The sequence below is a fragment of the Gastrolobium bilobum genome, unplaced genomic scaffold (genome assembly GCF_033153095.1).
Source record: "Gastrolobium bilobum isolate Gb01-03AN ecotype WA unplaced genomic scaffold, APGP_CSIRO_Gbil_v1 utg7070, whole genome shotgun sequence".
Lineage (NCBI taxonomy): Eukaryota > Viridiplantae > Streptophyta > Magnoliopsida > Fabales > Fabaceae > Gastrolobium > Gastrolobium bilobum.
In genome coordinates this window covers 3,517-113,042 of record NW_026898279.1, presented here as the reverse complement: position 1 = coordinate 113,042, position 109,526 = coordinate 3,517, and the positions used below count along the sequence as shown (strand labels likewise).

The window sequence follows — 109,526 nt, the reverse complement described above, 5'->3', positions numbered from 1 at the left end:
ATCGAGAAATCTTTTGTTCATCTTCCTTAACCACTTCATAACATATCCTCAGGCGGTCAAACTTATTGGTATATTGTTCAATTGTTAGATTATCCTGCTTTAGGATGTGATATTCGATAAATGCTTTGTCCTTATAATAATTAGGTTGAAACTTCTTTTGTAGCAACTTATTCATCTTACACCAACTCTTGATCTTTGTCTTCCATTTTCTAGTTCGCTCTTTATTATAGTGTTCCCACCAAATTAAGGCATGTTTCCTCAATTTGATAGCAACCAATTTGACCGTTTGATCTTCTATCAAGTCTTTGATGTCAAAGACCCTTTCAACGGAGTGTAACCAATCAATAAGCTCAGATGGATGAGTGGCACCTTCGAATTTCTGGATTTTAATCTTCATCCCAATATTGGAAAAAAGGATTTATCGTCAGGTCGACTTCTTCCTTGTCGCTCCTGGTTCCAAAATGCGTTTTTGCTCTTTTCTAAACTCCTTTCCCTCACCGGACTCATCCAACTGCATTACGACAAGCAGTTATTTTGAGCCCCTGAATTTGACTATCTTTTCCGCCAACATAGCGTCTCACGTGTCGATGCGTAGTTTCTCATCGTTGCCGTTAGGGCCGTTACCACGTCCTCTACCACTGCTGCGTTGACCTCGTTGTCCACGACCTTGATCTCACCAGTCGTTGTACTGTTCATCCATTTACGTGACAACCAGAGCTTTGATTATCAAATAATGCCGAAACACTAACTCATTGGTTAAACAGAAAGAAAGAACGAGCACAAGGATTGTGAGAGAAAAATTATTTCTCTTTTTTGAATTTTATTAAACAACTAAATAACAATATGGTTCTCTAAGCTTTAAATAGGCGAAACAAAATAAAATGAAAATAAATTCAAACATAATCAAAAGGATAATGCGCAATCAAAGGATATAACGCATAATTAAAATAGAATCATAGAAATAATAGAAAGATAAAATCATGGACAATGATTGAAATGTCATAAAATAAGGAATAAACCTAAAAAACCCAAAATGACACATGCAAGTATACACAGATCTTTCTAAGTCAATCTTAGGTGTATCACCCTAGTCCTTCAATCCTTACAGAAATATCAGAGCAAGCAAGATAGTCTTTTGAGATACCAATAATCATGTCTTCAACAAGTAAGTGTAAGCATTTGGTGTTCTTATATCATGTATAATATCAAATCTTGCACTTATGTCTTCGTATCATCTACTTCCAAAAAGAGCCCATTAAGTATATATTACTTTTTACTTTTTATCCCTATTATTGTTTACATTGACTTTAGTTAGTTAACTCTCTTGGGTTAATTATTTCCTTTGATGTTGTAACCTTGGTTAAATGGTTAGGTAACTATAGTTATCAGTTCACTTTTCCTTTTGTGATTTGTACTTAGCAATACTGTTGTTGTATCGAACCTTTGCTGGCTTTTCAGATTATTCAATGAGAAGTTTCATCTTCTTTATATTGTTATCTCTATTTTACTTGTAAGATGGTATCAGTTAACAGATAATTTTTGCTAGCCTCTCTGATATTAGTGTCTTCCTCGCTGTTCCTTTTTTTTCCTTTATTTTTCTTTCAATTTTTCTCAGATTATCTTCCATGACTTCTCTCACTCCCAAACGATCCATAATCAAAGACCCTACAAGCCCATTCTTTCTTCATCATTTTGACAATGCAGGTCTCGTTCTTGTTTCCCAGCCTTTAATGGGGGATAACTATAACTCATGGAGCCGAGCCATGAAAATCGCTCTTTCGATCAAAAACAAATTATGGTTCATTGATGGAACCATTGTCAAACCGACTGATTCAAAACCCCTCCTTCAGTATTGTTGGTCTCGCAACAATGATATGGTCATCTCTTGGATTTTGAACCATGTCTCTTAGGGGATTTCTAGGAGCATTATCTACTCCAACTCTGCTTATGACATTTGGGTAGATCTTAAGATCTGATTTCAACAAAGTAATGAGCCAAGAATTTTCCAATTGCGCTGTGAATTAGCAACCGTCACACAAGATCAAGCCTCTGTGGGTGTCTATTTTACCAAGCTAAAATCAATTTTGGAAGAGCTTGGCAATTTTTGCCCTACTTGTTCTTGCGGTCAGTGCACCTGTGGCGGAGTTAGGAACCTGATTGCTTACTACAGGTGGAATATACCATGGCATTTCTCATGAGACTTTATGAATCTTTCTCTCAGATTAGAGCCCAAATTCTCTTCAACGATCCTTTGCCCCATATAAACAAAGTATTCTCCGTTGTGGCTCAAGAAAAAAAGCAACGACAAGTGGATTCTTCAGTACCTTCCTCTTTTGCTAGTTGATCACTATCTAGTGGAGAGTTATTTTTAGGCTTTTTATGATGTTTTGGTGCCATAAATATACATAATGCTCTTGGTTTTATATGATTAATGCATTAATTCTATATTTTCATGATTTGAATGAGAAATATGTTAATTGTGGATATTTCAAGATAATTTGAGTGTTAGAACCATTTATTGCATTTGCTATTTTATTGCAGTCAGTGTTTTAGCATCAGAAAGCAGTGCTATAGCATTGAAGATGAGGTCAGCAGCGTGTTTGGTTGACATCATCTCCAGCAAGCTATGGACCCAAGCCCAAAAATGGAGGAAGCTTCTGAACGCGCAATCAGAGATCCTGATCTGAATGCGCACTCATGGATCTTCAAGGAATCCTAATCCAATCTCCAATAAATCAACATCCACAAATCCAAATCAAATCTGAAGTATATTTGGAAAGATTTGGAGAAGATATGCAGCATCATCATACTCTGTCCCTGAATCATATTTGCAGCAAATAAGGAAAGAATCTTCAAGAAAATCAAGCAAGTTGTAGCTGCAGCAAAACAGAGTGTATCTTCAAATCATATCTGCAACAAATAAGGAAAGAATCTTTAAGCAAATCAAGCAAGTTGTAGCTGCAGCAAAACAGAGTTGTATCTTCAATCATAGCTGCAGAAAAACAGAGCAGATTTGAACATGATTTGTAATGGATTTGAATAGCTAATTGGAGCCCAATTCATCAGTCTATAAAAGAGGAAGCCTACACACATCAAACAGGTTGGAGAGTCTCTTTGAGGCTGGTTATCCTCTCTTTTAGAGAGAAGGTGGGCTTTTGGAGGAGATCTAAGCCGGGAAACACGTAGAGAGATTTTGACGGTTTATTGAGAGAGATCCAACAAATCAAAGGGTGAGGCTAGAGTTTGATTGAGAGATCGTTGAATCTGGTGGATTCCTGCACTATTCCGGCGACTGAGATACGGTGGATGGTGGCGGAGCCCACGCTTGCTGCGAGAGCAGAGCTACAACAACGCCCCTGTTTTTCTTATCTTAGATCTATGGAATCTTTATCCCTTTTTGTTGTTTCTTTTTATTCAAGTATGAGCTAAATTGTTAGGATTGTGTTATAGAGTGCCCTTATTATGATGTAATTAGTTTGCCTAAACTTTGCTATATGATTGTCTTTTTAGTTGTTTAATAAAGTATTTATTTTGTCTCTATTCTTGTTGACTTATCGAGAGAGAGAGAGTTGCAAGATACTTAGGGTTTGGGCTATAGAGATATAGGTGAACTTGGAAAGTTATTAAGCATTGTGGTTTAACTAATTTAATTGGCTAATCGTGGGTAGAGAGATCATTCACACCATAAAATCACATGAAACTTGCACTTAATGGATTTATAACTATGTTGGTCATAGAGATATGAGAACTAGTATACATGTACTGTTGGTGAGAGTCCTTGCATGCATGAGTGTTCTGATTACTGATTGGATAATTGCTATAGCATTGCTACTGCATTTTGATGAAATTGCAATATTGGGGAAAATCATCTCAATCTACTTTGTTACTTGACTTCTTTGTTCTTGAGTGCACTTTTAGTTTATTTTTACTTTGCTTTTAGTTATTAGTCAATAGTTAGTATTACTTTCATCCTTAGTTCTTAATTCATAAAACTTCCAAAAATATTGTTACTTTTATTACTTCACATTGATCCAAACTTTATAGTTTTCTTCGTGGGATCGATACTTGGACTCACACATCCACTTTATTACTTATTGACACATGCACTTGCATATTTGTGTGATTAATATAATTGATTGTGAAATTGCACAACACTAGTATTATGGCTTTTGTTGTGAAAGCAAATTCTTCTTCAAAAGGCTCACGTAAGGAGTGCCCCTTTTGCACACATTGTCAATATCATGGTGTTGTGCAATTTGTAATCAATTAAATCTTCCACACAAATACGCAAGTGCACGTGTCACAAGTAATAAAGGGATGTGTGAGTCCAAGTATCGTTCCCACGGAGATAAGTGTCAAGTAATGATTATTTAGCTGAAGAAAGTAGGTAAAATGATTAATTGTGATGATTGGATTTATAAAATAAAAGACAATTAAAATTAAGAAAGCAGTAAACTAAAATAATAGATATTAAGATGATGGATGAGATATAGGTCAGGTTCGATTTCCCTGATACAACAATACTGAAATGATGCTTTAACAATGCTATATCAAGGTTTAACTAGTAACCGAACACTAAGGTATGCTGGATCTTTTGGGCAACCTAACATATATACCCAATAACTAATTCCCACATCTCTATGGCCAAACTAATCACTGAATTGTTCAAGTTCAAGTTCAAGTTCAAGGCTATGTGGTGTGAATGATCTCTCTACCCACAACTTAATTAAGTTAACTTAACCTAATTAATCCACACAATTCAACAAGGGTCTGGATTCGGAAACCTCTCGGCCCCAACCTCCTCAATATCACATATGTATCTCTCGACATGCATACATGAATAAGATTAAGCAAACTCGTTGAATAACTAATTAAACATTAACATAAACAAAGTTTAGGCATACATCTCAATGTTACAGCATAGGTACTTTATCACCTAACCTAAAGAGTAAATTAGCTCATAATGGAATTAAATAAAACAGAAAAAAGAAAGAAAGAATTCATTGGAAAACAGAAAAGAAGATGGAAACGAATGCTGCAGGAAAACATCGTCACTGCCTTGCTCCAGCACTGCTCTTCCTTCTCCAAGGACCTCTTCGAACTCTCCTTCAAACTGTGTTCCGAACTCTCCTTCAAACCGTGTTCCGAACTCTACTTCAAAACTGTGGGGGAACTCTTCTTAAATAGGAAAAATGGTTAGGAAATTGGGCTTTAGGTTTAAGAGTGAAAATCCATGAATCTGGTTGCTGTAGCCTTATCGTATTCCTAGATTCTTAGGCTGTTGGCACTTGCTTGGATAAAATCTTGATCTTCTTGGAATCCTTGTGCCAATGTTGTTGTTGACCGAATAGGAGCTGAGTTTGTTGTCCTTGTTCCTTGCGATTTTCGGATTTGTTGGCACTTATTTGGATAAGATCTTTATCTTCTTGAATTTCTTGTGCCAATGTTGTTGACCGAACCAAGGTTGTTGTCCTTGTTCTTTGGGATTTGGATAAGATTCAATCTTTGAATTTGTCTTTGACCCTTGTGATTTCTGGATTAAATCTTCAGAAACTTTCCTTGCTTGCTAGTGTATGGTTGGAGAATAACTAACTTTTGAATTTCAAAAGTTCGGTTGTCCCTTTGTCCATGTTGTCATGTTGTAGCGCTTGTTGTATCATTACTCCGTCAGCTTTTCTACTACAGCATTCCTACGTCAATTTTTCCTGTGAAGACAAACACTTAACAAGTCATCTTTTCTTACACAAAATCAAGGAATATTGTCTTATTTTCCATACTTAGTCATCTCAAAGCACTTAATCATGAATATGCAACGATTAGCTCAATTATCATGCAAAGAGATCAACTTATATGGAATTTATGCAACAAATTCATCTTAAAGATACTAAATTAACTCTCATTTGGGAGAGTTATCACATGGCCATACCATAGAGAAATGCTATAAGCTCCATGGTTATTCTCTAGGCTACAAGAACAAGGCAAAAACACTTGGACCTAAGAGCAACATTGCTTCTATTAATCAAGTCTAAGCAAAATCCTCAGTTGGAAATTTTCTAAAGGATCTTGATTTGGTGAAATGTTCACAGCTCATGACTATTTTGTCTGCTCATATGACATCTTCAAACAAAATTCCTGAGGCCGTTATTGCCACTAGTTTTGTCACTCCAGCTCCAGGTACATCTTTATCTTCTGAATGGATAGTAGACTCTGGAGCTTCATAACACATTTGTGCTGATGCGACTTTTGTTTCTTTAATCCTTATCAGTGGTTCCAGGATAACTTTGCCGAATCACACCACTATTTCTGTTAATTTTGCTGGTGACGTACAACTTACTCCTAGCATCCTTCTCACGGATGTTTTGTTTATACATACCTCTTAGTTTAACCTCTTATCTCTGAGTAATCTAATTATTGCTTCACAATATATTCTTACTTTTCTTCCTACCTCATTTGTAATTCAGGACTTCAACTCGAAGTAGACGATTGACAAGGGTGATAGTGTTAAGGATCTCTACATTTTTTATAATACAGGTAATCTGAATTTTTTGTTTGACAACTCTGTAAATTATGTTTCAGTTTATACTTGGCATAGTAGATTAGGACATTCATCCCATAAATTCCTATCACATATAAAGAACTCAATGCAATTTTCTGATTCTTTTACAAATAATAAAATATTGTATTCAATTTGTCCTATTGCAAAGCAATTATGTCTTCCATTTATCTCTCACAATAACTTGTCATAATTTCCTTTTGATCTTATTCTCAGTGACATTTGGGGCCCTCTTCAAACTGCCTTTTATTCTGGTCACCGTTATTTCTTAGCACTAATTGATGACAATACTCAATTTTCTTGTATTTACCTACTTAAGGCCAAGAGTGAGGCCACCTCTTTTTTTCCCAGATTCTTTACTATGATTCATAATCAATTTGGGAAAAAAAATCAAGTTGGTACATTCGAATAATGCAAAAGAACTTGCCTTCACTGAATTATGCCAAGAAAATGGGATCATTCATCAGCTCGCATGTGTTGCCCAACTAAACTATATTGTAGAAAGGATGCATCAACACATCCTCAATGTCTCAAGAGCCTTGTATTCCCAATCCAGAGTCTCTCTCATATTTTGGTCTGATTGTGTTTCTATAGCTATATACATCATTAACTGGACTACTTTTGTTGTTCTTGGCTATCAAAATCCATATTCACTGCTATATAAAAAGAAAGTAGACTATTCATCCTTTCGAGTGTTTGGATGTCTAACTTTTGCATCCACACTATTAGCTCATCAGATAAAGTTTCAACCTAGAGCACGAAGATGTATTTTTTTGGGATACCTTCCTGGAATGAAGGCATATAAGCTCTATGATTTGGATAATGGCCAAGTATTTGTTTCTAAATATGCAATCTTCCATGAAAGCATTTTTCCCTTTCACCATGAATCCTGTCACACTAAATTAGACCCTTTTTCTAGACCTTGTATTACCTAACAATAGAAATACAGTTTGTACTCAAGACAATCTTTCCTTTCTAAATCAACCTTCACAACCACTTCTCATTGTTTTAGCTCCAACCAATCAGGATGCTCCTGGCCCGACAATTGAACATACCTTCACTGATCTTCCATAAAGGCAGGACAGTTCTGATCCTTCCACTCTGCCTAACACTTCATCTCAGCCCATTAACATTCACATAAGGCATTCAATAAGAATTTCCAGGCAACCAACCTATCTAAGAGATTACCATTGCAGTTTACTAACAAAGTCTGGTATTGTTTAGTCTTTGATTCAATATCCTTTAGATTCTATTCTCTCATATGACATGTTGTTGCCTCATCACAAGAAATTTTCTCTTAATATTTCTTCACATTTTGAACCTCAATACTTTCATCAAGCAGTGAAATTTTCTCATTGGCGTCAAGCCATGCAATCTGAAATTTTAGCTTTGGAAAACAACAAGAGTTGGTCCATTATCCCACTACCTAAAGGCAAACTTATTATTGGATGTAAGTGGGTATACTAGATAAAGTTCAATTCTAATGGGTTTGTAGAAGGATACAAAGCCAGGCTAGTTACCAAAGGCTATACCCAACAAGAAGGTATTGACTTCCTAAATACTTTTTCACTAGTTGCAAAATTGGTCACGGTCAAGACTTTATTGGTTATTGTCAAATTGGCATATTTCTCAATTAGTTGTCAATAATGCTTTCTTAAATGGAGATCTCTTTGAAGATTTTTATATGGAGTTTCCTATTGTCTATCATACTAAGGGGGAGCATTTTGCAAAAACTTCTAAACCTGTTTGCAAGTTGCATAAGACCATCTATAGCCTAAAACAAGCCTCTCGGCAATAATATTTGAAGCTGTCTTCAGCACTTATTTCCTATGGTTTTAAGTAGTGTAAATTTGATTATTCTTTGTTCATCAAAGGTTTGGGTTCATACTTTGTAGCTCTTTTGGTATATGTGGATGATATCATCCTTGCTAGACCTTCTAATGCTCTACTTCAAAGTGTTAAATCCTTTCTTCATTCTCAATTCAAGCTCAAAGACCTAGGCAACCTTAAATACTTCTTGGGCTTAGAATTTGCTAGAGCAAGGAAAAGAATCATGTTATCTCAGAGGCATTATACTCTACAACTCCTTGAAGACATTGGTTTTCTGGCATCTAAACCAATTGTTGTCCTTATGGATTCGAAAGCAACTCTTAATAGTACAACTAAAGAACCTCTTCAAGACAACTCGCACTATAGAAATCTAATTGGCAGGCTCTTATACTTGACTCTTTCAAGGCCTAATGTTGCGACTCGGCAAGTGCACCGGTCGTTAAGTAATAAAAGTGTACCGGAGTACGAGATCGTTCCCACGAGGATTAGTTTTCAAGCACTAGTTCGCTAATCGCAGTTTAGTTGGACAATTAAGATTTAGATGAAGGAATTTGATTTAAAAGGAAAACAATTAATAACATGCAAGCTCATAATTAAAAAGCAATCAAGAAGATGAGTTGATTTAAAGATTAAAAACAAGCGTAGTTAGGGTTTCGACTGCCCCCAATATCCTCTTTATGATATGAATTAAACTGTCAAGAATCCGTTCTTAAAATAATGTCAATCAATTCTTTCAAAGTTAATTAGGGTTCAATTCCTTGTTACCCTAAATCTATGTGATCTTAGAAGAACCCTAGTTCCCCGGTTATTCCCCAAGAAAACATGCATTAAGATCAAGAATTTAACGATTGCACAATTGCCCTATGTCTATCCCTAGATCACAAGGATTGTGATAAATTTATCAAGTCAGGGTTCATGCACCAACATCCCTATTGTCATACAATTCCTCTAAATCAATCTATAAGGAGCAAACTCATTGAAAGCATTAAAGACAGATAAATTTATTCAATTATAAAAAGAAAAGAATTCAGAGACAATTTAATTCAAAACATAGGATTCAATTGGGTTCCTTCTACCCCTAACTACATAAAAGTCTAGCCTAGCATACTGAATTCAAAAGCAATAAGAAAGAAAATAGTTTCCCAAGACTTCATTGGTGTGATATCGTCTTGGCTCCTCAGTGCTCCAACGCTCCGCAACAGGATTCTTCCTTCTCTCTGTGTAATTTCAGTGGTGTGTCTATGAATCAATTCCATTGACCCTGAGCTCCCTATTTAAAATCACTGAAGCCATATCTTTTAATTCTTCATCAAATCTCCCCATGAATCTCTATCAATTCCCAATCAAATCCTATTTGTTTCTTTTTTATTTAAGATCCTGCAGATTGGGCTGAATGGGCTCGCGTTGGGCGCTCAAGCGTGCTACAGGGCGCTTGAGCGTGCTTCCATGCTTGAAATTCTTGTAATAGAGTGTCTCATAGCGCTCGAGCGTCCATCTAGGCGCTTGAGTGTGCTCCTCGATGGGGAAATTTGTTTTTCTAGGGTGCTTGAGCGCTCTGTTGGACGCTTGAGCGCCCTGGATGGATGAATTTGACTGCTTCAACTATCCTAACGCGCTTGAGCGGGCATATGTACGCTTGAGCGCGCTCCATTAACCATTGACTTGCATTATCATGGTTTCCTTTGACTAAGGTTGAGGTTCAACTCTTTGTTCTGATTCCAGTATCACTTCTTAGCACCAAACGTTGCGATTTTACCTTCAAAATGAGCAGAAATAACAAAACGTTAGCTCAATCTCCAATCTTATGATTATATAATGTAAAACCTTGATTTCCATGCAATCTACCATATCATTCTTATATAATTTGGCCTAAAAACATGGTAAATCAAGGGTTTATCACCTAACATAGCCTATGTTGTCTATAGGTTGAGTCAATTTATTTCACAGCCTAGAACACCTCATTTACAGGTTGCCCATTTTCTTCGGTACCTTAAGAGCCATGCAAGTCCGGGATTATTCTCTCCATTATTTTCTTCACTTCAACTAAGAGCATTCAATGATGTTGATTAGGGAGGATGTTAAGAGTCCAGAAAATCAGTGACCAGACTCTGTATTTTTTTTGGTGATTCATTAATATCTTGGAAAGCTAAAAAGCAAACCTATTATCTTAAGAAACTCAGCTAAAGCTGAATAAAGGTCAATGGCTGCAACTGTATCTGAACTAAGCTGGATTTCTCAACTGATCTTGGACTGAATGTTACATCTCCTGCATTGCTTTTCTATGACAATCAAGCGGCAATGCATATTGCTTCAAATCCAACCTTCTATGAGAGAACAAAGCACATAGAAACACTGCCTCTTTATTAGAGATCAAGTTACTTCTAGTGGATTCATTTAATGCCCATCAAATGCAAAGATCAACCGGCATACTTTTTCACCAAAGCATTACCGTCTAATATTTTGCTTCCTTTATTATCCAAGATGGCAGTGTTGGATATGCACTATCCATCTTGAAGGGGAGTATTAAGTATATTTTACTTTTTACCTCTATTATTGTTTACATTGACTTTAGTTAGTTAACTCTCTTGGGTTAATTATTTCCTCTGATGTTGTAACCTTGGTTAAATGGTTAGGTAAATTTAGTTATCACTTCACTTTTTCTTTTGTGATTTGTACTTAGCAACATTGTTGTTGTATCGAACCTTTGCTGGTTTTCCAGATTATTCAATGAGAAGTTTCATCTCCTTTCTACTTTTTATCTCTGTTTTACTTGGAAGATACATTGATAATCGTTGCTTGATAATTTTCTCATAACAAGTCATGAGAAAAATATAAGTTGAAATATATTTCATGGCTAATAAGCTATGTTAATATCAACTTGCAAATAAAATGTGAAGAAAAGAAGTTTTTATGTGGTTGAAATATTCGTAAGGCTTAGTATTTTCTTCTTTCATTTGCCTGGTGTGTTTTAGTAATATTATATTTTTAATTGATTGGTCTTTTAAGAGATAAACCTCCCGGGATTAAACATTAACTGAAGGAATGCATTAAATCTTGTGTTTGAATTGGTTGATAGAGGCAAAAGATGAATGTCACAATACCAGTTTTTTTATATAATTAATATTATTGTGTTTTGAATAGTCTTATGACTTCGAAAGACATTAATAAGTCGAGAGCATTATTGAATAGTAACTTTGTTTGACAATTGATCATTCACCAAGGCTCAAGGTAGTCATATAATAAATTGAATAGGAAAAAAGCAAGGAAGGAAACACGAATACTTTAGCATGTCATTAATATATTCGGGTTAAAGACATATTTATCTGTGTCGAATAACTTTCGAACACCATAAGATATTATTAGTGCTCTTCTTCAATTTTTATTTTTTGTTTTTGAACTTTTTTGATAAAACGTTTAGTGTATCATGACAATTGGATAAATTAGTTTTAATCTACAATGATTAATATTAACTTTTAAAACAATAGTGCATTTGTTTTAATAGTATTATTTATATATAGGATGTATATTACGCATGGCCATGCATGTATTAGTTTTATGTATATGTCATATCCCAGTGGTGGCGGAGCCATGTTAGTGACAGTAGGTATTTTGGCACTGGCTAATTTAGTCATGTTTCAAGCATAACTAAATAAACGTAGCAAATCATGTTTTAAATTTTTGAAAGTTAGCCACGTTTTGGACGTAGCTTTTATAACCATAGTTATTTTGACACTGGCTAAAATACTTTGCTGACTTTGCCACTGCCATATCCAATATTCTTTAAAACTTAATCATATTTGTAATATAGCATATCAGTATTATTATATATTGAGAGAGAGAGAAAAGCAAGTGTTTACATTAATTAATCACTGGTCTAGTTAGGCCTCGGATTGATTAAAATACTTATTTTTGCGTTGTGTTGTTTTCATTTTAGAATGTAAAGGGACCAAGCAGTTACAAAAGGAAAAAGGAAAATTTGAGGTTGCTAGTGATTGTCTAGATTCTTGGGTTGACAAGTAAGAAACCCACATTTGTATAGCCAAATCAGGCTTGATAATAAGTTGCAACGGCCAAAAAAAAAAAAAAGGCTTAAATAAGGTCAAAAGTAAAGTCATGGTGGGAACAACTTGGGGTTGGGGGGACCAAAGCCACCACTTAGCCTCCTTATTTTTTACTTGTGACCAAACATATGCAAGAATAGAATCAATGGAGGGGTACCCTCCACCACCCACAAACCTAAAAAATTTCTTCCCATTTTCCCATGATTGTCCTCACATGGATCCCAAGTTCCCAACCCACAATACTTATTTATTCGGTGGCTTTGAAAATAAAGGCACCCAACTAATATAAATTATGTCAAATACCCTCTCCTCCTCATGTTCCTCTTAATAAATATAAGTTTAGTACCCCTCCCCACGTTACTAATTAAATATAGATTAATATAGAGAAGGGAATTACTCGAGATCAATTTCCTAAAACCTATTTTAATCTGTTTTCTTTATAAAAACAGCAAAAAAAATGTGCATTATTTTTACTCACTATCAATTTAAAGTAATATTATAATATTAAACATGACTACATTATTGAAAAAATTAACCTTTGAATACTTATTCCTTGATCATTTTTAAATATATGTTATTTAAGGCAATTATATAAGTATAAAAATTATTATTATTATTATTGAATTTTAGGACTTGTTTGGTGGACAGGATATGATAGAAATAGATATGAGAAGAAGACTGGATTAAAATAAGAAAAGATATAGGCCTAATAAGCTCATATCATATCATGTATTTGATATGCACTAGATAAGCACTTTGATAAGATAATGTTATCCTATCAAGTGTTTGAGGCAAACCATATAGTGTTATGATATTATATAAATAGTCATATTTTTAGTAAAATTTCATATAATATTTAAAAATTTATTTAAAAATTACTTTTATGTTACTTATTTACATACTTGTTCTTATTTTAAATTATTAAAAAAAAATTAAATACACAAATAACTTACAAAAAAAAGTTGCAAAATAAAAAATTATATCCTCACCGAATAAATTTTTAACTTGATTGTCAATATTGAAGGTCGGTGGCTAGTAACAATAGCTGATGGTGGTTGTGGAAGGTAGTGGTGGTGGTGACATTTGTCAAGGTTGATGGCGATAGGTGGTGGAGACAACAGTCGTGGTGATAGCAGTGATGGTTGGTGCTTGGTGATAAGTAGTTGGGATTGACGGTGCCCGACAGGTGACTAGTTGGTGCTGGTGACAGTGGCAAGGACAACAATGACGATAGTGGCGGCTTCACCGGTGATAATCAGTGGCAATTACAAGGGCTAATTAATGGGGGTGGTGATGGCAGTGGTAGTGGTGGTGTTAGCCGGTGATGGTGGTGGTGGCTAGTAGCTTATGATAAGTGGTGATGGTGGTTGGCACCAACAGACCTACTTATGGGCAAGTGTCTGCACTTGCAGACAGAAACTTTTGAAAAAAATAAAAAATAAATGCCAAGTTTTGTTTACGTTTTGTAAACTGACGAATCTTTGGTACACTGGTGGACTTCAAAACTAGAAAATCACATGGGAACCTTTGGTACACTGACGGACCTACGTTTTCAAAGTCCTCAATATGGCATGGTTAACACAAGGCAATATCGTGTTGAACCTGAGATCTCGTGTCGGTGCACCGTGACGTGGTGGCAATGGCTTTCTCTTGACTTTTTCCCATGTTTTTTTTTTCTTTGTTGACGTTTTATGATACATCAACAGTGGCAGACCCACTGTTGCGCAAGTGAACGCAAATGCGAATACAAACTTCCTTTTAAAAATTGAAAAGAGGCGTGTGTGTGTTTTCCTGACATAGATATGCAGACATAAATAAAATTTTCTAGATTCGCTACCGGTGGTTGGGATGGTATTAGCCGATGATTGTGGTGGTGGCTAGTAACTTATGATAATGGCTAATAGCAATGGTAGTGGCTGACTAATGTCTGATGGCAGCTATTATGGATGGTAGAAATGGTCGGTGGCCAATGGTAACCTCTCATGTACCGAGCGAAGTTCATATTTGGGATCAGAAGGACGTGACATGCATTTGTTATTCTATCTTGTCTATTCATAACCCGAATCTCTTCTTAAGATATTTTATCATATTGTGGTGACAAAAAATGAAATAATAAAATAAGTTTATCTTATCATATTAATTCATCAAATAATGGGTGAAAACATAACATAATAATCTATCCTATCTATCTAACTGCCAAACATACACTTACGATATCACAAACTTCAGCGAAGGCTTGAAATAACATACACAGGCAATTTACCAATAAAATTTACTAGTATCATCAACTCCAAGACTTTTTTTTGTTGGCATTATTTTATTCTGTCAGTTGAGCTTACGCTAATTAATTGATTGAATAAACAATAGATCAAAAAACAATTACACTCACAGTTTTTTAAATTAAATTTAAATAAATATTAATTTAACTCGAATGAAGTCTTTCGTTTGTGCAGGCCAAGGGTAGCAAAGGAACTCCAACCAAACCATGTTGGTTTCCACATGTTATCCGCATACAAAATTACAAAACGCCTCCAATCATAGTACTGTCTATTTTTCTCTCACACACGCACTTGCAACGAAAGTGCAAGTTTATTGCACAGTAATTAAACTATGGTTTAAAGCTTCGTTGTCTTTAGTTTGTAGTGACGTTTTAATAAAGTTGAAAAAAGCATTCCTGGTATTGAGGGGTGGTGGTGGGGTGGGAGAATCAGCAAGCATGTCCCTTTGAAAACTATAGAGTGCATGATCAACAATATTAAAAACCTATCAAAATCATCATTGAGATAGTTCCCATTTCACATGATTCCCTAAACCATTTTGTTCTATACCTTGTTAAAATAATTTTTTATTAATTAATATGAGTTTAATATTTTTTTATATTGCAGAAAATAAAATTATCTCATACACATATATAAAAATGTTTGAAGTCACGTAAAATTATGTGAAGAGAAGAGAAAGAAAAAGAACAATACACTCTTATATATGCACAACAGCACAAGTAGATAAAATATCTTCTATAACATAAAAAAAATTAAACTCTTAATATTATATTGAATTAAATATATTTCGACTTTTGACTTTGTTGAAGTTAGTGCCTAGTAACTGGTCTTATTAGGGATAATAATTTATTTTTTTATTTTTATACTTGTTTTCATTTAGGAAAAACTTTTTCTTATGTTACATGAAAATTCAACTCTAATGTTAATGATCCTTTGATTTGCATGCAAAGCTTTTTTTTTTCTTTTTTTAATAAATATGGGGTCCACCACTAGTTGAGTCACATGAGAATTGAATTCTCATTCAACATGAGAAAATCAAATCCCTTTCATTTATGCATAGAATAATTTGTGTTATTGTATTAAAAAAAAAAGAATAATTTGTGTTAAATCTTTCCTACCGTGTGATCAATCTGACATGTTCTTCCAGTTCAATTCAAATTAAGAACTCACAAGCCGAGCGACGACGACCACATAATTTTTCATTAGCATTTAAAGAATTGAAAAGTGACTCTTGCAACAAAGCAAAAGATGGAAATGAATTCTGTTATGTTTTAGTTAACATGATTATATTATGTGAAAAAATTCTAATTATATAAAAGTGAATGAACGATAATAATTTTATAATTATTTATTTTAATATTTTTTCTCTTTTTTCTTATTATCATTAATTTATCTTTGTAGGATTAAAATTTTGTTATATAACATGATAATATTAAATAGAGGATACAATATTGATTAGTATTACTTCAAAGCATATAGTAAGTACAGTATTGATTAGTATTACTTCAAAGCATATCATAGATTACTTGATTATCGTTGTAAGAAAGACAAGTGTCAAATAATAAGGACATGCATAAAAATATTCTACTTAATTTAGGCTTAATTATGCATAACTACAGACAAAGACACACATAACTAAACTGTGATTGGTCTTTCCCGTGTCTATATTCTTTATCGAAAAGCTTTGTACCAATATTGGGCAATAATGTTTATCCATACTACTAGCATAGCTTATCCAACCTTGAAGCCCTAAGCAATGATTATAAATTGGAGAACAAACGATTAGAACATTACCTGGACTTATTAAAATATGGAATTAATATTTTTCATATACAATAATTTTATCTTTTACACATATATAAAAGTGTGTAAAGTCATATAAAGAAAAGATAAACAAAAAATATAAATCTCACACACTTTTATATGTGTAGGAGATAATTTAAAATTATTTCCTACAACATGAGAAACACTAATTTCTTAAATATAAATGAGTGAAAAAGTATGCTCTTCTTTTTTTATTTTCTTTTTTTGGGGTTAAACGAGTGTGCTCTTCTTCTTTTTTTGATAGACAACGAGTGTGCTCTTCTTTACTACTGCTTTAGGTAGCCAAATAAAAACACTTCCTAGACAATTTCTTTCAGTCAAGAATATCTCTAACAAAATCAAAATAGATCCAAAGATTTATGGTAAGAGATAATAAGGGTCGTTTGTTGTTAATTGATTGATAAATATATTCATAAGGCATATATTCTTTTCTACAAAATCTCTCTTTCAAAGTAAACAATCACGAGTCAGAAATCTTTTAAAAAAAATTCTTGGATTTATTTTTTGTTAAATTTTTAAATATATGCAATCAAAACATAAGAAATTATTTTTTGAATCCCTCCCTCTCTCTCTCTCTCTCTGTATGTGTGTTTGTGTCTATATATATATATATATATATATATATATATATATATATATATATATATATTATGAGGTTTTCCCTAACCATTTGGATGTGAAATTAGTCCTTACCAGTAATTGTAAAATGCTCCTACTCTAGTCAAATCAAGTTAAATTAATCGAAATTAACACAAGTTAATTTGCTAAAATTTAAAAACAAACTACTGGATGACATCTAAACTCAAAAATTGGTTTGAAACTGGTCATAGTTTTTGATACATAGTGATAAAATGTTTACAAAGTAATCCTGTTGCGAATATATTCCTTTATGAATTCGAAACACAAAAGGCCCAGAAATTTCTTCGTAAGTAGTGAATATTCTTTATCAAAAAGAAAATATAGTATTATGGCTTAAATATTTAAATTTCATAGCTTAATATTTCTAATTAACATCTACAGAAACAAACTACTGGGCAGGGTTAACTGTTAAGTGTAGTTAGCGGTAGGTAGGAAATCGTTAGACCAAATTCAAATCTAATTTACACACATGCATACAGAGACATAAATATGCAAAGAATTAATTTATATCGATGTAAGTCATAACTATAATCCTAGACTTGATATATATATATATATATATATATATATATATATATATATATATATATATATATATATGCAGGATCCTTTATATATACACCGGTGTCAAAGAAAAAGTTTGACACCTCATCTGAGAGCCGTTAGATTAAAAAAAATCAATGGTGTCACATGCTTACAAATCAGAATCGTTGATTTTTTTTAATCTAACGGCTCTCAGATGAGGTGTCAAACTTTTTCTTTGACACCGGTGTCAAAGGATCCTCTCTCTCTCTCTATATATATATATATATATATATATATATATATATATATATATATATATATATATATATATAAAGATCTTTGTGTGCCATAATGTATAACACCTTAAAAAATGAGAAAAGGGTACATGTATACATGTAGTATCATATATCCCACTAAACACTTTAAAAACTAAAATAAAAAAGGCGATTAAGAGTGACAGCAAAAAGATGGTGACTGATATACGGGTGGTTGAGGAAAAGAATCACATATATATCACGTATAATTATGTATGAGACAAAGTTGCTTTAATGTGTGAAAGTTGCAAAATTGGAATGGAATACAGAGTTCGTTACTAATTAAAGCGAAGTGTGAAGATAAATTAATCATCTTCCTTTCTATTTATTGTTCTTCCAAAAAGTTCCCACACGGAGATAGGTAAAGCACTTTAGTCCCACGTAATGCACTAAAAATTCTACAAGTAATTAATGGTCAACTTGATAGGAAGAGGGTTGTTTCCCTTGAACAGCATAGTAAATCAAATGTAGTAGTTACAAAGAGAAGAAATAATACAAACTATAGTTTATCAGAGATTATCACGAGGGTCTCAGGCAAGCTGAGAATATGACCCATCAATGGAGGAATGGCGGTATTTATAGTGTGAGGGAAGATTTGCAAGACTGGGAATGGTAAGGTTATAATTGTGTTTAGCCTTGTGGGCCCCACTAATGTGAGGTTGCATGATTCCTCACATGCGAGGGTTAAGCTTCCATGTGAGTGAGGGGAAATTAGATGCAAAAGGACCTTTCATCCTCTAGTCAAGTAACTGACGACCTAATGAATAGGGGTGTGCATGGAGCGGTTCGGTTCGGTTTTTGTCAAAAACCGAACCGAACCAATTTTAAACAGTTTGATTTTTAAACCGAATCACTTATTTTAAAAAAACCATTTTTTAATTTGTTCAAACCAATTCAAAACCGGTTCAAAAATGGCGGAAGAAACATATTAAGCGATTCACAAAATAAAAAAACAAAGATAAGAAAAAGCAGGGGAAGATGGAAAACCAAAGCGTGAAGATGGCAAGTTACCTGCTAGATTTCCACAATCCAAGTTGAAGCAGAGAAAACCTGCAAAAAGACGAGGTGTGAGATGGTTGAAATGGTAGCGAGAGAGTGTAATGCGATGACAGGAGTGTAGAAGAGAAGAGGGTTGAGCCACGAGAAGAGGGAGAAATTGGAATATTGAAGTTAGGGTTCAAAATTAGCTATCGACAGGTTCACGAGATGCTCCATCTCTCACGACGTCGCTTGGAGTAAAGAAAAACGGTGTAAAACCAAAACAAATGGATATTCAATTATTTTTTTTGGATCAGTAATGAAACGGATCTAGAAAATAAAGAATGGTTTGACATAAAACCGATTTTTAAAAAAATCGATTTTTTAAATGTGGTCTGGTCTGGTTATGAATTGATTTGGATCTTTTGGACATTTTGAACACCCCTACTAATGAATAAGCCTAAGTACGCCCAATCGGCCAGTTCAAAATAGGACCCCCCCTCCCCCCAATCTGGTAGTCTGTGAAATAAGGGTGTTAAGATATAGAATAGATTTTTCGGCCATCAAGTATAATAATTGTGATGTGAGATACTATTTCAATTATCATGTTGTTTACTTTAGGGTTGTGGCGACCACCTTCAATGGTTACAACAACTTTAATGTCCCGCATGAAGTTACCATTTTTTTTCGTTGGCACTTTTACTTCTTCACACTTTGCTAGTTCATTGCTTTTTGAAATTGGCCATCGACTTTTTTGTCTATTCACCCCAAACTTCAACCATTTGTAAAGGTGGGATTTTTATTCCCTTTCTTTTTTGTTCTTCATTCCATTTCTTCTTTCAACATTCGTAGTTCTGAGTTGGAGAAAACACTACTGCAGTTGACCAAGACTACTAATGATCACATTCAGAGAATTGACGCATTCATCCAAAAGACAAGGTTGTACCACAAAAATCAAGATGCATTTATCAGAAACTTGGAGAGTCAAATTGACCAATTTTCAAGACAACTAGCTGAGAGGAGTCAAGGAATATTTCCCAGTGACACCATAATCAACCCGAGGGAGCACTGCAATGACATCACTACCAGGAGCGAGGAGCTAGAAAAGAGAAAGTTAAAGTTTCTACAAGCAAGGATAAACAAGTTCAAAAAGATAAGGAAGAAACAAAGGAGCAACCTCCTGCAGTTCAAAAGAAGCAATGAGAGTTTTCACGCTTTGAGAAATCTCCTTATCCCATGAGGCTCAAGCAACATGAGCAAAGGAAACAATGGTCTAAATTTTTATATATTTTTAAGAAATTGAATATTAACATTCCTTTTGTACAAGCTTTGGAACAAATGCCTTCGTAAGCCAAGTTCTTGAAGGAGATCTTATATAAGAAGAGGAAGCTCATAGAGGATGAACCTGTTGTTCTAACAAAGAAGTGCAGTACTATCATACAGAGGAAGATACATCCAAAACTACAGGATCCGGGGAGTTTCAACATTCCATGCACCATTAGCAAGACGACTATAGAGAAAGTCTTATGTGATCTTGGTGCCAGCATCAATGTGATGCCACTGTCCCTGATGAAGAAGTTGGGAATTAATGAAGTAAAGCCAACCAAGATGAATCTTCAACTGGCCGACCGCTCAACATAGCAAGCACATGATATTGTGGAAGATGTGCTTGTCAAGGTAGACAAATTTCTAATTCTTGCTGATTTTGTTATCCTTGACATTGGTGAAGATGCCAATGTGCCTATGATCTTCGGGAGGCCATTCTTAGCAACCTCAGGAGCGCTAATCGATGTACCTAAGGGTGAGTTGATATTGCACGTGGATGGAAAGCAAGCAACATTCAAGGTGCTTACAAATGAATCTCCACTACCTGCACTTCAACCTGAAGATCAAACCTATTACATTGCGAAAAAAAATGTTGAGGAAAGGAACGAGAAAGAAGTCCATCAGCAATATAAGGAACACAAGCTAAAGATTAAGATGAAAAAGCCCAAGAGCAAAGAAAAGCACGTGAAGGCTAAATTTAAAGTTCCCGAGGCCACTCTTCCTCATCCACATACGTATGAGTACCACCATGGCAGGACACAAGTTTTGAGCAAGGGAATAACGTCATCCCTGAGCTCGAGCTACCAGCCTCTATAATCACAAGAGGTACGTCAGGCTTGTGGCGTTAAACAAGCACTAATTGGAAGGCAACCCAATCAGTTTTCCTTTTTTGTATTATTTATTTTATTTCTTTTTCCTTTAGTACTGTATTGAGATATATACTCACTCTATTATCTTATGCTGGTATTTTCATGTTATTGTGTTTTCATCTAGTGTATATATTCCTAATGTGTAGAGTAAATCCATTCTACATCTAGTTTAGTTATTGCTGAGGGTAGCAATGTTCTACATCTGGGAATTGTAGGGCGCATAGCATATTTTGACTAAGGAAACACCAAGAGAGGGACACTTAACAAAATTTTCAAATTTAGGGGAGATATCTCAATCTTTTTTAAAAAAATTATTTTATTTACCTTTTGATTTTTTTATTTTCTTTTTAGTTTTCTTTTCTTATTCTACTGGTTTCTGAATATTTTTCCAAGACAGTCTGAGTTGAATTAGTTAATAAACCTGAATAGACTCTAAGAAGCACAAGTGACACTGTGAGGGTTCATAATGATTTTTCTGTCATAATATTGCATTGAACCTCATTTAGGAGAATATAACTGCTCGTTTGAATGATTATTTTTTTTTTTGAATTTTTGGATAATATTTTGATTTAGAAAATTGGAAATAGAATTCTAACTTGATACCATAACATGTGAGGTTTGAGCCTAAACAATATAATTTTCTTCTTGAGAGACCTCATTGTAGTAGTACTCTAGAACTTGCACTGTTTCACTTTTGATGCATGCATAGATTGAAAGTACAAAGGCATTTTCTTTTTTCTAACCACTTGGCCAAATGGACCACGTGAAGATATTTCTATTACTATCCCCTTTGAGCTTGAGACTTATTTTTCTTTTATTTAACCATATTGTTACTTAACCCCTATCCTTAATTATTCCACTTTTGAATGAGATTGAAAGACTTATCAAATATTCAGGTGAAGCTATTATGAATAGTGTTAAGTAATGAGAAGAAGGAAAGAATGCTCAAAGTGAGGAAGAAAAATATTAAATAAAGCTGTAGTAGTTATGTTTGTGTTAAAAAAATAGAAAAGAAAGAAAAGAAAATGCATTTTTTTTTAGTTTCTAAAGAGGCAGCAATTAAGAAAATAAGAAGGTGGTAGAAAAGAGAAAAGTATGAAGTTAGAAAAGAATCAGGCGGTAAAGAGAAGAAGTAGTGAAAGAATGTATGTGAATGTGATAATGTATTTCAATCTCATACAAGTAATTTAGCTACTTCCCAAATATTCTTACCCTTATACTAGGCCACGTTACAACTCTGATAAGACCTTTTGATCAATTTGTGCATGTTGTTTGTGTTCCTCATTTTTAGGAACTTGAGAATAGGATCAAGCCTATGGTAGTGCTATTACACTGATGGATTGAGTGATTTTACCCCAAATGCTTGAGTGATGAGAGTTTTGTTTATCCCAGTGAAGGGTACTCAAGTTAGATTCTACTCCTATTGAAAATTGGATTTATTGTTTGAAGTTCTCAAAATTGGAAGTTATTCATACTTAGCATAGTATTCTCTTGAGCATTTGCTCTGAATTACTTGTTTGATGCAATGTTATGCTTGAATTTCATGTATTCTTCTCCTAATGTCACTTTCTTGCTTCATATTGTTTATTCTTGTTTATTGTTGAGGACAACAATGTGCAAATCTGGGAATTGTTTGTTGAGTCTCCAATTTATTATGTATTAAGGGTTAATATGAGTATGAAATTGATTTAAAAGTAATTAAAAGTTATGAGAATTATAATTAAAGTGTTATTTTATTCTCAGTAATATTCTCATAAAAATTCTTATATTTTGCAGTAATTTTTAGCTTAATAAAAGAAAAATTGGAGAGCTCAAGTGAATTTGTTTTGAATTTCTGAATCATATAATTGAGTGAAGATCTTATTGAAGATTCTCTTGAATATTTTTAAAGAAAGTTTTCCTTTAAATATAAAAGGAAGATTTTAAAGATTTGATTAAAGATATGATTGGAGATTCTAGTGAAGATTTCATTGAAGATCTTATGGGAAATTAAAAGATATGGTTTCATCACTATTAAAAGGAAACTCTTGGAAACAAAAGGAGGCAGACACATTCAGAAAGAGATGAACTTTTGTTGGAGATTGGAGAATTTCAGAGAGAGAGAGAAGACTTGAAGAATTGGACAACATTGGTTTCTTTTCTTCTTCTTCTACTACTTCTTTTTCTTTCTTTGTTTTGTTTAAGTCAGTTATGTCTGGCTAAGTTTCATTTGTAGTTAGGAATATGATCCAAAGTAAATCCTTGTTTGGTTTAAATTGTTTCTTTAATAAATTATCTCAAGTTGTTTGTGTTTTACCTCAGAATTATTTTTATGCATTCTTGTATGACTTGATCACTCATATAGGGATTTGAGGGTTAGGGTTCACAATAGAAATATTGAGATTTTAATCCTGATAGGGGTAAACACTAGTTCTTGCATGATCTAGATATAGCCTTGTAGGAATTGCAAACTTTCATAATTCATCGCGCTTAAAGCTTAATCTGAAAGGAATTACTAAAATATTAGGATTCTAATTGGGTTAAAGGCATTAAGGCATTAAGATTTAACCAACCAATTAATTAGAAGATGAATTGTTTGAAACAATTGAGATGAATTATTATTGAAATTAATTTAAGCTACTCAAGAAGGATCAGAGCTGAAATATTTCCTAGCTGCAGTCTCATTATTGAGTCCTTTAAATCCGTTTTAATTCTCTGCGTTTATTCTGAGTTCTATTTTAATTGTGATTTTTTAATTTTTATTTTAATTAAAAAGTACTCTTCCAATTATTTTGATCTATCCAAATTAAGGGGAATAATGCTTGGTGCAATTAATTCTGATGGGGACGATATCTTTCTCATCACTTTATTACTTATACAATCGGTATACTTCCATTATGGTAAATACATAGAGAGAGAAAATTGTCTTTACGTCATAATGTTTCACTAGGCTCAAATTTGTTCTTTATTTCATTTGTTCATTCATTCAGATTTTGCATGCATTGAACTGTTTGAATTATTGTGTGTTACAATTCTATCATTGCATGCCTTTGATGGTAGTATCTATGACACATAAAGCACATATTTTATTTGTATTATGTTTTGGTCACATTGATTTGTCTAATATCTAATTCTCTCAATGAATTAGTCAAAGTTTGTTTCCCGTTTTCAACAATTGAAATATTTTAACTAAACTTTTTATCCCTTTCAAAATCTTCAAGATGGAATGGTGTCCCCAATAGTATCTTCTATGGATTTACCTCTTTTGAATGGTGGCACTGCACACTCAAAGAGTGCTGACGAATGCCCAATGGTAGAATAATCGCACGGAGTAAGATTATGAATGTATAAACAAATGTAAGAAGTGGAAAATTTGCTAACCGGATTATGATGAATATACCCCACAATTTATAGAAAACGGATGGCCATGATTTACGATTGCATTTATTCGCAAGTGTTGAAACACAACCGTTCGACCGAAAAACTATCGCTGTGAACATACGCAATGGTTCGGCCATAAACAAACGCTTCTCCTAACTTCTTATTTATCACTATATTCTCTAACGTAATAATCATTTCCTAATTACTATATTTAATAATGGAGAAATATTTCTATTTTTTTGTAGAAATTTTTTTTTCTGCCACATCCACATAAAAAATGAGTAGATCTTATTACAAAAGGAAGAGAGAAAAAAAAAAATAACAGAACCAGCTCACTTTTATGTGAGTATGACATAAAAAATAATTTTTGTAACAAAAACAAAAACATTAAATCCATTTAATAAAGAAAAAAATATATAATTTCAACCGTAAAATACAACTATAATCCATTTTAGATATGACATGTTTTTCTTTTTGTTATCTATTGATAATGTTATTTAATTCAATATATGAAAAAATATTGAAAAAATGGGTTTTAGATCCTTCTTTGTTTCAGAGAGAATATTTAAAATAAGTTAAAATGATATGTCATTTTAGTTTAATGTAATAATAAAATAGGAAGAATCTGTTTACAAATTTTTTTTTACAAATTACACTAAGTATGACTGGTCATACATTCTTGATTAATATATGACTGGTCAGACATAATGTAGTTTGTAAAAGTTTGTGAACAAAAATATTTATAAATATAACCTTCCTCATAATTCATAATAAAATACAATATTGTCTGATAGAGTTGTTTCGTGTTTGATAAATCATACATGAATATGATTGAAGTTTCAAATATAAAGACTTTGAACAATGAGGCGCGACGTCAACTATATATATTGCACTTTGAAAAATGAGGCGCGACTATATATATTGATAATCACTAACCATTTTAGGTTATATTTCAGTAAATACGAACAAATAAACACACTTTTATGTGAATTTATTTTAATTTTTTATTGATGATTACGCCATAATTTATTAAATTAAAGTAAACAAAATTTGAAGACATGTATATGATCTTGAGAAAGAAAATTACAAATCCAATTTGATTGAGGTTGAGAGAATAGACATGGTGAACAGTAATAATAGAAAAAAGACTCAAAAAAACTCCTCAGCAGGCATCTAAAGTGCATATTCTCCGACAAGGCTTGCTATATGATCTCAATCTGACTAGCAAAATTAGGTCATGTCCTATGAATGAAGAATATTGTTATTCAACTACGCCTTCGAATACTATGAAGACTTTCCCTATCCGTAGATCAGCACCACCCAAATTTCCATGTGTTTGCTTAATTTATAATAAACCCCATTACGTCAAACCTACTTTAAATAAACATTTTATTACTTCTCTGCGCCTCTCATCTCTCTTCTTCTCCCACTTTACCAACTTTTATCTTCATAAATTGTGTCTATCGTTTTTTTATTTAATCTTCGTTAAAACTTTATATAATGTATTAACATAAAATCTTAGTTTAGCATCACCTTAATTAAAATTTGGAGAAAAAATAATTGATATAATATATATAGAGAGAGAGACTGGATATTATACTTATTTTTTAATGCTTACCCAATCGATATTTATTTTTCTCTAATATAATTTGATCGCAATCTCAATTAACTTTCACTCTTTTTCTTTGCTCTTGAGATTGTGATGTAACGGTATTGAAAAAAAGTAGATAAAGTATACATGAAAAAAAAAGCTACATATAATATCCTATTCCTAGTAAAAAATAATTTTTCCTGGGTAGTTCAAAGTTTAGCGAGAATAGGGCATATATATTTGTGAATTTAATCTTGATACTTTGCGTAACATAAAAAATATTTAAGATAATTTTATGTTTCTATAAAACAATTAAGGATAAGATTTAAATTCCTTTTGCATCTCCTCCTTCACACAAAGAACTGCGCGCCCATATGTATTCCTTTTGTGAGGGGGGAAATTGATGGTAGTTGTTGTTGTCTTAAATGATATTGTTAAAATAATATATTGCAAATTAAGTAGTTAAAAATAGAAATTATTCAATCAAAATTATAACTTTTTAGTATCTATAAAATTCAGAAAGTGTGTAGAATATCTTTTGAAGCATTAAAAAGGAATTCGACTTGATTTGCAAATTAAACTTATATTTATAAATTTAAAAATAATAAATAAATTTGTTCATAAAATCTTATAAGTTTAAATCTTTTAATATATAGTTTTTTCAAAAATTTATAGGATTTTTAAGATTCAAATTTTTATAAATAGATTATTAAACTTTATTAAAATTTCAATCAAGCAGAGTAAAAATATAAAATAATATAAAAAATAAAACATTCCTTTTTTTAATGAGTTTAAAACTTGAGGTTTTTAAATCAATTCAAATCTAAATTTACTATTTAGCCTAAGCATAATATTTGACTTCTAAATCAAATTCAATTAAATCAAATCATTTTTTAAATTCGAAGTGATCAATATACAGTAGGTTAGGGATAAGATAATCAAGTATATAGAGAAAGAGCTCTGATAATTTAAATTGATGGTATAACTTCGGGCTAAGCTAAGTAAAAGGGAAATGTGTGTTTATGGGCTCAGTTCTGGTGAAAATGTGGAGAATTAGCTTGATAGCCAAGGAGAAAAAGCATAAAGGTCTCATCTATATGAGAGAAGGGATATTTATCTAGGATAAAAGATTCCTCTTATGTATAAACTCCAATAGGCCTCACTTATATGTGCAACTTATAAATTATCAGAGCAAATTCTCTATACTAGCATAAACATATCAAATGCATTAATTGACAAGTTAAATACATTGCATAATGTGTCCTCTCACTTTTTTAATATTATATAATTTGTCTTTTTATTAACATAACAACTATTCATTTATCTTGCAACATAACAAATGCATTTCCCATAAAGTTTATGCTATATGTCACTTTACAATCATTTTTTACTTCAAAAAAGAAACTTCTTAAATAAATTTCTTCTCACGTAGTTATTAAATAAATGAAAATGATCAATTAAGATTGAAAAATTAAATAAAATCTCCACTTTATCGAATAAAAACAATAAAAGAAATTACGGCTAAATATCGTGAATTATTTTTAGTAAAATAAGTTTATTCAATTTGACCTTCAATTACTATTAATTAATGAGAAAAGTATTTGTTATTTTAAGCGTGTGCATGACAATCATTTTGTTCCTTAGTACTATTTCTAGAAAAAATAATAATTCTTTATTATCTCTGTGCCTTAGAACAGTTTCTGAGGAAAAAAAAAAGTGTTTGATAACATGTTCTATTTTTATTCTAATGATGAAAATTACGTTTGATAACACACAAATAATATAATAAAAAATTATTTCCTATTAAGCATAATTTTTTTTCGGATCATCACTTTTCTTTCCATATGGTATGATGGTGGCGGTGGCAGTGTGGTGGTGGTAATAGTGGTGATGATGGTGGTGGTGGTGGTCATGACAGCAGTGGAAGCGACGATGGTGGTGGTAATGGTGGCGATGGTGGTGGTGGCAGTGGCTACGTTTGTGGTGGTGGAGTGGTAGTGGTGGTGATGATGACATGGGGGTGGTGGTGACAGCAGTGATTGTTGGTGATGGTTGGTGATGGTGGTGGTGGCGACGGTGGCTATGACGTGGTGATGATAGTGGTGGTGGTGGTGGTGATGGCAGTGGCTGCAGCGATGATAGTGGTTGTTGGTGACGGTGGTGGTAGGGGTGGCGGCGATGGTGGTCGTGACAGTAGTGGTTGCGATGATGGTGGTGGTGGTTGGTGACAATGATGGTGGTGGCTGTGGTAGTGGTGGTGATGACGGTGGCATGGTGGTGGTGATTGTGGCAATGGGTGGAGGTGGTGGTGATTGTGGCAATGGGTGGAGGTGGTGGCGACGACATTGGTGGTACAACGATGGCGGCGACGAAGGTGCCGGTGGTCGTGTCGGGATGATAGTGGTGGTGATGATAATGATAGTGGTAGAGAGTGAGTGAGATAAATAAGTATTTCTCATTTTGTACTCAGGAACAAAAATACAGAAATTTTTTTATTCTTTTTTTTGTTCCCCAATACAAAAATTGAATTAATTCATCTTAGGAAAAAAAATAAACCGATTTTTCCAAATGAGTTTTCTATCTATTTCTGTTCCTAAGAACAGAAATTAAAAAAAAATAATTCTTCGAAAGTTGTCAACTTGTCACGCACACCCTAAATCACATAATATGTTTTTGATGTATATTTTGTGATTTTTTATACGGGAAAAATGTTTCTGCAGTTAATGCACATAAGTTATCTGCATTTATTCCGAAAACGACGTCGTTTTGATATTGAAATTTTAAAAAATTATAAATATAACGACTATTATAACCCTGAAATAAATTAAAATTACAAATACACCATGACTTTTGCCCAAAACGACGTCGTATTGGGCTTACTGCAGATAACTTATCAGCAGTAACTGCAGAAAAAACGAACTCTTTTTATATATATATTCTTTTTTCTCCACAGAATCAGACGAGAGAGAAAGAGAAAATATTATTAGATAAAAATTCACCAAAACATAATTAATTTTATTTTAAATAACATAAAATTATATTATTTAAAGTAAAAAAAAAACTTCCTTAATCAAATGTATAAAAATACTCCTACAAGATGCAAGTTGGTTACTCAATAATTGTTATTAAAAAAACATATACTTGCATAAACAGAATCATTTCATTGGTTCCCATGAAAATCCAATGGAAGGCCATTATTCATCAATATCATTGTAGATGTGGGTCCCTCAACAGTGGCACATTGCGCAATTATCAGAACTTGGAAGGATCAAGTTGACAAATATAAAAATAAAATAAAAATAAAAGGTTGAAAATGAACAGAAGAAATGAAATAATGGTCGTGCCTTGTGCTGGGGTAACTCAAGCCAACCCTGTTGCTTGCTTCGAAGCAGACAACGAAACAGACGGCAGCTAACGGTAACGGACTTCACGATATTCTTCCGTCTCCGTTATCCCCAACCATACGCATCTCAATACGCCGTTCCCTGATTCCACCACCACGCACTCCACTCATGTTCAAGTTCAACGCTCGAAAACAATTTTAGGATTTTTTTTTTTCCTTTACTTTGACTTCTAACCTTTCTGACTCAGTGATGAGATTTTTTTCAACATTTTGTATGGTATAATTGATTATTTCACAGTTTAACATTGTATCACTAATATTTATTTTATTTACTTATATAATGTACTACTACTTAGGTTTTGTTAACATGGTTATTAAATACAATTGTTGGATTTAGATTAAAATTTGTTTTATCCCCTCAAATTCAAATTAGATTGATGGTTTAGCTCTCATATTATGTGGATATTTATATTTTATGAAAATTCTTATTATGATTTTGTAGTATATGATTTAGACTATGTGCTGATTCGGATGTATGTTGGCGTCGGATTGAAGTCGATCATAAATGTAAGTATACTCAATCCAAATGCTATATGAATAAAGATTCATTTTTACATGAAAACAACATTTATTTTTTAGATTGACACGATATGAATAATCTATTAATCTCAGAGTATTTGTCTTATTATGTGAGTTGATATAATATAAAATGACACAATAACCTATAAATTTTTTGGCAAAGGTCAATGTCTTATTTGCGGATTGACAATAACATGACATTAATTTTTACGTATCATTTTTTGCTAACATGAACATAACACAAATGTGAATGCGGGTCTACTTAAATAAGACAATCTCGTATCATGTTCATATTATGTTAACGGGAACATCTCTAACATAAAATGATTTTTTAAAACTAAAAGTATAAATGGATAAGTTTAATATTTTTTTTTAATATAGTATAGTATAGCATAAGAAATGATATCCAATTTTTTTTACATAAATTGTAAAACTGTAAATGTTATATATATACATATATATATATATGTGTGTGGAGAGAGATCTTTTGACTTCTGTATAAGATTTATAAGTCTTACTCTCTATCTTAACCGTTAATTTTTATTCATTTAACGATAATAATTTATTGAACTATACTAATTAATTAATTATTAATTTCAAATAAATGACAATTGTTAGATGGAGAAAAATCAACGGCTGAGATGGAAATTAAGACTTACAAGTCTTATACTATAGTCAAAAGATCTCTCTCATATATATAATTTAAGGAAAAAAAATATTTGTCATTTTAAATGACATAACACTTTGTCCGTTTAAAAAAGAGACAGACATAGAAAAAAATTTATTTAAATTTTAAATTAAAAACACCATTCACTTTCTCTCTTCCATAATTTCCATTTTTCTATGTCTATCTCTCTCCTAAAATGACATAACTTATGTCATTTAAAATGACAAACACCAAACCCATAATTTAAAGGCTGAAAATTTTATTTCTTGGTATTTTTTTAATATGAAAATGAAGGAAGAAGAAACTGAAAAATCCAAAAGACAATAAAATAAGAAAAGTTGACTAGTATTCAAATTTTGCATTCTTTTTAAAACTATTTTGTAGAGTAATTAATGAAATGAGTATTTTTTTTAAAAAAATTAAAAGTTAAAACACAAAACAAAAACAACTGAAATATGGGCCTGTTTTTTGAATTCTATTTTTAAAAATGTATTTTTTAATTTTCAGAACTAAAAAATAAAAAAAAAACTTGTTTGATAATACTTACTTTGTAAAAGTAATTTCAAATTATATTTATTTTTTAATTTTTAAAATCAAATTTAAAGAGCATATTTCCGTTGTTTCTGTTTTGTGTTTTAACTTTTAATTTTTAAAATAAAAAATACAAAAAACGCTAATTTCATTGATTACTCTACAAAATATTTTTAAGAATAAAAAAATATAAAACACAATCAAACAGACCCTTTAAATTTGATTCTTAAAATAAAAAGTAGGAACAACTTTTAGGAATTATTTTTACAAAATACAAATATTTTTTAGGATTATTTTTTAAAAAATAGATATTATCTAATAGTTATTTTTCATTCTGAAAATTAAAAACTATTTTTAAAAATAGAATTTAAACATACCCTAAATTTCTGAAACTGATATGTTTCCTTACATTTTACAAAATGGTAATCGCATACCAACTCACAGAGATTAAAGTTTTATATCCTTTCATAAAGGAAAAAAAAAATTGTATTCATTTCTAGCTTTGCATGATTTCCAAAGAATGAAGAACTTAATTTATCAATTGAAAATAAATAACTAAATAAATAACAACACGAGTCTAATTATAACCATGTTAATTCCACCATTTCTCAATTGGACCATCAATTCCAAGAAATCTCAACATGCAAACGAATGAAATGAATAATGGAGATCTCGGGTAAGCAGCAAACCAGCAAGCTAGATCTATAAACACGGATATTAGATATGATGCAGTGTCCTTATGACTCGTACAACGGTACAATTGGAGCAACACAACTTTGACCTTGATAGACAAATCAAGAGCCCAAAGAAAAGCTTAGAACTTCTAATTCTTCATATGATTAGTACAACAAAAGCTTTTTTACTTCGCGCCAAATCTCTTTTGAGAAAATGCAATGATTGTCTAGAGTATTATATGTTTCAAGAGCCACACTTCATGCTTTCGGCATATTTCATACATGCATGTAATACATGTAGTGCAAAGCTATAAACATAAAAAAACTTTATTATCTTACGAGAAAATAAATTTATAAATCTCTTTTATGCTAAATGCAATGAGTGTCTAGAGTACTATTCCATGTCATGAGTTAAGTTGGATTAATTATGTCAAGTGAATTCAACACCAAATCTCAATCTAAAATATTAATAATTAAGTTCATGGACCATTCTACTTATATGGATTTCACTTAACTCATTATCAACTAACATATGATTTAATCACACTTGAATATTTCAATACTCCGCTTATCTAATATCCCGTAGTTTTTGTTTCTTTGATTTGGGGTTGTTAAGCCCTCCTTGTTGGAAATTTTTTCAATACAACGGGAGTACCAAATTCGGTACTCTTTTTTTTGGTAAACAATTTGGTACCCTTTTACTAAATAGGAAAATTATTTTTTCCATTTTAATCCATATTTTTCTTTATATTCCTTTTTAAATCCTAAAAACTTTCCTTTTTTAGCAAGGATTTAGGTAGTACCACTGCACCGAAGGTTTTCTCAAAATGTGTGGGCCCGTGCTTTTTTTCTTTCTCTTCTCTTCACATGATTCTACATATTTTTATGTATATAAAGAAGATAAAATTATCTACTATAACATAAAAAACATTAATCCAATAAAAGAAATAAGTTAGAACAATAGTGACTAAAAGGGAATGAATTAAAATATTGGTAAATATGCAAAAAAATAAAAAAAATAAATAAATATGGGTAAATAACCAGATTGTTTTTGGATACGTATATAACTTGAATTGAGAGGATAATTTGTCATAAACTAAAAGCCTAGAAATCATTTCATGCCAAATACCTTGTGAGGATGGGTTGGTTGACTTGGTTCTATTAAAGATGCACCAAATGAAAATCACACTATTTTATAAAAGGGTTATGTTTATCTCATTTTACATGATATAAATAACTCTCCTACACACATAAAAATGGGTTAGGTCTCATTGCTCTTTTTTCTCTTTTCTCTTACCTGTGGGTCCCACTTATACTTTTATTTCTACAACATGAGGTAATTTTTTCCTACGACATAAGAAAAATGTATCCCTTTATAAAATATTAATAGTTAGATAAAAAGAAATGATAATTTTTTTTTTGTTTATCGATATTTTATTTTCGAAGGCTTTGTGTGTGTGTTATTTAAGGCTATAAAGACATAAAACTTTGACTATTATTTTACATGCAAAGAAATAAATTGAAATAATAGTAATTAAATAATAAATAAATAAAAATAATAATGATTAACACGAAATAAAGTAATTTGGAGATATAATTGAGGGATAACTGACAAGTGTTAAGTGCTTTTGTTTTCTGAGTAAATTTTTTTAGTTTTTTTAAGGGTTTGATATTTGTCATTTTAAATGACATAAGTTATGTCATTTTATGAGAGAGATAGACACAAGGAATGAAAATCATGAGGAGAAAGTGGGTGGTTTTTTTTAATTTAAATTTTAAATATAAAATTTATTTTGTGTCTATCTCTCTCATAAAATGATGTCATTTTATGTCATTTAAAATGATAAACATTTTTCCCTTTTTTAATATGCATTATTATTTTGGGTTTTTATTTTATTTTTAAACAAACTTATCTAGTTAGCACAAAATTTTGAAACATGTTTTTAGTATAAAAAGTTCATACTTTAAGTTTCACATGCATAAACTTTCTTAAAAAACTTACACATAAATTTGGTAAACAATATGGGTGTGCATGACAACCATTCTGTTTCCTGGCACTGTTTCTGAAAAGAAACAATTCTTTTATATTTCTGTGCCTTGGAACAATTACTGAGAAAAAAAAAATTTATTCCGAGAATGAGAATTGTGTTTGATAACATAACAAATAATAGAATAAAAAATAATTCCTATTAAGCATAAAAAAAATTTGGATCATCACTTTCCTTTACATATGGTGGGGTGGTGGTGGTGGTGGCGGCAGTGGTGGTTGTAGTAGTGGCGTTGTGGTGGTGGTGGCGATAGCGATGGCATCATAGTGGTGGTGGAGGTGATGTCATGGTAGTGGTAATGGTGGTGGCAGCGGTGACAATAGTGGTGATGACATGGAAATGATGGCGGAGGTAATGGTGACAGCGACGGCGGTGGTAGTGATGTGACGGTAGTAGTTACGTCGATGGTGGCGGTGATAGTAGTGATAATGGTGGTGACAATGATGGTTGTGGTGGTGGCGGTGACGTATATGTGGTGATGGTGACAGCAGTGGCCGCAACGATGGTGGTGATAATAGTGGCGATGGTGGTGGTGATGATGACGACATGGTGGTGGTGGCGATGGCGATGGTGTAGTGGTGGTGGTGGCGGTGGCAATGACGTGATAAAGGTAGTGGTAGCAGCGGCAGTGGTGGTAATGGTGGCATAGTGGCAGCGACGGTGGTAGTGGTGGTGGTGACGGCAGTGTCTACGACGATGGTGATGATGATAACATGGTGGTGGCAGTGGCATGATAATGGTAGTGGTGGCGACGACGATGGTGGTAATGGTGGTGGCGGTGGTGTCTACGATAATGGTGATGGAGATGACATGGTGGCGGCGGCAGCGACAACGATGGCAGTAGTAGTGGTGGCATTGTGGTGGTGATGGCAGTGGCTACGATGATGGTGGTTGTGGTTAGTGACGGTGGTAATGACAATGGTGGTGACGGTGATGGTAGTGGTGGTGGTGGTGGTGTTGGTAATGACGATGGTGGTGACGTGAAGGTGGTGGTGGTGGTACGACGATGGTAACCGTGGTTGTGTCGGGATGGTGGTGGCGGCGGTGATGATGGTAGTGGTGGAGGGTAATTGAGCGAGATAAGTGTTTCTCATTTTGTGTTCGGGAAAAAAAAGTAGAATTTTTTTATTCTTTTTTCTGTTCCTCAGCATAAAAAATAAATCGGTTCATCCCGGAATAAAAAAATAAATCGATTTTACCAAACGAGTTTTCTATCCATTTCTGTTCCCGAGAACAGAAATTAAAAAATAAAAATTGATTCCGGGAATGTTGTCATGCACACCATATATCAAACTCTACGATAATAAATAATTATAACAGAAAAATTTAGTCTTTAAAAACTAATTTGTATAGAAAGATGTGCTTCTTTCTATCAAAGAAAAAAATCTCATCCTAGATTGAATTATTATTATTATTATTTTTGAAAAAACTTTAATTTCACCCGTTGTGATTTAATGGTGTATCACTTAACCTCTTGTGATTTCAAACTTAGCATTTATACATATTGTGGTTACACGAATTTATCATTTAACCTTATCTGATTTCAAATATTCACTTACACCCATCATGGTAACAAAAATAAATCATTTAGACTTCAAAGGTCTTATAAATATAAAATTCTTTATTTTTTTTCTAACTTTTATTTTATATAATTATGATATTATCAAACAAACTTTTAGTAAAATTAAGTATTAATGATTAAATTTAAAAATATTTAAAGATTTTGAAATTATTTTAAAAATCATCTTAAATTTTTTTAGTTATGTAAAAATATATATTTAAAATTAAGAATATTATTCAAGATAAATTAAAGACATATTGTTATATTTTTAAAATATTATAACAATGTCAAATAAATAAATAAAATAATATTTGTAAATTAATAAATAAAATAATATTTGACTTAAATTTTTTTTTTTATGATAAAAATATAAGACCACAAAATTTAAATGTGTATCATCTAATGAATTTAATTCAAATAAAATAAAATAATAAATATTTTTATCGTGAATCAAATGCTTAAATGAAACATTTAAATAAATGTTATATATATAAGTATGTGCGCGCGTCCATGCGTGTGCATGTGTGTGCGTGCGTATGTATGTAAGAGACTACAAGAGATCTAAGTGATACATTTTTATAATCATAGTGGGTATACATGATACTTTGAAACTTCAAGGGGTTAAATGATATATTTTTTGTAATCACGTAAGGTCAAGTGATAAATCATTTAACCACGTATCTTCATTTTACATTTACCATTCTCATCATTAGATTAATGGTTAGATTAATTTAGAATTAAAGACAGTTAATTTTTTATTACAAATAAAAAAAAGTTAATTTTTGCTCTTTTTAATCATTGATTTTAAATTTCAAAAGTAACGGAGAATTTTAACTGTAAGTAAATTTAAACCGTTCAAAAAGTTGACTCTTCTCAAAATAATAATTAGGAACGATATAAAAAAAATAATATTTTTATTATTGTATAAATTTTTTTGTCACACTCACATAAAAATAAGTGAGTCACATTGTGGGAAAAAAGAAAAATAATAAAATTCACTTACTTTTATATGAATATGGTAAAAAAATATTTCTGCAATAAAAAAAAATACTTTTAAAAAAATAGGGTAAAGTATAACATCCTAATATAAATATATTAAATAAAAAAACCATATTGGCATGTTCAGTAACAACTAACACACCCACTGTAATAGGGTTGTTTATTATGTCTGGTGGGAATAGACAACACAAAAGAGACACACATGACACAACACAAGTTGAAATAAAAAATAAAAAATAAAAAATAGAAAATAATAAATTGAGGGAGCAACAACAAAATTGGACCATGTATAAATAAATAAACAAAAGGACTCCATCCAACGGGGAGTGTTGCTATTTATTTTATTTTATTTATTTAATTGGAACCGAGTAAACGCCGTTTCCTTTCCCAGCTTCTTAGAGACACAGAACGCACGTTGTTGATGAAACTGCTTCTGTCTGTAACCGTTTTCAGAGGATTGCTTCATTTGCTTGGTGTTATTGTTGTTGCTATTTCGTTACACACTGTTTCCTCCTCTCAGGGATCTCGTTGTTCAATATAAACGGTTTTGTTTTTTGTTGTGTGGAATGAGGAGGAGGATTCAGATTGGTTCCTAAAGCTTGACGAAGTGACAATTATCTTTTTCATTTTTATTTTTTTTTGGGTTTTTGGGTTTGTTGACTTGTGTTGAACGATGTTGAATCGTGGGTCAAATGTTTCGGCTGAAGGTGGGAATCGAATGTTTCTGAGAATCTGAGGTTTCTTTTTTTGTGGTTAACCGTAGAAGCTGATTGTGGTTCTGTTTTTTTTTTTTGTGAAGGGGTGGTTTGTTCCGGTGAGGATGAGCTGTATGTGCAGCAATGGAAGGCCTGTGCGGGCCCACTGGTCGATGTTCCTGGTGTTGGCCAGAGAGTCTTCTATTTCCCTCAAGGACACACCGAGCAAGTAAGTTTTCATTTCATTCCCTTTTGTTACATAGCACTCTTGCAAAAAACTTTCACTCTCTCTCTCTCTCTCTCTTTTCCTTATCAGGAATTTTTTTTTTTTTTTGGTATGGAAAATTTGTTTTCATTTTGTGAAAATGGAATTGTTGGGTAATCTTGGTTATGCTGGATTAATATTTTTTTTTTAATTTTTTCATTAATTTTTGTTGTTGTTGTTGTTGTAGTTAGAGGTGTCAACAAATCAAGAACTGAATCAGAGAATTCCTCTGTTGAAACTTCCCACAAAGATCCTTTGTCGTGTCGTGAATGTCCATTTACTGGTAAATCTTTTCTCTTTAAAAATCATCCTTCATTTCTATTTTTACTATTTTTTTAAAATAATTATATAAAAGAAAAATGAAAAATCTTATTTGGTTTGGTCGCTGAGAAGATGGTCAAAGGATAATCTGGGTTCTGGTGTTTCTATGTACAATTTGGTGTAAAATTATCAATTAATATAATATGTGATTTTGTTGGGGAGAGGAAACAAAAGCTTACCTTGAATTTTGATATGTTTTAGGCTGAACAAGAAACAGATGAGGTTTATGCACAGATTACTTTGGTTCCAGAATCTAATGTAAGGATGTAGTTGCCCCTTTTGACTTTCAATAATTTTCATGTTCAACCTTAGATTCTTTTGCCCCGTTGGTTTAGATTCTAATGGAACAAATGTATCAGCAAGCTGAGCCTACTAGCTCTGATCCGTGCACTGCTGAACCTCCGAGGGCAACAGTTCATTCATTCTGCAAGGTCTTAACGGCTTCAGATACCAGCACACATGGTGGCTTCTCTGTTCTCAGGAAACATGCCACGGAATGCCTTCCTGCTTTGGTATTACTTTCTATTTCACTTTTATTGAGCATTAGAGTGGTAAGATTGCTCCTTGTTAACGTAAGTTTACAAGTTCGAGTTCTTTGCTTGCAAGCTCACCCATACCCTCTCAAATCAGGGAGCCTTGTGCACCGAGGTTTGCCCTTTATTCCCAAACTACCTTAGGCCCTTGCTTATGTTTGAAAAATAATATGTTTGGAATAGGACATGTCTCAACCAACACCAACACAAGAATTGGTCGCCAAGGATCTTCATGGTTATGAATGGCGCTTTAAACATATATTTAGAGGTAATGGACATGATTAGTTTTCATTTCAGTTCTTGTGATTGGACTTTGGAATGGCCTAATGATTTTCCCTTGAACTTGCGTTTCTTTTTTATCAGGTCAGCCACGCAGACACTTACTCACGACTGGATGGAGTACTTTTGTGACATCCAAGAGATTAGTTGCTGGAGATACCTTTGTGTTTTTGAGGTAAACATTTTTTTGTTTTTCTTTAGTTTCATTCATATAAGTTCAGAAATCTTCTAGCTTTCTACTGTAAATTCATGTAAGAATTTATCTGTTTTGCTGTACAAGCTTTACTTTAACTAAGATCTTGTCTATAGAGGGGAAAACGGGGAATTACGCGTTGGAGTGAGGCGTCTTGCTCGTCAGCCAAGTAGCTTGCCATCATCTGTGATTTCCAGTCAGAGCATGCACCTAGGAGTGCTTGCAACTGCCTCTCATGCTGTTTCAACTCAGACTCTTTTTGTAGTATATTATAAGCCAAGGTAGAATTTATACTTATTTCAAGAACTAGAAAATGTGTTATTGATAAATAACTAGTAGATTATTGTGTTGACATGAGCTTTTGTTTGCTTAGGACGAGCCAGTTCATCATAAGCGTGAACAGGTACTTGGAGGCTATCAACAATAAGTTTAGTGTTGGCATGAGGTTCAAGATGAGGTTTGAGGGGGATGATTCTACTGAGAACGACAAAAGGTAGGAAATTTATCACTGTAGTTTGTTTTGCGACCTTTACATAGCTGTTCTAATACATGGTTGCTCAGATTTTCGGGTACAGTTGTTGGAGTAGAAGATATTTCTCCTTATTGGGTAGATTCAAAATGGCGATCACTTAAGGTATTTTGTCATCTTTGATTCTGATATTAATCATTTTATTTTCGGTGATGGTATGTTATTCATTTTTCCCGGGTCAATCCCCAGGTTCAATGGGATGAAGCTGCAGCTGTTACAAGACCGGATAGGGTTTCACCATGGGAGATAGAACCTTTTGTGGCTTCTGCTTTGACACCCTCAATTCAACCAACAGTTGTAAAGACTAAAAGGCCTCGTCCCCCCAGTGAAATTCCAGATGTTGGTGAGGAATCATTTCTAATAGCTCCTTCCATTTCTTATATTGATCAAGTTATTGGTTTTGTTTGACACACTACATTCCACTTTCAAACTAGACACGACATCGGCTGCTTCTGTTTTCTGGGATGCGGGGCGTACTGATATGAGTAGTAAAAGCAACAGCAACACTATATTAAGGAATACAACAGAAGGAAGTTGGCTATCTTCTCCAAATTCTAGTTGTCCTTCTCATTTGATTCAGGACACAACAGATGATAGCAAGAGTGTCTCGGCTTGGCCTGTTTCAAATCCTCAGTCATCCAGATTGAACAACAATCCTGTGCTTGTTGACCAAGTTGATAAGGAGAACAAAATCGAGACTGCTACGAGTTATCGATTGTTTGGAATCGAGCTTATTGATCATTCCAGGAACTCACCTGCTGTAGAAAAGGCATCAACACATGCAGTAAATGTACCAAGAGTTATTACAACTGAAGGCTATGTTAGCGCTGTGTCCAGAATTGATGCTGGCCATAAGTCTGATGTATCAAAGGCTTCGAAGGAGAGGAAACAAGAACAGCAGCAAGTACCCCCAAAGGAGACTCAGAACAAGCAAATTTGTAGCAGAAGTCGCACCAAGGTTTTGAAGATAGATTTTTTTTTTGGATAATAGTTTAGATGTTATATAATATAGTCTATACTAAATTTTTTTTCTGATTTAAACTTTCTATTTGTGTTCAAAAAATGTCAAAAGGTTCAAATGCAGGGGGTTGCAGTGGGTCGCGCCGTGGATTTGACAACGTTGGATGGGTATAATCAACTTATTGATGAGTTAGAAGAGCTTTTCGACATAAAGGGACAGCTTCAAGTCAGAAATAAGTGGGAAATTGTCTTCACTGATGATGAAGGGGATATGATGCTTGTGGGAGATGATCCATGGCCGTGAGTATCTCCTTAAACTCAATTATAAGACACGACAGTGGTGCACGCATGTGCTGTCATAAAAATTAGTAGGAACAAATGCAGAAAAATATGGTAATTGGAGAGAAAAGAAAAATGAGAGCTTAGATAATATCACAAATCAGTGTCAAACTACTCCCTTTATTGTACTCATTAATGTAACCTTCTCTCATTATTTTCTTGCAGTGAATTCTGTAATATGGTGAGAAGAATCTTCATTTGTTCCAGCCAGGATGTGAAGAAGATGAGTTCAGGAAGCAAACTTCCAATCTCTTCAATCGAAGAAGGGACTGTAATTAGCTCAGACACAACTGAAACCTGAAACTTTGACATTCTTTTCTTGTCCTTTTATGTTTCTGTTTGTCTGCACCCAACTGTTGATCCTTTCTTGTTGCTGCTATTGTTTGTGGGAAGGAAGTTGGTGTGTTTTGGCTAGGTAAGTTTCATGTTATTAGATGTGAAACAACTAGCTAATTGTAACTTAATTTTTAGAGACACCAGGCATTAATTGTGCTAGAAAAGACTAAAATAGATTACTTTAATAAATTAGTGGGAGAAGGCAAATTTAGGCTTAGCGTCTGTGTATATTCATGTTAAGTTGGAAGAAGAATTGTTTGGATTTGATGTTTAAGACTTGCCTTCTTTGGTCAAGGGGCCTATTTATGATTGTATGCATAGTGTGCAATTGTGCCTTCTAAAATTTCTAATCTGGTTGAGTCAATGTTTATGGCTGTCAACAATAAATTTGAATTATGGCATTAAATTGGTGGAATTATATTGTTCAGAAATACAGTGGTCCACTGCACCAGTGAGACACTGACTCACCTAACAAATGGATTGAATCTGGTGGTGGCACCACAAAATATTCACTTGAGGCCCGTATATTCTTCCCACTTGAGTCAGTTCTCAGACTCAACAACGGTAAAATTTCATGTTGCCATTCAAGTCTTAATAGTAAAGAGTTATGAGTACAATGTTGTTCCGTATGAACCATATTTCCAGCTATTCACTAATTATAAAATAAAAATAATAAAGTAAGAAAATTGTGGCGGTAAATCATGGTATAATACGTTTCGTTGACAACCAATCTAATTGTACTTAACTACTTATACTTAAATTCAAAGGTTATGTGAATTATCAATGCTGATAAGTATTATTATGCTTGGGCCTCATTTGAATAGTATTAAGTGTTTAAAGATCTGTGAATCGTTCATGGGAGAAAGAAACATTCGTATTTACTCTAGGAGTTGATGGAATTGTAAATGCATATTTAATGTCAACGTGCTTGTAGTTCATTTGTTGCCGGTTATAGTTTTTAAGGCTGGCTTGTGATGTTGACCGGATCTCCTAAGAAATAAGAAAAACATATTTATTAGAAACGTATTCCCCTAGTTGGAAGTTCAATATAATACGAAGCCTTTTAAATCCTTTTACCATAAGTAAAATGGTATATTTGCTCTAACCGGTATAGGCTTTTTTTTTTTTTTTTTTTGTATAAAAAAGGAAACTAAAACAAGACAGAACTATATCTCACTGGCCAATCTAGGCCAAGCAATGCCCCTGTAGTCCCTACTAAGCAACTCTATACAATCATCAGGAGGAATTTCGAAGAAGCTAGTCCCCCAACCCAAACTACTCGCTATACCAGCAAAGAAATCAGCTACACTATTCCTTTCCCTATACACATGAGAAATCTTCACCTGCTAATCATAACTAAGCAGCTGATTAATCCTTTGAATAAGAGAGGCACAAGGATGGCTTAGAAGGCATCCCTCCTTCACAAGCTGGATAGCAAAGCGGGAATCACCTTCCAGGAACACCTTCCTAAAGCCCTTCTCCCATGCTAAATGAAGTCCCACTAGCACCCCCCACACTTCTGCCCTGACCGAACTTGCTCTTCCAAGATTCTTTGCAAATCCCATAACCCATCTGCATGTATCATCGCGCACCACACCCCCACAACCACACTGGCCATTCTGATTCCTAACTGAGCCATCCACATTTACTTTGACCCAACCTGAGGGAGGAGGAGTCTAATGAACCAGAATTTCAGTTTTAGGACCCTTCAGAATCCCTGCAGTCCTATATAGTGCATTGGCATTCATAAAATTAGAAAAATAAATGCAAGCACTCCTAGATAACCCCTCTACATCTGATCTCAGATTCTCAAAAACAAAGCAATTTCTGTCCTTCCATAACATCCAGCAAATAATGCCAAATAAAATGCAGCCATTGTCACCTTCCACAACACTACCCTTAGGTGACATATTGGATTGGATCTAATCCACTAAGTTTAGATTTACAAATCTATCCCAACTCTCCTGCTTAACAAAGGACTTCCATACAAGTTGAGCCCATCCACAGTCCCTTAACACATGCAAACAGCTTTCAGAATTGCTAAAACATCTAGGACAAGCATCATTATCAGACATATGCCTCTCTTTTCTCCGAAGGTTAGTCAAGAGATTCTCTCCAAGAGCAAGCCAAAGAAGGTCTTGATCCTTGGGGGACCCCCCAGTCCCAAATTAAACTCCATTGAACAGACTCATGGGCTGCATTTTCTGGGCTCAGGCTACCAAAAGCTGAACCAATGGAGAATCTACCATCATTTGAGAGATCCCAAATAATCATATCCTCTCCATTTAGAGGACTAGGATGGCAAATTCCTGCTATCAGTCCCAAGGTATCATCTGATAACAAACTACCAAACCTCTGCCAATTCCAATCCCCATCTTCCTGCACCATGTCACCAGTGACAGCATCTAACAGGTCACAAGGAATGTCCTGAATTATGTGATCTTACAGGGGACCATCCCCCACCCATTTGTCATTCCAAAAGGAACACCTCCTTCCATTACCCACCAAGACTCTAGAACCCTCCAGAATTTGGGGCCACACTCTAGTTATCCCCTGCCACAAATTAGAAGACTCAAGTCTCTTCATAATATTTGGGATCAAGTTCTCCTCCACCTTGTACTTTCCTCTAAAAACTCTAGCCCAGAGATCACCCTTGCTTGTAAGCAACCCGTGGCCAACCTTCATTATACAAGCTCTATTTGTTTGTCTCAAGCCTCTAATACCCAACCCACCTTCCCTCTTGGGTTTGCAAACTGTGTTCCAAGGTAAAGCATGAACTTTCTTCACTTCCCTACTAGAGCCCCACACAAAACTCCTCATTTGCTGCTCAATAACATCACAGGTCACAACTGGAATCATGGCAGTTTGCATAGAATAAATTGGTAAAGCTGAAAGAACAGCCTTGGTCAAGACTACTCTTCCAGCCAGAGACAAAGTTTTCTGCTTCCAAGCATTGAGCCTACTGCTTGTTTTCTCCAAAATATGCCTGAATGTATTCCTATTTACTCTTTTATGCAGAATGGGCATCCCTAAGTACTTTCCCAAATCAGCCGTAGGGGAAAACTTTAGGACTTGACAAAGCTCCATTCTCCTAGTATGATTCACATTTTTTGAATAACAAACTCTAGTTTTATTCTCACTCACCTTCTGACCAGAGGCAAGGCAAAACTGATTCAAAATACTGATAGCTAACTCAGCTTGACTGATAGAAGCTTCCATGAATAAAAGCAAATCATCAGCAAAAAACAAATGAGAAATGGGGGGACCTTTCCTACCCAGCTTCACTGTCTTCCATTCTTTCTGACTCACGGCTGAAGAAATAAGGTGTCCCAGCCTCTCAATGCATAGCACAAAGAGATAAGGAGACAAGGGGTCTCCTTGCCTGATCCCCCTTGTGGGTTTGAAATCCTCAGTTTGACAACCATTCCAAAGCAGATCCATGGTTGAAGTGGAAACACAAGCCTGATCAACTAAATAAGATATTCAGGAAGTCCAGCCAAACTAAGAGTTTCTTGAAGAAAAGCCCAACTTATCCTATCATAAGCCTTCTCCAAATCCACTTTAATAGCCATCCAACCTTTAGAACCTTTTTTTAGATCTCATGAAGTGAATAATCTCCTGTGTAATAATGACATTATCAGAAGCATGCCTCCCCTTAATGAAGCTACACTGATTAGGCATGATAAGATCACTAAGATGATTCCTCAACCAACCAGCCACAATCTTAGTGACCACCTTGTAAATCACATTGCACAAGGAAATGGGCCTAAATTGGCTTAAGGATTCAGGCTTGTCAAATTTAGGAATGCGACAAATTAAAGTCTGGTTGATCTCCTCCACCTTGCTAGGGTCTTTAAAAATACCCCTAATACACCTGACAGCAGATTCCCCTACCTTCTCCCATTGTGATTGAAAGAAAATAACATGTAATCCGTCCAGCCCAGGAGCTTTATAAGGCTTCATGTCCAAGAAAGTACTTCTCACTTCCACCCTACTCGGAACAGCCCCCATATTCCTCCAACTTGGATTATCAATAGCTGGAAATCCATTACCTAAACTGCCATCACTCCTAGTAATAGACTCCTCCATATAGAGGTTTTTAAAGAAGTTCACAGCCATGCACTTCAACTCCAAAGGATCTTCCACCCACTCCCCCCTTCCTTCTTGAGGGACAAAATCTTATTCTTCCTTGTTCTAGCCACTATAGTGGAATGAAAGAACCTAGTGTTTTTATCCCCAAAGGCCAGCCATTTGCATCTTACACGTTGGAACCAAGTCAGTTCCTCTTGGATAAAAATAGCATTCAACTCCTGCCATATCTCTTTATGCATTCTCTCCAAAGACTCAGAAGGTCCCCAACTCAACTCAGCTTCCAGCCCCCTTAACCTGCCTTGTAGTTGTTTCTTCCTTCTATGCAAAGCCTTAAAGGTATTCAAGTGCCAATGAGCAACTTCATGATGAAACTTCTCCTTAGCAGCAACCCAGTTCAAATTGTGGTTCCAACAAGAATCCACCACCTCACCAAATTCACCATTTGTCAACCAAGCAACAAGAAACCTGAAAGGTTTTGGACCAGCAAAGACCTCATTTACCTCATCCTTCAAAAGGATAGGTCTATGTTCAGAACCACTAAAAATAAGGTGGTGAACAGAACTGTTAGGGTGATTCAGCAGCCAGGAGTCATTAGCCACCACCCTATCAATCCTCTCCTGCAACCTACCTCTCTTCCAAATAAATTCGGGACCAACAAACCCCAAATCCGAGAGATTACAGTCAATTAGACACCTGGAAAATTCCTGAATACTCCCCCAACAGACATCACTCCCACCTTGCTTCTCATTCTTCTCCAACAGGGAATTAAAATCTCCTAAGACAACCCAATCAGACACAACAGTCAACCCAATACTTCTAAGATTCTCCCAAAGTCCTTTCCTATCAACTCTTCTAGGACTCCCATAGACAAAGGTACAGAATTCAGATTTACCACTCACAATCCAGTTAATCTTAGAGTGTACAAACTGATGGTCATCCAGCTCAATGGACACATATGAGACGCTTTTATTCCAAAGAATCCAAATCCCACCAGAAAACCCAGAAGCTTCTCTTATGAAATAACTATCAAAACCCAAACTCCGAATTACTTCCTCAGCTCTACTACCACTTATTCTAGTTTCCAGCAATGCCAGAATCTGAATCTTATTCTGAAATATCATATCTTTTATTAGGGAAGAGAAACCTTTTTTTCCTGCTCCCCTACAATTCCATGAACAGACTATCATCAAAACTATTTTAATAAAAACAGAAGAAACACCAAAAATTGCCTCAAGACTAAACCAGTAACTTGGTTTTCTGAGCTTCACCCAAATTGGTGATATCATCCAATATCATAGCCTCTTTACTTCCCACAGTCATCTTCCTCCCCCCATCAAGACTGTCTGGTGGTTTGTCTTTGAGAATATGCACTTTCCCAAATCCTTTTCCCTCATCCACTGTGCCTACTGTATTTCCCTGTCCACCACTACCACCACAAGCAGCCATGTTCCTAGGGATGGCAAAGTGGGCAGCCCACCCCGCCCCGCCCCAACCCGCCATCAACCCGCTAAAAAATGAGTCAACCCGCCCCGCCCCGTTTGGCAGGTTGGCCCGCCAGCCCGAGCCTATTTTACACTGACCCGCCTCGGCCGGCCTATGCCCGCCTATGCCCGCCATCAACCCGCCAAAAAATGAACCCGCCCACCCCGCTTTTCAGATGGGTTGAAAAACTCAGCCCGCCCCGCCCCGTTTAACGGGTAGGGCGGGTTGGCCTGCTGTGCCGAGCCCGTTTTTCCATCTCTACCTGTTCCCACCAGCTTTCATAATAAGAATAGCTTCCCTCTGATTCAAGCCAACCTGCTGACTGGTATTTTTCTGCAACTGAGTTTCAGGATCTCCTCTTAAGGCACCCACCTTCATAAGTGACTCCTGGAGACTCTTCTTCCCAGACTTCTTAGTCCTTTTTTTTCCTTTTAGACTCAGATCCTTTACTGCCTGAACCACTTCCCTTCGAAGAATCCAATTCACTAATAACTGAGCCACCTGATTGGACCAACAAAATAGGATGCTCCATTTCACTACCTTCCCCAAGCAAGGAGAATCTTGATCCCGAAGGGGATTTCCTATTCCCAAGGCTAGGACTAACCAAATCCTGATTCTCAACCCCTGGCCCAGAAACTCTGACTTTCTGCTGCAAGTTGGGTTTCCTATTCCTGTTCCCTCTCTGAACTGTCATCCAATTCCCGAATCCATCCACTTCTTGACTTTTCTCAACCTCCTTATTATTCTCACCAGAATTAACATCTCCCTCATATGGCATTTGGCAATCCATCTTATCTCCCTCTACTGGTTTTTCCAGGTTCACAGGATTAAGCAAACATTTATCTTTTCTATGACCATACTGGCCACAGCCAAAGCATATGAGGTGAAGACCTTCATAGCCTATAAACAATTGTCTCAGACCAATACGAAATTTAGACAAAAGACTCTTACTAAGATCAACTTCCACACAAATACGGGCAAACTTACCTGTATCCGTGATCTCTTCCAGTTGTCCCTGTCCACTAAATCTCAAGGAGCTTTCATCAATCCGCAAGGTTCCGCCCACCATATTGCCCATCCTCCACAAATCTTTATACGTGTAGAACTCCTTAGGAACCCCTGGAATCCTTATCCAGACAGCAAGCTTCTTCACACGATCATCATAAGTGTCGAAGTTCGGCCTCCACCTTTGAACTACCAGGTAATGATCCGCTACAACCCAAGGCCCCTGTTGTTGAACAAACAAGTAGTCTTGTGATTTCTCGAATTCCACCAGAAAATGATCATTCTCGAGGTCCAGCACACGGTACTCCCCTTCGAGGTTCCACAGCTTGTGGAGTCTATTCCACAGAAATCTAGCACCCAGTCTCTTCCCCATTAGCTTGACAATCAACGTCAACTTCCATCTCTTGCACTGTTCCAATTTCTCCAGGATATCGAACTGATAATAAGGGTTGAGTGGGTCATCCTCCTGCGTCTGTTCGTACGCTCTAATGGCCTCCTCTTCATCCAGCTCGTCCCTTCTACTCTATGCCAGCCATTTGTCCTCTTCATCTCACTGATGATCATCCCACACACCATTAACCCTAAGAAGCTGATCCTTATAAGAAATCAGCTTCCTAGGTTCCCTAAGCACCTCCTCTTCCTTCCCCGTCCCCTCAGAGACCTCCGGGTACAGCTCCGTCGCGATTTCCTCTACCTCCGTAGCGCCCATTACCGGAGAAGATTCCTGCATAACCAGATCCGTCATTCCCTCACCTTTCGCCTTCTTAGGTTCTCTCCATATAGTGCCATCCTTCTCAGAAGTTGGGGAATTACTCCCTCTCTCCACCATCGTCACCTAGAACCGAAGAAATCAAGCCAAAAAACCTAGCAGAGCTTATTTTTTCTCCTCACGCGCCCCAAAGCCAAATCCCCGGTATAGGCTTTTTTTACCATACATATCGTTAATTATAGTTTATAGCAATGTTATTACACGTGTCGGGATATTATGTCACTATCATTTTAAACTGGTGTGGTGGGTAAGTATGTGTAAATTTATATTTTATACTCAAAACTATACAAATATATTCAAATATATATAAGAAATGATACAAAATTGTCAATCCATGTAACATCTAGCCACATCAGATTTTAACAAAAAGGCTCATGCTTCTTTAAACATTTAATATCTATTACAAGTTTACACTCTTAACTCTTATCAAGAGAAAACAAACAAGTCAAACTGGTAGCACAAAAACATATTATTGTGTCCAAAGACTCAAAGTTGTGTGAAATTCAGGCTCTCTTTCCTCATCAAATAAATTTGAAGCTTGGCCAACATTGTCTTTAGTTTGCATTTTTCATGGTGTTGTTTTATGTGTCATCTTCATCGTCATCAACCAAATTTAATTGATTTAAGACAAATGTCAATTTTCATGTAAGTTAGTAATTAACAAAAAGTGATCAAACAATAAAATTATAATTATAATGCAATAAATAAACATGTCAATATCATCTAGTTGAATGAAAATGTTTGCAAATTTGGCGCATCACATCAATATTGATATTAATATAGAATATTGCGTATGATGAAATAAATTAGTATTGATATTATTCAATAATAATAAGAATTAATGCTTACAAAAAAAGAAAGTTATCAACCATTAATTTTACCTAGCATTATCGTATTTTACTCACTTTTAGTGGATGATCTTCCAAAATCTAACTTAGCATTTTTAAATATTCTCATCTCACTTATGTAAAACCTTTTCCTTGTATTCTTTCTAGCATTAAATGTAGCTTGATAAAGAAAATCTTGCGCAAGCTTTTCTTCACTATCAACAATATGCTGCATGCAAATAAGTGGCTCGGTAAGTTTCACAATATTAATATATTGTTTCCAAAAATTAGAATCTAAGAGTTGTTCCACAATTTTTATTTTTTTGCCTTGGCCTCCTTGGAATAAGGTGAGCTTGTCCAATCTCACATCCAATTTGAATCATTGATTTGCTTGCATCTAACGACTCATATATATAACAAAAAAGAGTTGTTAGATATAAATAGAATCAACAATCAAGATTGATAGTATAACTTACACAGTGTAAAATGATTATAATATATATATATATATTATATATATATATATATATACATACTAAGAATGAGGAATAAATCCTATTTGCACTCAACGAAGAAAACGAAAACAAATGGGTTGAGATTGCTAAAATTTCCTCCGAAAAATCTAGCTTAGTTGTGAGGACTTATTTTCATTCCAATGACTAAAAGGAAGAAATTGCAAAAAGGTATTTCATTTGTAGGTTTAGATTTTCATAAAAAATATGTTAATGTAAAAATCACGTCTTGGCTTTACACATTTGAAGTAAGCACAATTCTCTCTGTCTTCTATAACTTCCTTTTCCATTCATTTTTTTTTTTAAATTCCATTCAAATATTTTAATTGTGGAATTAAAGTGATGATGTGGATCTTATGCACTCAAGGTTTGATATCTTTGATGATGCCATGTCAACATAGTTTTGATGATAACAGACAAGGGTGGAGAAGTTGATTTAAGAGCCATAAAAGCAACATTAAAAAAGAATCCAAGTGTATATCAAAGCAATGCACATTCAAGTGCTCAAGTGTCAAAATCAATGATCAAGCCTCAAAATATATAGCTAAGTCCAAGATTACATTACATTATATATGTAAAAGTGTATAGTATATAGCATTGCATGAGCTCAAATCATTCTAATCATTACATGATCAAGGGGTATAATTACTAATGGAAAATCTCACCTTTTTTTAAAAGTTCTGATTTGGGGTCTGCACACCCACTCCTCAAGAAAGCAAGTCACAAGACCCGTTAACACCGTTGCCTAGCACGCGTCCCACCATGGCCTTCTTCCAATGGCTAATGTGACCAGTCCATTGGCCAATTACGCGCGCACACACAAGACTTTTCAGCCAAACACCAAAACCGATTCAATCCTTAAACTGGTCCCAATTTTCATCGGTTGAACCTAGGTCGCAGATGGGTCATTGGTTCTTTACCGATTCACATGCATGTACGATCTGTTCATTGGGCTAGACTAATTAGGGGTCCAGTTTTCGGGACAACCGGTTAGACTGACCGGTCCGAACACTGGCAATAACTACTAAAAAAAAAGGCAAACCTAAATGGGATCCAAACGATTGAGTGAGTTATCATTGTGGGCCTGGACCGTATCCAACTAGGTCAATCACTATTAACCCTCAACCAAACCCAACCCAAAACCCCCCCATAGTTTTGACTCTTTCTCTTGCTCTTTCCAGCACACTCTCGAATTCTTGAGACGTTTCCCTAATCGTTCACATTCTGCTATAATAATACATCTGAATCCAACACTTTCCTTTCCAAAACCTCTTGCAAGGTTCAAAAGCTTTGTTGCTGATTCACCCAAAACCTCTTTGAATATAAAAATTTGATTTTTAGGTTTTTCTCTTTTGTTATCCTTTCTGCTCAAATGGCCAAAGATGGACCCAACTGGGATGGATTGCTCAAGTGGAGCATTGCTCACTCCGATGGAACTCTCCCTACTCGTAATTTAAGGTTCAATTCAATTTCCTCTTTTGCCCCTTTTTGTTTTTTGTTTTCTTTCTTTATTTACCATGTTTTTTGGGAGTTGAAGTTGAGTTTGCACTTTACGATGGTTCATGTTAACACAACTATAAAACTTTCGTTTTCATTAGTTTCAGTTGTAAAAAACGCGTACCCATATTTCAAAAATTGATAAGATAACATGGTTTTTCATATTTTTTTTAATATTCAATTTTTTTTTTTAATGTAATGATTGGTTTTTCTTGTTTAATTTGAATGAGGAGGTGAATTTAATAATCGGGGGACTAGGGTCTTACTTTGTTACAATTTTGTGATTCTACAGTTAACTAATGTAAAAGCATCTTTTTTCGTAGTTGTAGTTGCAAAACCTATACCCATTTGTCAGAATTTATTTTAATGTTTCTGGGGGAAAATGGTTTGTGTTGTTGAATATGAAGTAATATTTTGTGGACTAGGTTTTGGTTCTGTAATTTTATGATTATGCAGTTGAAAAAGTATGAAAGTTTTATTTTTTTCGTGGTTGTAGTTTAAAATGCATAGTCATTTGTGAAATTTTCGTGTGTTTAAAAATAAAATATAAAAGTGGTTATTGTAGCTGAATATGAGTTAGGAGGCTCAAATTAATGTTCGGTGGACTAGTGCTTTATTTTGTTAATTTTGTAATATGCTTCTTTTTGATATATGTAGTTGTAGTTGCAAAAATGCATACCCATTTGTGAAAACCTAATACTTGTTATTGTTATTATTATTGTAGTTAAATATGAATAAGGAGGCTGAAATTAATATCCAGTGGACTAGGGTCTAAATTTGTTATTTTTATGATTCTGTAGTGAGGAGGATCGGAGATGGTTTATGGAAGCAATGCAAGCACAGACCGTTGATGTTGTAAAACGTATGAAAGAGATCACACTTGTAATGCAAACTCCAGAGCAAGTCTTGGAAGACCAAGGAGTCACCCCTGCAGACATTGAAGGTATCCAACACTTACATAAGTGCAAGACTAATGAAAAGGAAACTGCATTTTATTTTCAGTTAATGAGTAACTTTTTTTTAATCTCATACTAGTTTGGTAGGTTTCTAACATGGATATTTGACAGATATGTTGGATGAGTTGCAAGAGCATGTTGAGTCGATTGATATGGCCAATGGTGAGTTTTTACGATGGTTATGAACTTGATTTTGTTGAAGATTATATCAAAACTAATAATATTAATTAAGTTCTTGAGTTTTCTTGCTTGCTTAGGCTTGTTTGTGGTAGCTTCCAATGGAAATAGCTATAAATTTGGAGATCTTGATTTAATTGATTATGTAGTTTTTAGTAGCTTCTTCTATGGCATTATTCACTGCATGGTGAAGTGTCTTTCTTTAAATTTGGGCAATGCTGGGTCAATGTTAAATAGTTATCGCATGTTTTGAATTGTTATGCCTCCGCATAAATCAATGTACTGGTTTATTAGCTCTGGCTTTAATGGTCAAGACTGATGTTTTCAACTGTAATGATATTTGCTGAAAGTTGTTGATTTATACCTTTCCTGAGTCTAATTGTTTTTGTTCTCTTATTTTTCTATGTGATCATGGCGATTGTTGGCACTGCTGAAATATGATTTTGCTGTCTGTTGTTAATCTGTTCATTTTCCCATTTTGCATCGGATTTTATTGCTTGTGGTATTTCATGATTGGTTGGTTAGTGAATCTCTTATTCAACAACTGTATGTCTCACTATTCCCTGGTATTTACTTTTCCCCAGATCTCCACTCAATTGGTGGGTTGGTTCCTCTTCTTGGTTACCTCAAGAACTCTCATGCCAATATTCGAGCAAAGGCTGCTGATGTTGTGACCACAATAGTCCAGAATAATCCTCGAAGTCAACAACTTGTTATGGAAGCAAATGGCTTCGAACCTCTTGTTTCTAATTTCAGTTCAGATCCTGATGTGAATGTTCGAACTAAAGCGCTGGGTGCAATATCTTGTATGTATTATTATATTTTGCAGTTTTGATATTTTGTTTCCCTCTTTTGGAATGATATTGACTTAATTTCTGCTTTGGGGATGACTTGACAGCACTAATTCGGCACAACAAACCAGGCATCACTGCATTTCGTCTTGCAAATGGTTATGCAGCCTTAAGAGATGCACTAACCTCTGAAAATGTTAGATTTCAAAGGTAATTAATGTTTTTCTGATAAGTTTCTTATTATGTTATTCCTTTCAAATTTATCATTACCTCGAAATTTTTACTCTATGATTTCCTTACTTTTGATTCTGTTGTTTATTTTATAATGCAGTATTTTCATGCTATTACTTATTTGATTAATTAGACTTTTGAACCCTCATTAATTGGGGAGAACTGTCATGAATAACTTTCTGTCATGAATAACTTTCCTAAATGGTTAAGCTATTAGATGAAGATACATGAATGTTTCTATGTTACATTTTTAACGTGGTTTGCAAGAGCCTTCTGGGCTTGAATCGAGGACAATGCACCAGCCTACTTAGCTTGTGCAAAGAATAGGGCAGCAAGGATTGAACTCTAGCTCACTTGGTCCCATAGAGACTCTAATACCAATGTCATAAACTAACTTCTCCAAAAATTGAAGTTGTTGGGTGAAGACACAAATGATTTTATCTATTATATTTGTAACAAAAATTAATTTATAACGTGGTCTAATTTTACAATCTTTCAGGAAAGGTCTCAATTTGATCCATTACCTGTTGCATGAGAATAGTTCAGACTGTAACATTGTGAATGAGCTAGGATTTCCTCGTATATTGATGCACCTTGCTTCCAATGAAGACTCAGATGTCCGGGAAGCTGCCCTTCGAGGCCTTCTCGAGCTTGCTCGATATAAGAAAGATGATGGCTCTGCAGAGGATGATGAGAAAATGAAGCAACTTCTTCAAGAACGAATAAATAGTATCAGTTTAATGTCAGCTGAGGACCTTGGAGCAGCTAAGGAGGAGAGGCAGCTTGTGGACTCCCTTTGGAGTACTCGCTTCAACGAGCCATCTTCTCTTCGAGAGAAAGGTCTTCTTGTGCTTCCTGGGGAAGATGCAGCCCCTCCTGATGTTGCTAGCAAACTTTTTGAGCCTCCTCTTAGATCTCGGTCTGGGATTCAATCTTCCAAGAAGGACTCCAACAATGAAAAGAAAGAGACCCCTTTGCTTTTAGGGCCAGGGCCTTCTTCTGCAGGCACTAATGATCATGTTAGTTTAAGTAGAGGAGGAGATGCCAGTTAGCAAACATATACTCTTAGATGAGTCTTTAATGTTATCCATTTTTCTTCAATTTTGTGGAATTGTTGCTTTAAAAAAAAGTTAGATTAAGAGAAGAGACACTTCCTTTCAAGGGCATAGAAGACCACCAATCTCATAGAGGATTTGGACGGAAGGTTCTAAACAGGTGTGTGCCAACCCTTTGCTTCCTTTTTATCTTGTCGCGCAATAGTAATTTTTCTTTCATCCATAGGCGCATCGTACTATATGTATAGTGATTTCCCCTTGTCTTCCATTGTATTCCTAGGATGATCTCTTGATATGTGCCACTATAATTAGCCTTCCCTGGGTATTATATTGCTTACTATAGTTTCTTAGTGCATGTTTGCGGTTTGTCTTTCGTGTGCCATTACTGTGCGTTCTGATATTTTTCAACCCTTGTTTAAATGTCATATTCCCACCTTTTCATAATATGAACCAATATCCTCTAAATTCTCCTTTGTACCATAGTGATTCGCAGAGGGAATAGATTGGGGATTCTGGAAGGTGTATGGAGGGCTTATATATAGCAAACAAAAAAGAGGAATCTGAAGTTTGAACTTTTAATTAGGCTCTAAACTGATTAAGGTGCAAAATTAAAATAACAGCGGCTTAAAGGGGGCACGGTTGATGTTAATTCTGCATTACAGAAATTTAGTATATTCCAAGTTGAAGTCAAACGTTACAGAAGTTTCCTCTTGCCAGTTCCTCGCAATACTAAAATTGTTATATTTAAGTGAAATAAGATGATTCCTCTAACCGCCCTAGAAGCGTAGCGTTCCCACCTTTTGGTCATAGGATTTCATATAAAAGTAATGCATTTTTTAAAATTACTTTTTTAAATTGAGGCTAAAATCAGAAATTCTTTACCGGTTTAGATAGAAATCACACGTGATAATCGCTTTATTAATTTATTTGATGTCATGGACTCAATGAATGTAGAGTTTCTTCATATATATAATCTCATTCATTTTGTTGAAATGAGAGTCCACGCATATTTATTCTTAATTAACTAATTTAATTTTGGTCTCTTAAATTGAAACAAAATCAAGAATTAAAAATTGCACTATGATCAAAAGTGGACCGGGTCAACAACGAGTTTAATAACATCAAACAATAATATTAAGAGTTTAATTCACCCCCCACCCCCACCACACCCGCGCGCGCGCACATACAACAACAACTCGCACACATACAACAACAACTATGTATTTTAGAGGCAGCACATGAAGGTCGAGTACCAGATTGTCGGTTTGCGAAGAAGGAAACTCATTGGAAACAACATAACCCACGAAGACAAGATTCCTTAGCGATTTATTATTCTTATATTTCTTAAGAAAGAATTTACCTCTTACACATATAAATTTGAGATGGATTTTATTTTTATTTTTTCTCTTTTTTTCGCTGAAAGTAGACTCCACCTCATAATGAGTCTGTAATAATTATCTCCAAAGGCATGAAAAAACTCTTACCCTTATATATATTGAACTGTTGAATATATTTAATTTTTTTATATTATAAAAAATAATTTTATATGATATGCAGGTAAAAATGAGTAGGGTTGATATGAGGTTATACGAGCAGAGGAAAGAAAAAAAAACCACAAACACTTTTATTTATAGGTAAACGATTTCTCCGGATCAATGGAGATAAGTTGTCTCTTATGACAGAAATCAAAGTATTTTAATAATTTTAATATATTATAAAATTATATTAATCTTTATTATTATAATTTTTTAATCTTATAATTTTAAAAAGTCATCATTTTCAGAGATAATTTTATATCTAGTAACTAACAAAATACTTTTCTTCATATTTATATATAGAAAATAATTTTATGTCAATATTAAACCCATTAAACCATTACCCATATTTGACGTTTAACCTACTCAGCTACTCCAACCATATCTTACCCTCTTCTCTCCTAAATTACAATCATCCATCAGTTGAACACACACACACACCTCAAAAATGTCATCAAAGTCAGTTAGACAACGACCCACACCCACGAAGCAAGCCTCCGCATCCGACACATCCACAGGAACATCACAACAACAACCACAACGACAACAACCTAAACCAAGGCCACGACGTGCACTCTCACAAACTCTATCCGGTGCAGCCAACTTGGCCAACCTTCTTCCAACGGGTACACTGCTAGCATTCCAGATCCTGACGCCGGTATTCACCAACAACGGTATCTGTGACTCGGTGACGCGTCCACTCACCATAGGGCTCCTCCTCCTTTTGGGACTGTCTTGCTTCCTCGCTTGCTTCACTGACACCGTCAAGACATCCGACGGACAGGTCTACCATGGCCTCGCTACCTTAAATGGACTCTGGCTCTTTGATTACCCGGATCCGGATCCATCTACATCCGGGCTACCCGACTTGAGGAAGTACAAGGTGAGGTTCATTGATTTTGTTCATGCACTGTTGTCTGTGCTGGTCTTCTGTGCCGTTGCTCTTAGGGACAAGAATTTGTTAAGATGCTTTTACCCAAAGCCAGAGCATCAAACTCTGGAGTTGCTTGATATTCTTCCTGTTGGGATTGGTTTTATCTGTGGTTTGCTCTTTGTGGTTTTTCCAACCACCAGGCATGGGATTGGCTATCCTGTTACATCCGCCAAATAATTATTATCTTTTTCATTTCCAAGTGCCAGATTCGGAGTTCGAATTTTTTTTTTTTCTCAAATGCTTACGAGCAAAAGTTAGGGTAAATAAATTTTTACAAAAGCTATTGTAATTGGGAACATCTAGTATACTATCGGTGCACAGTACAACGGTCATATCGGTAATATATATTTTCGAGAATATATAATATAAATATTAAAATTATTTTTTTTCTCCTTTTCAAAAATTATTTGTTCATACGTAGAGAAAAAAGTAATTTTAATATTTTTATTATATATATTTTTGAAAATACATGCTGCAAATATGATTGTCGTAGCAGCTGTCGTATGGGAGGTGAACATGTGGGGTTGAGAGTAGGTAGAGTTGAGAGTAGGGGTGTTAATGAGCCGAATTGAGTTTTGGTAACCCTGTATTTAAATGTGTTAGCCTGTTCAAGTCTGTTACTTGTTATAAATGTAATTATTGTCATATGACTTAATTTATTTATAAAAAATAAAAGTATGATGTAGTCCGTTAAAAAAGAAATAAATCAACAAAAATTTATCCAAACAGAATATACTATCAACAGTAATAGTAATTTCATAAATATTCATAAATTCAATGTTTATCCAAACAACATAATGTAAAACAAAATCATTCAAAATATCTGTTTAACCGAGAAAATGAGAGGAAATGGATTTAGAAGAGAGAGAAAGCTATTACAAGTGTATAAAAAATATAAAATAAAAATAAAAATTAATATACTAGGCTAGCCTGTTCTAAGGCTGAACTTTTGAGTTAGAGTATGAGGCTTTTTCACTAAACGAACTTTTATACAAATTCAACGACAATTAATTTTAGACATGTAAGTTCAAGCTTTCATGAACCAAGTCAAAGACTTCTGAAAGGCCCCTGGCTCGTTTATCACTCCTAGTTGAGAGTATGTGGGGTTGAGAACATGTGTTCGATCTTTTCGATCCTTTCTAGTATCACTCTTGGGAGAAGTTTAAAGCCTTAATCTTGGATCCGCTCTAAATCGGAATATTCGTGAATCGATTGAAATATTTTCCAAAAAAAAAATTTAATTTTTTTATAAATAAAAAATAAAAGTCAAAAATTACTTGAAGGAGCTTTTTAAAAAAAAATAAATAGCGTCATTTTTAAGCTAACTAAAAGAAAAAGAGGTTGTTAATGTTACGCACAGTACATGCAGCACTGTACTTGGTGCTAAATTTTTGTTTCCAAAAAAAGAAATTATTATCGTCTTGCTTCAGGAAGCTGATTTTGCTTGTGTCCAACAGTGGACTGAGTCTCAAGTCCAGTATTTGATCTGTGATATGCTGCAAAGGATAATTTCAAGTGTCGAGGTTGAACTAATTATTTTTTGATCAAACTTTCTTTTGGTTAACTAACTTCCTTGGATACACCCGAATTATTTCTCGTTAATAGGTGCTGCAGTTTGGTTAACGAGTCACAATTACATTCGTTCTGTGTTTCTAATTTTTCGAGTTAAAGTGTTGGTGGAACCGAATTTATTTTTAAAAATAATAGCCTTGTGAAGATGGTGGTAAAAAAAGAAAAAGGTGTAAAGTAAAGGGGACAATATATATTTTTTTTTTTGGTAAACAGAGAGGGCTACTGCCCAAACAAACTAAAAATTAGAAACAGATGAAATTAACTTCCTGTTAGCCTCCACAAATTCCTGAAGTTCTAGAGGAATGGAGTTGTGGCGCTGATGTCTAATTCTCGACTTGATTCCATGCTTGGTTAACCAATCTGCACAGATATTACCATCACAGAGGACATGGTTGATTTGGACTTTCCAATCTTTGTCTAACCAGTTCCTTAACTTTGTGATGAGACGAGTTTGTCGAGTGTCATCTCTCCTAATTATAAGAGTAGATACAAGCTCCTCCGAGTCATCCTCCAGTTGCACGTTCCTAAAACCCATGCCCCACGCCAGTTGGAGACCTGACAAAGCTCCCAACATTTCTGCTTCAATAGGCTCACAAATACCCAAGTAGCTAGATATACCTCCCAGTCAGTCCCCCTTACCTGATGTAATTAAAGCTCCACATCCAGCAAATTGCTTTCTAATGCAAACAGCTCCATCAAAATTTATTTTTGTCCAACCAGAACGTGGAGGTACCCAAATTGCTAATCATCCATCTCCTCTAATACCATTATCATGCAAAACCTTAGGTGCAGATTTTGCAGCTTTAATATCTGCAATATAAGATGATATAATTTCCAAAGGGTTTGGGTTCCTTCTAAACGAGGGATCATGCACCACTTTATTGCGCCAAATCCATAAAAAATAACAGGTGACAAAGAAAATGTCCTTCCATGACTCATGAGAGTGGTTACCCCAAGCTCCCAATATTAGAGAAGTGGGTCAAAAACTGTACAGGCAGAAGCTTTAACTTTACAAAACGTTTGCCCCTCCTTTAAAATTAGCTTCAACATAACCAATCGACAAGGGTGGAAAGGATAAATCACCTTTAAGTTGCAAGCACTCAATGTGTGGTCACTAGATGATCAACGAAACGTGCACACTAGGCTCAAAACGACCAAATCAAAACAATAAACATGTCATGAGTTATGAGTAAGGGTGAAAGTGGGTCAGGCCGGTCTACAAAGGCTTACGGCCTAGCCTATATCAGGTCGAACATGACCTATTATATATAGTCAACTAGAACATGCACGAGCTTTTAAAGAAGCCTAATTAGAAAGTAGGTGATAGGCTTTTTTTTAACATACCGGGCCTATAAGCCTATAGGCCGACCTATATCATATTATTTATTTTAAATTAAATAAAATAATATTATTCATAGTAGTACCAAATGATGATAGTTCATTGGTGCATGTGAACTAAGTAGGTGGTGGAAGGGCTTAGATTCGTTCCCTCACCAATATTATCTTTGAGAATGACATAAGATCTGTATCAGTCTCTACATTACCATTAGAATCAACATTTAGTGCTGGAGGAAGAGTTATTGATGCCTATCGTTCTAGCTTGGCTAAAGATACCATCCAAGCTTTAATATACGGCGGAGGTTGGCTACGTAATGAGTATGACTTGAAGAAAAAACAAAAGGTATAAATTTAATCAACTGAAGTTATTTTATAATTTAATTATATTCGATTAAATTTTAATAAAAAATTGACTTTATTTTTTATGTAGGAGGAACCAACATCTCAGTATCTGAGATTGCCTATATGAATCTATTAAAATATTTTTTGTTTCTTAATCTTTTTTTTATTCTATTCTTTATTTTTGTTTTCTACATTTACAAATTGTTTGCCAACTTATGTAATCTTGAAATTGTATTTGTAGGGGAGAGAAGATGCAGAAAAGTTTTTCGCTACTACAAGCATCATGATGTGTTTTTTGGATTCGTGTAGTTATTTTAATTTACATAGTATAGATTTATTTGTTGGATTCGTGTAGTTATTTTAATTTACATAGTATAGATTTATTTAGATCTGATGAAATATATGTTATTTAGTTTGAACATTTTGCTTTTGAAAGTGACTTAAATGCAGATTGTGATGAGTTTTGTTGTGATTCATGGTTCTGTTTGGACGTTGAAATTATGATTTTTGTTTTTGCAACATAATTTGAGTATTTTGTGAAGTTTATTCATGGTTCTGCTTAGAAGTTAAAAATTAATAATGGACCAAGTCAGGCAATTTTTTTTTTTTTTTTGTAAATGGGCCAAGTCAGGCTAACAGTTAGACTCGTACTAGGCTAGGGCGAGGCCAAATTGAAATTTTTTGATATAGACTTAGACTTTTCAGGACAAAGCTCGACCCAGCCTAACCTGCTCTCAGCCCGAGCAATTGTTAAATGGGTAGTAGCTCAGCTGAAAAGGCAAGGAAGGCTCCATAATTATAAGAATATCCAAGTAATAACAATAAGGGGGCGTTTGGTACAAGAGAAATATTTTTAAATCCGGGAAACAATTATTACTGAAATACATTTAGAAATATATGTTTTCTGGAATATTAGTAAAAGGTGTTTGGTATGGTAAAATTTTCCCGGGAATATATGGTTAATTTTACTGAATGTGTGTTTGGTTAGTTGTGAAATATTAGTGGGAAAGAGATGTTATTTTACGAAATTGACCTCACGTTAACTTCTTTATATTTTTTAAAAAAGAAAAGGGTCTGCTGTGTGATACCTAAATTAAGAAATGGATGGTTTTCAAATAAGGGCTTCTGAACAAGTTCAACCGTGGACCCTTGTGATTCTTACACAGTAAGCATCTCTCTCTCTCTCTCTCTCTCTCTCTCTCTCTCTTTTTCTATCCTCTTTTGTGTTTGAAATTTGAACTTTTAGGCATTGAAGACTGAAGAGTTAACAAAATTGAAATGAGTATAAATGGTTTGTCTAATATCACCTCTTTTTTTTTTTTGGTTTTTGATTGATTCAATTGAGAAGCTATCAGATGGTGGGACTGTAAACTTGTTGAGTAGATCACATGGTGTGTACAATATCAACGAGCTTGGTTTGCAAAAGTCCACATCTCGGTCTGTACATGAAACTGATATCAGTGAGAAAACATATGCCTTGTGCTTCTCATAAGATGAGAATATTTGGAGCAATTGGTAGTGGGGCCAGTAGTGTTGTTCAGAGAGCTATACATATACCAGCACATAGGATTCTTGCATTAAAGAAGATCAATATCTTTGAGAAGGTATTTCCTGCTCTTAATTCTTCTGGCATTTCTCTATAATCCCCCATTTACAATTTCAATTTGAATCTCATGTAGCATAGAACTGTGCTTTTTTGTGTTGCTTTTAGTTCTGTATCATCTTATTTATGATTGCAGTTAAACCATGCTATGTAGTATGCACGAGATATGTTATCTGGCTTTCTAAAATGTGGTTTTTTCTTGATGCTGGGTAATACAATTTTTTCCTGTTCTGTTTTTAAAGTTTTGGAGTTGCTAGACACTTTTTTTTAGGGAGCAGACTTTGCATACATAATAAATTGTTATAACAGCGACCAAGCTGAACTTCCCCTTGAACAAGGGCACTATATAATATATATTGGGAGGGAAACATCTGTAATTGAGCTAATCAATTATATGAGTTTAGAGACTAATAGTGAGAAGCAATTGAACACCAATAGATAGATATTGTTCCCCCTTTGACTTCTGCTATATATAACTCTCTAGTAGTTGATTTATTTTTTAACTTGGATTTCATTATTTCTCTTTTTTGTTTGGTTTCTGCTAGACGTATTTATTTTTATGTGAATTATGTGTTTTCATTTTCCTTTTAATTATAGTACTCCCTAATCAGAATGTTGTTTTTTCCACCTTGAGGCATGTTCTGTCATACCTATTTTCTCTTTGCATGTGTATCCTTGAGGTGATGATCTCTATTCATCTAAATAATGCCCTTTTTAGTTGTATTTATTCTTCGGGACATTCAAGCCAAGGTTATGGATTCTTCAATGTATTTTTAATTAGGTTATTTTTCTTTTTTGGGTGGGATTAATGAAGTTTTTATTTGATAGGAGTATGGATCTGGCATCAGTGAGCCTTATGGGGTTGAAGAGATGACCTTCTTGCAAGAAGATGAAGTTTTTCCAAAGGCACCTGATTCTGAAGCCTCTGAAAAGTTTGAAGATAGTTCAAAATTGAGTGTTTCTACGGCTTCCTCAAAGGAAGAAGAAAATAAAGAAAGAGAAGAAAATAAAGAAAATAATATCAATGCCATAGCAGATGGAAAGAGGAAGCTTTCAGATACAGAAGCTGACAAGAAGGTGCCCTCTCTCTTTTCATTTTGTTAATATCAATGGTTTCAGCAACTCAATTTTTCTTATCTTTGTTGCTTTGACTTAGAAATGAGCGCCTCTTTTGGGAGAAAATGACACCCCATTGACATTGTTCTGTTTCAGGAAGCTAATAAACCTCCTGATAGTTGGTTCGAATTAAAGATCAATACTCATGTTTATGTCACCGGCTTCCTAAGGATGTTACCACTGATGAACTATATAGATCTGTATACCGTATGGAAGATTGTGGAAAATGACAAAACATAGAAATGATAGTAGCTTAAACATCAAGAGGGTTGGGCTCTTCTCTTCTTACTATTCTCTCAATTTTTTCTTACTTCTTAAGATTATTTCATTGATGTATTGTTCTCTAAATATACTGCAGAATTGGGAACTACCCAGAAGATGCATGATTATATATCTGCACCGACAAACAGAAGCATCCTACACAGTTTACGAATGTGGTTGCATGTGGACTATTGGGAACTACCAGAGAGGAGAGGAGCATCTTCAAGTGTATATGGTGACAATGCGTGGATTGAAGCCTTCACACATCATCTGGACACAACAAGCAGTGACCATAAAAGGATATGAAATTAGATGCAATAATAGTATCAACAGCCAACTGGTTGATATATCACCAAGAGCATCTCAAGATGAACATAACAAGGAAGTACTTTTATCAACAATCAACTCATGGAGAACCACATTTGTCTGTCAGTAAAAACCCAAGACAACAAAGGGGGGCAGTAACTAATGGTGCATGATAGACACCATATGCGTGTAACTGAATGACAGATGTCATGTGTTCCTGGTTTTAGCAAGCAGTCTGTATATTTCATTGGTGTCTGTATTAGCTGATTATAGAATTGACAGTATTCAGTAACTGTAATCAAGCAAGCAGTCTGTATATTTCATCATGATTAATAAAATAGAGTTACTCTTCAATATTGTGTTTCACTCTATCCTTTTTTAGAACCTGTTTAAAACATAACAAGAATGAAAAAAACAATCTGATTGCGACCAAAACAACCACTTTCTTAATAGATAATGTAATAAAGTACATGCCCACTACACAAATATTAATTATTACACAGCAAAGTGTTCCATTTAATTGCTATCTGTCTTCAAGCAAAGTGTCATATCAACTTTGTTTGTGCCCATCATACATCCCATGAGTTCTCCTAACTGAATGTTTTGGATGCCCGTGGGAATAGCCATCCAAGCTTTGTTGCTTCAAGTAACCTTCTAATTATATGCATCATAAGTTAAACCCTGCAAAAACCAAAAATAAGATTAATTGCATACTTATATTACAAACAGCCATTGCTGAGGTATCATTAAAAAAAAGAAGGTTAATTACATACTTATATAACAAGTATTTGAAATTGCCACTGTAGTACCCATAACATGTAGCATATAAGTTATGGTCAAACAAAAATAGTAAATTGACATACCTGCTGCATGATATAAAATGCTTGCAGTAACCATAGATATCACCTTATAAGCATGTAGCTGATTCAAAAATCATCACAACAAAAGGGTATGGTTGTCCTGAATCGTGGTACTCTTCAATATTGCCACTTCGCAGTGTGCTACTTCCAAAAAATGAAGAACAGTATAACATTGTATAATTACCAGACACACCTATGTAAACCCAATACAAACAGCCAAAAGTTCAATAGACACAATTGGGTTATCAAAAAAGTCAGTCACTGCTAATTACGGCAATTTTTGTATCAGAGAAGCAACCACAAAGTGCCTGTCCTCTTCACCTCCATGCAGGAAAATGTCCATAATTATGGGATCCTTTGACATTAACACAGCTATATTACACCTTTGTTCAATGGATAGTTGTTCAAATTTTTTCAACTCTTGGATAATAGCTATGTTCCTTGTGTTTCCATCTGAATGTTTTTCAAAACAGTCAATCAACCTGTCAATTTTGTCATTTGTGCTACGATAATCTTGACTAATCTCTTTAATTGCCATTCCAACTTCATTCTGTAAGGCATCCTCACTCCTAGCTCTCTTCTTTCCCCTTTTTTCCACTGAAACAGACACAGGTGAATGCGGTGTGGGTTCTTGAGTTCCATTGTCATTCATTGCATGCTCCCAATTGCTTGTCTGTGTATTGTCCCCAAACAGTTCACATAAATCATCTACTGCAGTCGCACTTTCAGCATAAACGGTATGTTGTTTTTCCAACCCTGTTACTTGTTCTTGTGGGAGCTCTGAATGATCTCCTGTCGCAACATCCTTCCCAAAAATATGAGCCAATTGGTCGAAGTGTGGGAAGGGTTTTTTGTACAGCCCTTTAGCACTTGGGTGTGACTTCAATGAGAAATTGAAATGAATAAAAATATGCAACACGTTAAAAAAATAGTTAACAATATCTTAATATAATATAGTTGACATAGTATGTAATACCTTGACCCAATCGTCGTAAATGTCTTTTTCAACCTCGATCATTTTCAACCTATCATTCCAGCAAAAACCGGACCCCCCTCCGTTCTGGGTCATTTCACAAATTGCATTATAATGCTTTTTCAACAGTTTGATCCTCGAAGTAATATGTGGACTAGCCTTCAAGGTACAGTCTGCTATTTTTTTGTGCATCAACTTCTCAATATGATTAGGAAAGCCAACCTTGAAACCATTGTCACCCTTCCAAGCTAAACCTGACTCAAGGAGACACTCAACAAGGACTCGGTCCTCTTCAGCTGTCCAAGTATGATTAACCCGTTTTGTGGATTGACTATTGTCTTCAGCCATCTGCACCAACATAACAAGATAATATATTGTGCTTCTGCACCATTTCAATATGACAAAATAGTTGAATAATACAAGCTTCATAAAATACTTGAAAAGGCTTAGGTTCTTCCAAATAAAACTGGTACACCATTTAACATAGTTAACAAACAAGTCTGACATTTTTTGATAACATAACCACATAGAGTATGACCAACATTAACACACTTAATCTACCAAACACAATTAAACACCATTTCTCCACGTGTCAAACATCTGCTGAGCCATTTCGTCCCTCCAACGTGTCCAGGCATTAGACGACTCAACATGTGTGATCATGTCATGTCCTTCCCAGTTATCTTCGCCTTCGCCCATGTCCATGTCATTATCGCCTAAAGGGTCAATGGGCATTTCCCTTCTTATGTGATTATGAAGCAAACAACAAGCAGTTATTATCCGGCACTGTGTTTTAACCGGATAATAAGATTTGGACCTTACAATCGCCCAACGCCCCTTCAACATCCCAAAACATCGTTCAATGACATTCCTAGCACTTGAATGTTTCATGTTAAAAAATTCTTGCGGTGTTGTTGGTTGTGCCCTATGTCTCCAGTCACTAAGATGGTATCTTTGCCCTCTATATGGTGTTAGGAATCCTTCCCCATTCATATAACCAGCATCGCACAAATAATAGTATCCTACAAAATTATAAATAATATTACATTAGAATATATATAATACATGTATGTCAGACACTTCTTTGTCATGGTTAAATGTTAACAATGCATTATCTTAATATAATCAGTACCTTTTGGCACTCGTAGACCATTGTTTCGAGATATAGCATCGCGGAGTACTTTTGAATCTGCTGCTGAACCCTCCCATCCAGGAAGGACAAAAATAAATTGGCAATCTTGTGAACAAACACCCAAGACGTTTGTCGCGATCTCACCTTTCCTAGTCCGGTATCTTGGCTTGTCAGCAATGAGGGGATTGACCTTGATGTGGGTCCCGTCTAGGGCCCCTATACAATTCTTTCATTCAAAAGCAACACAAAAAATGACAAGTCAACAACATACGAACAAAAAGCAGTGACTATTAAATAAAAAATACATGTTTTATGCTACGAAACCTTGAACCATTTCCAACGCTCGTCAGTTGAGTTTTGCGGTACGGGATCAGGCTGTTTCAGTAGAACATGATGACATCTTAACACAGCCAGCAACACCTTCGTGAACTGTCTGCTTATTGTTTCACCAGACCGCACAAACTGACGTTTAATTATCCGATTTTTAACATCGTGAGCCAATATGTGAAGAAAGATTGCAACCATCTCTTCTACAGCCATGTGCCTTGTCGGTTGACGCATGCCAACTGTTCTAACTAAGTCACACAAACTATGAAAAGATCTCCTATCCATCCTTGTATTCTCAATACAAGCTGTGTCAGTAATATACACTGTTCTATGCAGAGTGACTTCCCTGATAGGAACCCTATTGCAATTATTCCATCTGAGTCTCCTCTTAGATTTTTTCCTTTTTTCACTTTTAGCTAATAACAAACCATAAATTCTCAATAAAACCATAGTCAGCCTATTCAAAGACTGCAAATGACAAATGAGCACAACTACGACACTCAACTCCATTCCGTTGTTCATTGCCACGATCTAACACAAGAAGGTCAATTTTAATTCACATTACTCAAATTATCCACAACGTAAAGAAACAAAACAACAAACATGGTATGGTGATTGTTTGAAGAAGAAGCTTCTCATTCCTTTTCTTGGCATATTAGTTCAGCAAATTACAGACACAAATGGACCTCTAGCTTGTTACAGACACAAATTCATAAGCCTCAGCACTCAAATAATGAATAAATATTACAATCTTATAATACAGAAAAGAGTAAAGATAGTAATCAAAACCATCGTCATTTTAATATACCTGCTCAGCTGTATGTATGAGGACAGTTCCTTTAGTTTCAGTTGCAGACGTATCAACACCACCAACAAACACAGCAACCTAAAACAGCATTGAATTAAAACACCAACCAAGAAGCCACAAGATTAATAATCAAAACGTTGACACCAACATTTTTCACAATCCAAAAATAATAACATACTGAAACTCATAATTCAATGGATTTTAACTCTCATATAAAAATCGGTCTTCAAATTAAAAATACCTCTGCCAAGAATCATTATCACGTTGAATTAAAATGAATTTTTGCTGATTTATGTGTCACTTTAACTTTGGACGACCAATATCACAACATAGTTACGACATTCATGTAACCTACAAACATCTTGTGAGACAAATCGAAAACACATGATGAAAAAAGACAACTCACAAAATTGATGTAACCCATATAAAATGTCACTTATCCCAGTTCATTACTGACAATGACATGCTTTATCATGTATCAATAATTTCGTCTATGCTTTTGCATACAAAATAACTTCCAATATACACGACTACTCCATATATGTATGGATACTTCATTTTCATTCACCTCTTTAATATGCTTGCTTCACATTTCTATTGGTTTTGTCTTTCTGTTTTCTCTCTCCATTTCATTAACAAATCCATCCTTCAGACTTACTGCAGCTTCAACAAAATCTCTTCATCCTCGTTTAATAAAACAAGCATCCATCAAGTTCTGTTTTTTGCTTAGACTAAATCTGATGGGTTTTTAATTAATGCATTTCAATTTCTATGTATTTTAAGTTCTCTTAAATTTAAAAATTACATTATCTAAACACAACCTTTCTTTTTCTTATAATTTTCTGAGTTGGCTTATCTTCATAGCAAAACTGCAGTTGTCGAAGGTATTCTCATATGCTTGATATGTATCCATAGCGTAAGCTTTGGAGTAAAGAAGAATGTAAAATCTATAACAAATGAATAGTCATTCAAATGCTGTTTTGCGGAAAAACTTTGCAGTTAGTATGCTTTTCCATACAAAATAACTTCCAATATACACGACTACTCCATATCAAGATAAACAAATGGATTCTATCCTTCCCCAAACCATGAAGTAAGTAACACAACATGTCTAAAAAAAAAAAAAACCTGAATCCAAGCATCATTCACATAATAGTGTTTCATTTATGCCTCTTCAACGGTGAAAATGGAAATACCTTTTTCTTGATCTTTAGTTAAGCAATGGTCCTTGTTGTTCAGATTGCACAACTCCAACTTGTTGAAAGAACTGCAGAATAAGAAACCTGTTTAGCTCGATGAAGCATGATACACATTTGGAACCCTCAAAATTAAACAACTGCAACATTTCTTCACAAATACACAAATGAAGGACCCTCTGTTATGACTCTTCAAGCAAAATGAGAATATAAATCATATACAAGGATTACGACACGATAACAGCTCGTTTGTGGTGGACTTACGCTTGGAAATTACTAGATTTGTTGCTACTACTGTGAAGAACAGCCTTCCTGCAAACCGATTATATCAAGCTGTCTACAACAAACAAAAACAACAAATGTTATAAGACTTCGAAGCTCAACCGATGCTACATGCATGTCGTCCTCTGCTTTCCCTCTACCACCATACCTTCTGAACTCCATTCCGATAAAACCCAAGCTTCGATGGTGGACTCTTTCTTCCTGCGGAAATGTTATGCAGTGATGGCAAAGTTTCAGTTGCCTTTAATAAAAAGGTTTGTACGACCAACTTTTTAAGGATAGTTTCGTCAAATTTCGAGCGCCTCGCTTTAGATTTCCCCGGGATCGAAAGAGTGCCAAGTTTTCAATGGACTTTCAGAATTGATTTTTGTACTGTAGATAAAACATGAAGAAATTTGTCGGCGAAACTTTGAACTCTGGCTTTTTTCAATTTTCCACGAACCAAACACGGGATTTAAATGCCTGATAGCAAGTTATCCCGGGAAAGGAAAATAAAACCGTGAACCAAACGCCCATAAATATAAACGTATTTTACAAGTCTCAACTGCCTGTCCGAACGTACCATAATTAAAATGATATTGCTCACATTTTTTATTATGTGGTTCTTTGCCACCTTAAACTTATAAAATAATAATATAATTAATTATATGTGCCAAAATAAATTTATTTTGTATTTATTCTTCTCTCATCATTTTCTCTTACAACCGGGAAAAAAAATGATCCGAATATGCATTAAAATTTTGAGGTCACCCAGGTGTTATATGAACAAACATTGCATCTTCATGACAAAAAAAGTCACTAACGATTTAACCATTACCAAATACTATATAACTATTTGCTTCATTTATTATATACCCAGAGATTAAACGACTTTAATATCCAAGTGCAAATTGGCTTTGTCCAGAAAATTGAAAACGACAACCCCAAATCATTTACTCTTATACAGCCTAAAAGCCTCACAGGTCCAAGTTGAGACATATATGAGAAATAGAAATCCCCCAGCTAAGCCTCACAGGATTCACTTCCCTCCTTTCCAATTACAACCCTCTTCCCTGCAATTATCAATTAATGTTATGCATCAGTTTTTCAGTGCCCTTGTGATCCATTTTCTTTATTTTCCTATTAATTCACCCAATAAGCCTTCCTCTCTTTTCACTTTTGTTTTGAAATCCCTCTCATGATTTACCGTAGCAAGCAAATCTTGACTATGTGATATAATATACCAAAAGAGAAAATAAAAAATGTGTACCCTATACGCTAGGCACTAGGCATTAGTCAAGCCACTAAGCCTATATATGTTATGTTACACACACAAAGTAGAGCTTCGAAACAAACCTCTTCACTCAATTAGTAACTGATCAAATTATACATAGATTCTTTTTCAGTTACTCTCAATTGGCTCTCCCCCAGAAACAACAACTGCATTATTCAAAGAGGGGCTTCCATCTTCTCCTTAGTCAAACAAACATCACGGGTTGCTAAAAAACAATGTGTTTTAAAAACCTCTTTGCTGTCCATTTTTCTTTTCTCCACACTCAAAAAATGATATACCAGGTCCTTTTATGATTCGTTGATATTAAAACATACCCTTTTGCTTCTTCTTTCTTTCTATAGCTTCAATTTTTATTTTTATTTTGCGTGTTTGGAGTTTTCAAGGTCAGGATAATGGCCTGCACTGAAAACAAGGTCTCTGTTTTGCTCTGTTTCTCATTGTTCTGTGTCACAGTTTTGTTAAGTTGTGACCGGGTTTGGGGCCAAACATCTGCTGTTTTTGCCTGTGATGTTGCAAAGAATCCGGCTTTGGCGGGTTTTGGGTTCTGTGACAAGTCATTGTCGGTGGAGGCAAGAGTTGCTGACCTTGTGAAGAGGCTTACATTGCAGGAGAAAATTGGGAACTTGGTGGATTCTGCAATGGAAGTGAGTAGGCTTGGGATTCCAAAGTATGAATGGTGGTCTGAGGCTCTTCATGGAGTTTCCAACATTGGCCCTGGGACCAATTTTTCCAGCGTGGTGCCCGGAGCAACCAGTTTTCCCATGCCTATTCTCACTGCAGCTTCTTTCAATAGTACCCTCTTTGAAGCCATTGGAAGAGTGAGATTTCTCTTCATCTTCTTCTTGTCTTAAATTACTCTCAACCTTTATTTTAAAACTTTCTTGGGATACTTCCAAAGGGGTTCTTCAAAAACTGCGAAAATGTGCTGTCTTTCCCTTTTTACTTAATGAAGACATAAAAAGTCGTTAACTTTAGTCATTGAAGTTGGTAAGTTCTTTCTGAAAATTTCAGAGAGTTTGGTCAGATTTTTAATGAGAAATGCCTTTTTTATAGGTTTAATCCTTAAAATTGTGAAACTGTTGCGAATTTATTCTATTACTCTCATAATGCAGTACATTGTTGATTTAATGAAGTAGAGAGAGGAGAAAATAGAAAACACCAAAAAAAAAAAAGAGGTTGTTCTTAAGTTTGTCGGTTTGAGTATTTAGATATTTACAGGCTTAGCTATGGTGTTGAAGCTGTTCATTATTCATTAAGAGAAGTAGATGGGGGGTAGTTAAAGGGTTGATTTTTTTATTTTATTTTTCCCATTCTCCTCTCTTCATTGCTTTTGACATTAAGCGTGAGTCTTTTAGGTACAAATGTCTGATGGAGCAATAAAATAATAAATGAAACAAAAATTTAGGTAACTTATCAGTGGTTACATAACAAGTTTTTTTTATCTTCCAGCTTGCATATTGAAGCGAAAGTGAATGACAGAGTGGGCTTGATGTTGATTGATTACCATTGATATAATTTAAAAACTGATCGGTCACTAATTTTTTAATTTCGGATGGTACATTTAAATGGGAAATTTCCAAATTGCTTTAATTAATAAAAATGTAGAGTTTATAATATTTTGTAGCAAAATGATCTATTTTGTGATTATCATGCAGATGCAGTTAAATGCGCTAGATAATCTAAGGAGGGAAAAAAAAAAGGGTTTCAAGTGGTGTTTATGACTAATTTCTGATTATTTCAGGTGGTTTCAACAGAAGCCAGAGCAATGTACAATGTGGGGTTGGCTGGTTTGACTTATTGGTCGCCAAACATTAACATATTCAGAGATCCCAGATGGGGGAGAGGACAGGAAACACCAGGGGAAGACCCTTTGCTAAGTAGCAAATATGCAACAGGATACGTGAAAGGTCTGCAACAAACTGATGATGGAGACCCCAACAAGCTCAAGGTTGCTGCTTGTTGCAAACACTATACAGCCTATGATCTGGACAACTGGAAAGGTGTTCAGCGTTACACCTTCAATGCTGTGGTAATCTACATTTGTTGATTTGATTGTAAGGATATGAATGCAGAAAACACATTTTCTTACCCCTTTTTACTTGTTTTGCTTGTTGGTTTTGTTAGGTGACACAGCAAGATTTGGATGACACATTCCAACCACCATTTAAGAGCTGTGTAATTGATGGGAATGTTGCCAGTGTTATGTGTTCCTACAACCAGGTTAATGGAAAACCAACCTGCGCAGACCCAGACCTCCTTAAGGGTGTTATCCGAGGGGAATGGAAATTAAATGGGTATCTAAGAATTCTCCTAAATCTCATATAATTTGGTTTAATTGTTAATGTTGTTTTTACAGTAATATGAATATGTGCGGTATGCAGATATATAGTTTCTGACTGTGACTCGGTAAAAGTGCTTTTCAAAGATCAGCACTACACCAAGACTCCTGAAGAAGCTGCAGCCAAAAGCATTCTGGCAGGTAACAAAATATGAAAAGACTATAAACTTCCATTTTCATTGTAATTACTGGATGACCAATAAATTGAGATAGTTATTTACCCAAGTCTTGGTTTGCAAAATATATAAGACACCTGTTTACTTATCTTTGCTACATGTACATTTTGATTTCACAGGGTTGGACTTGAACTGTGGAGATTATCTTGGTCAATATACTGAAGGGGCTATCAAGCAAGGACTTGTGGACGAAGCATCCATTAACAATGCTGTTTCCAACAATTTCGCCACATTGATGCGTCTTGGTTTCTTTGATGGTGATCCAAGCAAGCAATCTTATGGAAACCTTGGTCCAAAGGATGTATGCACTTCAGAGAACCAGGAGCTCGCCCGTGAAGCTGCAAGGCAAGGGATTGTGTTGCTTAAAAATTGTCCAGGATCACTGCCTCTCAATGCCAAAGCCATTAAATCATTGGCAGTTATAGGGCCCAATGCTGATGCTACTAGGGTCATGATTGGAAACTATGAAGGTATCAAAGTTTCCAACTCCTATAATTTTGTATATGCATATAACTTAGCCATATGGATATAAAGTTGGGAACTAGGCCAAATTTGGGAAACTTGTTTTTCTATGTAGAAGCACAGAACTTACCAACTGTAAGCAAAATTTTTCAAATGGTTTGTTATCATAGTTTAATACTTCTTATCTCTCTATATTGTGCTTAACATCAAATTTGACGAGTTCCTTTCAATTTTGAAGGCATCCCTTGCAACTATATATCACCCTTGAAAGGCCTAACAGCCTTAGTTCCTACAAGCTTTGCTCCTGGCTGTCCTGATGTGCAATGTGCCAATGCCCAGCTAGATGATGCCACAAAGATTGCTGCCTCTGCAGATGCAACCGTGATTATAGTTGGTGCAAGTCTAGCTATAGAGGCAGAAAGTCTTGACAGAGTTAACATTCTTCTTCCAGGACAGCAGCAACTTCTAGTGAGTGAAGTTGCAAATGTATCCAAGGGACCTGTGATTCTTGTCATAATGTCTGGAGGAGGCATGGATGTGTCCTTTGCTAAAACTAATGATAAAATCACAAGCATCCTGTGGGTTGGCTACCCCGGCGAAGCTGGTGGAGCAGCCATAGCTGATGTGATTTTCGGGTTTTATAATCCAAGTAAATCATTCACATTCTCTTGTTATATCACAAAATTTTCAACCCTTTAATGGTACAACTTTAACACTAATGCATGATTTTCTGGTGCAGGTGGAAGGCTACCAATTACATGGTATCCACAATCGTATGTAGAAAAGGTACCAATGACAAATATGAACATGAGGGCAGATCCTGCTACAGGTTACCCTGGTAGATCATATAGATTTTATAAAGGGGAAACTGTTTACTCATTTGGAGATGGAATAGGCTTCTCAAGTGTCGAGCACAAAATAGTTAAAGCACCACAGTTGGTGTCTGTTCCCCTAGCAGATGATCATGTATGCCGTTCCTTAGAATGCAAGTCACTTGACGTTGCTGATGAGCATTGTCAAAACTTGGCCTTTGATATTCAACTTAAGGTCAAGAACATGGGGGAAATAAGCAGTAGCCATACAGTGCTACTGTTTTTTACTCCTCCTTCTGTACACAATGCACCTCAGAAACACTTGTTGGGTTTTGAGAAAGTGCACTTGACAGGAAAATCAGAAGCACAGGTTAGTTTCAAGGTAGATGTTTGCAAGGATTTGAGTGTAGTTGATGAACTTGGCAACAGGAAAGTTCCCTTGGGACAGCATCTGCTTCATGTGGGAAACTTGAAGTATCCATTGGGTGTGAGGATTTGAGACAAATCTTCAAGTCCTCTGCACTGATTTTATTTTCTCCCTTTTCCCTCATACTTAAAAAGAATTTTTCAAGGGGACCAGAAATAAATTTGAGGTAACTGTAACAAAATTCTCTATTTGTACAATTATATTCAATCACAAATTTGAATTCAAAATCAAGTTTTTATTAGATCCCACATTATACGATTCCATCACATAAAAGTGAGTTTGTTCTCTAACTTGACAGCAGCATGGATCTCCACCATTACACTGAAACTCGTGCTCCCAAGAATTCAAGTTATTTATAGAACTATCCTCAGTAAAAATCATTTTCCAAAATTAATAATTGCTTATGGCTGGAGGCTTTTCTTATATAGCTAAATAGCCAAAAAAATTGGGAAAAAAAATGATAGAGCACACTTACTGGGGGATATAATAATACTCGTCTTCCTATATTTTTCTTGGTTCATTTTTTTATTTACTTATTTGGGCTAGGAATCATCGTGGTCGGTAGTAGAAGAGAACTACGGTCTACGGACCATGCTTGTCTCGGTATAGAGCTTTAAAAAGGGACCAATTATTAGAACAAGCCCAAGTTAGAATATTTAATGAATAATCATTGATATCAAAATTAATCATCACAAATTTAGACATTATGATCCAAATATTTATATTTTTATAAAAATCAGACAAATTGATATTGTCATCTACGGTTACTCATTATGCACGGTACTCTTTAAAAAAGCTTGATATGCTTGCATGGTTACATTCTAGGAAGCACCGACACTTCAAAATTCTAGGAAGCACCGACACTTCAAAAACTCTGACGTGTCATGTCCGACACTCCCGGACACTCCAACACGGGTTATAGAAATTTAAAAAAAGGTTTAAAGGTTGCGTTACGTTGAGTTTTTAGTTTCAACTGTTAGATTCGTTGGATTACGATTACTATTTTATTGAGTTTAATATAAATATTTGGGATATCTTATGTTTCCTTGCAAAATTTATGAATATTATAAATTTAGATTCATGTTTTTGTTAAATTATTGAATATTAAATATACTATACACTACATAAATTAAAAATATTATTTAATATTAAAACGTGTCCTAACGTGTCGAAATCTAATATTTTTTAAAATTAACATGTCAGAGTGTCATGAGTGTCGTGTCACGTGTCGATATCAGTGCCACATACGTTACATTACATGAGTTAAGAAAGGCAACCTATAAAGGCGAGATTTGGATTCAGTTCAAAATGAAGCGATTCAAATATCGTTATCAGGTGATGGGTTGGTCCTTTTATAGGTAGGTTACGTTACGACAGTGTGTTAGTTATATTGTGGCCGTGGGGCTAGAATTGAAATATCATGTCATTGAATTGATGAAATGAAACGATGAAAATATTAATTCACAGTTCATTAATTTAATCGCAATCGAGTTTGCAGAGCCCAATCAAATGCCAATCCAGATTCCAGGTATTTGAACTAAGCTTTCTTTATTCCAAAACAAAAATCACAATAAAAAAAAGGGGAAGAAACTGGAACACACATGAACCCTGCTTAGCTGTTGGAAGGAACCCTCCTATACTTTTGAAGAGTATCAATGAAATCTTCAATGTATTGATTATGAAGATCTTTGGAACTAAAAACCTTACCCATCTCTTTGGCATTGTTCCTATAAGTACTCCCTTCCTCATCCACTATTGCTAACCTCAATGTCTTAGCCACTGAGTCCCTAGTAAAGGACCCGTCTTGTTCATTCCTTGGTACCTCAATAGCCACTTTCTTTTCCTCTAGTGCTCTTGAAAACAAAGCTTGGTCTAGCAAATAGGGAAGGGTCACAAGAACGTGCCCATAATGAAGCTTCTCAATGACAGAACCTGAACCACAGTGACTCATGCATCCCCCAATAGCCTCATGAGCTAAGATCTTAAGCTGGGGTGCCCATGTTTTCCAAACAATCCCACGTTCCTTTGTTCTGTCCTCAAACCCTTCTGGTAACTCAAGTGAACCCTCTTTCAGATTCTTCAAAGCCCAAAAGAAAGGTAACCCAGAAAGCTCAATGCCATGAGCTAACTCAGTGAGGTCTTGTTGACTCAGCTTCAGCTCGCTACCAAATCCTATGTACACAACAGATGAAAGTTCTTGTGTATCTAACCAGGATTTGATTTTAACCCAATCAGGGTTGTTGTCTTCATCTTCAGCATCTCTTATTTGCATGGATGGTGGAAGCACACCCACAGGAACAACAGGCACCTTGTAGTTGTCAGCAAGATAATCTAACCATTCACCTTCAAGTTCTCTGGAGGTTCTGAGAAGAAACAAGTCACAGCTTGAATATGCTTTCTTGAGGTCAAAAGTAGCTGATCCACCTGTTTCCTCATCTTTGAGAGCTGTGAATGCTCTTATGATTTCATAAGGCCTGAGATGAATGGTTGTGTGGAAAGGAAGCCAATTGGGTGGGCCACACATGTCTTCAAGCTTGAAATTTGACTTGATTTGATCCTTGGGTGGATCAAAGAAGCATTTGTTCCAAGCTGGGGTTATGTTGTAATGAGCACAGGGAATGTTGAGGCTCTTGGCTATTGGTGGTAACCAACCAGCTGCAAAATCATAGAAAACCCAATCAGGTTTTGAAGTTTGTAGCAACTCAGCTACAGCATCTTGGAGGCCTTCATAAGCCAACTTAAGGTAACAGCCCTTGTTGGTTGGAATGTCCATTGTGCTCTCTGCACCTTCTGGGAGATGCTCTATGTGTGGTAAAGGCAACCTCACCAATTTAATGAATGGTTCTAAGGTTTTCGGTGTTTTGGGCATTCGATCAATGTTTTTGGGGCTGTTTATGAAGGTAACAAAGTGACCCTTTTGAGCAAGAATCTTTGCAACCTCAAAATAGGGGTATATGTGACCCATAGCGAGCCATGGGAGCATGGCAACATGAAGAGGCTTATCAATTTTGCCATTGTCATTAGATGAAACCGGAGCTGCTGAAGAATCCATTAGAGTTTACCTTTCTTTTTTCTTTTCACTCTTGGCAGGGTTTTATGGATGTAGGACTATGATATAAAGGAGAATAAAGATCTCAAAGTAAACATTAAGAAACGGAAAACTAAATATAAACAACATTGCCATGTGTACCACGCATTTAGTACTAATTTATTCTCACGAGGTAATAATATGACCTAAATAAAATAATGAGGGCACTGCCACGAGAACCACGCAGCAACTATTTTATCATTTACCTACGGGGTTTTATAAGAGTTAGAGTTATCTTATAAGAAAAATAATTCTGATATGTTATAGAGATTCGTTTTGCATGTTGTAAAAAAAATGATTGTGATCATGTTAAGCGATGAATGCAAACCCCTTACAACCCACAATCAAATCACATCTGTCCAAACATACCGACTCTACGGGGTGTAAATGGGCAAAAAAAATTAGTTTATTGTTTTTTTAATAAAAAATTACGAAAAATGTAGTCGTTTTGAAATTAATTACGAAAATATAGCAGTCAAACACGCCCACATGGGACGTGTTCCAATAAAGAAAAACACACCCATGTGGGGCGTGACCTAAGCGTGAGTCATGCCCACATGGGGTGTGACCAAGTTGGAGAGAGACACGCTCCATCTAGGCGTGACCGAGGAGAGAGACACGCCCCATCTGGGCGTGTTTAAACAAACGCAGCCACGTGGCACAAAAGTCAATAATTTGACCGTAAAACTTTGGAAGTCCATAACTTTTGACTCGGGTATCCGAATTAGGTATTTTTTTTTTGGATTCCCCATAACTTTTCGAGATCTACGTAATGACACCTCATTTGGCATATTTTATCTCTCAAAAAAAAATTTGAATTTACAACAATGATACCATAATTATTAAAAATGACACGACTTTTTTTTTTTTTTGTAAATAAAATGACACGACTTTGTTACCTTATAAGTATTACTAAAAATAATCTAACATTTTTATAATCACGAACAAAAACTTAAAAATCAAAATAAAACGAAAAGCACTCACTTAACTTTTTAATATAAATTATTTGATATTCTATCACCGACAGATGTTAACCGAATACAATTATAAATTTCATAAAATTCTTCATTCAAATTTTTAATATATATCTCAATAACATACATAATTAACCTTATCATAACTTGCCATAATCATAAGGATCTTTATTATGAATGTTTCTAATCATAACAATGATTTTCTGCTTATTAATTTGAGTTTAAACGTTCTTATGGTATCATTATTGTAAATTCAATTTTTTTTGTGAGAGTAAAAATATGTCAAATGAGATGTCATTACGTAGATCTCAAAAAGTTATGTGGAATCAAAAAAAAAAATTACCTACTTCGGATACTCGAGTCAAAAGTTATGGACTTCCAAAGTTTTACGGTCAAACTGTTGACTTTTGTGCCACGTGGCAGCACCTGGTGAAACACAACCAGATGGGACGTGTCTCTCTCCAACCGGTCACACCCCTATGGAGGTGTTTCACTGCTATGTTTTTTTAATTAATTTCAAAACGACTACTTATTCGTGAGTTTTTATTAAAAAAGCAATAAATTAATTTTTTTGCCGGTGTAAATGGCTAGCAATGTTGAGGCATATGTACTGGCCTATATTAAATTAAATTTGATTTATTATGAATAGTTAAATGAAATAGGTTTAGGTTTTTAAAAAAATTAGGAAAAACTTCAAAAATTCTCCTATAAACTATAACTTTCTTCATAATCATTTACATAACTTTCTTCATAATCATTTACTCCCTTCCCAAAATTTTGAATCATTTGCTCCCTTAACCTAATTTTTTTTTATCATTTATCCCTTAAATGAGGGGTAAGTGATAAAGAAATTTTAAGGCAAAAGATAAGTGATAAAACAATTTAAATAAGGGTGTAAATGATTCAAAAAATTTGTGAGGGGTAAGTAATAATTAAGAAAACTCATAGGGGATTTTTTGAAGTTTTTCCAAAAAATTATTTAAAAAACAGGTCATAGATTTTTTGTACATATCAAACCTATAAGTCTATAGGTCAGCCTACATCATATTGTTTATTTTAAATAAAATAAATAAATTTATTATTTCAATTATTTTAAATAATAAGATGATATTATTTTAATTATGAAATGTTTAATAGACTAACATGCTTAGGCCAAGACTTTTATTTTTAATATAGGTCAAATCAGACTTGTAATTGAGTCTACACAGGCTAACAGACTAAGCCAAACCTAAAGTTTTTTTTTTTTTACAATGACCTATTTAAACAAAACTTAATCTAATCTATTTACAGCCCTAACTGCAAGTAATCTTTTTTTTTTTTTATAAACACAAGTTATCGGATTTAATTATAAACCAAAGTCCCAATAAAATATGCTAATAATTTCGGATCCAATATATGGGGAAAGATATTGTAACAACCAAGTTGTGTTACTACCAAGTGACTACCAATCAATCTCACCGTTAGATCGATTATGTGGATCCAACGGTTATATTTATTTCCATCTTTGTATGATCATGATTTCTCAAATTTAATACTTCATATTTATTTTCACCTTTGTATGGTTATGATTTCCCATATTTAATGCTTTCACTTTAAATATGGGGAATCATGACCATACAAAGATGGAAATAAATATAATCGTTGGATCAACATAATCGCTCTAACGGTGAGATTGATTGGTAGTCACTTGGTAGTAACACAACTTGGTTGTCACAATATCCTTCCCCCAATATATATATATGGGGAAAAAATTTTTACACCAATATAAGATTAATAAGTCTTACACCACATCTCAGCCGTTGATGAACGGAAATCATCGATTGGTATTTGTAATGTAATTAATATTAATTAATTTGTATGACTTCCTAAATTATAACGGCTGGATGCACGAAAATTAATGGCTGAGATATGGTGTAAGACTTATTAGTTTTACATTGATGTAAAATGATCCTGATCCTATATATATATATATATATTAAGTACACCCTTTATTTTAATTTTATAGGAATTCTTAATGAGCATTAAGCTAGCGTGCCTGGCTTCTTTTATAGTTTAGACTACTACTAATAAGCTTTGTTTTACAATTTTAATAAAGGATTCGTTTTTTCTAAAATTATTTTAGAAATATTTATTTAATATTTACTGAAATGATATTATTTTGGGATAAAAATTATAGTGTATTTATGATTTTAATTTATTTTAAGTTATAATAATTTTTATCATTCTAATTTTTTAATCTTTCAATCTCAACACTACATCGTTTTGATGAATATTAAACAAATTTTTCTAAAATAATTTTAGAAACTTTATTCCCTTTAATAAATTGCTAAATGTAGACAAATTTCCCGGAAACTTTTTTAGTAGGTGTTTTATTCTGACTTTTCAAATTTTGCAACTTTTTTTTGGTTTGTTAATATCATAAGCACTATTTCCTTATTCATGTTAGGATGATTTTCTCATTTCACATTTAATGCATATAAATTAGGATGAATGTTATGAACAAACTCTTGAATACACCCATTTAAACAGAATTTCAAATAGCAAGCCAAATCCACACTTCTTTTAGAACAACGGTTAAAAATATTTTCTCTTTGTTTCCTTTTAGCAACTTTTGAAAATAAAAACTCACGAACCAACAAATTCTCTTGTTCACCACCATAAAACTTTTTAAGATATTTTTTTCTTTAATTTCTTTCATTTTTAGTAACTTTTTAATTTAATATTACATTAGTTATTAATGGACATTTTTTCAGCTTTTAGTTTTAGCAACTTCTCTCTCTGTTTTTTTTTTTTTTCACTTGGTGTCTGGTGGGCCACTTCTTCAACCCAACACTTTTTTAATGTTGTTTATTATATTTGGCAGTGCATAGATCTAAAGTTACGGGAATAAAAAAATTTGGCAGTGCATAGATCTAAAGTTACGGGAATAAAAAAATTATCGAACACACAAAATAAAAATTATGACTTATGAAGTTGTATGATAAAAATGTTCAAAATTTTGTGCTATGTGCCATCATATATGAATCTAGAGTTCCTAGCTACCGGGTGTTACTAAACTCATTATTGCTGACAGCAAGTTTTAGGCTACAGCCTACATGTCATGTGTCCCTACTTCACAAAGTGGTCTACTCATTTGATCACCAAATTTGCTGCCACTACAATGAGTTTGGTGGCTTCAAGAAGTGTGTTTTTTGGTCATCGTGACGGCAAAATTTTTGGTTGGCATGGCAATTTGAAATTTTCTTTTTGTAAAACGTGACATTGTGGTCAACGTTCTACAAATGCTGTATGTTTTATGGAGTGTCCGTGTTTATGGTAAATTAATAATCAAATTTTGATAGGTGGCTAATTATTCCTATGCATTGATGTATTTCTGTTATTACACTTCAATATGCTAAAAGTATTTAATATATGTTGGCATGAACACAAGCAAGAAGCCTATAATTGAATTAAACTTGCATATTTGAAAACAAAAAATAGTTAATATTGGAGAAAAGGAAAAAGACCTGTACTAGCTCAAATACACTTCTACTTAATCTCTATTATATATATACTTGTGATTGTGAAGGGAAGCAATGAAGTCTTCGATGTATTGGTTATGGAGCTCTTTGTTACTGAATTTCTTGCCCATCTCTTTAGCATTCTTCCTGTAAGCACTTCCCTCCTCATCCACCATTGCCAATCTCAATGCCTTGGTCACTGAGCTCCTTGTAAAAGACCCGTCTTGCTCGTTCCTTTGTATTTCAATTCCAACTTTCTTCTCTTCCATTACTCTTGAATATAAAGCTTGGTCTAGTAAGAAGGGCAGCATAATAAGAACATGTCCAAAATGGAGATTTTCTATCATTGAACCAGAACCACAGTGAGTCAAGCAACCACCAACTGAGCCATGAGCTAAGATCTTAGTTTGGGGTGCCCAAGCTTTCCAAACAACCCCACGATCTTTGGTCCTATCTTCAAAACCATATGGTAACTCAACTGAACCCTTCTTGAGGTTCCTCAAAACCCAAAAGAAAGGCAACCCTGAAAGCTCAATGCCAAGAGACAATTCATTGAGGTTTTCTTGGCTTAGTTTCACCTCACTCCCAAATGCAATGTACACCACTGTTGACCCTTGTTGTGTGTCTAACCATGCTTTGATTTGAAGCCAATCAGGGCTATTGTTTTCCTCATCAGAATCTCTTATCTGCGTTGATGGGGGAAGCAATCCAACGGGAATCACAGGCTTGTTGTAAAACTCAGCAAGATAATCTAACCATTCTGGTTCAAGATCTCTGGAGCTTCTGATAACAAACATGTCACAACTAGAATTTGCTTTGTTGAGATCAAAAACAGGTGAAGCTCCTGTCTCATTAACTTTGACATCTTCAAACAACTTAATAACCTCGTAAGGTCTTAGACCAATCTTTGTAGGGAAAGAAATCCACTTGGGTGGGCCATAGTAATCTTCAGGCTTTGTTCTATTTGCAGCAGCATCACCCAATTGTTCTTTGGGTGTGTCAAAGAAGCATATGCTCCATGCAGGGCATGGACTGAAATAGGCACAGGGAATGTGGAGGCTCCTAGCTAGCTGTGGTAACCAGCTAGCTGCAAAATCAAAGAAAACCCAATCAGGATTTGAAGCTTTTAGTATCTCAGCTACAGAATCTTGGAGACAATCATAGGCCAACTTGAGGTAATAGAGTTTGTTGGAAGGAATGTCCATAGTGGACTCTGCATCTTCAGGGAGATGGTTTCTGTCTACGTGGGGTGTTATGGGCAATTTGGTTAGTTTAACAAATGGTGACAAGCTTTGTGGGAGTTTAGGGAGGCGATCTATGATTCTTGGGGTGGATATGAGGGTTACATAGTGACCCTTTTGTCCAAGAATCTTAGAAACCTCGAAGCATGGGTATATGTGACCCATAGCTAGCCATGGGAACATGACAACATGAAGAGGCTTATCAATTTTGGCACTGGATGAAACTGTAGCAGACTCCATCAATGTTTTTCTCTACTTGTGTTATGGCCTATAAGGAAAAGATGTTATCTGTTTAGTGTAAATATATAGACAAAAATGGACAAGCAAAGAGGAAGATCGAGCATCATTTCCCACAAATAAAATTTAGAGAGCTGTTGCATGCGCAACGCGCAGCTATTATTTTATTATTTTTGTATGTTAAGCTATGCATATGGGTTATATATTATTATTATTATATTAAACACTTATTTGTAATTTAATTTTTATATTATTTTTTTGTCCATATATTTCCGTTAAGCTGGCTCGCCCACGTGGTTCATGTTGTAAACAAAGTAACATTTAACAAAGTGTCATTATTTGTCAAAAAAATTTATCCAAATACCACACAAACGATACTTTGACCATATTATCATGTAACATAATTCGTTACGATCTGTAGCGAATTATCTTCACCAATAATTTTGTGACACGTGGTATATTTTCACAGGAAAAAATTGATCGGAAGAAATTCATTACTAGTGATAGCAACTTTGGTACGCAATATGATCATGTATCATGAAACCGTTGGCGAACATAATTCGCTACCCGTCGTAACAAATTACGTGACATAACAGTCTTTGCCGCGACATTTGATAATAAATTTACTTAACAGTGGCACTTTGATTCCGTAAACAAATCTAGGAACTACTATTCATTACAAAATGATTGCATTTACCAAAAAAAAATAAAAATGATTTCTGTAAACAGGGAAAGAAGAATATGACCATAAGTCAATTATTAGAGATAATACATGCAGAAAATATTTTTCCAAAAGAAAACGTAGAAAGCATTCTTAGGAAAGAATTATTGAATCACACATTAACCCAACTTAGTTTCTTGTAGCCTAATTCTTGAAAAGCAGCACTTCATTTACCAGTTTTTCCAAATTCAAAAAGGATGAACCATTAGTGTTGGTGGCTTCTTCTGCTAATTTCTTCCACTCAATGGCTTTTTTCTTCATCTCCTTACCCTTTTCACCCCGTATCAACTCCCTCACAAGCTTCTCCACTTCATCCCTTTTTACATTATCACCATTCATCTCCATACCAAAAGCCCATTCACCACAAATATACCTGCAATTGAGAATTTGGTCATTGAAAAATGGACAACAGATCAGAGGCACCCCATTGCATATGCTTTCAAGTGTGGAATTCCAACCACAGTGAGTCAAAAACCCAGCCACTGATGGGTGCTTTAGAACTTCCTCTTGAGGACACCAACCCACCATTAGACCTTTGTCTTTGATCTCTGCTACAATTTCTGGTGGCACAATTGAGGCCTCACCCTTAACTAAATCAGGCCTAATCACCCACAAGAAGTTTTTCTTGCTATTTGCCAATCCCCAAGCGAATTCAACAAGTTGTTGAGGACTCATGACTATAACACTGCCAAAATTGACATAGAGAACAGAATTGGGTTCCTGTGAATCCAGCCATTTGAGACACTCAGACTCTTCTTTCCACAAATTACATTTAATAGATTCAAATCTGCTCTCTGAAGTTTGATCAAGAAGCAACTCTAGCGGGCCTACGCTGTAAAGTTTAGGAAACATTGTGGAGAGTGCATTCAGCACATCAGGCTCTAAGGCATCAAAAGTTGGCAGAATAATAGCAGAAGCTTTTGAAGCTGCTTCAACTTGTTCTACTACAAAGTCCAAAAGTATATCATTTGGATCTGTGGTACGATAGATACCAGGAAGGTCCCTCAGAGTAATATTCTTCATGCCAGGGATCCAATCTATGATGGTGTCTAGATGCCCATTTGTCAGATAGTTAGCATCTGAAAAACAAAACCATGATGAAGAAAAAAAAAACATATTTTAGTACTAATTGGAATCAAATTAGAGTAAAAATTTGTGTATATGGTCTCCACCTTTAAGTGGTGTTAGGCCTCTCTCCATGAGATTCTTGCATTCTTTGAAGCTCATGAAACCACAAGCACTGTGAGTCCAAAAGAGTATGTTGGGTAACCCAAATTGCTGAGAAGCTTTAATTGTGAAGGACATGATACCATCTGAGATTATACAAGTCACTGGAGGAGCATCATGAGAAGCCTTAGTGTCATTAAGTTTTGAGATAAGGTTGATGAATGGGACAAAAGAGTTGTTTCTGGTAGAGTCACAAAGATCAGGTATGCTTTGAGTTGCATCAATGTTGGTAGGAGGGAGACCATCTGGGATGGTCTCAAAGTGGAAATCTGGCAAACCATTGAGAGCATTAGGGCCTCTTGACCTGAGCAAGCGTTTGTGGTTGAACTCACTGTTGACAAAGGTTATGTGGAAACCTTTGCTGTGGAGGAGCTTTGCTAATTTTAGAAACGGGTTTATGTGACCTTGTATTGGAAATGGAATCAAAAGAGCGTGTGGCTTCTTTATTTCAGGTACAAAAGCCATCTCTTACATGAATCAACCTAAACTCATCAAACTAAAATTGCTGGATGAAAGCAAGTACCAGTTAATAAAAAACTAAGGTTCAACTTCACTGGTTCCTTTGCATTAATTTAGTATATCTGTCCACCGAATCACTGACAAGTCCAGGTTTAGGTGTGTAGCTTTCCCTGTTCAAATTTGAACCACCTACTTCTTGAAAATATAATCTAAAAATCATTTGCATGCCTTCACTTGACTATTTAAATTTTTGAGATAGTTTGTTTCCTTAAAAAAAAAAATTTGAGATATTATCTTTTAAGGGATTTGTTTTTCTCATATTGTATGAAAAAAACAAATTCTTCCTGCACACAGTCACACACTATAAATAAGTGTGTCACTTTTTGTTTTATTTTTTGTTTTTTTTAAATAAATAAGTCTTACATTTGATGTATCTATGACATGATGTATTTATTTTTCTCTTATTTTAATCAATTTAATGTGAGGTAACGTGAAGAAAAACAAACATTTTCATTTGAAAAAGAAACGCATACAGTAACAGCATTGACATCGTATTTATATCGTAAGCTGACCCAACTTGGGTTGGTTTGGGTCACTATCACTAAGCTGACCCAACTTTAGGTTTCAGTCTCACGCTGAGCGAGATTTTGAAGGCTTGAATCCTTTTTTGCCTTTGAAAAGGCCTGATTTGTCATTGTTGCTGAGACCAATGTTTCGATTCGGTTTATCGCAACCCAACCCAAGCAAGACGAATAAAAAGGATCCTAAGCATTTTGATTACTCTGCTTCCAAAATCCAAAACATGCAAATACCAATTAATCGGTCACATTCCTCGAAAACATTACTTTAAAATATACGCATATACTGTGTTTATCTTACACATCAATTAAATTTTCAAACAGGCAATTGATTTTTTTCACACATTTCAGATGTTTTAAATTTCATATCTTTAATTAATTTTTTTAAAATGCAAAATAAATTAATCCAATTATACTTACAATATTGTAAAATGTAAAGTATAATAAAAAAAGCTCATATTCAAGATCTAATAAGTATATGAATTGATTTTGTTTTGTTTATTTGTGGTAATATTTGGGTGAAATCTCAATACAATTTATGTACATAATTTAATACTTAAATTTAAGATATTTAAAGAGAGTGAAAAAAAAAGGGAGAAAAATGGGTCATTTTAGTTTATTTTGGAATGCATGATAAATTACATTTTTTATAATAACATGAAAAGGTTTTATAATTTTATGTTTTGTCTTTTTCTATTTTACAATAATGTTAAAAAATCTCTAATGCAAACATATTAAGTACATAGTTAATATTTAGTATATCAATATTGTTTCATTATATTTCTTCTTTTTATTTAATAAATGATAATTAATACATGGTTGATGATCTTAAGGTAATATTAGCAAGGTTCGCTTTTTTCTGCAGTTATAATTTATCTGCATTAAGCGCAATACGACATTGTTTTGGGACATAAATCATGATATTTTTGTAATTTTAATTTATTTCAGGATTATTATAGTCTTTATAATTATAATTTTTTAATATTTCAATTCCAAAATAATGTCATTTTAAAAATAAATACAAATAACTTATCTGCCGCTGTATTACCAATCTATAAATAGAAATAGGTATGGATTGTTTGTGCATGTTTATTGAATTTCATGTGCCTGCGAACTGTGAAGTGTGCAACTGCACACATTGAAATCTGTCACCCTATAGAAACACGAGTGCTTCTATTCCAAATAATGTTGAAGTATAATGATTAATATGGGAACTATTTGAAGCCTTCATAATTCCACGAAACTAGTGAAAAGTGAAAACCGAGATCATTATCACCTGAATTGACTTGATCTATATCTTAATTGTAATGGAAAAAGTCGCCATCAATTTGTATTTACCATTATGGATTTCGGCTTGTCACAATTAGCATAGAGCCGCAGACGCTCACTTCCAATTTACAAATTTTGACCATAAAATATCTCTCTATTCCTTTTCTTCATAATGACATGCCATGACTCTAACAGTATCAATTATTACAATTTTCGAAATGTTGGCCCAAAATGATTAGTGCCTAAATCCTCCATCTAATTTAATATACTTATTGTTTAAGAATTTATATAAGAACTAAGAAAGTTACTAAAGATTTTTAAATTTATAAAATATAATTATTTAATTGAATTATATATTTATTTTATTAATACAATCTTTCTTTCTATTTCATTGAGAGACATGGATAAAAAATAAAACTTAAAAAGTAACATTTTTTTTTAAATGGAAAAATAAATATAACATCGTAAAGTTTACGATTGAAAAGTATTAAAGAATTAAAGGCCACGTCGCATGGAAACGAGCCTATGATCATATAGCTAATACTTAAGATATTGAATTTTTTAGAAATTTATTTTATTTTATTTTGATAAAACGAAATAAAATTGGTAAATTTTATTTTCTAAGATATCATATAGCTAATACTTAATATTTATTTTCTATTTTATTGATAAAACGAAATAAAATTGGTAAATTTCAGCAGAAAACAAAATAAAGTTAATAAAATATGAAATTAGCAGAAAAACTAGTCATGACAACTGACAAGTTTTATTTTTTATTTTTTATTTTTTTTAAAAAATGCATTTTAGAATTCAATGAAAACTATCAATGTATTTTAGAATTCAATGAAAACTACCAGTGGCTAGCGGTTGATCTTAATCACAAGGTGGGACATTCCCACAAAGAAAACGGATGGCGTCACTTGAGGGTGTGTTTGGTACAAGAAAATTTTTTTGGTGACCGGGAATCATGATTAATGGGAATTCAGTAGAAATTGAGTTTACTTGGAATCTTACGAAAGATGTGTTTGGTTCGCCAAAATATTACCGGGAATATTGGGTAAAAATTACTGATTCCATATTTGGTTTAGAACGAAATATGACTTGAAATATGAGGTTATTTTACAAAAATAACCCCAAACTATTTTTACTTTTGTAATTGATAGATTGAGTCTAGATTTTTATGTGTATTGAGGTATTTTTGTCTCAAAAGTTATTGTTGTGCTTTCCCTTTTCTTGGTATTCTGATTAGTATTCTGAATTACCATATTATTTTTGGTAATCTGAATAGTGACTTTTCTTTATAAATCAAATTACCGGTAATCCTTGGATATCCGGGAATCGTAATTTATTCCTTCTACCAAACGTGGTAATTACATTTACCAAAGAAGGATTACCGATAATCCTCTCCAAAAACTTGAACCAAACACCTCCTGAATGTCATTTCAACTTTATTTCTTCTTTGACACCTTCAAAATTTGAGGATATATATCACACTACTATTTCCCATTATTCGACTTATAACAGATCAGCATGCTTCGTCTTTGAAAGGGACAAATTAAAGAATAAACAACCATATGTTAGGATGGGATGGTAACTGAATAAAAGAATATCTTGTTCGTGAACATATGCACAATACCAAAGAGACACAACTGTTAGTCAAAATCACAAATTTTTTTTTTTGGCTGATCATTTGATTTAGCACTCTGCAAAAATAGCCTGAACTAATAAGGTCCCCCTTCTCATTTATGTTTTGTTAAATTGATTTTGTAACTATGGTATAAATATTTTTCTTAGTCAAAGCATGTCAATCAATATTAGGTGTTGATTTCGTTTGAAAGAACTCTTGAGTGTATTATAGTAGATTTCAAATATTAAAGTCTATAGTAAAAAGTAAAAACCTATCACTTAACGTTAAGATTTATTATATTGAATAATCAAGAGACATAAGTCAAAAGAAAACGTATCTGTATATGTTATGGTCGAATAATAGTGCATTACTCCACAATAAATTACTTTGCGTAAGAGGCTAACAGCTACTAGCCACAGTAAATCCTTGGTAGATATCTTTTAACTTTCCCCCCCTACCCTTTGGCTTTGATGTCGACCAAGGCCAACATAAAGACAATGATGAAGGGATAAAAACGTCTAAGAGCAAAACTTGCCTAACTCAGACCCACTACTCAATTACCATATCAACGTCATTGTCAGCTAAAACTAGCTTACTCATTCCATTTGGAGCATTATAATGCTCTTTTAGTATACGTTTGATTCTAATTGAACTTGAAAAGATATTATATATCAGATAAATGGAAACAAGATAAGAGATTAGCATAATTGGGATTATTTGGATTTCTAAATTGTCCTAAAAGTTACTAATTACTTCAGGATATGACAATTACATAGAAATATACCAAAATGTACATCATGGGTCTGACTTAAACTTGTGAGTGCTCCAACAAGTGTTTTCAATGAGGAGAAGCATCCTTAGGTTTCCTATGAGTCTAGTAAGTAGCTAGCAACCAATCTGTAGTTTTCTTAATAAAGGGCAGCACGCAGCAGAGGCTGAGGAATGATATATGCTTTCCACTACCTGTCCTTGTTTCAATTTACACTAGTTTGCTACGCGTCATTTTATAAGATTTCCGGAAAAATTAAATTTTTTTAAATTTTAAATTTTTGAATAATATCGTAAACTGAATATAAAAATTATATTTTTGAAAATTGAGATTTCTGAATAAAAAAAAAATTCTCCTCTACAAAACGCCAAGGTGCTTTTTGGTAGAGGGATCTTTGAAATTTTACCAAGAAAATTCACAAAGGTTTTGTGAAATGCCATGTTTGGTAGGAGATTTGGTTAGTAACTCCCGGATATCCAATTTGCCATAGATCTTCAGTTATGAACAAAATTTGAACTAGATTACTTCCACAAATTACCTCCAAAGGGGTGGTATTTGTGAAATATCCGAGGAGAGGAAAATTTTTCTGATTTTTTCGGACAAATCTACCCTTCGTGTGTTACAGCTGGCTTTCGTACACCTGTGTCTCTTTCTTCGTCAGAAAAGGTAATGTATCTTGTTGTGAGGACCTACCGTTGAAAAAAGCAGTCTATATATGTTAATTTCCTCTTGATTTTTTTTTTTTTTTGTATAACTTAGAGATATCTTCATTCAACCTCTTCCGATCACCTTGTTCTCAGAGTACGGCCCTGAATGCTATCCCCTTATTGAATAGTGGGTGCATTAAGCTTCACCACTGGAAGAAGTATGAGACTAATCCCCCGTTCAAAAAGAGGAACATCCTCTTGATTTTAACTTTGAGGAATTTCCTCTAAAGATAATAACCCCACAATGTTGTCCATGGCATTGATTTCAAAACCTCTTAAACTTAAACGGATAAAGTTTACAGAAGTAGAATTGTAACTTCAAAGTTGTTTAGCTAGTATTACTCTTTCCTCTGTCCCCATAGAAAGAAAAGTTCAAAAAACAATTCAGGGTGTGAATGAGCAATTTCTTTGTGGAACAAGCACTGACTACCAATAAGATGGCTAGGGTGAATACCAAGGTAATGAGGATGAAGAACTAGGCTCATAATTTTAGGAATGTTGCTCACTGTGCCTTATATGGATGGATTTTTCCTTTTAAGTGGAAAGCTGTTTCTCAACTCTTGGTCCACTAGAGCCGTGAGATGGGACATAGCTTTTACTAAAAGACAGAGGACGATAGTGCTTCCACTTCCACATATATATAGTGTGTTCTTCGCAGCACACTAGGACTTTTTTCTTTTTTTTCTTTTTTCTTTTTCTTTTCGGGTATCATAAACCTTAACCAAAATTGGTATAAGTACTGTTTGAACCTAGTACCAAGGCTTGGGAATTAAATAAATAGTATCATGGTATGGTACCAAGAATTTGGTAAAAGAATTTGAATACAGAACTAATTGTTTGGGTTGTTGATGCCTGTTACGGAATATATGTGTATTCAGTACTAGTCCCAATTGGTGTCAATCCTGGAAGAAAGATACTTAGTTACCCTTCAATGCCCTTCAACATCTTCTCTTACCATATTTAAATAGTGACTAACATATTTAACTCTCAATATGGTTATAGTTGGACTCAGATGATGATATCATGATACTATAAAAACTCAGGTTAGTAGTCATAAAAAATAATAACGTCTGAGATAATGTAATAAATATTATAGCTGACCTTCTAAATCAGAAAAAATAAATATCAATAGAGCAGCAAAATGTAATTGATTAATTAATGGTTGGATAAGTTATAAGCAAGGTAGTTCATTGTTAGTGTAGTTTTTTATGCTTGTTTCTTTCTTCTGCAAGATTTAATAATTGATTAATTATAAAAATAAAACAGGGGCTTCATTGGCTCCACCAATGACCAAAGCAAATCAGTTAAACTCCCCCATCCAAAGAGATAATTGATTGCTTTGTTTCATGTGGGATGTATATGCAGTTCCCACTGTGCTACTCCTACTAATTCATTGATTACAAAGCTAGGCAGAAGCATATGGGTTGAGAGCGAAACAAAAAGTTATTGTATTTAAATGTAAAAAAACATACTATAATTGCTGCTAATTATGAAGCATATATAGATACACTCCAAGAGGTAGGTCACCCCGTTTCAATTGGTCTCGGACCAAACCCATACTAATGTATGCCACGTGGAATACAGAAGGTGGATGATATCAGCATGAAGTGTTATATGACCCATACCATCAAAATTTTCATTTTTTTCTATATGCAAAGATACATCAATAAAACTGCAAAAAAGAATCTGCTGCCACACAACCACACTTCCCACCAGCTTCCCTTCCAACAAACACACTTTTGGAGATCCCGTTTAATTTCTTGAGAAAGCATCTATCCATCACGTTCCGTTATTCCGCCGCCTTGTTTGCTTGGTGTTGAGTTGAGTTGAGTTGAGTGCTTCTGTACCCAAAAAAAATAAAAATTATCAAATATTTGATAAGATGTATCTGTTTTGTACGTGATAAATGCCATCTTCCCTTTCACGTCAGACACTCGTATATATCTATCTATCTATTCCTACCTTGTTTGCACTATATATATACCATCCTTGACCAACACCACCTTCATCCTCCACTACTTTCTCTCTTTCTTTCTCCTCCTCTTGCTTTAATGGGAGATAATAACAATGTCAACCTTCCACCCGGGTTTCGTTTTCATCCCACAGATGAAGAACTTGTAGTCCATTTCCTTCATAGAAAGGCATCACTTTTACCTTGCCACCCAGATGTCATTCCTGATCTTGAGCTCTACTCATATGATCCATGGGAACTTGATGGTATGTATATAACATCATTCTTTGTTTTTGTTTCAACTTTCATGCTATTCTTAATTTGTTACTATACATAGCTAGGAAAATTGAACCTTTGTGTATATTAATTCTGTGTGCTGGTGCATATATATATATATATATATATATATTGATAGGTAGAGCTTTGGCAGAGGGAAAACAATGGTACTACTATAGCAGAAGGACACAAAATAGGATCACTGACAATGGGTATTGGAAACCAACAGGAATGGAAGAACCAATTGTTACAACCACAAACAACAAGAGAGTTGGCATGAAGAAATGTTTTGTGTTCCATGTCGGAGAAGCACCTTCTGGTATCAAAACCAATTGGATAATGCAAGAATATCGTCTACCAGATTCTGCTTCTTCCTCTAGCAGATCATCCAAAAGAAAATCACAACCAAAAACAGTTAGTATAAACTATAACACATGAAAATTTCACCACAAAAATAAAAATAAAAAAATATTTGAATAACGTGGAAAACTATATAGTATATATTTAACTCTATGGTTGCTGATTAATTTTTTTTAATTTTTGATTGATTCAGGATTATAATAAATGGGTGATATGTCGTGTTTATGAGCGGAATGGAGATGATGATGATGGAACAGAGCTCTCTTGTTTGGATGAAGTTTTCTTGTCATTGGACGATCTTGACGAAATAAGCTTACCGAATTATAACTAGCTGCATTATCCAAATGGATAATTAATTAAGCTAATCATTGCTTGTTATCATTATTGTTATTAATTTACTGGCTCTAGTTAATTAAATCCTGTAGCAGTGTAGCTGCCATTGTAATCAGTGAAATGGCTATAGCTAGATTTCCATAGCAGCCTTTCAAGTGGGGCACTATGTGAAATTCATGGCCAAACAATATGTAGTATGACGTTATGCTTTCAAAGATCCCATTATTTACTGTCAGAGTGATCACTTCAATTTTGTTTGCTCTTTAGTCTGAATATATAAGGTCACATGGATAATCCCCAGCATAGTATCTATTCTCAGCCACTAATATATATATCAATCAATAATCCATCAAATCCAAGATAATATGCCCCTTTTTTCTTTTAATTTACATGTATCATCATATAATCTTCAGTCTTCACATCACTACTGTTGCATGAAAGTTTGGTGCAATTGAGGTTATCTTCTTAAACAATTGAAGTTAGTTCAAGTGGTAAATGTTTGATTTGTTGAGATATTCAAGTGTGATGAGTCCCACATTGGTTGGCAATGAGCTAAGTGAAGGGTATATAAGTGGATCCGACACCATGTCTCAACCCAAAACCTTAAGGCATTGGGTTCATGGGTCCTTTCACTTATATACCCTTCACTTAGCTCATTGCGAACCAATGTGGGACTCATCACACTTGAATATCTCAACAATCTCCCCCTCAAGTGTGAAACCCACCATTGGTATGCTCCCCCTCAACCGAGTACCCGAAGCGCAAAGTACTCGACCCGCCTCCTAGCCAATCATTAGGCTAGCTCGAGCCCAATCCGGCTCTGAAATTAGTGGACCTTCCTCTGCCTCTGCCTCTGTCTCTACCTCTGCCTCTACCCCTTCCTTGAAAATTGTTGGAACGAGTATCGGTAGAAGCCTTTAATGCTTGCTCATCTGTGTCTTCCTGTTTGAACTTCTGTTCATGCACCACCAATGAACTCTGCAATTCATCAAGTGACAAATCATCTATATCTTTAGATTCTTCTATAGCACAAACAACAAAGTTAAATTTTGCTGTTAATGATCGAAGAATTTTTTCTATGACAGTTATTTCTTCTATCTCGTCTCCATGAATTCGCATTTTATTGACAATGGTCATCACGCGAGAGAAATAATCTGCAATTGATTCTCCCGACTTCATTCGAAGTGTTTCGAATTCCGAGCGTAAAGCTTGAAGCTGCTGCCTTTTTGCTCTTGCAGAGCCTTGATACTTCTTTTTCATGGAGTCCCAAATATCCTTGGAAGTTTCTTTGGAAAGAATGGTTTCCAAGATAGAACGGTCAATGGCCTGGAAGAGATAATTCTTCGCCTTCAAATCCTTCAACTTTACTGCTTCATGAGCTGCTCGTTGTGCTGCTGTCAACTGAGCTCCTTCTGCTAGTGCTGGTTCAACAACACCATTGTGGTGTAGCCTTAGCTCATTGGTGGTGGTTCCCCGCCACGGGCTTCCCCTGGACCCGCTTGACATTGGAGTTTGAGGGAACGAATTTCCTAACAGTGGTATCAGAGCCAACGATCTGGGCTAAGTGTTTGGAAGGCCTCTGCAGAAGGCTAGTGTGACCCTAATATTTGAAGAGAAAAAAAAAAGGTTTCCGCAGAAGTGGACCTTAGAGTAAGAATGATATTGAACCTCACACTTGAGGGAGGATGTTGGAAATAATCAAGTGTGAGTGAGTGAGTGGTGGTGAAGTAAGTTCCACATAGTCTAGACATAGACCAAGTGATGACTATATAAGTGCAAAAAGACCCATAAACCTACAGCCTTAAGGTTTTGGGTTGAGATGTGGTGTCGGCCCACTTATTATGGTTTGTCATTTGGTCCATTGGTGGATGTACCTTTTGCAAAGGGTTTTGGGCTCCCTCGTTCCATTTCTAACATGATTTTATTTAAGAAAAGTTTTGTGTTCAAATTTTGTGAATGCAAAAACAATTTTTTGGAAGAGCTAGCCTCACCATGATGTGAATGTTCTCGACTCGAACATGATTACTTCCTGTGAAGGATACTCGCGATTTATGAAAAATAATAATAATAATAAGTGAGAAAAGTTTTAGCATAGGAGAAATGTTACAAATATATTTTAATATTTTTTATAATTTGATAAAATTTATGTTAGTAGTTCTGGTTAAATAAAAATAAACCAAATTATACTAAAGACTTATATAAGATTTTATTTAATAATAAAAAGAATATTAAAAGAACGTGTTATTTGCATTTCTTTTTGTTAGTATCTAGGATGGAATGTCCTTCCTTCGGTTGGAAATTGGGACTCTGACGTGCAGGGATTGTGGAGAGAGTAAAACGTGAAAAGAGGAAGAGGCTTGTGGAGCCCATTGAGCACTCTTAAGGGAAGCTTGGAACTGAGCATTGGGCAATAAACCTATAACTTTTGCCTACTTTCATGGTATTCGGTAGCTAGTTGTGAGTTGTCTTGTGTCACAATGTTAATAAAAATTTTCTTCTTCTTTTTTTTTTTTTTTTTTTTTTCGTACATATTGGTGTCTGCTTAGGGAAGCATCATGTCATGTGTGATGCAAGCATTCGCATGCTTTCAAGCACCAGCACGAGCACTATATTATATACATATGTTGTCACAAAAGAGTGATAATCCATTCCATGATGCTTACCTTATTCATGAGCTTCTTTCCCTTCTCGTATATATCCACTAGAACAGACAAGATAATGACCTAGAGCATTTGTAATTTAATGTCAAAACTACGCCTAAAATGGGTTAAAACATGGATCGCAAAACAGAAAAATCCAAGAAATGGGGTTGGTTATCTTTGTCATCAACATCTAATATCAAATAAAAGACATTGACTATAATGACAAATGTTCAAGCTAATAAGCTAATATAATATTTGACATGATTTGACACCATTATTGATGTTAGTAAATTATTTGGGCCACAGAGCGAAATCAAACCATATCTCCTGTTTTTTAAAATCTGTACTTCGTTTCCAAATCATTTTTTTTTTTTTTTTGAAACTGGGTTTCTAAATCAAAATTAAAGCACCATTCAATCACTTGGATATTCCCTGAAATATGAATACAAATTTCTGTTTTGCTTCGTAGTAATAACTAATATAATTTGATAATGAATAATTTCCCTGCTACTAATTAATAATTTTATTCAACCTATGTTTTGCATTCACGAACAAATGGAAATTAATTAATTATCTCCATTTTCATTCCCTCTTAATTTAATAACTCTACATCTTCTATGCTTTCGGACCTAAAACATCCTAATCTAAGAGACAGGTTCCACGTGTAAAGGACAATTTGAATATCTTAGTAATTTAGAGTTGAAACCTGGTCACTGCATTAAAAATGACATTCCTTAAAGACGTTCCCAGGAACTAGGCAGCGCAGAGAACGTTGTCCTGCAGAGATGATTTTTCTTACGGAGGGCGTTTGGTAGAGAAGAAAAGAATCTCGATTTTCAAAAATATGATTTTTACATTCAGTTTACGATAATATTTTAAAATTAAAAATTTAAAAAAATTCAGTTTCTTAAAAATCTTAAAAAATACCCCGTACCAAACGCCGCTTTAAGTTACAACTTACAAAGAATGCGATTGTAAAACCTTCGCTTCCAAGTTATACTATATAATTGATATTTCAATTTAATAATGATATTTTCCTTTTATTAATTAACAGTCTCAACTCGCAAAGAATGCAATTGAAGTCTCAAACTTCTCTTCCAAGTTATTAGAAGTGAGATTTCAATTTAAAATAATCCTTTTCTTTTATTAATTTCAAGTCAAATGGCTCTTTCTGCATTGTGGTTTTGAAACCTTAAGATAGAATCCAACATATATATTAATCTTAGTAAGAATTAAAAAATAATATCTTTTATGTCATTCAATATAAAAATTTACGCTTGCATTTGAATTTCTGAAAAGTATTAAAAAAATAAAACACATTAGGGGTTTTTTTTCTATTTAGGCATGCTGTCATTCGATCTTTGTGTCCACTAGTACCCATCACAATTGAGGAAACATCAAACATCTCCCTCCCAATGTTGTTTCTTATAAAAATAATACTATTTCATTGCTTAAACAGATCGTAACCACTGAGCCTCCTAATCATCCAACTCGTGCTTGCTTGTTAAAACATCACATGCGACTTAAAAGAGAGAAAAGAGAAGTGCATGTGGTTTTGCAAACTTCAAAGAGCCCAAAAATTAATACTCAAAACACATAATTACGCTTTGTGAAAAAACTACATGCTCCCGTTTGGACTTGGAAAGGTTGAAAATGCCAAATCAAATTGGAAGCTATAATGATTACCAAAGTCATGAAAAACCTCACTCAATGGGCCTAATTTTTCAACTTGTTCATAAAGCTTTGGTTGTTTGCAACAAAATTTATGTATATAAAGACATAAAGGGGAAGGCATATGTTTGACATGTACCCATCCATGATCCATCCCAACCCTGTTCGCATTTGGCTTGCTTGTTTTCTTGGTATGATGATGATGATTTTATTTTTTTTCTTTTACATTGGCAAAAAGTGGAACTAGTGAGAATGATTGTGAGGCCAATACCTATGTAGCTTTTGAGTGAAGTTAATTACACTAAATCGAACCATGCAACCATCAAAGGTCAACAGAAAAGTTCAAAATAAGTCAACCCCACACAAAAGCAATCGAAAGGGAAAAGGCGATCAAAGATGAAAATGCTGTGAGTTTGGGTGTACATAGGAAAAGAGCACTTGTCACCGAAGTAATCAAGTCCCAACATATAGAGGAAATAATGAGTGGAAAAAATTGCCTTGTGCTTGAGCCATGAGAGTTCAGGAAAAAAGATTAAAATATAATAAAGGTATAAAGTTCATAACTAACCAATTAGTATTGTTTAGGACATAGCAGATTACCTCATATATTATACACCAGACAATATTTGTTGGGTATAAAATTGCTTCGAAGGGGGGGAAATGGTTAATTTATAATTGCTTTTTTTATTTTTTAAGCACAATATGATAATATGAAGCCTTGGGGATGATGTAAGGAATGACCTCATTACTCACAAAATCCAATTACTTTCATATTCAAACACAAACATAAAATTGGCCATAGTAATACATAAATATGGAGAAAATATATATTTATTTAAATCTTCTTTTTTAATCACCAGCAATTGGAAGGTAAAAGTTAATAAGAAAATTATTCCCATTACCAAAAAAATAAAAATATATTCTATTTCCGTTTCCAAATTCCCCAAACGAGAAGGATGTTCTATATATATTAAAGAAATGTAGTTAATAGGCATTGAATCAAATCTGTATTAAGCACTGGAATAAGAAGAAAACGATTACAATTTTTATGGTAATTTGAGGTTGCCGGCAATTCCAGAAAAAAGGTGAAGAAGGGAATGAAAGCAATTACGCTATTCAACGTTCATGCCTATTCTGATCCTCTCACAACAACTATAAGGACGATACCAGACTAATGCAAAAAATGGGCTAATCCCACCTTCAGGCCCAAGACCCCAGCAAAGACTCTTTTATTGAATTGGGCCAAATCCTACCGTTTGGCCCAAGATGCCAAACCAACCCATTAAGACAATATATAACTGTTACAACCTATGAAGCACCGACACTTCAAAAACCCTGAAGTGTCGTGTCCGACACTTCCCGATACTCTCCGACACTCCGACACTTCCCGACACTCCAACATGCGTTATAGAAATTCAAAAAAAATGTTTAAAAGTTGCGTTGTGATGAGTTTTTAGTTCCAACTATTAGATTCATTGGATTACGATTACCATGTTATTGAGTTTAATATAAATATTTGGGATATCTTATGTTTCTTTGCAAAATTGATGAATATTATAAGTTTAGTTTCATTTTTTTGTTAAATTATTGAATATTAAATATAATATACACTACGTAAATTTAAAATATTATTTAATATCAAAACGTGTCCTAACGTGTCGAAATCTAACATTTTTTATAATTAACGTGTCGGAGTGTCGTGTCAGAGTGTCACGTGTCCCGTGTCGGTATCGGTGCTACATAGGTTACAACTCATCCTACATATAATCTCTCATCCACCCTGGTCGGTCGCCTCTTCTCTCTCCCCTTCGTCTAGCCACATCTCTCCCTCCCTGTACATCATGGTCGGTCTCTGTTATTGCATGGCTGAGGTTCGTATCAGTAGTTTTCCTCAGTTTTCTTTTTCTCCTTTCATTCTCAAGGATGAGGATTACTTTTAGCAGCAAACTCACAATCGGAGTATTGATTCACACCAACATCTAGTTCAACTATGCTGAGTGAAGAACTATCTCCTCTCTACTTTCTTTACTAAATAGTAAAACTTATAAGTTTCAAACAATTAACTAACGCAAATCATTCAGAAGATTTCTCCTTGCAATATATATATATATATATATATATATATATATATATATATATATATAGGGAAAAACTACTCTTATGCAACATAAGAATAGTTTTATTTCCTACATACCCATCGAAAACCGTGACGTCCTTTTTTTTCTTTTTTCTTTTTCTTTAAATGGCGGGCCCCACCATATGTGTGTCTACAACATGAGAGAATATCTCTCCTGCAACATAAGATTAAATGAACCCATATATATAAATATATATATATATATATATATATATATATATATATATACACATATATATATAGGGAAATAGACTTCCCATGTTGCATGAGAAATCTCATGTCATATCACTCTCACTTCGATGTCTGTGCCAATCACTTTTCTATTTTTTATTTTTTTCTTTAAGGTGGCTCCCACCCCTTTCTTTTTCTGTAGGAAAACTTGCATTTCTCATGCAACATGAGAAATTGCAAGCCCATATATATATAGGGCTTATCGTTTCTCAAGCTGCTAGAGATAATTTTATCTCCGGCTAATAAATCATAACCGCACAAAGATGGATCAATGGTGATAAAGGAAAAGAGAAAAAAAGGGAATCGGAACCATTCAAAGGTGAATAAATTAATATAAAGAAATAAATAAACGACGTAGTTTTGGGGTGGCCGAAGATAAACTTATCTTAAACTGTTTGAGAAATATTTTTCCCACACACATATATATATATATATGTTTTTCCCACCTGTCGTTGTTGTACGTAAAGCGGCTGCAGAAATAATTATATATATATATATATATATGAGGTAGGATCCTTTGACACCTCATCTGAGAGCCATTAGATCAAAAAAGATCAACGACTTTGATTTGTAAGCATGTGACACCATTAATCTTTTTTGATCTAATGGCTCTTAGATGAGATGTCAAATTCTAAATTTGACACTGGTGTCAAAGGATCCTGTCGATATATATATAGGTAAAATACTAAAATCATTTTTGCAGCAGCTTTACGTACAGCAACGACATGTGTATGGTTATGATTCTCCACATTTAATGTTTTCATCCTTTGTATGGTTATGATTCCCTGCATTTAATGCTTTCAAGTATATATATGGCAAGTATTTGATTGCTGCACGTACATCAACTGCAAAAATGTAAACTCCATATATATATACACACACACACACATACACACACCAAGGATAATATATATTTATAATATTAAACTATTTTTTTCTCTCCTCAGACATTGTCGGCTGACGTGACAGAGATAGAAAAATAATTTTACCATTATAACTATGTACTACCCTTAGTACATAGTTATTTTTTTATTTTTTTTGCAAGAGGCAATTCTCTTATGCAATATAAGAAAAATGAAACCCATTAACTAATTACGTAACAAACATTCTCCAAAAGAAAAGGAGTAAAAAACATCAAACAAAAAGAAGGCATTATGATATAACAATTATGTCAAACATGGGCAAACCAAAAAAAAATGTTAGCCCATGCCAAAAACCCACCCCAAACCATTCTTTTATCTATTTTGCATAGTTGTCAAATTTTAGCCTCTACTTATGCCAAATTATTGTGATCACGACAACTATACTGGTCGTACAAGTAATAAAGAGATGAGTAGAGTTATCGTTCCCACAAGGATTAAATACACCAATCACTATTCTCTTTATTTCCCTTAATTTGGACAAATGAAGTAGTTTGGATGAGTAATTTTCAATAACAAAAATTAATAAGAAGATTGTTGCAATTAAAAGTAATTCAAACAAAGAACGCAGAGAGCTAAGACTGGTAAAAATTCAATAATGGAAATTGTAGCTAGGGTATACTTCACCTTCGATCCTCCTTGATTAATTTAAATTAATTTCAATAATATTTTATCTCAATTATTTCAAATAATTCATCTTCTAAATAATTAGTTGGCTAAATCCTAATGTCTTAGTGTTTTTAACCCTTTAATCATATTAGAACTCTAATGTCTTAGTAATTCCTTTCAGATTAAGCCTTAAGCGCGATGAATTTCAAAAGTTCGTAATTCCTACAAGTCTATGTCTAGATCATGTAAAAGTTTGTGTTTACCTTTGTCAAGATTAAAATTCCAATATGCCTATTGTGAATCTCAATCCTCTTTATCCTTATAGGATTAATCAAGTCATACAAAAATGCATAAAATTAATTCCAAGGTAAAACACAAACAATATGAGATAATTTATTAAAGAAATAATTTAAACCAAACTACGATTCACGTTAGATCCATATCCTTAATTACAAAAGGAAACTAGCCTAGCATAGTGCCAAAAACATAAACAAGATATGAAAGGAAACAAGAATCCATGATAAAAATTTGATGATTAATGTCCATGATGAAACTCTGACGCTTCCTTCGCATTCCTCTCCAAGAATCGCCTTTTCTTTCTCTTCAGATCATGCTCCTGGTCCCTCCAAAGTCGCTACTGAAGTCCTCTTTCCCTCTGTTTTTATAGATAGGTCCATGGGCTTTTATTTTTCGACGCTACTCAATGTGTTGCTCGATGAATCGAGCATTTCATCGAGATAAATTATCCAGCTCAATGTGTTGCTCGATGAATCAAGCAAACCATCGAGATAAATTTGTAAAAATGGCTATTTTGATGTCTTCTTACCAAATAGCTCGCCGGAGCAAGAAATTTGGTGAGATGCAACGTAAAATCAATCCTTTGGTTTCCATTTAGCTTGAATATTGACTTCCTTCGACTCCTTGGTCCATCAATGCTTCAATGGCAATTTTGACCTGAAACCGATACATTTTGAAGTCAATATCTTACCAAACACTAAAACTAGAAAAGTCTTTTGCATCTAAATATATTTGTTATTGTTATAAAAAAAAATATATTTGTTATATCTTTAACCATTTACATCAATATTTTTCATACTTTTTATCCCAAAATATATATCATACTTTTAGCCCTAATAACATAGTGTGTTTTACACCTATCACAAATTTTAAAAAGTTTAAAATCTAATTTGTGTTAAGGCACTAGCTAGCCCCAATGTGATTTTGCCACTGATGTTAAACTCTTTGTAGGTTACAGGGAATAGAACACACAACCACACACTCACACACACCCTATTACACAAACCCCCACCACTAATGTTAAACTCTTTAACTATAGAAGATTATGACTAAGGAAATAGGTGTTGGTTTGAGTTAAAATTCTAGTTTAATAATCATTGTTATTTTCTATTTCTAATTTTGAATTTCAAATTGTATTATTATATGATGATATATGAAACACTTGTGAGATATATGAAAAGGAAATTTTTTTTCCTATTAATAAAAGGTAGGGGTGGTAATTTGGGTTGACCCGCCAAAAAATATGGGTTGGAAAAATGAACCTACTCCGTTTTATGGTGGGTTGGCGGGTCAACCCACCAACCCGCCAATTAAAAAAAAATTAATTAAAATTCAAAAATAAATTATATTTTATGAATTTTTTTAATGTTATTTTATTTTATTTCACACTTCTCAATATTTTTTTAGTCTCAATCTTAAATATATACTAATATTTGTCAAACATTCTTTAAAAATTTATATATAGATAACATTTGTCATAAATAAAATTGTTATTCTTTATTTTTTCTAGGAAGTATTAAGATAAAAAAAAATTGGATATCACAAAAATTTAAGGACTAATGAAATAACACAATATAAACCAAATAGAGGGTTGCAAGGGTTCATTGCTCATTGAATTACTATGGTAAAGAACCAATTCAATGCAAAAACTTAAACTTTGAATAAGACTACATTAATAATTTTATATTTCTCTAACATGGTGATACGAACCATATTGCTGTAGATGTACGTGACCCCACTTCTATTTCTTAGGCAGCATTTCCATAGTTAGTCATTTGTTTTAAATTGTATTTCCTTTCGTTTTTTCTTTAGTCATTTATCATCAGTTCCCACTTTGAGCAGTTGTTTCCACTTAGAGCAGTTATTCAGTGATAGTTATTATGTAATTTCTATTTAAGAGGATTATTATGAGTTAATGGAAAGAGCATCAAAATTTGCCCGATCTCTGATTCACGTTTTATTTTTCTTCAAGGGAGTGTTTGGTAGAGGAAAAAAAATTTGTACCAAGAAAAATATAATTACTCGAAAAATGATAGGAAAGTAAGTTTGATAGAAAAATTTAAAAAAAGATGTTTAGTTGACCGAAATATTACGGGAGAATTTTATTTAAATTTGCAATAGTGCTATTGTGGAACATTTTTCATTCTTCCCTAATTTTTCACTTCCCTAGTCATATTCAAAATACCACGTCTCAAGGTGTCTTTTGGAATAGTATTATTATACCAAAAATCAACACAAACCATGTTTCCTATCCTTCCAAAGTGCCTGACATTTGTTTTTTCAGTAGTTTGTACCAAAGGTGGTATACATCAATGCCCACCTACACTTCCCCATCAAACCTAAAATAAAACTTGTACTAAACACACACTAAGCTTATCTTTTTTACTAAAAAGGAATCCTCACACAAAAGTTTATTAGATTTGAAGGGTGAAAGATACATTAGATCCAACTTATCTGTATTAAACAATTTCATAATATTTAATTATTAGAATAATGACAGTGATACTTGCACTCATGATCACTTGGTCACATAAACTATAATAGAATGTAAAAAATCATTATAATTCAAAAGTTTAAGCCGTTGCTGCTGTTGGGTAAGGGAAGATTTTATATTTTTTTGACAACTGTATCATTTCCAGATATAATTTCCCGCGGTCAATGGCAATAACTTAGTGTTCTGAACATGTTCCTGATGAAATATGACATTATGAATCTCAGTTGCATTATAGAATATCGCAGTAATTTAATGCCATGGTTTTTTAGGTGTTTTCTCTGTACAAAAGTGGCCGTGTTTGCTCAGACGGAGCAATCGGATCCAGTCCACATAAACCATGCAATCCATAATTTTTGAATTTAGACTCGATTCAGGGACTGGACAGATGGGCCTTTTGTCATTTAATTAACTAGCATGTTAGCCTGGCCCGTTCTCTTGCGCACAAGTATTAAATTTTATATTTACACCAAAGTCTCCCCGTTTGATTTACTTACTTTTAAACACTAAGATTGTATTATTATTAAAGTAATCATGTGATCCCAACTATAAACAAACACAACGTCAATAGAAAAAAATAAAACAAATAAAATAAAAACCAACATCAAAAATGGGAAAAGAAGGCAGAAATTTTTTTAAAGCTCCGGGCCTATGTGCTCGTTTCATTAACAGGTTGACATTTGGATAAAAAATAATAATTTTTTTCTCTCTTCTCTCCTCGATCATTATCCGATTTTAATCGATCCGGATTACTTAATTAATGATCTTCCGAAGCACTAAAATTCCTCTCAAAAGAAACCTATCCATAGAAAGGTAAAAGCTTGTTCAAGAGCTTGATTCCTCTGTGGTCATGTTTCTGATTTTATCTCCAATTAATGTGCAGCACTCTAAGATGAGCTGACCAATCAATCCTAATATCCCTTTCCCTTTTTCTTTTTCTTTTCTTTCTAAAATATCAAATGCTTTTTATTCAAACTGCCCCATTCAACAGAGAGAGAAAGGAGCTTTCGTCGTCGTTTTCTTTATGATGGTTATTAAGGTCACTTGATTATTTTAATAAATATATCTTAATTGAAAAATAAATTGATTAAATTTGGTATAAACATAAGTCATTTTTATCTCTTTAATAGCTTTATATAAATTGTAATTTTAATTGACTTGATAGTTTAATTATAATTATTTACTACATTAACTTTTTATATTAAATATTATAAAAATGAAAAAATTTCACCAATGCCCCTGTGATTTACTCAAGAATTACTTATGTCTCTGTGATTTTTTTATCACATATACCTCTGTGATTTGCAAAAAATTATGTTTTTCTTATCACATATGTCTCTGTGGTTTTTTATTTTTTACAAAGCACAGGGACATATATGATAAAAAAACACAGGGCATAGATGATTCTGAAGCAAATCACAGGAGCATTGGTGAACTTTTCACTATAAAAATTGAACAGCAATAAAAATATAATAAAATAATTCATATTTTCATATATTAAATATATATATATATATATATATAAATATAAATATATATATGTATATAAATATAAATATACATATATATATGGGAAAAATATTTCTCCGGCAACTTGAGATAAGCTTATCTTCGGCCATCCTAAAACTACGTCGTTTTGTTTATTTATTTTCTTATATTAATTGATTCACTTTTGAATGGTTATGATTTCTTTTTTCTCTCTCTTCCTTTATTACCATTAATCCATCTTTGTACGGTTATGATTTATTAGCCGGAGATAAAATTATCTCCGGCAGCTTGAGAAACGATAAGCCCTATATTTATATATATAGACAAGATCCTTTGACACCAATGTCAAATTTGAAATTTGACACCTCATCTAAGAGCCGTTAAATCAAAAAAGATTAACGGCTCTGATTTGTAAGCATGTGACACCATTGATCTAACGGCTCTCACATGAGGTATCAAATTTTAAATTTGACACTAATATCAATGGATTATATCTCATATATATATATATATATATATATATATATATATATATATATATATATAAAGTATTTTAGGTTAAAATAATATTTTACAAATACGATATGTATGATAAGATCTTCAATTCAAAGGTGAGTTTTGGAGTAAAATCATTTAATAAAAAATTATTAAATAATTTAAAAATTACAATGTGTTAATTAATCAAAAATAATATAAATTAAAATTAAAATTATGCTTATATTTCAAAACCACTAAAAAAGAAAATTCCTTTTTTATGTGTAAAAATGGGTTTCCTTTTCAACAAAAAAAGGGGTTTCTATTTAATAATGTATCTTCTTATCTGTCTTTTTTCTTTTTTCGGGTCTTTGCCGTCGCTATCTACTAAAAAACGAAATGATGCTGCTGAGAGAATTACCTTAAAAATCGTTAAAAGTTTTGTTTTATTTAATAATGTTATATACGTATGTGATTCACGATTTGATTTAATATAAGAAATTAAGAGTGTCATATGTTAGCAAAAATTAAATACGAATGAATGGTCAAAATTAGATATGTAAGCCTATAAATGAAATCAAGTAAATAGAATACTACAACATTAAAAAAATTAAATAGATCACTACCAAAAAAATAAAAATAAAAAATAAAAAATAAAATAGATCATCATGAATTAAGAGTAATATAAATAAAATTAATATTAGCCTCCTATCTAAAGAACAATACCAACTATTTTTTCCAATATAATTTCATTAGAAAAATCAACCAAACAGCAACCAAATTCACATGCTCTCCGTAGTCCAAAATCACATAACTAAACTTTCCACTTTCATCAAATGGTGGTAGCTTAGTTGGTGCATGAGAGCTAAGCAGGTATGAGTGAAAGTATGTGTTCGAATCTCCTCAATATTACTTTTGGAAGGGATTTAAAACCTTAATCATGGATCCGTCCCAAATCGAATTAATTGCAAAGCAATGAACCGATTGGAATATTTCAAAAAAAAAAACTTTCCACTTTCCAACCAACAATACCCTCTTCTAAAACCGCAAACAGATATACGAAGCACCCGCAAGCAGCAATTTTATTAGCTTCACTTAGAAAGAAAATATGTTAGAGAATAATATAAATTATTAAAAATATTTTTATCTAATATCTTAATATTTTGAGTTAAAATAATTTTTTATATGGTCAGAGCTTTAGTGATCATGAGGTTATAAGCTCGATCATCACCACCTCCATTTTCTACTGAAATTAAATAAGCATAAGATAAATCAAAAAAATTGGTCTATGTAATATTTATGTTTTAAGCCCTAAGAATTTTTGTACGAGGGAATATATTAAAAAATAATATAAACTATTAAAAAGATCCTCAATTAATACTTTAAAGTTTTGGGTTGAAATGATTCTTTATAAAATAGTCATTCTCTCTTCATAAAATTCTTCAAGCCGAAATAATGCAATAATTATTAACAGAAGAAATTCATAAAAGGAAAAGCTGCACAAAAATGTGAATAAAATGTTTGAGGGGAATAAAGGAGAAAGAAGAGCTTAGAGAATCGTCCTGAATTGGTCTCATCACTTAGAGACCTGTTTAAGGGTTTCAAAATGAAATTTTTTCCCTTCCTCCGCAACTTATCTCATGCATAAGCTCTTGCTTCACGCATTAGAGTCGGTGTTTAAAAATTCGGTGTGGTTATCAACTCGGTTGAGACCAGGAATCACGAGTTTATGGGTTTAATCGGGGTCATGAGGTCATTTTGTTGACTTGATTTTATACATTAAAAAAATAGAAATATAAATCTTATATGAAAAATTCAAAAAAATTAAACCACCAGTCATCAAAGATTGAAAATATACTGAACATAATTCAATTAATTATTTTCACAAGTCAATATCACACAAGCTAATCAAAGTATAAAAATATAAAATACATATTTCAAGCTAATTAAAGTATCAAACTATCAAACTCATGTACCTACAATAGCATGTAAAAGGAGATCCCTTACCCAAGAGAGAACAATGGAGGAGAGGAGGCGGCGCGACGAATCAACGGTGGAGAGAGAAAAACCAGCACGGCAGGGGAAAGGATGAGAGAAGACCGAAGATGATATGAGGAGATCACCGAATTAGGGAGATTGAGTCTGGATCAAAGAAAAAAAATCTAAAGAAAAGAAGAAGAATGATTCATATTTCAGATTTAATTCTAGATCTAGGAAGCAACGAATTTTTGTTTTGTTTTGATTTTTTTTTACACACCAAACAACGTCTTTTGTGTGTAATTTTTAAAAAAAAAAATGTAGTGACCACCTCTTACCCTAGAGTCACGGGCTCAACCGAGGATTTCGAGAGTTAAAGGAGTCAACATTAGGGATGTGCAAAATATCCAATTGATCCAAATTAAACCAAACCAAATTAAAAAATCGTTTTTTTTTAAACCAGTTAAAAAATATATCCACTTTTTAATTTTAAATATGGTTTGGTTATCATTTTGTTTGTGGCCTGCATAAATTAGACCAGCTGCATTGACTTTGATGCTGAGCTGCATATATTAGGAATTCTTGAAGCTTATGATCCTCATGCATTGCTTCACTGAACTTAGCCTTATCATTGTCGGACAACTTGTTTTCTGCTGCTTCAATATTCAGCTTTTCAATAGTATCTTCCTCAGCCACAAAAGAAGTTGTAATACTGACAAGAGGGAATATGAAAATCCTTGAAGTTTGATTGAACAGAGCAATGGAAACTCCTGCAGCAGCAAGTTCCACCGGTCCTAAACAAAT

The 109,526-nt window shown here is 34.1% G+C and overlaps 9 protein-coding genes across 10 annotated transcripts; 5 read left to right on the top strand and 4 right to left on the bottom strand.

Annotated features, from left to right (window-relative positions):
* The first annotated feature begins 36,885 nt into the window (after nucleotides 1-36,885).
* Nucleotides 36,886-41,339, top strand: LOC133314411 (auxin response factor 9-like). Of its 2 annotated transcripts, none has more exons than XM_061515890.1 (14): nucleotides 36,886-37,258; nucleotides 37,351-37,475; nucleotides 37,699-37,794; nucleotides 38,034-38,090; nucleotides 38,168-38,344; nucleotides 38,549-38,633; nucleotides 38,729-38,819; nucleotides 38,954-39,118; nucleotides 39,211-39,330; nucleotides 39,399-39,471; nucleotides 39,556-39,709; nucleotides 39,801-40,324; nucleotides 40,439-40,626; nucleotides 40,831-41,339. In XM_061515890.1, exons 1-14 carry the CDS (start codon nucleotides 37,225-37,227, stop codon nucleotides 40,964-40,966), a joined length of 2,025 nt encoding a protein of 674 aa, XP_061371874.1. In that variant the 5' UTR covers nucleotides 36,886-37,224; the 3' UTR covers nucleotides 40,967-41,339. The 2 variants fall into 2 exon arrangements, with proteins under 2 accessions (XP_061371874.1, XP_061371876.1); XM_061515892.1 differs by having other exon boundaries at nucleotides 38,192-38,344; nucleotides 40,831-41,337.
* Nucleotides 41,340-50,905: 9,566 nt separating this feature from the next.
* LOC133314425 (hsp70 nucleotide exchange factor fes1) lies at nucleotides 50,906-54,732 on the top strand. The gene is made up of 6 exons (XM_061515904.1): nucleotides 50,906-51,146; nucleotides 51,986-52,128; nucleotides 52,253-52,303; nucleotides 52,903-53,124; nucleotides 53,217-53,319; nucleotides 53,840-54,732. Exons 1-6 carry the CDS (start codon nucleotides 51,061-51,063, stop codon nucleotides 54,390-54,392), a joined length of 1,158 nt encoding a protein of 385 aa, XP_061371888.1. The 5' UTR covers nucleotides 50,906-51,060; the 3' UTR covers nucleotides 54,393-54,732.
* A 1,420-nt stretch (nucleotides 54,733-56,152) lies between these two features.
* On the top strand, nucleotides 56,153-57,548 carry LOC133314430 (protein DMP3-like). Its single transcript, XM_061515912.1, has one exon. It carries the CDS (start codon nucleotides 56,379-56,381, stop codon nucleotides 57,039-57,041), a length of 663 nt encoding a protein of 220 aa, XP_061371896.1. The 5' UTR covers nucleotides 56,153-56,378; the 3' UTR covers nucleotides 57,042-57,548.
* A 13,097-nt stretch (nucleotides 57,549-70,645) lies between these two features.
* On the top strand, nucleotides 70,646-74,540 carry LOC133314426 (beta-xylosidase/alpha-L-arabinofuranosidase 1). The gene is made up of 7 exons (XM_061515905.1): nucleotides 70,646-71,071; nucleotides 71,995-72,282; nucleotides 72,378-72,547; nucleotides 72,635-72,732; nucleotides 72,887-73,237; nucleotides 73,468-73,878; nucleotides 73,969-74,540. The coding sequence occupies exons 1-7, from the start codon at nucleotides 70,646-70,648 to the stop codon at nucleotides 74,538-74,540; spliced, it is 2,316 nt and encodes a 771-aa protein (XP_061371889.1).
* Nucleotides 74,541-76,080: 1,540 nt separating this feature from the next.
* On the bottom strand, nucleotides 76,081-77,520 carry LOC133314419 (soyasaponin III rhamnosyltransferase-like). The gene has a single exon (XM_061515898.1). It carries the CDS (start codon nucleotides 77,518-77,520, stop codon nucleotides 76,081-76,083), a length of 1,440 nt encoding a protein of 479 aa, XP_061371882.1.
* Nucleotides 77,521-82,062: 4,542 nt separating this feature from the next.
* Nucleotides 82,063-83,511, bottom strand: LOC133314417 (soyasaponin III rhamnosyltransferase-like). Its single transcript, XM_061515897.1, has one exon. It carries the CDS (start codon nucleotides 83,509-83,511, stop codon nucleotides 82,063-82,065), a length of 1,449 nt encoding a protein of 482 aa, XP_061371881.1.
* An 862-nt stretch (nucleotides 83,512-84,373) lies between these two features.
* LOC133314432 (7-deoxyloganetin glucosyltransferase-like) lies at nucleotides 84,374-85,921 on the bottom strand. The gene is made up of 2 exons (XM_061515914.1): nucleotides 85,402-85,921; nucleotides 84,374-85,308 (listed from the first exon to the last, which is right to left on the bottom strand). Exons 1-2 carry the CDS (start codon nucleotides 85,919-85,921, stop codon nucleotides 84,374-84,376), a joined length of 1,455 nt encoding a protein of 484 aa, XP_061371898.1.
* A 6,995-nt stretch (nucleotides 85,922-92,916) lies between these two features.
* Nucleotides 92,917-93,783, top strand: LOC133314416 (NAC domain-containing protein 104). Its single transcript, XM_061515896.1, has 3 exons — nucleotides 92,917-93,082; nucleotides 93,232-93,506; nucleotides 93,646-93,783. The coding sequence occupies exons 1-3, from the start codon at nucleotides 92,917-92,919 to the stop codon at nucleotides 93,781-93,783; spliced, it is 579 nt and encodes a 192-aa protein (XP_061371880.1).
* An 800-nt stretch (nucleotides 93,784-94,583) lies between these two features.
* LOC133314415 (uncharacterized) lies at nucleotides 94,584-95,045 on the bottom strand. Its single transcript, XM_061515895.1, has one exon. The coding sequence runs from the start codon at nucleotides 95,043-95,045 to the stop codon at nucleotides 94,584-94,586; it is 462 nt and encodes a 153-aa protein (XP_061371879.1).
* Between the last annotated feature and the right edge of the window lie 14,481 nt (nucleotides 95,046-109,526).

Bases quoted from the DNA above. Each gene is read 5' to 3' on its own strand.
- LOC133314419 (XM_061515898.1), bottom strand. From the start codon at position 77,520: ATGGATTCTTCAGCAGCTCCGGTTTCATCTAATGACAATGGCAAAATT.
- LOC133314416 (XM_061515896.1), top strand. From the start codon at position 92,917: ATGGGAGATAATAACAATGTCAACCTTCCACCCGGGTTTCGTTTTCAT. The intron at 93,083-93,231 runs GTATGTATATAA...ATATATTGATAG, and splicing joins TGATCCATGGGAACTTGATG to GTAGAGCTTTGGCAGAGGGA. The intron at 93,507-93,645 runs GTTAGTATAAAC...TGATTGATTCAG, and splicing joins GAAAATCACAACCAAAAACA to GATTATAATAAATGGGTGAT.
- LOC133314411 (XM_061515890.1), top strand. From the start codon at position 37,225: ATGTTGAATCGTGGGTCAAATGTTTCGGCTGAAG. The intron at 37,259-37,350 runs GTGGGAATCGAA...TTTTTTGTGAAG, and splicing joins GTCAAATGTTTCGGCTGAAG to GGGTGGTTTGTTCCGGTGAG. The intron at 37,476-37,698 runs GTAAGTTTTCAT...TTGTTGTTGTAG, and splicing joins CTCAAGGACACACCGAGCAA to TTAGAGGTGTCAACAAATCA.
- LOC133314432 (XM_061515914.1), bottom strand. From the start codon at position 85,921: ATGGCTTTTGTACCTGAAATAAAGAAGCCACACGCTCTTTTGATTCCA. The intron at 85,309-85,401 runs GTGGAGACCATA...TTTGTTTTTCAG, and splicing joins AGGCCTAACACCACTTAAAG to ATGCTAACTATCTGACAAAT.
- LOC133314415 (XM_061515895.1), bottom strand. From the start codon at position 95,045: ATGAAAAAGAAGTATCAAGGCTCTGCAAGAGCAAAAAGGCAGCAGCTT.
- LOC133314425 (XM_061515904.1), top strand. From the start codon at position 51,061: ATGGCCAAAGATGGACCCAACTGGGATGGATTGCTCAAGTGGAGCATT. The intron at 52,129-52,252 runs GTATCCAACACT...GATATTTGACAG, and splicing joins CACCCCTGCAGACATTGAAG to ATATGTTGGATGAGTTGCAA. The intron at 53,125-53,216 runs GTATGTATTATT...ATGACTTGACAG, and splicing joins AGCGCTGGGTGCAATATCTT to CACTAATTCGGCACAACAAA.
- LOC133314430 (XM_061515912.1), top strand. From the start codon at position 56,379: ATGTCATCAAAGTCAGTTAGACAACGACCCACACCCACGAAGCAAGCC.
- LOC133314417 (XM_061515897.1), bottom strand. From the start codon at position 83,511: ATGGAGTCTGCTACAGTTTCATCCAGTGCCAAAATTGATAAGCCTCTT.
- LOC133314426 (XM_061515905.1), top strand. From the start codon at position 70,646: ATGGCCTGCACTGAAAACAAGGTCTCTGTTTTGCTCTGTTTCTCATTG. The intron at 72,283-72,377 runs GTAATCTACATT...TGGTTTTGTTAG, and splicing joins GTTACACCTTCAATGCTGTG to GTGACACAGCAAGATTTGGA. The intron at 73,238-73,467 runs GTATCAAAGTTT...TCAATTTTGAAG, and splicing joins CATGATTGGAAACTATGAAG to GCATCCCTTGCAACTATATA.